The sequence below is a fragment of the Ciconia boyciana genome, chromosome 20 (assembly GCF_034638445.1).
Source record: "Ciconia boyciana chromosome 20, ASM3463844v1, whole genome shotgun sequence".
NCBI lineage: Eukaryota > Metazoa > Chordata > Aves > Ciconiiformes > Ciconiidae > Ciconia > Ciconia boyciana.
The window spans coordinates 5,160,055-5,302,579 of NC_132953.1; the positions used below are offsets into that span (position 1 = coordinate 5,160,055).

At 47.8% G+C, this 142,525-nt stretch overlaps 3 protein-coding genes and 1 long non-coding RNA gene across 4 annotated transcripts; 1 reads left to right on the plus strand and 3 right to left on the minus strand.

Annotated features, from left to right (window-relative positions):
* Positions 1 to 3,786: 3,786 nt before the first annotated feature.
* On the minus strand, positions 3,787 to 45,986 carry POU2F3 (POU class 2 homeobox 3). The gene is made up of 14 exons (XM_072884627.1): positions 45,701 to 45,986; positions 41,247 to 41,300; positions 40,380 to 40,448; positions 29,320 to 29,354; positions 15,546 to 15,650; positions 13,863 to 13,965; positions 10,519 to 10,601; positions 10,184 to 10,366; positions 9,654 to 9,795; positions 8,605 to 8,741; positions 7,164 to 7,325; positions 5,517 to 5,583; positions 4,793 to 4,925; positions 3,787 to 3,839 (listed from the first exon to the last, which is right to left on the minus strand). Exons 1-14 carry the CDS (start codon positions 45,984 to 45,986, stop codon positions 3,800 to 3,802), a joined length of 1,599 nt encoding a protein of 532 aa, XP_072740728.1. The 3' UTR covers positions 3,787 to 3,799.
* Positions 45,987 to 50,512: 4,526 nt separating this feature from the next.
* OAF (out at first homolog) lies at positions 50,513 to 62,327 on the minus strand. The gene is made up of 4 exons (XM_072884378.1): positions 62,076 to 62,327; positions 53,407 to 53,541; positions 52,657 to 52,837; positions 50,513 to 52,149 (listed from the first exon to the last, which is right to left on the minus strand). Exons 1-4 carry the CDS (start codon positions 62,310 to 62,312, stop codon positions 51,875 to 51,877), a joined length of 828 nt encoding a protein of 275 aa, XP_072740479.1. The 5' UTR covers positions 62,313 to 62,327; the 3' UTR covers positions 50,513 to 51,874.
* A 9,107-nt stretch (positions 62,328 to 71,434) lies between these two features.
* Positions 71,435 to 75,664, minus strand: LOC140661763 (uncharacterized). Its single transcript, XR_012045869.1, has 3 exons — positions 74,875 to 75,664; positions 74,250 to 74,756; positions 71,435 to 72,217 (listed from the first exon to the last, which is right to left on the minus strand). It is a non-coding gene; the product is annotated as an uncharacterized lncRNA (long non-coding RNA).
* Positions 75,665 to 97,559: 21,895 nt separating this feature from the next.
* TRIM29 (tripartite motif containing 29) lies at positions 97,560 to 121,307 on the plus strand. The gene is made up of 9 exons (XM_072884675.1): positions 97,560 to 98,417; positions 106,130 to 106,225; positions 107,434 to 107,667; positions 108,036 to 108,234; positions 112,205 to 112,288; positions 115,766 to 115,831; positions 117,070 to 117,171; positions 118,291 to 118,367; positions 121,245 to 121,307. The coding sequence occupies exons 1-9, from the start codon at positions 97,560 to 97,562 to the stop codon at positions 121,305 to 121,307; spliced, it is 1,779 nt and encodes a 592-aa protein (XP_072740776.1).
* The last annotated feature ends 21,218 nt before the right edge of the window (positions 121,308 to 142,525 follow it).

Consider the following 142,525-nt stretch of genomic DNA (forward strand, 5'->3'; position numbering starts at 1 on the left):
CATTTGTCCAAGGTTATGCAGGAAATAAAACAAGACAGGGTGTCCCAAAGGTAAAGATCAGTGATTTAAATTCATTCTTCCTATCTGCTAATCTTTAAATATTTGTAACAGCCAAAATTTAAAAAAAAAAAAAGGAAAAAGAAAAAAGTAAAAGAGAGAGTGTCATTGTCTTAGCAGCGTGCCATTCTGTGATGCACTTGTTTCCATTATGTAGAGTATTCATTTTAAGAAGGCCTATATATTAGGAGGGAAGAGGCTGGAGCAAGATCCCTTCATGCCACTTGAACATCTTTTTCATACGGAACTGGCTTTGAAAAGGATTGTAAAATTATTGCTTAAAAAGCTGGAAGCTTCTTAAGGGGTCTTTATAATCACAGAGCGACAGCCAGCCACCTCTCTTTTTCATCCCTGGCCAGGGCGGCCGTTTGGTCAAAATCCAAATCCTGCTGACTTTATTCATAGGGTTGCAGCACGCTCAGTGAACAGTCACATGCAAATCACTTCTCAGGCTGGCATGAAAAAAGATTGTTTGTTTCATCTTCCATCCTCCTCTCATAGTGTTGGCCAGCCCTTACAGGAGCCCAAGTGAGGTGTTTCAATGAAAGGCCCGAGAGGAAAGGCAGCTCCTTGAGGGAGGGGTTATGAATTTGCCAGTTATCACCTACACCTCTCCCTTGGGACTTGCAGCATCTCTTCTCCAAGGGCACAAGCGCACAGCAATGCACCTGGCAGGGTTCAGCCGTGGCAGGTATGGTTGAGTTGTCAGTGTGCACGGGCTTATCTTAGTACGCCGTTGGGTTTATGCCATTCCAGCCAGAGACAGGAGAGGAAAATTCTCCTCCCACACACTTTATCTGCATACAGGTACAGGTCAATGATTTGTTTTCTGAATGGATTTTTTTTTTAAACTATGACAGAATTGAAATTTTCATGTAAAAGTATACTTTTTTCTAATCTTTTAGACCAGATAAGAGAGAAACACAACTCTGGAAAGGTTTCTTTCTGACAAAACCAACAAAGCACTGGCAAAAGTGCTTTAGTTAAAAAGCAACACAAATTCCTGCAGATTTGTTAATTTCTGTTTCTCCTACCCTCCACCATTTTAGTACAGATCCCACCAGCCTCCCAGCCTGTTCAACTCAGCTGCTTATGTGAAATTAATGGAAATTAATCAGGCAAAATACTTAAATATAGGGTCAACCCCACTTCTCTATCCAGTGACAAAGATCTTGTGTGCAAATAACAACTGTTACCAGTCCCTGGTTGCGTATACATGAGCGCATTCATTTCTAGAGATCTTCCACTGTTAGCGTTCGGCAGCGATCACGCAGGCTTTTCCAGCAGGACAGAGCCAGTGCTGGAGGGGAGCCGAGCAGGTATTGCTCTGTGTCTGCAGAGCTCGCCTTAGCTCATTGTGAGAGCCCACCATTATAAGCAATCCCGTGGAGGCAAATGGCAGGGGTAAGTTCGCACAGGGAGATCCGTGCCTGCAGCTGACCCAGCGAACAACTACCTGAGTTTCAATGCAGTTGTCGTAGCACAGTTGTTTTAAAATACTGTTGTAGTATCATTCTCTCGGCTGGAGGAGAATTTTTTTTTTTTTCCTCAAGAATCCTGTGATTAAGGCACCATAGAAAAACCTGTCATGTTTAATTCCTGTCACTCTAGCTGTAGAAGACAGTTCTTGCAGGGAAGTCCCTGTTAGAGACAGTAATGGGAACCTTAAGAAATCTGCCAAGAAAACCCACCCACCGCAGGGCTGTACCAAACCTGTCACAGCTTAGCTTTAGAATGATTATATTCAAATAATTCATTTCACATCTCTAAATATAGTTGGAAAGCAATGGCGAACAAGGCTTGAAATCAACCCTCCAAGCATGTAAGAAAATTTAATTAAGGGCAGAAAAAAGAAGGGCCATAGCAACCAGGAGAGTTAGATTAATACGTCCCATCTACATTTCTGGTCTTCCCAGCATAAAATGTTTTTTAAATCACAACAGATTTTGTTGAAAAAAAGTTTCATTTAATTTTAATGTTTCCACTGAAAAACAGATATGATGAAAGTGTTTTAGTTAGAGGTAAATGTGTGGTGGTGGGGAATCCAGGAAACAGAAATAGTTTCTCCCTTTTTGTGTTAGAATATTTTGAAAAAACTTATTTTAGTATTTTTTAAAAAGAAATCTTTTTCTTAATTTCCTTTTTTCAAGAAATGTTAGTTTATCTTTTCCAGTCCTCTTTCATCATTATCAGTGTCTGCTTCTATAACAAAACCTCACTCAAAGCAACAAATGCGGTTCTATATACAATGTGCATGGAGGGCTCAATACTTTGTGTGAAGGTAGCTGATAAACTCTTAAGGTCCACAGACTCTCTATAGCAATAATTCATCACATAGGACTGGATGAGTAGGAAAAGAAACAACGGATCAAGTATTTTTTTCCCCCAGAAGTGAGAAAGGATAATTTTTACTTAAAAAAAAAGCTCACATTTACCTAAAAAAAAAGCCATCAGAAAAAAAAAAGACTACTACTCAAAAATATCTATTTACAATCTGTGAACCAGATACTTATTTGCTCTAGTTCCACTGAATTAATTACTTGTACCCATAGACAACTTAACCAGGAATTTGTATTACTCAATTCTACTTTAACAAAATTAAATATCTACCTCTTTTCAAGTGGAGAGTTGCAAAGTAATAACAATTTCCCTGGTGATATGCTGTGAAAGTTGAAGTTCCCTACACTTTGGCATCTCATGAAATTACGAAACACTTGCACACACAAACCTTAAGATTCACACCTGAGCAATACAACTTGTCCTCCCAGGAACAGAAGAGCATGCTGCAGAGAACAGGCAAGCTACATTACTTACAATTCAGGAAAGACCAGAACACGTGCAAACCTCTACTCCAGAGAGGTTGTTTTCGTTTGGTATCAGATAAAACCCAAAGGATGAATAAAAGAAAGAAGGGAAGGTCAAGACTAATCCTTGTCCCATCAAATCAACGCAAACTGCTTTTGTGTTCAATGGAGTCAGAAGTTCACCCAAGGTTTTCGAACAGTGACGTCCTCCAGTGGGCAGTGAGGCCAGCTGTGAACAATAACAAGACCTGGACACAAATTTTGCAAAAGACAACAATTTTTTTAAAAGGAAAAAATAAGAAGGCTCTAAAATACTTAATTAAAAAAAAAAAAAAGAAAGAAAAAAGAAAAAAGCACAGAATGGCTCAAAGCAAAGCAAGTTTGGTAGTGGATAAAGCACAGTGCCATTGACCTTGGAAGTCTATTGAAAACCAAGGCTCACATCTAGACACAGGTCTCTGGTGAAATGAACTGGGTAACCTCGGCTCAGTTTGGGGGTTTATGGTATGTGTGCGTGATAGTAACAGCATGATAGACCCTTCTTATGGGAAGCTCTGAAATGAGTGAGGGGAAAAGAGGGTCCTGACATAGAAATCCTTCCAGATTAGAGATTGCCAGGCAATCCAGTGTGAATGCAGAGATTTGCAAGCAGAGGGCAGTGTTTCATGCTAATAGTGCTAAGCAAGGGCTCATTCTTGAAGTGAATGCCTGGAAGAGTATTATAACGTCACTGTTGGCGTTGAGAATCCTTGGGAAAGGTCAGCTGCAGTTTGAGTCCCTGGAGAGTTCTGCTGCTATGGGTTCCCTTAAACAAGACTTTCATTTGGCAGCACTTTGAAGGCACTGGAACGCCAGATGTTGCCCCAAGCATTGTTCCTAGAGAAGTTGGTCCATAGCTAGAAGTCAGAGCTCCTTTTACACATGATGGAGGAGTCATCTCAGTGGAGGTAGGTAGGTTGATTCCATCGGTACCAAGATCTGTTTGCAACACAGGGAATAAGAGCTACAATTGCCATGTTGTTAACAGTTTCCCCTTAAAATAAAAATCATTATTATTCCATTCACAACCTTACTTGGACTTGCCAGCCAGCAAATAATCCTTTGCTCCTATAGGAAGCTCATAGCAAAACCCCCGTCTGTCTAAGCAACATCTTCCATTGTGCTCGTGATTTCACATACTACCTGGCTGTTGGACCTCCTCCATGTAAGAGGAGGTCTGATTCACGGCACAGGATGATCCATGACTCAGAAAGCCCAGCAGCTATGGGTAACGCCCTCTGCTCTCTGTTGCCTTACTACTAGCACAGCATCCTTGACGCGATGTAGCAGAAACTACAAGTGCAGAGAGGGCTGAGCAGCACAGACTGTGGCAGAGGCATGTTCAGTGAAATAACCAGGAGGGCTCTGAGCCCATACGTGTGGCTTAATGCTTTTGTAGCATCTAAAGGCAGGGCAGAGGAAAATCTTTGTTCTTGTTTCATCTGCCACTGTGGAATAGTTACTCTGCAGCAGAGCTCTCTGGGTGGCACTGCAGGAGAGAAAACAGGCTGTGGAGGGGGTTATCCGAGCAGAAACAGCAAAATAAGCCTTCCTCTGCTTCCTCCGCACAAAGAGTTAGTTTAGGAGAGTCCTTATGGCCAGTGTTTCTATTCAGGTTTTTGGTTGTTGTCCCCCCCCCCCCCCTTTTTTTTAACCAGCACAGTTTTTCAGGCAAAACTTGATTTACTATTTGTATTCAAGCAGAAAAATAGACATATCCCAAGAAGCTTCAGGTTAGATGTGAAGCTTCACGTCAGAATGTACCACCACATAGCTCCACATTGCTGGAGCCTCTAAGGGCTTGCACGTTCTTCTCTAAGGTCCCACTGCTTTTTTCCCAAGCCCTCCGATGCCCTTGCCAAGGAGCAAGCTGTGGGCCCCTGCTGCCTTACCCTGAAGAGTTGAAACCGGAAGAGTTCATTGCAGCTTTGGAGTTGCTCTGGGCTGTGCCGGGGCTGCTGGCATGGAGTGCACTGCCAGGGGACGAGGGCCTGCTGGAGTTCCCTGGGGAACACGATGATGTTACTGTGTAGCAGAGAAAGCAGAATAAGGCTGGGATCTCCTTTTCCTGCCAAAGACAGCCCAAGCCCAAACATTTCCTCCATATCTCATACCCATCCTGTTGTTCATCTTGATTCACTGTCTGCCCTGCAGCAGCAAGGCAGAATCTGTGCCCCAGCCACAGAGGAGGTGGGGGTCTCCAGGACTGCTCTCTCTGTAGCGCTTGGTTTCTGTTACTGTGAATCGGACTTCTCAAAGGAGATCTGACAATGTTCTGCTGGAGAAACGCAGTAACATACCCCCAAGCACTCCTCTTGTTTGGCTTCTAGGTGTGCCTGGCTCCCAAACCTAAACACCCCAGTAAAACTTGCCTAGGATTATCCTGGGAATGTTATCATGCCCAGGAAGCTTTCCATGTCTTTGTTCCAGCCAAGAGAAAGACTCTGCTGTTCTTATCCCTTGTACGCTAGTTATGTGGGAATACTTTCCCTGGCCAAACCCAAGGGTCTTATTAAGAGTGGCCTGCAAATGTAACCTGGAAACCAAGTAGTCAGAGAGCAAGAGCAGAGGAAGGAGGGAAGGAATGGTGAGTGAGGCAGGTTTCTCAAGGCTTACCAGTCCCAGGCATGGTGCTATGCACCGGATTGACGGAGAGGGGCCCCAAGGACCCTGAGGTAGAGACCTAGAGAGAAACAGAAGCAAACAGTAAGCAGCTGGCACTATGAAGGTATAGATCACAGAATGCCACTCCTTTCATATTCCCTTCAGAGTGTGCTGGCTCCCAGGCAGACTTATCTACATCTAAGTCTCCCGCAGATATTTCTATTCATAGTCTAGGGTAGAAGCACCATTCCCATATCCAGGACCATGGAAAGGAACCAGAATGAGTATTACATGTGCCTGACACTCTCTACACAGGTCTGAATCTATGGATCAGCTATAAAAAAGCCTGAAATTATGAAACACAAGCCAAACTTTCTGGAAGTCCCAAGATCCAGTTGGTAGGAGATACTGCCCTTTGGATGTTTCAGACTGGATGTTCCTAGTCTGAAACTTCCCAGCTCACCCTGGTCTTGGGCACAAATAATCCCTTTTCCTTTAGGGAGTTCTTGATGGGTGAGAATTCTCAGGTGACAATTAGTAATTTGGTGGCTGCAATCAAAGCGAGCCTGGGGCATTTGCTGTTCAACTGTGATACTTTAACTACAGGCAACGCGTTGTTCTGAATGACTGATGAGCAAAGGCATACTTTGTACAATGCCTTCACAGGAAAACTATTCACCAAAGCTACTGCTTTAAGAATTCGTGGCTTGCAAGCAGCATTTTGTGTTTGTGACTGTAGACCAAATGTGTTGCGCAACAAGTGTCCAAACTTCTTGTGATGTTTTCCTGCCTTCTGATGGATAATTCCAAAACCCAGAAGATTTCAAGATAAAATATTGCTTGCGAATATGTACTTTCCCTCCCACTCACGTGTGCTCCAGCACTAATAACACCGTAGGGAGGTTCCTACCACTTTTACATGTGGAAGCAACTAAGCAACTATTAACTAGCAGAAATGCAATAGTAGCTTATTTTTCACAGTAGCCACTGACGTAGGACACGCTTTCGTCAACTCTCACAACAGTTTCTTGAAAATAGACTTGACAAAATGTGAAGATACAACATGAGAGAAGGACAGCTAGCACTGCTGAGTGTAGTCTGCATTTCTGCACAGATGTAAAACAACAAACTTGATATGTAAATGCATACCATTAGGTTTCAGAGTTAACAACAAAATTGACATGAGTGGCTGCAATTCTCATTCCATGGAATGCTGATTTCCTCTTCCATTAACTTTGGAAAGCTTTGATTTACCAATCTCAGGGTGAAAAGTTTTGGGATAGCACCCCTATTTGGATAAATTATCCTACAGCTAAACTGACCTGTACCTTCTAGGAAACTTGTATTTTCTTTCTATTGATTTCATTAATAGAATAAAAATAATTGTTCTGTAAGCGTGGGCATGAGATTCCATTCGAGTTAGGATGTTGAGTATATGCCCAATCCGTGGCTAGCCCAGCTGCCTCTCTGCATACTCCTGCAGAGCGTGCAGGTTCCCCACTGGACTGTGGAGTGAGCTTGCAAGCAACTCAGAGACTTGTGTGTACAAGGAAATGTCCTGTCCTGTTTCCTTTTCCAGCAAAGCCTGTTGCATCCCCCCACCCCTTTCCCTTCTTGTCTGTGAGGGCATGTAGAACTCCTTAATCCAAAGCCTCTCACCAGTCTGGAATTGTAGATAGGTGATTTGATGGGGGATGGCATCGGGCAGCTGATCCGTTTTTCCTTCTGGCGCCGGTTGCAGAACCAGACCCGAACCACCTCCTTTTCCATGGAGAGCTGCTCTGCTATCAAGGATATCTCCTCTGAACTGGGCTTGGGGTTCTGCTGAGAAAGGGCAGGAGGTTAAAGAAAGCCCCAGAGAGCTGTAACTTACAGCATTAATGTAGGCTTCTGCTGCTGGAAAGGCAGAGGACAAGGGTGGGGTTAGCTGTAAACTGGGGAGGGGAGAAAATTTGCTTCTAAGACAAAGGGTAAATATTTGGGTGAGAGATTATGTTCTGTGAACCAGAAAGTGCCTGATTCAACATCAAGTCTCATAGAATCAGTGGGGGATGAGTCACAGTACCTGGCCTTGTTACTGCATAAAGCACCACGCTCTTTGATCTTAACAGCACCCTAAATCATTGCTTGGGGGGAAGCTAATGACTGGCGGTCTTCTTATCACTACACAGGACACACAAGCACTGAGTGCTGTTTGTACGCCTACCTGCACCATCTCAGAAGAGCCATTTCTTCTCTTTCTTCCTCCATCCCTCATTTATAAAGGAAAATAATAGTACCTATCCTTTCTTCTGAGTCACTTATTTTCTGGTGCATTTGACAGCATTTAGCTTTATTGGTTTTGATCCAAGTTGGAGCTTGAGGGTCAAAAATACCTAGCACAGAGATGCTGAGACAGTTTTCCCATTACAAAGAATGCCTCATACTAGCTAAAAACGAGGTGCCCAAAATGGCCTGTCAATGATTGTCTTTTGTTCTCATTAACAGCTGTAGGAGGAAATTTTTATATGATCAGATATGAGGGAGAAACCAAGAAAAAATGAGGGCTGGTCAAAACCAGTTTTGATGAAAAATTTTCAATTTACAAGTTAGTCCTCCTGATTTAAAGCTCTGTTTGCTCTCTGTAGTGATTTTTTCTTGAAAATCTTGATGCTTAAAAAGTAAAAGGCTCCACTTCTGCAATGATTCAGCAGCAATATCTGGAGCAACTAGTTCTGTGGTCTCACAAGACCTGCTTAACAGGGCATCGGTTTCCATGCTGCACTGTGGCCACACAGTTACCGTGACACACGCCTGCAACTCGCAAAGAGAAGAGGTGGGTGCAGGAGATCAGCTCTGGCCAGGGCACTGATCAGTGGAAGATAATGGGGAGGTGTGGTGATGAAATTGTAATTCCTTTAAAACAACATTTACCAAGGAAATAATTGTGTCCGATTTCTTTGGTTTTGACACTTTTCCTGTTACCCCCTTCAAGCATTTTCTAACCTGCTATCAAAACAAACAAAAGAGAGCTCTCTTTTTGAGGATTCAGTGCTACTATGACCTAGCAAATGCCAAACTCGGAGAGAGTTCATGACACATTGAAAGCTTTTCCCCTCACATCTTGAAATCTTTTCTCCAGCGTGGAGCGAATGTTGGTCTCAATGCTGGTTCGCTTCTTTCTTTTCCGTCCAAACATCTCATTCACTGAGGGGTAGGAATTGGGAGTGCTCATGGAAGAATCCAAAGGAGCAGATTCTGGGGAAAGACAGAGGGGAAGAGAGATATTCAAGATGATAATGAGTTATTTTCATTACTAGATCCTTTCTGGGAGCTATGGCACCTCCTAAAATAAGTAAGATGTTCCTACATTGTGGATCCTTCCTCTGGTGATGATTAAAATTGCTCCAACAGTCCCAAATCCATCAATGATCTTGTCCAAATCAGGAAAGAAATATGAGTGCTAAAATTTTAATCACCACACTATTTTTCCTTTTCCCAGCTTGATTTTCCAGCCTGCTCTGATGGGGACCACGTATTTTCCAATTATTTAATTTCACACAGTTAAAGATGTTGACTTACGTCACTGGGATCAAGCCTCATGTAGCTGAGACACCTCCTGACATAAATTGGTCAAACATGCAACTCCTGAAAGGCTGGGTGAAGCACATGAGACTAATGCCACTCCTACAGTGGCTTGCAGCCAGCAGAGGACACCAGCCCAATAATACTGCTACTGGGGATTCCCCTTGCAGTCATACCTTCCTTTTCTAATTACGGCTCATGGGCCAATCTCTGAGCACTTAAGAAGGAGTCCCTTCCTACTCTTTCCAGTTTACACAAGGAGGGACTGAATGGACAAGCCCAGCGATTTGCCCCAGGCCATGCAACAGAGCAAGAGGCGATACAGGAAGGGACTGCCCCAGACACCAAATTGGAATATGAATCCCATATTGCCAGAGTGAAAGGACAGATGTGGTTTGATATCTAGGCTGCTATGCAACCCCCTTTGTGATCCACAAAGGAAAGCAGTCTGTTACCAGCCCAGCCACAGATCTGAGAGGTCTTAGCTTCAGCTCTGATTTTCCTGGCGTTTATTGGAGGCTCCTGGATGGATCCTCTCATGTGCTGGCCAAGACCGGTGGCATTTCTGCACACAATGTCACCTACCTGCGTCACTCAGCCACTTTTCCAGCAGGGGTTTGAGCTTGCACATATTCTTAAAGCTCAGGTTGAGAGCCTCGAAGCGGGAAATGGTGGTCTGGCTGAAATCATTGCCATAGAGTTTTCCCATGGCAAGTCCAACATCACCCTGCCAGAGAAGATCCAAATCACAACCTGAGTTCAGAAAAAACCCTCACAGCTTCCTGCTGTCAGACCACCTCCCAGGCTGCTTCCAGAATAGGTGCAGCCTAGTTTCCATGACCTGCCTTCCAGAGAAAGGGACTTCTCTTCCCACTGGAGTCTGCCCCACACCCCTGAGCCTTTGTGTATTGATGAATGTGCAGATAATGAGGTGATGGTAATGAAGTACCAGGAAGGGTTTGTCTCTTCATGTGTTTGGGAGGGGGTGCTCCAAAGAAAGCCAAACCGTGTCTAATCCAGCCCTTCCTCCATCCACTCCTCTGCCACAAACTCCCCCAGCCCAGCATGTCCACATCACAAGTGACACCAACCTTCCCATTGATGAGGCTGCTCACCTGCGTGAACCCCAGTTTGATTCGCCTTTGTTTGAAAGTCTTAGCAAACTTTTCCAGCTCCTCCAGGTCACTGGGTTCCTCAGATGCTCCTGATGGAGTTAAGTGCTTTGCCACTTGCAAATGCTGGGGTACGTCCAGGTGGGGTTCAACTGATGAGCCAGGGAGTCCAGAACGGCCCACAGCCTGTTAAAAACAACAAAAAAGATGCATAGAATCACAATAATAGAAAGCACACCATTTTCTCTGCCATTTGCCCTTAATGAAGCAGCAATTTTTGTAGATGGGTGCTTCTCAGGATGGGACTGTATGTTTGACTGAACATTGAGGCAAGTTACCTGTGATGCCAGGCTGGGTCCTGGCTGGGAGAGGAGAAGGCTGCCCTGTTGCTGAGGGAAGGAGAGGATGTTTGGCTGCAAAGCTGAGGAGAGAAAGAGAGACACATCTGATCAGACCAGCTCCTTCATCAGCACCTAGGCAGCTGAACATCAGTCTCCACAGGAAAGACTCATGAAGCTCTGAATGGAAAACGTCAGCTAGCTCTTGTTCAAAATATAAGAATTTCAGTCATTACAAATGTGGATGGCTCTGAGTTGGGTTATGAGAAAGGAAAGGTGCTTTTCATGGCTTTTTAGCCTGAAAGGGATTATTACAATAATGATATAGGTAAAATATCTCACCTACTGATCCCTGCGTGTAGCTCATTAACCTAAGGCTGAACTAGGGCATAGATGTTTTACATAGACATCTCACTTTGTTTCTAGATGCCAAGCAGCAGAGAATTTAATACATCCTTAGTGGTGATCTCTCCCAGTGCTTAATCATTGTAGCTGTTAAAAAAATGTGCATCTTATTTCCAATAGAAGCTTTGCTGACTCCAACTTTCAGCCACTTGATCTTGTTAAAAAAATCCTGATCCTACAGTTAATCTCATGAGCCTACCCACTCTGCTTTCCACTGTACATTTCATTTTGAAGTGTCATTTTGAAGCCATCTGACCCTTTCTTTTCTACCCTACTGTATTTCAAATAAATTGAATTTCTTTTGGAATATATAAACTGACACAAAATGATGAAAGGAAAAAAGAAGGGAAATCTATAAAACTAACAAAAACTAGTATTTATGGACACTGCGTAATTGTTTAGTTGACAAACTGCCAAGTACAAGCCTATATCTCTGACAGGGAATGTCCTAAAGGATTAAGTAGCGACCCAGGCAATGTAGTTCCCTAGGAATTTAGTTAGGTTCTTCAAGTCTGTTGTGGGTGAAGCCTATAGAATTTAGTGAGGATTTATAACCTTTCTTAAAACAGTCAATATATTCTATTGATTGTAACTGACAAATATAGGGAAAACTACAGAAATGTATGGACTTCTACTAAGAAAAAAAAGGAAAAAAGATCACCTCCAGAATCAATCACTCCCCCCCCCCCCCCTCTCTTTCTGTCTTCCTTTTTTAATTTAGATCTGAATGTGCAGGATCCCATTTATTTATTTAGATTGGTGTTTCAATAAGCCTTCTCTAATGCTGGAACAACTTTGAATTTCAAATGCAGGCTGGTAATGAGGTGCACATTTTTAACAGTGAAGGTAATTAATCACCGGAATGGCTTGCCTAGGGATATGGCGGATGCTCTGTCATTTGGAGTCTTTAAAATCATGATTGAACACCTTTGCAAAAGCTAAGCTCTAGCTGAAATGAAAATTATGGACTGGATTCAGGAATCACTGGTTTGACAGCTGATGAGACAGAGGCTGTGTTTTCGTAAGATGAAGACTTCAGCAGCAATATTTTGGCTGACAGTATTCCCAGCATCTACCTGGCTGCTTGTTTCCAAGCACAGAGCTCTCACCCCCTTATTCAAGTGTGCCAGCATTAGGTGTTTGAAGGGCTGCACAATGAATCACATCAGGGCATAATGAATCAGACCTGGGAACTCATCTGGCTTAAAAACAGCTTTAAAACACTAAAACCAAACCAAAATGCGTGTCCTCTTGGAAAGGCTAAGCCCACAGCCAAGTTCCTTTGGCCACGAAATCCATGAACTGATGTACCCATCAGTCAGAACTCGGGGAACGTTGAGGGTGTTCCCATGACAGCCCGAGGGACAACTTCAGGAATATTTCATGCATCTCTTCAGTATGAAGAATGCTGCACCTGTATCTGTACCAAACAAATAATTCCACAAAACCAGTCTGTGCCTTCACTTTCACTCCCCAGTGGCTGTGCAAGCACAAGGCAAAGGATCATTAAAACGTGGCAATCATCTATTCAAATGGAAGTGCTCTTGCACAAAAAGCCGGCTACTGGCCAGAATATCCAGTCCCTATCAAGTCGGGAACCAAAAGGGGTCACGGCCAAACAAGTGGCCATCTGTTGGAGGGGTTATAGCTGCCAAAGGAATTCACTTAACAGAAGAAACTCCAACTCTATGAAAGGAAGCAAGTCCTCTTTTCCAGTATAATGTGTTTCTTATTATACATTAATAAAAGCAGACGGTAAGCAATAGATTATCATGACCCTGCCATTTCAAACAAACTAAATTCTAGATTATTGTTAAATATACATAAAGTAGTTTCTTTAAACATCACTCAGCATCATTTGGCAGGGAGAAGAGCTTATAGACCGTCAATGAGAAGTAGGTTTCCCACTTGCCTACAATATAATAGTTTTCTTTAGGAGCATATGTACCATTGCATACAAGCTGCAGAGATTTTAAGGTTTTAATTCTGAATTTTCATTCATACAGAGGGACCTCTGTGCCAGAATAAATCAAGAATGTGAGCAAAGGACCCAAGTCCCTTTGCATCTGTCAGGTTATGGATCAAAGCCTATGTCTGTCTATCCACAAGCAGCATAAAACTTCATCAATGGCATGCCTGTATCCCCATTGTTGGAGAAATGCCATAAAAAATATCGGCGGTAAAAATAGAAACACGGAGACTTTCTCAAGCACTGGGTTCAGTCCTCAGTCCTTTCATCCCTTTCACAAAGCTGATTACACTCTGTTTCAGAAGTAGTTAGACCTCCTGTCCTCTCCTGCCCCATGGCTTGGGGCGAGATTTGGGAACAACCACTGGCAACTCCAAACCTCTCAGCTCTCATCCCCGGGTTGCTCCTGGCTAGGTTAGACCTGTTTGTTCTAGTGCCAGCATCATCCTTCCACCAGAGCAGCTCAGCTCCTTCCCTGCATTTACTCTTCCTCTAAGGTACTTCGAGAGATCAGCTCAACCTCTCATCACTTTTCTGGAAGAAATGAAGACTGCTAACCCAGCAAGGCTGGGAGCCCAGGCAGGCTGCAGCTGCTCCCCGAGGAGCAGGCTCCTCGCTGTTCGCTGAAAGCCAACCTGATGCTGTCCTGAGTTTGCGAGGTGGGATCCCTACCACGCCTGCAAAGACCGGCCCCAAGGTGGCACTCTTGGCGCACGCAAGCCACGGATGCCAGGAGCACCTCCCGAACCCGACCCTTCCCGGAGCAACTACTGGGATCATCCCAGGTGTGGGAGCCAGCTCGGGGGGAGAGCAGAGGAAAATGCATCCGGTAACGTAGCAGGGGAACAGACACCATCACGCTGGCAAAACGTAAGAGACCAGATTAAAAGCAATAGTCATGAGGAAGGAGGTTTTTCCTAGGTAGGAATCTGCTTATAACAGTGCCCCTGTCAGGTTTTATTGCTCTTACCTTGTTGCCCGGCCTGAGACTGAGACAGAAGAAACTGGGGAACTGACTGCATATGACCAGGAAGCAACACAAGCTGCTGCAGGGTGTGAAGAGAGCTCATATCCTACGGGAAAAAGCAAAGGGAACAACAAAACTCAGAGATGTCTGCTCTTCACACAGCATCACCTCTCCTATAAAGCTTCCCTGCTCTTTCATGCTGTCCTTGACCCCATTCACACTTTTCATTGAACTGCCAACACAGTGGATTTGTGTAATTCATGCACTGGAGAGCTACAGATCCAGAGGTACTCCAGGATCTGAAGGTTTCAGCTGTTTAAGAAGAATTCCGTGCACACACAGACATCCACATGGACAAGTGTCTACTTTTACCTGAAAAAGTCAGTTCTTGAAAAATGACATTTTTGAGGCACTGGCAATCAAAAGCTGGTTGTTAGAAGGAACAGTGAAACCTCTTGGATTTCAGTTTCTTCCAGATAATACAAGTTCAGAAAGTAAACTCTCTAAAATTACACAGGAAAGCACAGCTGACTGTCCCATCTCACGAACACCGAGAGCCTACTTTCCACAGAAGGCTGATTTCCCAGCCAGCCACGTGCTGAGTTGGGAATGAAGCAATGCCCAACAGCTCCTGATTCTCTGCACCAACAGCAAACATATTGCAATGGACCCAGCGACCAGAGCCAAAAATGTTTCCTGTTCTTTGCCACACAGCTGCCAGGAATTCCCCATCGTGCACTGAGCAGAGCAGGCAATAGGTACTGAGAGATGAGGATTACATCCCAGCACTCTTTAACATTACTGGGGTCCCAGCTCCAGGTCCTTTGTTCAGATTAGGGGATAAGAGTTTGTATTTGCTTGGGATAGACACACAAAAAAAAAAAAAAAAAAAGCCCCAATAAGACCAACTCGCTCTAGGGGGACATTTTTGAAGGAACTCATTACTCAATAAGATGAGCTCTTTGAGCTTCTCAAGAACTGTTTTGAAGCTTTGGGGAAATTGAACAGTCCCCGAATTGTGTAAGGAATCGGAATACCCTGCAAAAGAATGAGGGAAGAGATTACTGAGCAGCTGTGTGGCTTTCTGGCATCTAACTCCCACTAGAATTTAACAAGAGTTAAGTGCTACACTCCAATTTTTTACCGGAAAAAAAAAATTCCCTCAAGGAATTAATTTCTTCTCTGGTGTAAATCAATTTGAGGCAACGTATTCAAGGATGGCTATACTTAAGATCAAGAGTTAATCTAGCCTAGAATCCTATCTCCAACAACGGCATTAACCAGACATTCATGACAGAGGAAGACCAGGGCAAGCATATCTAACACTTCCCCTTGGTGTTGTCTCAGCCTCCAATTATTTTCAAGTCAAGGGATTTCTTGAGCATGGTGTGGTTTGCCTACTTAGTAAACCCTCAAAGGAAATCTCTTCCAAGTACGTGTCCAGTCTGCCTTTGAACCCATGTAAAACTTTCTGCAGCAAAGAAAGAGGCTGAGGAGGAAGCTGACTTCAGCCAATCCAAATTCACGTTTCCAATTTCGTGTCCATCATACCCTCAAGTCTCCTTTTGCCACTGTCAAACAGCATACGTAATTTGGCAAGTGCCTCAAAACCAGCCTCTTCTCTGGAGGTTCACTAACCAGTCCCATTTCAGACTTCTGGATCCCTGAAGCAGCAAAGTCCCTTACCCCTGCGATTTGGCTCCCAGGCATCATTGATGATCCCTGCACAAGGTGACCTGACCTAGGGGGGATTGTAGATTGCAAGGAGTCGCTGAGGTCTTCGGTTTTAATCTGAAAAAGAGCAAAGTAATTGTAGCATTAGGAAGCAGAGACAAGGGGATGCAGGTGGTCTGGGGCAGCTAGGAGTCCGAGAGGCCGGAAGGGATTGGGAAGGGGCTCCTTTCAGAGAAAAGTTAGAGGTCAGGACTCACTGCTTCCATCCCTGGCTTTGCAGAAAGGCATGGTCTTTCCCCAGTTCTGCTCTCCAGTTTATAACATGGACATAGTTTTCCTGCTCTGCCGAGCCAAGGGAAGGCTTGCAGTTTGCTCAATTAAAACAAATTAATTAAAACAGTTTAGGAAGTAACCAAGTTCCAGTGACTTAGCAGGGTTTAAAGCTTGCGAGTGCTTTCCTCAGACAAAACACTGAGGCATTTTGTGAAGTTATTAGGAAGACACGAAGCAATTCTCCTTTTATAAGTCACGACTCAACCCGATGACTGGGTTGGCTATAGACAGCCTCTCATTTTGTTCTGCAGGTAGCAGAGAATGGTACAAGGGCATAGGAAAGGAAAGGTCATGAAGCAAAAGACCTCAAAAAGCAGTGTAATCTTCCAGACTTGAAAATGCAGCACTGCAGGCACCAAATGTATTTGCTCAGCTTCTACCAGAAAGCAACAATTCTACTGGTCAGCCAAGGAAAAATCTGCTTCCTTAGCTAGAACAAGCTATGGAAAAAGAGCTGGAAAACTTCACAGGTGTCAGCCCTTTGTCCAGTGGTCATTTTGACCAACTTTAATGTTAGGAAAGATTCCTGTCTACAAAAAAAAAAAATCATTATTTCTGAGTCCACATTCTTAAGAGAAGAATTTACCCATGGACCAGAACTGAATGCTTGCGTCTGGTTTATTCCATAGTCTCCATGTTAATTTCTAACATTGCTACTATATTAAAAAAAAGCAAACAAAAATCTGTTACATCACTTTGTACTAGCTGAAATCCTTTGGTAAGGCTGACTGGGACAGGAGAGAGGGGAACCTGGTTGGGGAGGTTTTAGAAGTTTTTCGGTTAATTCCTGAAAGCTGTCTGAGGAGCGTCTACACGCAGATGCCGTGCAGAGGAGACAGAAAAGTCATGCAGAGCTCTTATAACATGTTTTCTCTAAGAAGAGATCCAAGCAAACAATTTCTGAACTTAGGCTCAAGTTTTTCCTAAGCATGAGAATGCCTGGCACAAGGCTGACATCATCAGTCCCATTTCTCACCTAAGACTTTGCAGTGCAAGAAGAGGCTCCAGTTTCCACAAACTGGAAAAATCAGGAGGACACCAGAAAGGACAGGTCTTGAAAACCCTGTCCACGGGCTCAGCATTGCAGATTCACTTTTACTACTAGGGCTGAACCTCACCATCTCCCACGAAATTACAAGCGAGCCCAACACCCCCCAGAAGACAAGCAGGGTCACATTTGCCGGGGTTTTGCAGTGCTGATGTGGACTTTAGGTCATACAACCTCCTACCAGCAGAGGGGGACAAGAAATTCAGCTTTTAAAAACAAGGGCCCAAGCGAATATTTTTGGTTGAGGGAGGTTTTATTTCAATTTGACTAAAGGAAACAAATACACAAATCTCCACAGGAGCAAGAGCAAAAGAGAAAATGTGATCACAAGAGGCTCGCAGCTGCCGTGCAGGGAGCTGGCCCTGCAACGTTAACCTCTGCATTTTGGAAGGTGCTACGCAGAGGGAGGAGAATTACAACATCTCCTTTCATTGCAACTATAGCTCTGGACACTGCCGAAACTAGTTTTGCAATAATGCTAGCTCCTTGCAACAACAGTTATACATGCTATGATTTCCAGTTCTTTCCTACCTTTCAGGTTGGCATGATCATCCCTCTGAGCCTGGCGAAAGAAATCGGATGGAAAGATCTTCTTGATCACTATCAATGCGGATAGTGTCTAAGTTACTAAATGTTAGACAAAAGGCTCAGGAGAATACACCGTTACCCCTGAGCCATCCAGCCACTGCAGACAAATGCTTTTAGGCACGTTTTTCTTTCTGAGAGTGCATTAAAAAAAAAAGTAATCTGAGCCAAAAAGTAAAAATAAATAAAAAAATAAATAAATTACCCCTGCTTGCAATTCATGTGTGTCTGCCTCACACAACGCAGTCATTCAAGTCTGAACAGTCCCAAAAAGAAAAGTTATCCACGTCTTAGAGAACAAGGCACTTGATCCCGCCTAAGTTATGATCCCAATAGGAGCGGAGTGTTGAAGAAGCACAAGCCATTTCCAAACTGAAATCAATTTTTACAGCTGCCAAGCAGAATGATTTGGAAGCATTCCAGGGTGAAAGGGGTGTGTAGCTGCATCCCGGCATCGCACAATATGAGAACGGGAGGTGGGTTTGGCAAAGGACCGGTTCCCGATTTAAAAACAACAACATCTCCCACTGCTCCTTCCCCCGTCCCTGGAATTCTCTGGCTCCCTCCTGCGCAGTGGGCGGGAACCTGGGTGTTCTTGACAAATCCTTCTCCCCTGCACCTATTTTCATTGGGTTTAGGCTCAAATTTACCTCTCCCTCCTCTTCCTCTCCCCAACAGGCCTGCAGCTGGCTAATTGTTCATTAGTGAGAGTTCGGAGTATATCCAAAACTTTTGGGATGGTTTATGCAAATCCTGCACCTTCATTTTTTCCCTGGCTAAACCGGCAGTATTGCCAACTGTACATTAAAAAACCCCAAAACCCCAAACCCCAAAAAACCACACACATTGTGGGCGAGGCCACTCAATATCATGAGACTCCCTTAAAATAATGTAAATTTCAAATTAATAAAACAAGGGGAGGAGTTGCCTTCTCCTTTCCCAGTGCATCTGACTCATATTTGCAGGCGTTTTCTACAAATACGAGAAAAGTTTTCTTTAAGGAACCGAAAAAGGTTGAAATTATCACAGAATCACCTCACGGAGGTATTTGATGAGAACCCTGCCAAAACATTGCAAGTGAGCAACAGTGATTTAGTTAAAACCAGGACCAGATCCCACTAGGGTTCCTCAGGACCTCGGTTTTACGGGACGATCTGGCCAGTCGGGGGCCGGGGAACAAGAAGCCATTGAGAGCAAACCTCAGTTTCTTCCCATTGAATTTGATTTGGGGAAATCTACGGAAAAACGCACTCGTAAAACAGCGGCACCCAGTAATGCACTGCAGGCACATCCTGCTCGCCGGCAGCTAGGGAGAGGTGCGGAGCCCGGGTTGCCAGCTGCGAAGCCACAGGGCCCTTCTTCCCCCGGGGCTCCGGGGGAGTCTCCGGGCAGGGCCGGGAGCAGCTCCGAGCTCCTCCCGAGGAGGTGACGGCAGGTGGCGGCACCGGTCCGCAGAGCTACCTGGGGCTTCTCCGGGCTAGGGAAGGAATCGCACTTGCAAATCTCAAGTGGATGTTTTCACAGCCTTAAAATAGGGTCAGCTGCCCCCAAGCAATCAGAGTGAAAAACACAGGAAGGGTGACTGGATGGAAGGAGAGTCCTTTCCTTAGTTGGCCAGCGCATCTGCTGGGCCTGGCCAAGGATGGATTTTCTTACCTATCTCTGGCCTAAAAACCAAAACAAAAAGCAAAACAAACTAAGAAACATATTGAGGGCGATGGAAAATGATCAAAGCTCTTCAGCTTGCTTGCGTAACCGATTTGTGGAAGGTGTTTCATAAACATTTCATAAGAAGAAGAATTATGAAGAAAACATCTCCCAACCTGCCTGCAATTACTGCACAAACTCTTCCTTACCAGTAGGAAGAAGGGGAGGAAAAAAAAAAAAAAAGTACATCTGTTTTGTAACTGATCTACGAACTTTTGGCAAACATTCGGCTCATGAAAACATCCTGCAGACATATTGCAAAGCTGTAAAAAGCCAGCCTTACATGAGGAAGTTCGAAAGATTCACCTTAGCAGCTCTGATTTCACCTTGTGGAAGGCCATACCCTTCCGACAGATAGACCGACCGACCCACGTTTGATTCAATGGACTGACGGTCGGATCCCATTGGTTGGGCAGGACTCTGGCTGCAGCCCTCCTCGTATAAGCCCAGCTTAGGGTGACTGTTCACTGGTAACCTGAATTGGTCTTCCTCATCTGTTAGACGCCAAAGCAGGAGCCTGAATGCAGCCCCAAGACACCTCCTTTGATGAGCACTTCTGATGTAACGTAAGCACCGCTCCATCATCCTCTTCGCAAAGGTGGGACCCACCGACTGATACAGCACCCAGAGCCGCCTTGGATGCTTTCCCCAAATCTAGACAAGAGATCCCTCTACCCTGCAAAAGCAAGGCCGTTAAAGCCATGTCAGCCTTCTCCAGTACCAGTTATTAGGCAGGAACTGCAGTCGTTATTGTAAGATAGAAGACAATCATATTTGTTGTGTAGTTTCTATTTAGACGGTAGCCTCTTTGAAACAGATATTCATCTGCCTTCGTATCTGGCTTATCTCATAGTCAGCAATTCACAACTGTTTAAGAGTTTGACTTACTCATATCCCTCCCTACCCCCATTGCAGAGTGGTAAGGCTATTTCACTGGATAGAAGAGGATCAGGTGCACACAGACTTCAGTGGGTCTGAACCCATTGCCCCTCAGTGAAAACGAACAGCACAGTTCTTCCAGGGCTGAATCACTCCCAAAGCGCTATTCAATACAACAGGGCTGTCTGAAGCTGCCCCAGAGTGATTTGCCTGGAGTCAAGGGAGGAAGTTTTATGGTAGAAACAGGTATCAAAACTGGATCCAAGGCTATTGCAGTTAACTAATCCTTCCCACCTTCCAATGGCATAAGTGTACTTCTCTGTGAATTACCTGCACACGTGGGCACCATAAAATAAAAAACACACTAATAATAAATTATAGCAATAATAATAATGGGCTTGCAATTACTATTTCCACATGTACTATCCTGCACATACGGCAAGGCTTAACAGACACCCAGAAAGACAGCAGAAAACCCTTACGTCAATGCAACGATATTCACCTTATAACATTTGATATCCTTTCACACTGAAGGGTGAGATTTTTCAGAAGCTGTCAGCATGACAAAAGGGGAGTTAATCCCGTGCTGAACGCCTAACAGACTATATCCTAAAACTCAGCAATGACAGCACACTGAAAAATTAAAATGTAATCCCTAACCTCAACACACCTGCATCACAGCTATATGAGGCCTTTGAGTTTATTAACTGAGGCCTGATCTGATATGTTTTATCCTCTGAGCTTCAGCTCAGGATGTTAATAGTTGTGCCTTAGCTGTAGTAAAAGTGGGGGTGGGAAACCAAAACTTTAAGAACAACCGAGCTACACGCTTCACAAAAGAAAACAAACAGAACTACACTCAGCTTTACATTCACGGGCTTTCTGATGCAGCATTTCCCTAGCATTTTTGCTTTTAAACAGAGAACAGGAAAAAGAAAGAAGTCACCCCTCTCCTCTGTGCTGAACAATAAACCTCAAAATGATCACGTGTAGCACAGCAGGCTTCAAAAGCAGGCACTGGGCAAGGGAGTGGAGAATCAAAACCAGAGGTGGGAAGAGCACCTGCCCTGAATGGCCACGTTCCTATCGGCGCCTGCTCAGGTAGGCACGTCCTGACGAAGGGCCGCTCTCCACATTAGAGACTGTGGCCTCTGCAAGAGCCTCAGGAGCACAGAAGCTAGCTAGTGCTTTTGTATGGTGATCTGTGTTCAGGGAGCACAGAACTGGCAAAAAGATACAACAATTTACAACATCTTCGCTCTTACTGTTGGTACTCAGGCATGCGGTACCTTCTCTGCCAAGGCCTGTGGACATGCCATATTGGAGGTATTTAAAAAAAGGGGAGGGGAAGATGTCATTTTCTTGGTCAGAACGGTGAGACCCTCCAAACAAAGCATGGAAAACAATTCTACCACCATTAAGGCTGTGATTTCTCTCCTGTCTCCATTCGAGGATTCTCCCTGCCCATTCCTCCTTAGCCATCCTCAGCCCAGAGGTCCTGCTCTTCTGCCCCAGCCTTCTCATACATTGCAGCATTGCTCCCTGCATCTCTCTCAATTTCACTTGCCCAACTTCCAAAGCTCTCCAGAACTCCACCTCTGCCTACACCTTTGTGCTTATCTTCTCTGATCCCACCCTGGGCTGCATCCCTGCCCCTTTCCTTATCAATCCGATTTCACACACACCAGGCTTCATGGCTTCTCCCATGCCCTCTTGCATGCTCACACAGGTTCCCTGGAGCCTAATCACGTTCCTGTTGAAGTCAGCAGCAAAGCTGCCTTATTGGGCTTCTCTGCGGCCAGAACCAGACCCTTAGCTGTTCTTCAAATTCCCTGCATGAAAAATTTCCCCTTTCCATGGACCTCTTGTCAAGGGGGAGCAGACTGTGATCGTTCTATATTCTCTGTGCCCTCTGGCTGCCAACCGGTCACAAACCATCTAAATACCTGGCCCTGCCTCCCTGCTGTACAGTACCGATGTCCCCGGATCAGTCATCCACGAGGAGGGCAGAGCAGTGTCCATCTAGCGAGTCGTGGCGCAGGTAGCCCTCAGTAGCAAAGCACTTTCTACCACATCCTGCGTTTGAAAGGAATTAACTTGGAATCAGACAGCTCCCGTGACTGGGGCTGGCTCCATCCCAGCTCCACAGGTTTCTCTGATTGGTTCATGGTAGTTTTGGCACCCGCTGCCGCGCCCCAGGGAACTGGGACACAAGAAGAGCAGCTAGAGGGATTGCGTTAAATATACACAAGTAATATAATTAAGAAAGAAAGGGAGAGTGAGAAAGATCAACTTTGCTGGAGAGTATCACATAGTTTTTCATTTTGGGTGGAGGGAATGAAGTCTAGTGATTGAGGGGAAGAGGGAGCTCAGAGCCAGTTCTCTGCTCCCAACTTGGTGGCTCTGGGCAATTTCTGTGTGTCGGGGAAGCAGGGCAAGAGGGTTTCTTGCTAGCATAAACCCAACGTCTGACTCCTAAGGGGCTGAGCAGCCCCAGTTCAGCCCACTGATTTCACATGGAGCGCTAGCAGATCAGCACCTCTGGGAAGAGAGAAAGTGCACTCTGATGTCAGGCTTCCAAAATTAGAGGCCTTACTTGAAACCCCATCGCCTTCACCTTTTTATGCTATGACTTGCCCTTCTGCAAAATGGGTGTAGGGCCCCACCCTTGCTGGGTGGTGCAGGCTTTTGATTGAATTCTTGGTGCTCACCAGATGAAAGGCCTTCAAGAATTTGGAGTCCTCTCCTTATTAGCAATGAGCCATTCTCTAGTAGGCAGAAGAGTCATATCCATGCACAGTAGTTCGTGCAACTCACCGCTTAAAAAGGTGCCGGGCAACCTAAATAGTGGTTTGACAGTGACAACCATGCCTTGAGCTCAGTTTCTATTGTGGAAACAATTGTTATGTCCCTTTAGACAGGTCCGTGAAACTAGGGCTTGTCCCCTGCAAGCCTAGAAAATATTTCCCAAAGGATGATAGGAGCCCAGTTGGAGCAGGGAATTTGCACAAAGAGAAGACCTATCTGTCTCCCCCTTGTCTCTAAGACAGCTTTGAAACAGCTGTACAAGATATATTGCCAGTGCACCAAGCGTAGGAAATATTTTGTAAATATAGGTTGCTCTTTAGAAGCCTGGAGCAGGAAAGCAGGAGTTTGTGAACGGACTGCAGCTGGATCTTAAGGAACAGATACAATCCAGCCAACTCTGAAGCGGTGCTGGGTTGTTGTCAACCGTTATTGGCTAACAAAATTAATTCAGTGGTTTCAGTCCACCACTTGAGAAAAAATTTAAAAAGGCCAAATCCTTCCTCCTACTTCCATCCCCCTCTCCCGCATAAGCTTCCCCAGAGACTCACAGGCCTGTTTTGGAGTTCATTCCCAGCAATCTCATCTGAGGGCTTCTGCAAGGTGCCAGAACAAAACTAGCTTGAAGAAGGGGTTCCTCTACATATCTGTCCTAAGCAAAACAGTGCCATATATAGAAACAGAGGACTTTCCCTCAAGCCAGGGCTTTCTCTGATGCTTTCCCAAAGGGCTGCATTTCAATGAAGAAACAGCACACACACAAATTTATGCAATCAGTCTATCCCTAGGACAGAGCAAGGAAACTTCAAAAGGGAAAGGCCAAGGTAGTGTTCAGCTTAGATCCAGTGTCAGTCAAGGCAGATATGGACAGCCGGGCTGATTTCCAGTTAGTGAAGGCTCAAGAGATGAAAAGCAGATGCAAGACTTAGGCTGATACCCTGGGGCAATGCGGAGAAGAAGAGAGAGTGAAATCTGAATTGATCCCCAGAGGGGAGAAGGAAGCAGGATGTGAACCTCCCCTTGAGAGGAGGGCAAAACAGGACTGGGATGGAAATCTGGAGGGCAGACTGAAACCTGAACTACCCACAGGGAAAAGCCAAGCAGGAACAGAAATGACATATAGGGAACACATGAGATTAGGGGGAGGTGGGAACACAAAGTGGAATGAAAAGCTATGAGAGAGATCCCTGGGGGGAGGGAAGCCCTGATTGAGCAAAATTAAATCTGCAGGGAGTTTTGCATCCCAGATATTAATAACAAACTACCTAGCAAGTTAGGCCCTTCTTTCCACCTTCAAAAGGATGGAGGGGAGGAAGAACTTGTCTGTGGTTGAGCACAAGACTATGAATCAGAGAATCGGAGTCCGTATCCCAGCTCTGCCAGGCAGCAGGTCCTTGGATTACAATACGCCTCAATGTCCACAGGCAACTGTCCTATAAAGCATCCACTGATTTCAACTGCAATCATGCTGCTCAGCATCTTTGGGAAAAGCCAGGTAGTCGGTCTGTGTCTGCCTCATCTTTAAGACAGGGTTAAACAACTCCCTACCTTCTGGAGGCACCAGGATGCTAAATTAATTAGCAAAATACCTTCAGACACGTAGGTGGAAAGTACCAAACAAGGTCAGAGTGTTATTAATGGCACTGAAAAAGAGCCACCAGTGATTTTAGATCTCAAATGCAGTTTGCCCAATTTAATTTCTCATATCATGTGTCTACAGGACATCAGCTGTGAAGACCTGAGACAACTCTATTACCTCAAAACCACTGTTGAAAACCCCACATAAACCTCAAAAATTAAAGTTCCCTTGGACAATGACTCTGTCAGAGATGAACAGGGCAGGGAGATGAGTTAGATAAGGAGGTCCTGAGGGAGGGGAACCCCTTTGGCACCTCTTACAGAGGGGAGGGCAGTAACACACAGGATCCTTCACTTGGTTTTGGAAGGGAGGAATTTTTCAACAGACCCAGTCCCTCCCCGCTCTTTTGTGATATACTAGCAGACACGCTCAATTGGCCAAGAGAAGTCTACTCAGGTCCTACTGACTGGGAATCTTAAGCAGCTCCATTATTTAATGCTGACTGACCACTGGAAGAGAGGGATTTTGAAACGTGTCCCTTACAGTCACGTGCAACAGTAAAAATGGCAATGTGTACGACCTGACGTGCAGATGTAAGTGTTGAGCTAATGTGCATAGGAAATACGAGGCCACTTCAATTGCATATCTTATTTCCTTATTTTGTTCTGGATGCTTCCCTTTGTGTTCTGAAGATCTCTCCTGCCCCAGCAATACATCTCCAAGCTACCTCCTTTTCCCAGGTAAATCCATCCCAAGATCCTATTTCTAGGAAGCCTGTTGGAAAGACATAAATATCCTTATTACATACCCTGATTGGTGTAAACCAAAGAAAGTAAAGTAATGGGAGGAAAGAACCAACAGGAAAATTCAAGCTGTTCTGAGCCCTGGGCTGCTCTAGCACACTAGTGCCTGCTTGTTTGTCTTAAATATTGTCAAGTCTCACAGCAGGATCACCTTTACATTGATACAAATATCAAACCTGTCATTATCATTAAACAAATGACAGCCTGTCTGCAAGGGTTAGCCTGTTGCTGGAATGAAACTGCATGACATATTTGGATACAGAGCACATGCAGATCCTGCTAAGCCTTTCTGCACTGGTTACACATAACCTTTCAGCTTCATTTCAAGAGAGACATATTCTCTCCCAGCACTGGAGTGCAGCTCAGCTTGAGAGCATGAAGGGGCCTGGAGAGGACCTCTCATTCCCTCCTCTGGAAGGACAGGAGATCTGAGCCTTCGTTCCTCCCTGGCACTCAGAGACTGCATTGCTGTAAGGACCAACAGATGACGCAGTCCTACACATCACTTTTCTGATGGAAAAGAAATCAGTGATTCAGCAGCTGTGTATTTTCCTCCTCCAGCTGCAGATCAACGCACAGCACTACGTACTGGGCTACAACACTCACACGATGCACACAAGCCCTGTCGTCTCCCAAAACCATCAGCCCTAGCTCCGTGTCTGTATTCCAGAAGGTGATATTATCTCAGGGATTAACTCCAGATGCAGGGTGAATTACCTGGCTCTCTAGAACAGCTCTCTTCAGAGCCATCTACAAAAACAAACAACGCAGTATTTCCTTAAAGGCTGAACGCTGCGTATACCAACAGGGAAATAAACCAAACAAGACCTGGTAAGACCACAGCAGCATCACCTGGTAAGGATCACCACATTACAGCGAGGAAAAGATCCGATTTCAACACTTTCAGTCAGATCTTTTCCTGGTCCCACTCGATGCCCTTTTGTGGCAAGACTCTGAAGCCACGTTTGCAGAGTTACTCAGTTCTGTCCCTGACACGCTCTGGACACGATCCCAAACCATCAAGAAGCAGATGTCCCTATCCAGGTTGCCAGCACTGAAGGTGAAAGTTTATTACCGTCTCTTTGCATTTCCCTTGATATAAACAGGAAACAACCAGCACTAGACTCACTAAATAAAAAGCCAAACCAGATAGGCAAGGCAGAAGATGCTTCTTTTTCCATACACACCCTTTTCCCTCTCATTCACATACAAATTACTGTTGCATCCAGGTGGGAGGAGAGTTTGAAGAGGGGAGGGGGGAAGAAATGTTTGCCAAATAGGTTGAGGGATCAGAAGGCAGCTTTCTCATAAAGTGCAGGGCTGACCCACAAACTGCGAGAAAACCTCAAACTCCACAAGAGTTTCCCTCCTCCCCATTTTCAGGGTGAGAGCAGCCACAGCAGGGAATTGGTAGGCAAGTAAGGGGTCTAACCAGGTCACTCCACCCTTCTCTTCCCGCCTGGAGCACAACATGGGAGGGAAACAGACCTGAAATGTAGGCCATCTACAAAGACTGGAGGAGAGGCTTAAATGATGTGAGATTTATGATCTTCAAAGTGATTAGCGCCCAGCACTCCAAATAAAGTCAAAGAGAGCTCAGCAGCTCTTGCATTCAGTTTGGAGTTGGGTTTCAAACCATACTTCTCTGGCTTCAGTTTGAAAACTGGAATTGCAGGGTAACAAAAAAAAAAAAGCCACCCAAAACCAACCTCAAACCCCAAACCAAAATTAAAAAACCCACCAACCTCCACCCCTAATGAAAGAGCTCAGCACCTGATTTTACATGAAAACACTTTGATATTTCCATATCTCCCCTTCTTCCTTTTTCTCATCATTTGAAATCTATTTGCTGAATTGAAGATGAATTCACCAATAGCTGAGGTCAACCTGAAACGTGAGTGTATAACCCGTGTGCATTTGGGCTCATGCTCATTTAAAATAATAACAACAATAACAATAATGGCTCAAGTCTACACATGGCCTTGAGAGGGCCAAGAGAGGGAGACAAAGAGCCATTTGCACATGCCTGTGTCCACTCACAGGGACTGTTACAAGCCCATCCCTGACATCACTGCAAAGCCCCTTCTGCGGATACTACCTATGCTCCGGGGAATTGCACCAGATTAAAAAAAGAAAAAAAACATTAAAATGAGCTTGTTCACAGGCTTTTGCTTTTTAAACCTTGATAAGACCCCAGTCAGGTTTGCTACTCAGTTACACAAACAGACGTGCTGGAGCAAATGAAAGGGATTCTGCAGTACCCCTTTGGTGGAAGGAGAGAAACAAAAGTGGGAAGTGAATGCTACAAAATACTGTCATAAAACCACAATCTCTTTTTGGGAGGGGGATGTTTCTTTCAAGAAGACTCTGGCCCAAATCCTGCTGACTGCGAGGCTGTCTGCCCCTACAACTTTACCAGCACCCACTCATTCAGTGGCATGCAGAGAACTAGGACCTTAAAGATAATGGGTCAAATCATCAGTGGGTGTAAATCAGCACTGCTTCACCACAGTCAATAATGTTTCCTTGATTAACCTCAGCCCAGCTTCCAGTTCTAACATCTTTGTGGTGTTGCCATCGGAAAAGTTTGCAACATGTAACTATCTTGTGCTTTCATAGCTTATTTCTATCTTGAGGGAATTTTCTTTTATCACTAGTTATAAGCAGATTGGATTCTTCTCTTGGCGTGTAGAAAGCCTGTGCTTTGGGCTCTGCAATCCACAGAGCTGGAGACACAAGACTTTTTGTTTTCAGCTGGGTATTCCAAAAACCTGGAAGATGGCTGAACGTGTTAAGACACCTTTGATAGGAAGTTACGACCCACCCAAAACCAGAGCAGCCAAACCAAACAAACAAACAGCAGCTTGCTGACATCTGTCAGACGAGAGCCACCAAGGCAAGCTTGAAGGACAGAAAAGTCACAGTGAGAAGCTTCAGCTTGCCCACCTGCTGCTAGCAGGAAGCCTTTGCAAAGGATTGCAACCCTTGAATGTGAGGAATGCCCGGTTCGAAGCAGGTAGGTTGCTGTACTGTTAAGAGTGCCAACATCTGCTTCAAATGCTAGTGACTACCCGTGGAGTTACAGCCCCTTTTGCTTTCCTCGCTCCAGCTCCCCAGTCAGCCCCTGGAGTCCTGCAGCAGATCAGTGGGTTAGCTCTCTAGACCTCCTCTTTTCCTTTACAAGGTCTGAGCCCAGCTCCACTGGTGGCCACAGGAGTCCTTAGCTCTGGACTCGGAGAGCATTTTCTCATGTGTCTGCACAGATTCAAGATCTATACTCTCCAGAGGGCTGTAACCTTCCTGCCCTTGCAATTCTGATGTGAGATTCGGTGATTTCTTAGAGCCACATATGAAAATCTCCAGGCACTGAGACAGGAGTTGCTTTTATCTGCATGAAGCAGGAGAATAAGAGCAAACACAGCAAAGACAACAGTCCCTCACATGTTCATTTGCAATTAGGGCTTGCTTGCCCTGCAAGAAGCACTTGCTTATATCTGCTGTCCCTTTCCCCACTGACTTGCAAAGAGGAATCTGCAGTTGTAGGCAGGCCTGGTCTTGACCTACGCACTCCAAGACCTCAAACCACCTCATCTTCAGTCCTTGCTGATATTCCTGTGAGTCAGCCTCGTGTTCTTAGACTTGCATACCACAGGGCTTTCAGCACCAGTGTCACAAACAGTAGAAATGCATGGGGCTTTGGGGTGGGATTTGTACATTTGCCAGTGTAAACGAGGTGCCTTTTGTTTCTAAATGACAATGGAAAAAAATTAAAAAGCCAGAAAAAGCCTCAAGCAAATGGTGATTTAAAGAAACTCTATAATTAACAAAATTCTATGAAATCGGAAGGCCTGGAAACCAGAAGTTTAATCTGTCATTCTATCCCACAAGGGGAATTGGGAAGAACTTATGTGGTCTCTTTAATGGTAGCTTCTGACCTAACAGTTTTTATCTCTTAGCAGTAGCTGCCTGGGACTCAGCAAGATGAGCAATTAAAAAACAGAGTTCAAGAAAGCAAGAGAATACCTGGTAACCCAGGAAACGTCTTACCTGCCTGTTAAAGTCCAGCCCATTCTGTTCACTTCCTACAATGAAACAAACAGAAAAATATCTCAGTATTAATGACAGTCAGCATTGATGTAAACTTTCCAGAACTTAGAACACACATAACCAAAGACACGCTGCTAGCCCAGCTCAGTTTACTGTAAGAGCAAGAAGAGGAGGAGGAAGGTGGAGTCAATGCGAATGCAGCAATGAAGTGCAAAGGCAGCTTTTGCAACGTTTGGTGGTATCAGCTTTTGCTGAATTATAACAGAAGTGCTTCTGCCTGGGAGATACCTGGCCAAGCAGCAAGGGTGCAGGAAAGCTCACGGACTGCAAGGGAGATTCCAGCAGAGGTGAGCTGGAGGACGTTACATCTCCAGGGAAATCCAGGACCAAGGCACTGTATATAAAGTGAGAACTAACTGTGGGAGAGGCTAGCAATCAGGTGGTCAAGGCTGTTAACCAGGGATCTTCAGGAACCCATGTGGCACTGAGTAATTACGGGATATCTAAAGGAACAGAGGGTGCCGTGGGGTTGTGCTCAAGAGGCGTCTCCTTGATTCCAAAAGAGATTGGCAGGCACAGGGGGAAAAATCAGACAGGTTTCAGCCTGAAGGTACCGCACAGGCCCTCACTCATTCCCCTTTGATGATAAACATTCCCCCCTCCATCACACCTGCCAAATTCATCAAGAACATCACAGAGGAAAGGTTGTATGCTCCACAGATATGAATGCTTTAAGGGATTCCACGAAGCCTCTTTAGTTGCAAAGGCAACCCCAAGAAACCCCTTCCCTTCCCTTTGCAATCCATTCCCTAAGTCATTCTCTTCCAGTCCAAGTGAGTTTGTGATAAATAGTCTTAAATTGTTCACATCCCACCGGTACAAGCCCCCAGGGCCTCCTCCTCCTCTTTTTTCCAGTATAACGTTCCCCATAAAGCATAGCCCGTGCCCTGTGATCTGATCAAGCTTCAACACATCAGGTTTTTCAGTAGTTCATGTCTCTCTTGCAAAAAGTTGGAAAGCAGTTAAGAGAGGCTGTGCAGGCAGGAGTGCAAATCCAACTCTCCCATTGAATTGCTTTCTTCAACTGAACAAGCCTCCACCCTAATCTAGCACACAGTTTTTCAGCTTGCACCATACACATAATATTCCCAGGTGAATCAGCATGGTTCTTTGAGATTCTCAGGGGGAGTATGCTTGGTACAATTGCTCATACATGGCAAAATATTTTAGAGTCAACAATAAGAATTTCACAGCACTCTGTTCTCTGCTATCTAGAAACAGCTCTGGAGATTTAATCTGCAACATGTTAACAGCATTGACTGTGGAAACAGAGCTGCCTTTGTTGCTCTTGTTAGGTTGAGTTGTAGGTTTTCGCTATCAAACGATACCAGAGCACTATTTCACAGCAGAACAAGCTGTTGCCCCCCTGCTCTGAAATCTCTTCTGTCTTCTCACCAACTGCAACTCAACCTAGATCCAGCTCTGCACCTTCTCCCCCAGCCTGTCTGCATTTCTGCTGTGGTAGAGCCTGCCCTCGCTTCCTGTCTTCCTCCCGACCTGCTTCTCAGAGCTTTTTCTCTTCCCAGTCTCAGGTGTTTATCTTCTTCCATGTAATTCCCTACTCTACTACAACTTCCAACTTGCCACGCGCTTCCGTGCTCCCGTGCCTCTCGCTGTAACCATCTGCTCCCTGACCACCTCTCTCCAGCTGCTCCCGCCCGAGGAATTTGTTCATTCATTGTGTTCCAGCTCTACGCCCCAAGAGCCAACAACTGCACATATAATGATGGGAATGCTGATAGTGTTAATAGATGATCACAATCAGTATCCACACACCTGAGCAGGACTGTGTGAGGATCTTCAAGGCCTGCAGTTTCTACCTTTGAAACCCACAGGGGGTTGATGCAATCTAAAGGCAGTAGCTAAAGGGAAGAAAGGCAAGGAGGAGAGAAGGAGGAAATAAAGTTACCAGTTGCTAAAATAGAACAGGAAGGAAAAGGTAATCTTCTGATTTCTTGGATACAAGAGTTTCGCTCACGTTCAGATGCAGCACGTTGATGAGGCAAGATTCAAAGGCCTTGAAGGAAATCCCTAGGTCCCAGTGATGATGGCTCTGAGTCACTATCATACACCCCAAAACTTGGAACTTGAGATGCACAGCTGGAAAGGAGTTTCACTCCACATTGCTACCACCAGGCCCAAGTTCTCCAGCGCGTTCTTTCTTCCTCTTCCAAGCTTCCCATCTCACACTTTTTCCTCCCTGCACAAGCACGTGCAGCTAACAGACTTCCACCTTTCTTTTCCCCTTCCTCTCCTACAAGGCCAGACCCAGCTTCCTCCAACCCTCTGTTCTCTTGCACGTCCCTCCGCAGATCAACAGGGGTGTTCGGGAGCACCTCAGCCAGGTATTTTGTGACAGTGGAGCATGCTGCAAATATGCATGGAGATTGACATTAACTCAGTCGCAGCTTAGGCGTCTAAGCCTGAGATAACTGCCCCAGGCTGTCTTGGTAGACAGTGAGGAGAAATAGGCACCTCCAGAGGCCATTCATCTGACCTATCTTAGACGCCTATCTTAAGTTGAGATGAATGGCCCTCTGGAGATGACTGTTTCTCTTTATTGACTACAAAGGGACCCAGGGGCAACTAGTTAAGACTTAGATGTCCAATAGTGAGATATTTAAAACTGGGCGAGGTGATTTCTACTCCCAGTGGTTATGTAAATGGCAGCTGGATACACAAATCTCTTCAACTTTTCAGCAGGACCAGCGAGTGTTTGGGCACAGATTTATTTGCAAACAAATCTCATCTTTTTCTATTTCAGTAAAAGCTTGAGTTCAAGTAAAATTCAAATTATTCCAGCTGCAAGCCAAGGTTTGGGTGTGATAGGGATAACAACTCTTCTCTTTCAGTTAAATCAGTAACTTTCCTACAAATATTTTAAAAATAGACTCAGTTTCCTCCCAGTTTCTATCAACATCAGGACTCACACTGAAGCAGTCATTTCTCTCCTTAAAGGAACGGGCTGTTCAAACAACGAGGATCAGCACTTAAGATTTAATCTTTTCTAGCTCCAGGAGATAAAAAGAAAGAAAAGTGTAAGTGGCAGCAGATTCTCAGCTGCTGTAAACTGCCAGAACTCCACTAATTTTAATGGAGCTTCGCACCAGCCAACAACTTGCCTCTTGCTACACCAGCCAGGCACAATAGGATCCAAAGTCTCCAGCGCCTGCTAAACGCAGTCCTCCCCTCCTTAAATTGCATCAAACTGGGGAAGCCCTGGGATTTAAATGGAGAAAGATCGCTTTGAGCCTCTTGCGCTACAGTTCCCAGGAGCTTCCCCATCAAACAGGCCTTCATTCCCCTTTTTATGGGTGTTCCAGACAGGGGGGAAAAGGCAGCGATAAGCTCAGCTAGCTCCCCGCAGCACGGCAGACAAGGACTGTGCTGCTCTCCTTGGTTCACCTGGCAGCTGTTTTGCATAGCACTGGCATCAGATCTGGTGCGAGTTTGCCTGGGGAGGTTTCTCTGGGGATGGGAGCAGCAGAACAGTTCCGGACGCTTCCCCCCGCCCGCTGCTGTTCCCCCTGCCTGGAACGTGCCGTTTGCTCTGAAAACCAAAGACAAGTGCTCTATCAGAACTGACACGATTCCCACTGGAAGCCGCCGAGCCAGTCCAGCACTTGAGGATAAAAGCGCCGTAATGGGAGAAAAGTAAAATCAAGATCGCAGTGCGCCTTCATCTTCACAAGGCAAACACATGCAGCAACACGCAGATGTCACCTACGGGTAGTGACAGCCACCCGTGGCTTTTTGCCCAATGTCAAAAACAGGGCTGCAACCAGAAGGCTAACCTTATCCCCCTTCCCACCCAACTACATTCTTAATTCACCTCACAGTTTGATCTCAGCTGCACAGAAGGGACAGGGAATTAGAAGGTGATTTCAATCTTTAACAGGTGTTGGGGAATTCCCACAGGGAATCAGTTTTCTGCCGCATGCATTTGGGAGGGAAATTCAGAACAGCTGAACAGTGATGGAGGAACAGTGCCAGGCAGACACCAGGCAGGGGATTCAGCTGCCTGGGCTTAGATGTCTAACTTTTAGGTGTCTAATTCTGAGCCAATTGCTCTAGGCTCCCTTTACAGCCACGGAGAGGAAGCAGGCACTTCCAGAGGGCAATTCAACTCGCCCCCGAGACAGACGGCAGAGAGATGAATCACCTTCTAGAGATACCTATTTTCACCATTGACTGTACAAGGAGCCCGGGGTGAGTAGGTCAGACTTCAGCCTCAAAGTATTGAACATCTAAAATTAAGATTAATCTCACCTATGCTGAAGATTTTAGCACTCCAGTTGATAAAGCACAATGCCACTAGAGATTGACAAAGCAGGCCAGATGCAGAATGCCTTTCAATGTACTTTTTCTAGAAGCTGAGAAATTAACTTGTTCACATTAACTGAGACAAGAATCAAATCTCTCGCCTCAAACAACATGTGAAGTTAAAAGATTACCCAAGAGCAGGTAAAGAAAAGAGTGGCAATGATTATCATAACTATAAACAGTACTTGACCCACATGCTGTAAATGAAGCAAAATGCTCACCTGCACTGAGAAGGATGTGGTTCTATTAAGCAGAAAAGATATTCAGCATCAAATACACTCCTCAGGATTTCAATTCACTTCGGAGACTCAAGCAAATACCAAGTCATAGCCCTCACACTACTGTTCCCAGCAGTCAGACCAACAACTTCTCCAGAACTAGCAGGAAAAGCCCTGGGTGGTAGGAGCTCACCTAAATCACCTTCTCTCCATGTTCGTGGCTATCCCTGATTCCCTCCAGCTGTGTCCAGTGGCACTGGGGAGCAGAAACTGAAGCTGAGCAGACACCGGTCAGCTCCCTGGATCCTCATGTGCCCTGCTGGGATGCTCGCTGTTCCCAGGGCTTACCTTAAGAACTGCTTTTTAAAGGGAGCAGGGGAAAGTGTGAACAGGATGGGGAGGTTTCGAGGCAGCCAGATAGGGCTGCAGTTTTCATGTTAACTGTTTGCTCTAAAGACACAAACAGACCAAACCAGGGCATTGGAGCATCTCCATGGGAAAGTTCAGGCTGGTTAGCAAGGAAAGTGAATCTGTGCTGACTCAGTCAGATGGCTACAGACTCCAGGGGAAGCTTTCACTGAAGACTCAAGTGTTTCATTTGGGTGGAAACCCCTGGGTTATAAAAATGCCTTTCCTTTGTCAGCAATGCCTCAAAGAAATCACATCTCCTAGTCCCACTGCAGCTCTGAGTGCAATATACCCTTCGTGTGGGGCAGGGAGCAGGGGGAGAAAGCAGGACAGCAACTGTGGGAGACTCGGGCAGTTTCCAGAAGGAAACCTGAGGGCAGCCGTTGTTCCCACGGAAAACATTTCACCTGCAGGTGCTGGGAGAGGGCAAGTCTCTTCTCTTAGACCAGAGGCAAGAGGCAGATCAGACCAGCTCTTCCTTTGCCCCTCTAATTCAAGTCAAACCAGCCTTTTGTTCCCCTTTCCCCTCCTCATCCTTTTTTATCCTCTTCCATAATGGGATGTTTAAGAAAAAAAATAAAATAACCCAACCTCAAACCCTAATCACCTTAATTTGAATTTCAAATAGCCCCCTCCTGGCCTCCCCCACGCCCCAACTGACTCGGAGCTGGGAATATGGAAATTTCTTCTGCTTGCCTTAAATGTGGCTGTGCTATGAAAATCATCAGCCTTATGCAAATCCTGAGCAGGCCAATTGCCATAGCAACCAGCTGTTTCCAGCCCGGCTGCTGCTGCTTTCATTTATTCGGGACTTGTCCTGGGGCTGTGCATGGCTGCAGGGGGAAGAGACAAGAGAAATCCTGGAGGCTTTGAGGAAAGTTTCACCAGGGAGAGCTAACCTTGGAGAGCAAAGGCGTAGCCAAGGACTAGGCTCAGCGTGGGGCCGGGGAAGGCCAAGTTTCCTCAAAAGACTTTGGCCTGGCAATCTGTTTTCAGCCTGATCTGAAGAGGTAACAACAAAAGGCAAAAGAGAAAAGCTCAGACTGTGCATCCCTTAGCTTGCCTGCTGAGTGCAACAAGGAGTGCCCCTGTGCACCAAGCAGCACAGCCTGAGCACCCACCAACTCCTCTCACACGAGCCACTGCACTGCTCAATCTGACATCCCTTGCTTGTGCACATTTCCTTTTGCCTGAGTTAGAAGCTGACTCCGAGGTCAGAGCCTCCGTACCCCATTCCAGCATGAGCCACCAAGTTTAAAAGAGACCCTACCCAGACACCCAGGGTTGGAATACAATAAACAACAGCGTCTCCAGAGCCCAGCAGAGATCAGGGCTCCATTCTGCCAAGAGCTGTACCCATCCCTGGGGAGAGCAGCACCTGCATCAAAGAGCTTACACCCTGGCAAAAAGCTGGGAGAAAAGATCGGGACCCTCGCTTTGGAGCTGAGGAACAGAGAAAGACTTAATTAAGTTTGTACAGGGAGCGTGTGGCAGAGGGGCAAACTGAGACAAGGTCTCTATTTTTCCATCTACCCTGATATGGATTTAATGCAAAATGCACTGACATAGAAGCTGGGGTACCGGGAGGATCTTTTGCTTGCATGGGAAATTTTGGCGTCCAGTGTCAGAGCTGCCCTTGCTTTCTCTCCTCCACTGCCAGGGGACCTCAGGTGTCTTGCAGCAGCAGTGGAGGAAGGTGTCTCATGCTGGCATCCTTCCACAGGCACAAGCTGGCTGAAGTTGAGGATGCAGGGGGAGAAGAATGACCTTCAAAGGAGCGTCCCCTCAAAAGGGACACTTTACAAGACCATCGGAGCAGATGCATCACAGCTCCTTACCATTTTCATTTTCTTGGAGTTTAAAGGAAAGGGTCTTTCTTAGCCGCAGAGAGAAGATATCTGCTTTATTGCTTCCTAATGCACCCAGATATGTTACCCAAGCTGTGACGGTTAGATAACCCCATCGCCATTGCCACCAGAGTCAGGAGCAGGCCAAAAGCCCAGCTTTCCAGCTCCGTGTGCCCTCCCCATAAAACCGCACTCCTCTACCTGGCTGCTGCTCTTCCATATCCCAGACCTGACACAGCTGGGCGAAGCTGCCGGGTCAGCCAACCACCACTGTCCCAGGGAGCGATACCAGCTGCTCCCGAGGCAGCGATAATGCTGTAGGGCTGTCCTATATTGCACCCACACGTCCACACCCCAGCTCTTCTCCCCGTGTGCTGGGGTGCCCATCGCGCACCCCGCCCTGGGCTCCTGGCAGGCTGGCCAGTTCCCCGTGTTCCAGGGTGGGGAGGGAAGATGTTCGGAGCGCCTGCAGCTATTCAGTTACCAATGGTTGTGTTTGAAGAGCTTCCCTATCGCCCTTTTGTTAAAGCTTTGGCTTCCCCCCCATAGCCTCAACAGATGAAATCAAAGGGAAGTAGCTTTGCTTGGTGTAACCTGTTTTGATCAAGCAGATAAACGGGGAACAAGTGTCTGACACAAACAAACAGACAGACAGAGGCAAGTCCCACCTCAGCATTTTGTTGCATCAGATACAGAGGGCTTAGATAAACCACAAGAAGGGGGAGATCTCTGCCTCTCGGCTTGAAGACCAGGGGCGACACTCTGCAGTGCCAAGCCCCCACAGTTCCCATAAAAAAAAAATCAACCCATAACTTGCTGGCATGGCTTTCATCAGTTTAAAAAGATGAAAAGAGCTTACAGCCAAGCATAAAACTCACGCTTGTCATTACCCCCCATGGAGTCCGCGGGACTGCCTGCGAGCCCAGCCACAGCCGCCGCACGCCAAGCCTTAAACCACGCTGGCATCACACAGGAAAGGGTAAAGAGGACCCTCGGACTGGAGAGATGACCCGGTGCTCAGGCTGGGGCTGACCTACACAGCTCCTGGGCGATGGGGGAAGGCAATCCAACCCACAGCCCTCCCGGGAGAAATTCATGCCTATTCCCTTCTTCCGCCTCACACGCATACTGTCATAAAGAAGGCAGAGTTAAAGTAAAGGAGGGCTTAAAATTCACAGGGCTGGGTAGGGTAGGTGATATTCCTTAGAATTTTTTTTTTTAAATCATGGCTTTTTGTAAAATGGCAAGCTTTTACTACAAGCAGTAGACATGGCGGGGGGGGTGGAATCAAACAAACATGGGGTTTTGGAGAACATCTTACTAAAAGCTTTGAAGCGTTTTCTATGAAATTGCTGTGGATAAAAAAGAAAAAAAGAAAAGCTTAGCTTTCCTAACCTCCTATGAAAGATGAACAATTTTGACAATTTTCTCAAAAAAGAAAAAGCCCCACGATTATTTTAAACACTTTCAAAGTAAAACAATGCCCCAAATTACCCTTTTTTCCCCTCTAAGCCTAGAACTGGCAGAGATATGAAAGGATGAGATTATGCTTCTGCTACTGACACTTCCCATCTGATCTTTAGGCATCAGTTTTAGATCAAGGGCTTGGTTTACAAAAGCATTTTGGCAATCAACTCCCTCCAGGATTTTTTTTTTTTTTTTTAATTCTTCTTGGAGCCAGTCTGCATCTTTTGGTGATGAAAAGCCTTTGTAAATCTGCACCTAGAAGGATTTCCATTCTTTATAAGCTATAATATTGTTAGTTTGGTAACTGCCCTCTTCTTTGGGGGTAACAAGATTCCTGGGGAGCTGTGTGGATTGGTCCAATTCATTAGGAAATGGGTCTTCAATTAATGAGTCACTGGAGAACAGATTTTCCCACATGAAGCTAGTAAACAAAACACTAAACTATTAGGTGTTGCAGTAAATATTCCTCTAACAATGTGTATAAGGGAAAATAAAAACTTCCAGGGAAGTTCAGTACAAAGAACTTTGTTGTTTATAAACAGAATGGTCGGAAAGAGGAAAAAAAAACCGACACAGATGTGTAGAGGTTTTAGGTAAAGCATCGAGGCAGCCCCTCCGTGAGCTTGGCTGGTCGTGACTGCCAGGGGGGCTGAAGTGCCGGGTTACACCCCCTGAAGTCTAACACATACAGCTGAGCGATAGCGAGCGATCCTGCTCTGCCCCCCCCTTCTCTGAGAGCCCTGCGAGGGACAGCTCAGCCCGCAGGAGGGGTTGTGGCTGTTTGCTAGAGTCCCCCAGGAAGCTCCTAACTCTCTGCAGCGTCTCCCATCACAGCTAAGTCTGATGTGGTGATCTCTGAAGATCCTGAACAGATCAACCAGTCACGGGGACTGTATTACAAAAAAGAATAATTTAAACAGGTTCCTTGTATCAGTCCGCAGGGAAGTGTCACTCTTTTGCAAATGAAGGAGATTTACTTGTTCTGATTTCCCTGCTTGATTTGAAGGCTCCTAGAGCAGAAGCAGAGCTAATGCTGCTGCAAACATTTTTGTTATTTTAAAACAAATTGACTTCACTTCTCTGCTTTCTTTTCTCAGTTACCACTAGAAAGAGGTGCTACAGCTAACACTAATGGCTGTCTAGGAAGCTTAAGCTGAAAAAGATATTTTATCCAATCAATTGTGGTGCCAGCTTCTCGCCTGTTTAGCACTATTGACTACAACACCAGCAGCGAGAGTCTCCCACTACATCTAGTAACAGCCAATACCAAAACCAAATACCGACTCTCCTAATAATACAGCCTTCCCTAATCTTGATTCAGCTATGCTATCCATCAGCTCTGTGTGCCAAGATGCACGAAACATTTCAGGAGACTCTGGTTCCCAATTTAAGGCCCTGTAACAGCTACCAGGGCTTTTTGAAAGAGCTGGGGAAGTTGGCGACATGTTTGTTGCCAGGCGGCTTGGAAACATTTATCTCAATAAACAACTTGGGGTCATCTGAAAGCCCTGAGCAGAAGCTGACCTGACCAAAGTCAATCAGAGTTCACGGACATGAATAGAACCAGATTTTATCTCTGCCTTAGATTACGTCAAATAACCCAGCTTAATAGCTAAGAGCACAGAGGATTTCTAGTCCTCAATGTACGGTGTACATAAAGGGGTAGTTTTAGTCCCATTAACATGCCTAGGTTTCTCTGGCTTTACCAAGATCTTATTTTTCCTAAGTCATCTCAAATGACAAAAGTAGGAGAGAAACAGTAAAATCATTCCATGTAAAGTTTTAATCTGCTGCTACACCTTCCCCCCCACCCCCAAGCTTTAGGGCTTTTCATTACTCAAAGAACAATGATTCTTCTACATTGTCCCTATGAGTTTTAGTTTTAAAAGGTGTTTATTTCTAAGTCTATAGATGAGCATCACTGCTCCTAATAATGTTAATTTCTTATACTTAGCGGATGCTGAAAATATTTCTTACTGCTGTTTATTTGCCTAAAAAGGAATCTGACCATGAGCCTTTGTGAAATTACAGCCTGGAGGTCTTGCATTCAAAGCCCACTGCAGGCAGTGGCAGTCAGAAGTGACGCCAGAAAATACAAAACTGATTTTTTTGGGTGTATATCACACCTTGTGGCATCACCTTGTTCTTCAGCTTTCCATATTCAAGGAAAACTGGGGCTTCTAGCCACAGAGCAGCCATCAGGTGGGAGTAGTGGAGATGAGAAACCCAATCATGCTTCAAGATGAAGAGTGATAAATTTTTGCTGGAACTACCTAGCTAGATTTGATTATTCCCAAAGTCCCTCCCATTTTTCTACATATAAAGGCTTAGTCCCTGGGAGTATTGTCTAAGGAAACATTCCTGACACGAACCCTGCGTAAAATGAAGAGCTGTTTGTGCTAAACTGAGCGGACCAAGACTATTTCAATGACATTATTCCTTTGGCAAGATGTGAGTGTATTTCCATACTAAAATCGCAGAGGACATTACTGAGACACACACTGATTCACTGCTGTTACAGAAGGATCTTGCATGCTGATCAAGATACGAACCCAATCCTAGCCCAGAGCGCATTCTTGATCAACTCCCAGGCTGGCTGGAAGAGCACAACGTAGCAGCAACAGGAGTCAAGCGAAGCACGGACAGAAACTTCCAGCACCCACGTCCCCCTTTTCTTTTCTTTCCCCTCCCTCCTCAGGCTCCCTCGCCTGCCCCCCACATCCCGGACCCTCCTTACCTGGCTCCACCTGGTCGGGTTCGTGCCGAGTATCTGTGGAATCTGCCGCATCACCGCTCATCTTGATCTCTGGAAAAGGAGGCACAACTGATTTTAATAACAGGTCACAGTCCCAGGCAACAGGCACATGTGGCTTCCACTAAACAGCACAAATGAATGTGTAATTATAATAAACCATCAGACTTTCAAATTTCTGACTCCTCAACATACAGTCACTAGAATATTCATCAGCTCCGAGGATGCACTTTCCCTCCTGTTGCTCTTTGCATCCCCCTCATTCCTTTCCCCCCTCCCCAATTTGCTGCTGTGCTCTCCCCTTTCGCATCATTCCTCTCCGGCGCAGAGGATGAGGGGTTGTTTAACCACTGGGAGCCCTCCCAGCCTCTCCCCCGAGCTTTATGCGGGCTTCCCAAACCAGCCGGCGTGGCTCGCAGCGTGACACCGTCCTCCACCGCACCTGTGCAGGCAGGGGATCCCTCCCAGCTTTCCCCTCCTCTCCCACATGCTTTCCCTGTCCCCCGAGGTGGCTCAGCCAGGCCAGTGCTTGGTGCTGTGCAAAGCACATGCAGGGAGGACCGGCCTCAGAAAGGCAGGCACAGAGCAAGATGCTCTCAGAGAGGGGAGCGAAGCCTCTTCTCCTCTCGCTCCCTTGCAAGCTCAGCTTGTCTCTCTCAATACATCTGATCCCTATTTGCAAACTATTTACCCTGCTTTCTCCCACATGCACGTGCTCACACCCCTCGCAAACCACGAAGCTGCCTTGCTCCACAGCACTGTCCCCAGCCCAGGAGCAAGAAGAGTACTTTGCCATCAAGCTCCCGCGTATTTCCCCCCATCCTTATCAATGCCAATAAATTTGTCATTTACCCTTGAAGTGATGGCTGCCACCACACCCGGGGCCACGTTCTCCTTCGGGGACAGCTGAAAGACAAGGTGGGAACAGTCAACTTTACACTGGTTTGCTCATCTCCTCCTTAAAAGAGGCAAAGTACACACCAGTGAAAGAAGGAAGAATATCTATTCAAATTCAGACGGACACCCCCTCACACTCTTCTACCCTTTGCATGGGAATTTTAACTCTTTCCAGGCTAGTTGGGGAAAAAAGATAATAACAATTTTTTATAAAGAACCAACTGATTTGCATGTGCTTCCTGCAGCCAATCCCGGCCACAGAAGTCATCCGATTTGCATCGGGTAATAACAACAGTGAGGAAGCTGGGCCAGTGTTTGCTGTGGTTTTGCTGGGGTAGACAAGGCAGGTGGAAGCCTTCTTAAAGGCATCATGCAAACCTTTTCCTCTTTCCTAAATATGCCTTGTATTGTATTCCAAACGGCCAAAAGGGTGAGAAGAACCCTATAGGTTTTTATACCCATTTCCCTCTATTACTCACACTAAAGCAGGCAGGCCTTTCTGTTAGTTTGTTCAGGTTTTCTTTTCCCCTATTCAAACTCCCAGCGTGCAAATGGCAATTTATCTGCTTTTTGGCCAAAACTGAATAGCTTTGTTTAGGTTAAAGTTTGAAACTTTTTCTTCAGCAAATTAATAAAGGAAGAAAAAAAGGACAAGATTTTGTCAGAGAAGGAGTGCAGAAACATTCACATACTTCAGAAACTTCCTTTCTTTAAATTGTATTAAGGAGTGAGGGGAAAAGGGGGAGAGAGAAGAGTTGTGGGATTTTTTTTTTTTTCCCCTTCAAATAAACCCATTGCAATTAAGACATGAACATTTAGTGGGGCTTCTAAGCATTTCTACTGCAGGAAGAGTAATTATCATCAGCTATAAACATCTTCTTGTCTTGTTATACTGCCAAGGGACCCTAACTTAAGCAATCTACAAAGCACAAAGTTTTGCTTGCTGCCAAAAAGTATCTTAAAAAAAGCCAAGTTCTCATAAAATAGAGTAAGAAAAATCTTAAAATGCACAGAAATTTGGTACTTGCTTTAGCGAGAAAGTCTGCAAGTTTGCAAAAAAAGTAATGCAGGTTTCACTGTGAGCACACAATTAACAAATGCGTACATCTTAGTGAAAGAAAATTATCTAAAACCCAAGATGAAGGAGCTCCTTATGGGCACAGACCAGTTCAGACAGAGCTGAAGAAGGGAAGACACAAAAGCAAACCATGAGAAGCTCTCTCCCTCTCACAGGAGAGAGCCTTTAGCCCCTCTGCCATTTATAACCCAGGGTGGGCGGGGAGGAAAGGAGGAATTGCAGCTGTGGCTTGATTACATATCACATGCTATCCATCAGTTAAATTCCCTCCTCCTGGAGTCAGGAGATAACAAGATACCCTGTGATTCTCTCATGCATAGAGCAGAAGAATTTTATTTTCACAAAGATTCAAATTCCCATCATAAATTTTCACATATTTATTACATTTTTATTACATAAATGTAACAAAAGTTTAAATATCTTGTGGGAAAAAAAAAAAACAAAACAGGAGGAAAAGGAAAACCCTTTTGATCAAAGCCTACTGATCTGAATGGTTTGGGGCTGGCTAGCTTTTGTATACCTAGAGACAGCAGTGCAGCACCAGTCATCCTCCAAGGGGTCCTTGAGAACAAGGAGCAGACATACAGGGGAATTACTTCCTAATATGATAGAAGTGTAGCCAAGACAAAGGCAACACCTTTTTATTGACACCTAAGAGTCTTCCGCTATAAACCAGGACAGAGCGATGCATCTGGATTTGAACACCCACCCCCACCTGACAAAATATCTCAAGACAAAACAGGCTGTGAGACTCTGAGTCCAACTAAATGCAAGCTTCACCATACAGCTTTGCTAGTCTGGCAATATACAGAGAATAAGCAGGCTAGTAAAAAAAATCTCTGGGAAAAATAATGCAACTTAGGACTGCCTAACTCCTAACCACAGACCTATTAGGAGCCGCCACTGCGGCCTGGGCCATATTACAAATGCGCTGCTATACCTCAGCTAGCAAACATACCTGGAGTAGGGGTAGTCTGGTTTGTTCACCCAGACCAAAGAAACTATACCAGTGCAGACACTTCTCTGGGGATATATCTGCATCTATATTTTTGCTGAAACAAGTGGTGTCAGCAAATAAAGCTTTCCCAAGCCCTTATTCCTAGTAGTTGTTCAGACATGGGCGCTCGGGTAAACCAGCCTGATGACTTTAAAAGGAAAAACGAAAGCTGCTGGTGGTAGTGGGGGGAACTCAGCTTGGCTGAGACCATTACCTGGAACCTATTGAATTTTCTGCACTTTAGGTGCCTGAGCCCCTCTGGAGGCTCCAGGAAGGTGAAATATCCAAATGCCTGGGGAGGAGGTGGTGGTACACGCCAGGGAACGCACTGCTGCAGCAAAACCCTCTTGCCAGGGAGGAGGGCGTGCTAAGCCCGAGCAGCCCACCTTCACTTTGCATGCTGTGTCTTCTCTGCACGGCCGCGGAAGAAACAGAGCACACCTCTGCAAGCAGCTTACTGCAAGGCCTTACTGTTCGGGGACCCCAAGACTGAACACGTTGAACTGCCTTTGCACGAGGGTGAAGGAACACCCTCCCACCAGTGCTGGGCTCTGGCATGTGAAAGTGGTTGGGCCCAGGCTGGTCTCCCTCCCTGCAAAAAGACAGCTTAAACCTTAGGCACTTCTGACAGACGTCAGGGTGGGATGATTTGGTGGCATGGAAGTTCAGCACGCACCCAGTTCTGCGCAGCTCCTGGCCAAATCCACCCTGGGAGCGATGCCACTGGCTTTGACAGAGGGCACAGTATCGATTTTGGGAATCTTCTCATGAAGAAAGAGTTGCCCACAAGCAAAGCAGATGGGTGGATAGGAGCCTGCGGGGGATGCGTCCCCGAGAGACACCACACACAAGCACACCCATCGCAGGTGCTCAGACTAGTCAGGCTCACACGCTGAGCCAAGACCACGAGCCTCCCGCCTCCCGCAGCCTCTCCTCGCGGCCGGCCGCACAGCACCGGGGGCTCCCCAGCTGCCCTCCCCATGGCTGGCACAGGGAGCCAGCCTGCTCAGCACGGTGCTGACCGGCCACGGAGGGGCTGCTGGCATCCCAGAGCCATGGAGAGGTTGCAACACAGCCATGGAGCAGGAGCTTTGGCCATCTCTGCTGGCCCGCTGCAGGCTGACACTCTGTTAGGTGATGGCATTGCTGCAGCATCTGCCTTGCCCTGCGGGCCTGCCTGTGAGCCCACGTGCAGGCAGGGCCTGTTGAGGGGCTACTAGCGCTGGGCGTGGACACCTAGGTCTCCCCTGCACAGCAGGACCACCAAATGCCTGAGCTCCGCTGCAGCGTGCCAATACGTACGCCAAGGGAAAGAGCCTGGGACAGACTGATGGAAGTCTCTGCCCCCTCCCCTCCAAACCTGGAGACAACACGCAGCGCGTCCTGCTGCACAAAGCACCGGACACAGGTCACTAGCAGGGCATGTGGCTCCTGTACCCCCAACACCCCGCTGCCTGTCCCTGCTGCAGAAGGGGCTGTCAGGATCTGGCCTTCACTGCTGCCACCACTCTGCTCCTACCCCAGCGTCACCCTCAGCTCCAGCATGCCCAGGGATGCCGTCCTTCCCCTCGAGGACGGGGGCTTGAGCTGAGGGCAGAAGCTAAATGCACTCTGTCAGGGCGAGCCGGAGCTCAGCACCGCTCCAAGGGATTTGGCAGTGATTGCTCCTGTTCCCCAGCTAATTGCAGAGGGGAGGTCTGCTCAGAGAAGTTGTGAGACTGCCTAGGCTGTATCTCTGGGTCAGACCCCCTGGAAGGAGTCTCTCTCTCTCTGAGTATCCCTGTTCATTCATTCCTCACTCAACCCAGTCTCCTACAGCTCCCTCCTCATTAATCTCTCCCTCCTTTTCCCTCTTTGTCATTAACTTTTCTCCTTCCAACCCATGTCCCATCTCACTCTCTCACACACACACACCCCCACCCCCTCCACCCTTGCCACATCCCTCTGTGAATCTACCCCCTCTCACTCCTCCCAGCTTTATCCCAATGACTGGACCCACAGGTCAGGCACTAAATGCTTATTTTCCAGGTACCCAAGAGACCTCTGCGCTCTGGTCCCCAACCCACGTTAGGGCTAGCAGCGTGAGCAGTGTGCCCATATTGTGGGCATAGCTTGGCAGCCCCCTACATAGGATCAGGGCAGCATCCATCCCCAGGTAGGAATGTGGGCACTTAACCAGGCACTGTCTGTGATAGCCGACTCCAGCGGGAGAAAAGAGGAGGGAAAGGAGGGAGGAAAGGTCACAGGAATCAGAGCAATCCCATTTCCTGCCCAAGTCCACGGTCTCAGCTACATGGTGAGCTCCAGCCCGATCCTTCCTCAAGTGCTCTTTACCTGCGTGCACAGACTCCAGGTTCACCATCCTGCTGGTGGAGGGAAATCCGCGGTGCGCCCAGCCTCCTGCCGTCAGCCCCAGGTTGCCAGGGGCTGCCAGTTTGCCCTCCCTCCTCTGCCACCCGCTGCCTCTCAAACCGGGCGTGGGTCCGCTCCCGAAGGGACCTAGAGCTCCATTGCCTGTTGCCATGCAGGGCCAGGTGAGCATGCGGCGCCGCGCCACGCCTCGCCCCACCTCCGGCTCCCTCGGGTGCCCTGACACCCAGCAGCCTGGCGTCCGGCCCATGCAAAAGCGCCCATTTGCATATTAGTAACTCGGGAATGGATGAGTCCCTGCAGCACTACCAGCGCGTAGGGTGGGGTGGGAAGGAGGGAGGAAGGAAGGCGGTTTGCCCGCCCTCAGCTGCACCGATACACCCCGCAGCACCTGCCTGCTGGGCTGCAAGTGGGGGGCTTTGTGGGGGCTCCACCGTCAGCCCCAGATCCAAGTTGTCCGCTCGTGGATAGGCTTTTGGCTCTGCCCCTTGCAACACACGGGTAAGAGAGGCCAAGGCATCAAGCCAGGCTGGGCAGCAGTCGCCAGCACCCAGAAGGGAAGGCGTCCGAGCTGCAGGAACAGCCCCTCCAGTAAACAGCCCTTTCACTTCATTTCTGCCCACTCTGATACACCCTGGGGCTTGCTCAGAGTGAGCCATGAGAGCAGCCTGTGCGGCTGAGTCTTTGCATCCCCTAGATCTGGGCTGAACCGGAATGATGCCATATGAAACCATCAGCACAAAAAGGAAAGTTAAGAGCAGAAAGGTAACTTGACTTGGCTAAAGACACAGGGCAGGTTTAGGATCAGCACATGGAGACTCCCCTTTCCTGACTTGTGCTCTCTGCGGTACGTCAGTCCTCCAAGAAGAGGAGAGAAATGGCAGACAGCCTCTTCCTCCTCCTCCACGTTGTTTAAAGCTGCAGTATTTAACTGACTTCCAGGGAAGCCAGGGAAAAAAAAATCCCCTAACGTTGGCTTCTTTGGTAGGAAGGTGCCAGAGGCCAGATCAGCCTCCGCTCTGTGCTGTGGTGGAGACCAGCAGTCACCCTGACGGACCGAGGCACTGCGGTTGCTCCCTGTCCCTGCTGTGCACTACCTTGATGACCCCCACCATGGCCCAGGGTAGCAGGATGCCTGCGTTAAACGCCTGAGCTCCAGTGCTGCTCAAACCCCTCCTGAAAGCGTTAACATGCTCAATTGGTAGCTGCCAGGTACAAGCTATCACACATTCATCTCTCCCTGGCTAATTCACGTTCCAGGGCTCTCGGCTTTCCCACATACTGCTCTCCCTCCCTGGAAAGACAGGTTTCTCTGAAGAGATGGGTGGGCGGGCAGGCAGGCTCTCGAGCCTCACCTCCAACCCAGTCCGACGTTATGGGGCTGGAGCGCCTGCCCTCGGCTTGCGTGGTCAGAGAGGACATCCTCAGGAGAGGGCAACACGCTGGGAGGAAAGGGTGGATGTGTTAAACGAAACTCTAACAAGGAAAAAGAGGGGGAAAATGGGGGGAGAGATGGAAGGGGAAAGTAGGGAGGAGGGGAAGTTCCCGAGTCAGACTAACATTTGCAGGACAGGGTGCAAGGGAAGATTTCTGCGGGCTGCGTTTAGCGCTGCTCCAGGAAGCAGAAAGGTGACACGGGGTGGTTTGCGCAGGCAGCTTGTTTCGCTGGACTCCTGCCACTGATCCTGAGCCTGTGGCAGAGCCCCAGCCATTCAGGCCCTGGTTCTCAGGATGTTCCTGGGCAGCTGCTGGTCTGTTTTCCAGTGTTTTTGGCATGACCCCCACGTCTGGGTTTTCCCCATCTTGAAGACTGACACGATCAGGTGTCTTCACTGTGTCAAACACGGATTTGCTGGTAGCTTCCAGCCAGCTTGAAGGGCCTCTGGGACACAGGAGAAAGGCCCTGGAAAGGCTGGGGACCACGAGAGCTCTCCTTCCCCCCACATCAGAGCACCTTTTGTACACCAATCGGGAGTTCCACTTGACACCGATCTTTTCTCCCTGCCTCCTGGTGCTTTTCCCTTGCTCCAGAGCCGAGCAGCCTGTCCCGAAGCCCCAGGGAGGCAGGTCCTCCCCGGTGGCACCTCCAGCCGGACAGGAATCCCGGGCATCCTCCGGCCGGGGATGCTGTCCCGGCCATGGGCAGGGCCGCAGTGCCCTCTCCTGGCTGCAGGCGCTGCCAAATACGACGGGGAATCCTCCAGCCACCAGTCCCGCTCTGCAGCTGGTGGGATCTGCTTTTTCTGACTATTATTTTGTGGTCAATGGAACAGCAGGAAAAAATTAATATTTAGGCGCTTTTCTTCCCAAACAGCTGTGGGAGCAAAGCCCTTCACCTGGGTACCCTTCAGCAATTAGCTTCAGTGATTTGCTATGCAGGCAAGAGCGAATACACCCTCCTTATTAAGCTACCTGAAACACCTCTGCTACCCAGGCAGAAAAAACAGGGGAGGGATCACAGCATCATCACTCCTTTCTGCTGTGGAAATAAGACCACCTTCTCCAGACAAAGGCAGATTTGCTTCAACTCTGTCCTGAGGTGATCACTCATAGATGCCAGCAGATACGCTGCTTTTTTTTTTTTTTTCCATGGCCATCAATGAATGATCCATCCGCTTTCATCCTCACTGTATGCATGTGTTCCTCCACTCCTGCTGCCAATGTTTATTCCCCTCTTGGAGGAAGATAAGCTCCACAGATAGCACTTGACTTATGGAGTATGGCCTTTGGATGGGCCCTGAAAGCACGAACTGCAGAAAGATTTTACAAAAATCCCCCCCTGCTTTTTTCTAGCAACAAGGATTTCTACCAGTGCTCCTGGCCAAATGCGCCTTCTCTCTGTGCCGGGAAGGCCCCCTGCCTCCACCTGCAGCAGCTCTTTTGGAGGGTGTTATTTAAGCGCATCAAGAAGAAGGAGTTCTCTTCGGAAAGGCACGGCAGCGCAGCTCCCCTCTAGCAAGGCTGGGGAGACAGCGAGATCTTGCAGGGACCAAGACGCGTAGCTGCGAGCTGGGGCACGGACCACACGCACCCCCGCGCCCCGCCCTCGCTGCCCGCTCGGGCCCGGAGCAGGCTCCGCCGCGGACCTCCGCCCCGGACGCCCGGCACCGCCGCCGAGCAGAGCCGCGCTCCGCCAGCACCCACTTGTGGAGGCCGGGAAAGCTGCACCGCCAGCGGGGCCGCGCCGGGCCGGAGCCCCCAGCCCCGGGCGCGGGCAGCCGGCGCCCCCCGCGATTCCCGAGCGCCGGCACTGCCGGCCGACCTTTCGGACGCCTTCGAGGCCCCGGGAGCCTCAGGGCAGCCAGGCGGCGTTAGCTGGGGCAGAGCGGGGGCACCGCCTCCCTCCCGCGCTGTGGCGAGCGTGGCGGGCCGCAGCGCACCCGCGGGCCGAGCCCCGGCCGCTCACCTCCGCTCCAAGCCCGGCTCCGCCGGAGCGCGCACCGACCCAGAAGTGACCGTCGAGTGGAGCTCAGCGTATACGGCCCCTCGTTGTGTAGAGTCCACCGGCCCACCGTTATGTGGAGTCCACGACCTTCACTTACCTGCTGCTCCCCGTGCTCCCACGACACAGCGCTGGCCCTGCCGCACGCAGAGGGGTCAAAACGCCCTCCGACCTGCACTGCTGCACGCAGGTCCAGCTCGTAAAAGGCTCCTCCATCACCCCACAGAGCCGAGGCGATGGCTCGGTACTGCTGCGCACCATGCTGCTTTCCCGAGGTAGCCTGGGAATACCTCGGCTCGGTGCTGCCGAAGGAACCGGGGAAGGGCTGAGATGCCTCTACGATCCAGGCACCCCAGAGCCTCACTGCTACAAAATGACCACGTTCGAGCCCACCGGGATACAACCCAATGCTCGCGGAGCGAGCTCGCGTCCCCTCCCAGCAGCCCTGTACAGGAGGTAACAGTGGCAATGGGCTACGCAGGGCTGCCACCAGCAAGGCACGCAGCTGCTCTGCAGTTCTCTCCCACTCTGCTCACAGCCCACCTCCCCACAGCTGGACTTAACTCAGGCAAGCAGGGACAGAGGCCCATGGTGCCCTGCTGCAGCAGGAGCCAAGGCAGCAGAGAACACACCCCTGTAAATGCTGACCACGTAAGTGAAAAAGAAGCAATTTCAGCTTCCCCAGAAATCACAGTAAGGGGGTAAGTTGCCGCAGTGGCTCAAGCAGAGAAGAGCTGAGGTTGGAAAAGTCCTTGTCCCACCTCTGCATTCGCCACACTAGGGGGAATCAGCACTCCACGTTTCTCCCTCGAGCAGCCACTGAGCTAAGAGCTCCGAGCTGGCTCAAAACTCTGCTGCCCTCATCTCCCCTCAGCTATAGCTGCAGAGGAATAGACAAAGAATACTTTATTGAGGCTGCTGGACCCAGACAAGCCTCCAGCCACATCTGCATAATATCCCCTCATAGGACCCCACCAGCACTCGGAGAGAAGAGGAGGCACCACCCTGCGTAACCCTAGGGCCTGCTTCTACTGCTGGTCTTTTAATTCACCAGAGCTCAGGCTCGAAGCTTCCACAGTTGCTTGAGATGAGTCAAAGCTGTCTCCCTTCTGAGGGGCTGGGTGGACAGTATGCTTGTATGCTGGGTGGACAGTATGCTGCTAAGTGCTGTGGTCATGCTGAACAGCAGGATGTTCCCCCCCCCCATCCACTGGTCTTCAATGTCCTAGGTGCAGGCTTGAGACTTACCCATAAGGGAACAGCTCTTAATCAACAACCCAAACGACTGGATCACACACAGATTATGATGCACAGAGAATCTTTCAGGCTAGAGATGCTTTAAAAACATCAGTTTATTTTACCTTACAAATGATAAATAATTTGTTGTAAAAAAATCATTTCAAGTGTGTTTTACTTCATGTTGCAATATTAAAATACCTTTCCCTTCTCCCCCCTTAAGTGATCAATACAAAAATAATTGTGACCAAATTAATTTTTTTGTCAAAATTTCCTGTATTTTAGGCAAAAAGGCACATTGTGAAGGCTTTTCACCAGGAGGTACAGAGGTTCACAATGACCCCAACAGCCTCTCTCTCCTCCCTGCTTGTTCTAACTTGAGTGGAAGAGGACACAGGAACCAGGCAGCACTCCTGCAGCACTTTTTGTCTGATGCCCTCCAGGTATATAGCAGGGCCAAGGTCAGCTTCAGTGTCATCCCTGTTTTACATATAGGGGAAACCAAGGCACAGCAAAGCAGTACAATTATCTAAGAGCTTCTTGTGAATAGCTGGCAGAGTAGGACATAAAACCAGACGTAGGTATAGAATGTTGTCTTCTTCAAAACGACAGTGTGAACCCACCTGGGATCATCCTCCCCCCTTGCAACCATAATGTTATGATGGTAGTCACAAGTCTCTAGATGTTTCTTTCTTAGTGGGAGAGTCACAGGACCAACACAAAAAGTTGGGCCTTCACTAGTCTAAAAAGGGATTAATTAGAGCCCTAATTACCAGCCCTTTAGGGGCAAAAGTCATTGCTGGGATATATCCCCCCATTTTATCTTCTAGCCACAGGAAGGATATAACAGCCAGTCGGACACTAGAAAAAGCTACAGGCAGGCTCTTGCTTTGGGTAGGCTTCGTACCTTCCTTATTCAGGGTATGTAGTCCCATAAATCAGCTGTTTTCCCATTTGGAAATGCTGTTGTGTCACCAGGAGGTGAAGTCAGTGAAAGGGCTTCTTCGGTGGCAGAGATGTTTGACAACCCAGGTCATCAAGACCCTTTCTCTCCCTGCCCTGACCACTCATCAGGATGCTTGAGGCTGATAACTGATCAGAGCTGCCCCCTTTCACATCTGCTAACTCCAGAGCAGGGCAAAACACACCCCTCCCGGTGCTTCGCCCCAGAAACCCGAGTCTCCTGCTTCTTCCAGGAAGCCGGATCTCCCGGCAGCTGGCAGGAGAGCATCAACACGCAGTGGGCTGAGCCCACTTATCACAGTATGAGGCAGCATCAGGTGAGGAGGGAGTCACAGGGGGCCAGAAGGAAAGGCACACACAGAGAGCTCTCCTGGTACAACGCACCGCTGTGAACCGTATTCCTTCTTTGGAGCAGCCAGCTCCAGGAGGCCCTTAGGATCATAGATGGTGGCAGGAGGCAGATGACCTGCCCCTTGAAAAGGTCTGGCCTGGCTCTGCTAGGTCTCCTCATCCCAGAGACATAGCTGCTTCTGTGGCACATAGTAATCAAAGGTGTAGCCCTTCTGGCAGCTGCGGATGCCACATTTGTAAGAAGAAACCTTGCCCCCAGCATCGCGACTCTTGCAGTACTTCAACATGCACGGGTACCACTCGATGCTCAGTGAGTAGCTGCAAATGCAGGGTTTCCAGCGGTCTGCACACAGCTTGCAACGCTGCAGGTCAGGGAGATCAGATGTCTGTGGCAGGACCTCGAACATGGAGCCATCCACCCCTGCGGGAGAAAGCAGAGAGACATTGCTCGGGGCACTGCCGAAAGGCAAGGCCAAAGCAGAGAGCTACCAAAGTGAGCCTTGCTCTCTCTGCACAGTCTCCAGGACAGTCGAGGAGAATGAGGTTAGACAGAGTGCTGTTTGGACACGAGTCTGAATAGGAACCATGGGAGAAGAAAGGGCCCTGGGGGAAGTAAGCCAAAAGATACACAAAGTGTGTAAAGAACATGTTTCTTTTGGGGGATGGACCAGGTGAAAGGTTACCTTGAAAATACCTGCCTAATTAGGTTCACTAGGAGAGCACCACCAAAAGAAGTCAGATATGCTAACAAATAGACTAGTGCAATGTGATGTGCAAGCAAGAGATACACAGGGCTTATCCACCGTAAAGACAGTGAAAGAGAAGCCAAAATGATCTGTGCTGATCACCAGAAACCTGGCAGGACAGATCACAGCAGAGTGCCAACTTGCTGACAGGAGCGGTTCCAACGAAACCGAAATAAACTTACCTTTATCCAGCCAAAATTTGACATCTTCTTCTCGGGTGTAAATCGCTTCTTTGGCCTCTGCACAGACATTGTGGATGTGCGAGCTCAGCTGGGCCCCCTTGCTGAAGTTGACAGCTACATCCATGCTGAGATGCTCCAGGCCCCGCACCTCCTCAGCCTGCCGCACTGTCCTGGGATTTTTCTGCAGAGGATGACATAACAAAAACTTGAATCCCAGCTGCAATAAATTATTCCTTATAGCATGTTGTGATTTCATGCCAACATAAGAAGATGTGCAAATGGATGTTCCCCTATAAATGCACCTGCGTCCTATCTGGATGGAAGGCACTTAAACTTCTTGTTGATGCTGAAACTGATGATACGTTTATCACTGCTCTGATTTGCCTGTCATTATTTATCAATGCTTTGTTGTGGTAGATGGTCCCAAATCAGTACTTACTTCATTGGGCAATGTGGGGCAGGGGTTTTCATGGTGATTGCTCTAGCCATCCACTTACCCTTTGATACAGACTAGGCTGAACTAAATCATGCCTCTTTCTAGTTTATTATTAGTAGAACAGGATCAATACTATTGATGAACTTAGTTTAATACTGAGTCCTTCAAGCAGGAGGGGTGGTCAAAGGTGGGTCTAACAGCTGAGCAATCGGGCAGCTGCCTGGGAAGAGTATCCAGGCAGGACAGCTCTAAGAAACCCCGGATGGACTGAATGATGGAGCTGGCACTGAAGCCAGCTGCCAGGTGCCTCCTACCTGCCGCAGCTTTGCCATAGACTCGCTGGGTATGATCTCGTTGCGGTGAAGCCGCGTGACGAAGCAGAGCGCTTGGAACTGGCTCTGGCCCCTCTCCAGCTCCCCTAGGATTAAGGCACGGAAGATCTTCACCTCCTGACAAAGAGATAAATAAACACAGTGAGAGTCACAGATCTTTGGCATCAGTGGGGTGAACCGAGAAGTCAGGGTCAAAGAGAAAGGCTCCAGCCAAAAGAACGAAGTCAAAGGTCTCATACTTCTGCTACCTGAGCACAGGGGTGTAGTCCTAGGTTCAATCCCACCCAAAAGCCTGCAGCATAATAACTGGTGTCTGTAAAGAAGTAAGGTTTTTCACAACCCCACTGTGGCAAGGACAAATTGCTGCCAGGTCACATCCCACATCCATGGCTCCCTCAAACAACAGCTGGGGGTTTCTGTCCTTTACCAAGAACAGAGGGAAGCCTCCAACAAGTCTCGTTTTGTTTTGTTAAGCAAATATCACATAGCTATTATCTCCACACATTACTTAGGGCAAGTGGTCCCAAATTTCCTCTGCTGCCTTCCCTCATTTGCTTCTGAGCAACTGGTATCCTAGAGAACAAATTATTCATTTCTGAATATTTTCAGATATTCCAGAGCATGTGGAACAGAAATGAAAGTCAAATTGTTAAAGCCAGAAGGAACCCGTTATGATCAGCTGCAGCTGACCTTCTTTTCTGCCCAGGTCAACAATTTTGGCATTTTATATATAGAGCTTCTGACATGGATTGTAGCCCATCTCCAAAACCAGCTTGGAAACCAGTCATAGTTACCTTCACATAGACTCACAGAATACCTTGTTCAATAGCAAAACCTCCCTATATCCTGTTCTGGCATAAATCAACACTGATTTCTATGCAGGTATCAATTCATCTGGCTTCTGGCTTCAGGGGCATTTGTACGTGCTGTGGGAGTCCGCCATCCTGTCTTGGTGTCAGACCATACTACTACAAGGGCTAAGCAGATGGATCGGAACGGTGCCTCCTTCTCAGTATGAAGAGCAATTATTGCCTTTTGGCACCCACCCGCAGCCATCGCTCTTAACGATGCCCTCCACAGAGAACTGGACAGATATTGGTGGCTAGGGACCAGCAAGTAGAAGCTATGCCAAGCTGCTAAGATCATCCCTCTCCTCCCGAGCTGTTCCTGTTGCATGGCTCGTAAGCTCGGCTTCTTCCAAACCTCTTGCTGCCCCAAGAAGAAAGGAGCCTTTCTCTTTTCTACAAACTCTAAGCAGTGCCAACACTGAGTTTTTCTGCAGACTAGCTTGTACAGCCCGCTATTTATTCCCTGCCTTCTCTTTCATGCCCAGAAGAGAAAAGGGTACGCAATTCAGTGCACACCTGGACAGCTGAAAGAACAGCTGCAGTCTGGGATGCGTTTCCCTCCCCAGGACAGGAGAAAGGATTTTGCTGGGTGCATTTGTTGACTGAAAACGCACCACAAGAGCAGGACATGAAGGAGGCTGGGGAAGAAAGAGATACCAAAAATGCTTGAGAAATTACTATGGAATCATTATTTTTTGACAGCTTTAATGGACAGAATTCCCACTGAGACATTGGCACCACTGGAACGACCCACGTTCCCATCTGCATTTAGTCCAGCTGCCTTCCAGCTGAGCTCTTCTGCTGTGAGCTCCCATACTGTGCAAGGCCCAGGGATGAGTAGACTAAAACTAGTAGCTGACCCTGTCATTTTCTTCAGCTGAGGATTTAATTTTAATTCACTTTGTACAATCAGCATTCAGTCTGGAAAAGGCAAACAGGGATAGCCATGTTTTGCACTCGGGCCGAAAACCTCAACAGAGAGGAGATTAAAAACAGTGCGGTACTTCCCAGGTTGGAAGCAATTTTTGTAAAATAAGAACATGCTGAGCAACTGATTAATCCTTCTAATCTGCCTATTTAAGAATTAGCCTTTAGACACCCAACTCTCTTTCCTTCTCACAGCTGATATGTACGAGAGATTCACAGCTCTCACTGCTCCTAGCAAACAGTCCAGAGCTCCCAACCAATCCCCCCCACAGCTGCAGGTCCCTCGCTCTGCCTCCAAAGTCCAGAGCCCGGCCGCCCCGCAGAGCCCAGGCAGAGATAAGCTCCCTGCCAAGTGGGCTCAGGTCCCAAGGCACCACTTCCACAGGATACAAAGGGTTCCTGGATGCAGTGACCCTGTTCAGTGATGAACTCGGACAAAGGTTTTCAGTATTTGTTTTAAGTGTTTCTGAGTTCCAAGCACACAGGAGAGGAAGGACCAAATTTGTGTCACGACAATGCACCAGCGGAGCAAATGAACAGCTCTCGGGCTTCAAGACAAGCGTCTCCTCCCCCCTCCAACCCAAGGCAGACACCAGCATCAAGCTCGGAGTGCACAGGTCACCAGCCACTGCTGTATGGCCCTCAAAGCACCTCACTGAACCGCCTCCAGCTCCAGCCTTGCTCCCCTTGCACCAGCCAGCAAGTGACCCAGGGCTGCTGCTCAGCTAATCTAAATATTTATCTGCCTATCTCTGTGTGCTTACTGATTTATACGTCGACGAGTCCATGTCACCTCTGGTGAAGATCCCTGCAAAAACCATCATTGAAAGAGCTCATTAGGAGGGGATGGAAGGAGGGAAAGAAAAAGGTGGGGAAAGGTGGTCTTGCCGTGGGGGAGGTACAGCTGCAGGACAAAAGAGCAAGGGGGAAGACAGTAAAGATAACAGGGTGGTGTTGCTCTGCACAACCCATCCTATCCTCCACCCCTAGATCCTCCTTTCTCAGAAAGGCATGGCTGATCTCCCCTATGTCTCCCCCCTCATGCCCTCAGGAACACACCCGGCCAGCCCTTTGCTCCCCACCCGCCTGCCACAGCCCCTTCCAGCTGAATCAGAAAGGCTCTGCGCCTGGCTGCCTGGACAGTACTTTAAGCAGCAAAGCCAGATCTTTATCTATGTCAGCCGTTCCACGAACCCTACTGATGCTGCTGCCTGCGAGAGCAACTGCCCTGAGCTGCCAGCTTCAACGCCTGCACCCCCCCTAGGCGCTGGGCTTGGGTCCCCCAGAGAGGGGGTCATTTCTTCTCCTCCCCCCTGTGTCCCCAGTGCTTCTGGCCCACGTCCCTCTCCCAGCTCTGTCTCACTCCACGGCATCTAAAGGAAGCAGCTCTGGCGTGAAGAGGGCTCTGGTGCTGCCTGAACTCCAGGTGTAGGGATTTCCAGCACATTTGTCGATACCGAGGGAGGTGCACTGGGAAAGACAGGAATGGTCTGGGTTTGCCAGCACTGAATAGCCAGTGAGCCAACGAACAGCTTTAATCAAGCTGTTTTGTTCAAGGAGCTGGCTCCTATGGCATGCGTTGTTCTGAAGAGAGAAATCCCGCCTCTACCTGGCACTGAGCAAACCCAAAGCAAGCCTTGCTGTGGATTTCAGAGCAAGGATAAAACTGCCACACGCTGGCCCATTTTCTGGGAGACACGTACCCTGCAGTGACCACTCTCTCCTGAACAAGAAGTCAGTCTCTCCTTTTCCCCAGTCCTGCTTCACCTCTCTGTCTCAAAGCCTTGCTCGGCTTTCCCTAGCTTCCCGGCTCTCCCTGCCCTGGCTATGCAACCTCAGGTGGAGTAAGAACCGAAGCCTGTCACACCAAAAACATGTCACACTTCTCACATGGAAAGAGCCACCGAAGTTTTTCCTACTCAGAGAGCACCTTTCCCTCCCAGCCACCTCACCTCTTTCCCACCAGCAGGAGTAGGGCAAATCAGTGCCAAGGTGGGTACCGGGCCAAGGCAACACACGGCACCTTTAGTTCTGGGTTTCTGCAAAATTTCCCAGGAGGGAACAAGTCCCAGCAAAACACTGCCTTTGCAATGTGGGGCCTCTCCGGATGAACTCATCACAGGGGCATTGAGAATCCTTGGCCCTGACCTGCACTCATGTGGCGGGTACAGTTACAGCTATTGTTTAGGTTTGGACAAGAAATGCTTAGTGTAACAGAGAACAACCAGTTCTGCAGCCATGCTCTAACCATGGCACTGGAGGTAACCACAGCCTTGGCTTTCACAGCAAGGGGAGAGCAGCTCCTTTTTCCTAAAGGCAGAAAGGAAATCAGTGCACCGAGCTCCCAACAGCCCAGGTTGCCTGCACCTACCAAAGGGACTTCCAGCAAAGACTAGCCTGCAAGAAGGAACAGGGAAATCATCCAACTTCTTTCCTCCTCACACTATCCTCAGCTAGCTCCTCCAGGGACCGTCACCTGGGGTGCGAGAACAATTCAACCTCTATTTCTAGGGTTTATCCAGTAGAGACTTAGAAGCCTGTGTGGTCCAAATCTGAGCCCAGCGCCTTGACTTCACGTTGAGCGGAGCAAACCAGTTCCCAGAGAAATAAATTATTTCAATGCCTTCCTTCCCACAACCCATTCAGCTTTCCTGCCAAATTTTTCTCCCCCGAGGACATCACTGCTGCTGTGGGACCCACTTTTGTCTTTGCTGTCGCATGCCTGCTCAGAGTGGGGGGTACATGCAAAGGGGACGCACTGCTCGGGGCACTGGGTAACACCGGCACTCCTGGGCCCAATTCCTTACCCAGTCAGCAGCCTTTGCTGTGGTCAGCGCCCTGCCTGCACTGCCCCAGGGGAACAGCTACAGCTGGCCAGAAAGCCAATGTGCTTGTAGAACATAGAGAATGTGTTATTGCATCCACACTGGGGGTCCAGCCAGCTGAGTTACCCTGACTGGGTAGGGATTATGTTTTTTCACCCCTCTCCTACTGGAAACAGCTAGAATGAAGACACTTGGGTGCACTGCCTCATACTCAGATATCTATAAAGGCAAATTAAGGATGTGCTAGGAGATGGGGTGGGGGGGGGGAAGGCACATTTTCAGGAACAATAAGGTTTAACCCTAATTCTTACAAGCACTGAGCAGCCAGAAATCCCTACAATGCTCTGAAATGCTTACAAAAATATCCTCTAGTTAAGCGTCCTCATGCTCAGCACCCACAACCTGAGGGATGCCTAAAAGTAACTGTCAGAGGCCGCTTTTGAAACTGGATCCTACCTAACAAGTGATTTCCCCAAAGCTGTGGAGTGAGCGAAGGGCAGCTCTGGCCATAAGGCAGTTCAGCCCTCCAGCCCTGTGCTCAGCTCAGCAGGCCATCGCACTGCCTTTGAGTGGGGTACAGCTGCCATCTACCCACACTTGAGTGATCAGTTCAAGAGAGAGCATTTTTAGGTACCTCACCCAGGGTAACAAACACCACCATGTTTTAATGAGCCCACCCCATCCCTCCTGCCCTCCCAGAGGGTGCTGAATGACCTTCCTTTTATGTTTTTGGTATCTCTATAGAGGAGAAGAGACTGCTTTACAAATTACACAAATACCATCTTTGGACAGGTGCTTTCTTCTATCACCTGGTCATTTAGTACCTAACATGATGGACCCCTGGCATAAAGAAATTCTCAAAACACTACCCCAGAATATCATGTAACATCAGCTTTATTAACAAGGAAACTGAAAGGACTAGCAGTGCAAGCGCTAAAACACCATTACCCATACTTTCTCCCTTGTGTTTCCAACACAACTTTTCCAGCAATCAAAAGGAAAAAGAAACTTTTCTCTATCTTTGTGCTGACCTTAGAATAAAACCACCCACTTTGTTCTCAGGCCACTGTTTAACAACTGGCAAGATCATGCTATTCAAATTAGACACAACATTTAGGGTTGCTGTCCCCCCTCACTCTTTTTTGCAATACACTTTGTGCCTGACAGTACTACGCAGGAAAAAAAGAAGTGTTTTCATCACATTCTTTCAAATTGCAAGAAAAGAAATGGTCTTCGCTACTGCACTGCCCAGAAAACATCAAGTCCCAGTCTGAACTCCCACTGGCCAGTTTGTGTTGCACTACAGAACAAGGAAAAAAAATAGCGTGCTCTGAGGACAAGACTCCTTCAGGTTCAGCTCTGGAGGGGAGGCAGGGGTGGAAGAGAAATGAAAATCCCTCCTCTGAGAAGACCCAACCACTGTTCAAATCCCACCAAGCTTCCACCAGTGTCAGAGCAGAGAAATGAACCATAACCTCATTATAAGCCCCTTCTTCTTCAGCCCCCAGTCTAGCAGCAACTCCTTGTCAGCAAAGAAAAAACAAAAAACCAAAAAAAATCTGCCTTTGGACTAACCCCCTGCAGTTTAAGCCAGAGAAGTGGAAAAACCATTTGTGCAAAAAACCAGCATCCTGGCCACAGCATGACCACACAATCTAGCTTAGGAAAGCCAGATCAACAACCCCAGCTGCTTTTACCAAGGCTAAGAGCCTCAAGACCTTCTCTCTGGAGAGGAAAAGTTGTGTAATGTTAGAGAGATGAGCACCAGAGCAGAACAGGGAAATGCCTGCGTGCAGCCAGGAGAACAGGTCAGAAGGGGAAGCCTGGCCAGGCAGCTGCCTGCTCACATCATTAGTCACTGCACTGCAAATTCACCTCCTCAGTCCTTTATGTCTTTCTAGCTTTTTTCAGCTATTTTCCAGCCAAGCCATGAAATAGAGAGAGCCAATACCCAACTGTTCTAAAACCAAAGATTAGGAATGAGCTTCCTCAAGTCTGATGCTTGCAAAGCCTTTCAGGGACCATCTCCTGTGTATATCCTGCAGGAGCTGAGGGGATGCATGGAGCTAAGGATTTAACATACTGAAGTCAAGATACCTTCAGAGAACCTGTCCCCGGAAGTAGCTCAACTCTAATAAGGATGAGAGCAAGAAAAGAGCTAACATATACCCTGTTAGGTTTGTAGATGAGATTTGAGAGCAAGCTCCCCTCAAGAAGAGCTGAAGCAAGTGAAAAATGCTGAAATGATCAACAGCTAAGGACATCGGAAGTCCCCAAGTCCCATACCAGGCTCCCAAAGGGCCTACCTAGAGGATCTGTAAAGAGCTTGGATTTCCCTTGGCCAGGAATATGCTGTGGTACACAAGTTTGCAAACTGCAGGCTTAAGAGCCCTCCCTCCCTCCTTTAACTTCCCTAGTGTGCTGTATATTCTTGGAATTTTTTTTATGGGACCACTTTCCTACATGCGTGCTAGAGTACACTGAGTATACTGTTATGTCCAAAATCACCATGGCTTCTGCTAGCATCTCAGAAAGAGGTGGACTTGACCCTGCACCTCCGGAGAGAAGAGAGCCATCTGAGAGGCTTGCAAGGAAACTGGAACCAAAAAGCATAGCTGAAAGAGAAAGAGGCACCAGGACAATCCCTGGCAGAAGGCTCCAAGGTTCACAACAGGTTGGGACGCACCACCTTCCTATCTCATGGGTTTGAGCTTCCTCCTGCCATAAACCAAAGTCCACCTGAGCAAACGGTCTCAACGGAGGGTTGGAACAAGATAACGCTGCCATGCCACCCACACGGCAGCAAACAGCTCTTTCCTGTGCAATAGAAAGTTCGCTGCATCCAGCCAGACCTGGCACGCTCCAAAGAATGCCACGCTGGCCCAGAAGCTACCATCTCCTGCTGCGAAGCGTGGGATCTTGGACTTCAGCTCAGCAAGTATCACCTCCCTGCAGAGAGGCCACCTCTCACACACTGGGCAAGGAGGAAAGGCTCCCCTTACAGGAGGGCTGCTGTCAGTCCCACAGACAGCTGTCGGTCAAATGCTTCCCACATCACAAACTCATACATGTGTTCCCAAAGACAGCAGGAGTCCACTCAAGGAACTAAGCCTACCCCGCATCATGGAGGGAGATGTCCCAGAGATACAGCAGAGCATAAACACCCTCATCCAGGAGACAGGAACCTGAGCTCTCCCCACCACAGAGACTCTCCTGCCCTGGCCCTGCTCCATGCCCAGTTACTGCTGAGCCTGCCATGCAAAACAACGCTACTCGCAACTTAGCAAAGAAAAACAGAGCTGCTAGGGTCGGCTAGGCGTGGGGAAGGCTTTGCCACCCATCCCACTGGGATCTTTACCACCTATTTTCACCACAGACGAAGCCCAGGTTACAGGTGTAGCACCACTGGGGACAGCAGCCTACCTAAATGGCTTGGAGTTACGCGTGGGAGAATCGCTCCGCAGAGACTGCGAACAAAGACCCCGACAGCGCTTGAGGGTGGATGGGTTTTCCCCTATGCGTGCAAAAGGACCCCCCCCTCCTCAGAGGCAGCTCTGGCTCCCGGACCCTCAGCCAGGGTTTTCCCAGGCTCCCAGTGGGTCCCAGGTCCGGAAGGACCTCGTGGACCCATGTCACCAGCGCTCGCCCCGCAAAAAACACGTGCCAGAGCCCTGACCCGGTCCTCTCGCTAAGCCCCTCCGCTGACCCGCCGGGTGCGAAGGGCCAGAGCTCCCACGCCGCAGCCTTTGGCCTCCAGCTCGGCCGGGAATCCCCGCGGGAGACCGGACCCGCAAAACGCGCGGGCGGTGACCCCACGCCTGCCCTCCTCGGGGCCGGGGGACCGCGGGAGGGGACAGGCTTTCGGCGCACCCGTCCTCCTCGGGGACGGCGGCGCACCCCCGCCCCCGGGCGCGGACGCCCCGCTGCCTCCCCGGGAAGCCCCCCGGCCCCTGCCCGGGCGCGCTGCGGACGCCTCTCCCGCGGGGCGGGCGCAGGCAGCGGGAGCCGCCCGGCGCGGGGACGCGCCGCCGGGGCGGGAGCCGAGCCCTACCTGTCTGAAGTCGGCGGTGAGGGTGACGAGGGCGCCGTCGGCCGTGCGCAGCTCCAGGCTGATGCAGTCGGAGCCGCTGTCGGCCTGCAGGCTCTCCTCCGTCACCTGCCCGCCGGGCAGCCGCACCCGCACCCGCAGCTCGGCCCGCGCCGCGGGGCCGGGCGCGCCGGGCAGCGGGGCCAGCGCCAGCCAGAGCAGCGCGGGCAGCGCCGGCAGCCGGCGCCGCGGGCCGCGCATCCCCCCGCGCCCGCCCCGCCCGGGCGCGGAGCGGGGGCCGGCCGCCGCGGGCTCAGGGCAGGGCCGGCATGGGGCGGGGGGGCGCGGGCGGCGCGGCGCGGCGGGCAGCGCGGAGCGGCGGCGTGGGAAGGCGCCCCGCCGCGCCCCCGGCCCCGGCCCCGGCCCCGCTGGGGTGGCTCGGCGCGCCGCCCGCTCGCCCTTTTCATTCGAGCCCTCGGCGGGCTCTTCCCTCGCCCCCCGCCCGTCACTTCCTTCCCCAGGCCCAGGGACCGGCCCCGCGGAGGCAGCGCGCCGCCCCGCCGTTAAAGGGCCAGCGCCGGCCCGCGGCCGCTGCCGGCGGGGCCGCGGAGGAAGGGCGGGCAGCGTCCGCCGACGGGCCGGAGAGGTAGGCTCTGTCCCAGGCAGCGTCCCCTGCACACGCCCCGCTCCCTCCTGCCAGCTGGGCCCCGGGGGCGGCGGGAGGATGGAGCGAGACATCTTCTCCTGCCAGCTCCGGGGCTCTCCTGCGCTTGCTTTGCGTGGCTTCGGTTTTTTGTCCCTTGGGATACACAACTGTCTACGAACTGCAGTTGGAAAGGAGAAGGGAGGGCAGCGTTAACAGCAAAGCCCAGCTCTCCCGTCTGCACAAATACACACGGAGTCCTCTAAACACGCGGTCGCTGTGCATCAAACGACATTTACATGATCGCTCAGGCTCTCACAGTGCACTGCTACAGGTCTGTTGTCAGGCACGCCGGATGTATTCCTGCCCCTGAGGATGTAATGCGGGCCACTTCAGACTTTCTTCCACAGGCGTGCGGACCCGGGTCACTTCAGACTCCGCAGTTCACAGTCAAAAGGCTCCCCATCTGCCCTTCACCCACCCAGTTCTGCAATCACTTCCAGATGGGCAGATGCTCATGAAGGGCCCCTTTGATTTCAAAAGGTCTCTCTGCAAACACAAAGGTCACTGTGGCAGCAGGATCAGGGCCTCAGAGAAAGAGCTTTGCAAGGAGAAGCACAGAAATAGATAGAAACAACCATTTAAATCCCCACTTCCAGGCAAAGAGATCGCTCTTGTCCAAGTAGCACTTTTTGTGGGACCTCACACAAGTTTTAACCCTAAATTTTCACAGCCTCCCTCAAACAAATTGTCTCCTTGAAATACTTTTCAGCACAACAGAAGTGCTGAAAGTAAGAGCAGAGGAGAAGAAAAAGTTAAGAGGTGCAAACAAGGGAGAAAAGAAATGGCTCTGCTCAGATACTAAAAGAGAAGGAGGGGCCACAAGGTAGAAACATAGAGGAAGACAGTTCCTCATGACAAAAGCTGCAAAGGAGAAGGCCCCACGCACAGTGTATTATTCAGAGGAGATTATGAAAAACGACAGAAGGACCCCCGCAGGGGCTGGAAGGAAAAGTGCCATGAGGTCAGTGGGCACAAATAACCCGTGGAAGACTTCCAGTCCAAAGGGCCATACTTGCTTCTCGGCCCAAACTTGGAATCCACTTCCCTGTTGCACTAGGGTTACTTCAGGTCCACCAGCTTGCAACTGAGCCCCAAGCACCAGAGCACAGCGTGGTCCTGTGTCTGTGCTGGAGGATAAAGGACAAAGGGAGATAAGGCTGCACTCCCTGCAGCTCTACACGTTTGTAGGAACATGCTCTCCGAGCTGGGGGTTGTAGCAGTGCCCGCTGTGTACCTGGATCCTGGGCTGCGAGAGGTAACTCAGGACTGTCCCTTCACTGTGTTGCCGAGCTAGCAAAGTTGGCTTGGAGTAAGTGGTATCATTTTTCTCCTGGTACCTCCTAGAGCAAAGGAAATCAGAAAGCAGGCTGTCTCAGAGAGCTCTTTCTGAGGCTCAGCACCTTGCCAGGAATGCTGTAGTCCTGCAGATTGTGATTTGAGCAGGGCACAACTGAACATTGAATCTGACCTGGGAACAGTAGATTTGATCCCAGTCCCGAAATGAATGGACACACAGACAAGAAATACTGGAGGGTGGGGAGGGGATTCAAAGAGCAAGTAGCTCTGTAATAGCAGGTAACAGAAAAGTAACCAGGGCGCAGAGGAGAGAACTTTGCTGAGATTTGAAAGAGACTGAAAGCTGACGAGCGAAAGGGACGGACACTGCTGGTCAGCATCCCAGCAAGAGACACTCTAGAACAGGTTAGTGGTGGGTGGAAATTACTGGCCATTAAGGGTAGCCGGAGAAAAGTAAGTACGGCTTTGGGACAGGTGTGAATGGCTAAGCCGATTCCTTACTGGTGTCAATCAGCCTCTTCTACCTTTGCTGTTTGCTAATATGGGACAGCTCTTGATACATGTAATCTCTTTTCTGAACCGCAGGAAAGGTAAAACATGCCTTACAGTTCAACGTTCCCATTGCGGGATCAGTTGCTAAGTTGCATTTAGTTTTACTGAATGTTAATGGTCTGGGCCAAGAGTTTCTGGTATGTGTGCATGCTGCAGTCTTTTTACTGGGAAGAAACTTCCATCAAAATACCTCAGCCATGTTTGAGGACAAGGTTAAGGAAAAAAAATATGCTGTTAAAAGAAAACACTCTCCACTGTGCTTTGTTGTGAAGTTCCAGCAGGGCAGTGCGTGGGAGCAGGGGATTACAATCTGACATGGGTTTGCCTTGGTGCCTTAGATGCATCCTTTGTCATCCCTGGGGAAAACCACTAATATTTGGCCAAGCTACAAATCTTCATTCCCTCTTCCTCACCTCAAAAATTCATTTACAGAAGCTCAGTACATCAGCACCTTGGAAAACCAGGAAGGGATCAATGCCCACAAAGACCTGGACTCAAAGACAGCCCTTGCTGTAAAAGCTTGGAGCCTTAGCAGCCAAGGGAAAAATAGAAGCAGAGAGCGTGAGAAGTCCTATAGCATCCCACACAAAGCTCTGTGGGTAAACTGCCTGCAAGAGCCCTGCCTTCCCTGCGTGCAAATTTATCAGGGAAACAAAAATGTTTGCAGCCACCCTGTCTTCACCACTTACCACCCACGTGCTGTTGCATGCGTGCTGTCATGCTGGATGATGCATAAATACCTGCATCATCCTCTCTCTTCATCCATTCCAGGAAAACAGCTGCCCTGTCCCTTCCTCCCCCCCCAAAAAAAATAAATCCTTTCCCCTTAGTCCAAAATCAGACTGCTGCAACTATCTCTTATGCAGTCTAGGATGCTTCCTGCCCAACCCCCTGAACACAGGAGCATTTAAGACCAAAGAGAATGAAGGCCTTTTCCCCTTGCTGTTTCACCCCAATGTGAGTAATCAGTCAATATTCTAGAGGCCATTAGCATCTGAAGTTTACTCTCCCATGGAGGAGAGAGCAATAATTACTGCTACTTTCTCATCAACTTACAGTAAGGCTCTGCGGCCAGTTTTCTTATTATGAGCATGAAACCAAAGTATTTAAAACACCACAACAACAGAAGCACCAATACATCAAAGAGTGAGGACGTTTGTTGTGAATGAGCTGCTTATTCTAAGAAACAATCTTAGTAACTTGGGGAGCTGGGCTGTGCGAGGCTGGGCAGTGGGGAAGAGCTGCTTGCTGAGAACTGCTCCGCTGCCAGCAACTCCTCTGCATCCCTCACCTTTGGAGGGGCAGGAGATACACGTCCCATCCTCTGCCACAGAGCGGCAGGGAGAAAGTGAGCCCTGCCTGTGTCGGGTGATTGGAGGGCTGCAGGGGACTTCCATGCAGGTGCAGCACCACACCTCTTCCAGATTTCAGCTGATCTTAGTCCCACACAACCCTACTGTTTCAGAAACAAGCTTTATCCCTGCCAGCGTGGTTCCCCTCAGACTGGTGAATCAACAACCACTGTGGTTCCCAAGAAGCTCTAGGTCCCCCAGATTGTCTCTGCTTCTTCAAAAATGGCTTCTCGTTTGCCATTTTAAGTTGCCTTTGCCTCCAGCATCATGCACTCTGTTGAAGAGAAATTCAGTGCAGAAGCCATGAAGCAGCTAGGAAGCCCCAGCTGTCAGGGAAGGCACACATCCAGGCAGGGCACCCTCAGAAGGTCTGTTCCATACCTAACTGCCAGGGCCATAAGAGCAACAACAAGCCTTAAATGTCCAGCCTCAGCTCTCCCCCCACGCCCCCTCTGCCCTGGCTCTACTGCTCCTTTCAAAGACCCTGGTCCCCAGCCCTTCCCTGAGCTCCACTGCAGGTAGGACCTCTTCAGCTTGACTTGTCTCCTCAGCATGACCCTGGACCTGGCTTATCATCTCACACTTACCTGGTGCTCATTGGACTGTTGGCTGAACCAGTTATCCCCACTAAGCCTACTCTGCTCACCCTGCCCAGGACCGTGCCTGCGTTGGCAAAGATGCAGCCTTGTCCCCCTCTGCTCATCTTCTCTAGTGGGGCTGCCCCCCTCTGGGTGCTCCACACAGCCAGCTCAGGGGGGGGGCTGATGGGCCTGGGCTTAAATGGAGCTGTGGGGCCAGTGGGAAGAGTGTGTGGGCTGAGGCCCGGGTGAGGCTCGTTAGGGCAATTAGTGCCCACTGGCATGCTCAGGGCCCTGACACTAAGTCTTTTCCAAGCCAGAGCTCAAACAAAGCACCGATGTCAAGCCATATTTCTGTCAAGGTGATATATTGGGCTGTGTCTAATGAACTGTACACAACACCCTTGCCATTGCTTGGTTAAGGCACAGAGGAGGTGGATGGAGCAAGCATCAAAGCTGGTGCACACACCTGTTTTGTCAATGTGAGAAGTTTAAGACTAGATTATGCTTACTTATAACAGACCAGGATTGCCCACAAACCGCAATAGGAAGATGCAAGGTCCTGACCCTGCTGAAGCTGGGAAGCAGGATGTGCTTTTGGGCAGGGGTAGCACAGGGGCTTGAGAAGGCTTCCCCATGCTCCTGGGGCAATGCATTTCTCTGGGAGCTACTCACAGCACACTCTCAGCTCTGCAGGTCCTTTCTGCAGCACTTTCAGCAGGGAAAACACTGCACAGCTAGCTCATCTCGGAAGCTGCAGAGCTGAGCAGAACCCCAGGAAGCATCCTGTCACCACAGCCTCAGGCCTTGTGCCCTGATCAGACTGCTAATCCAGCTAGCAGATCCCGAGAGCCATCCTCTCTCCCAGCCTTTGCCAGGCAGCTTGCCTGTGGTTTACCAAGGCCTTCTGTCCCCTGCGCTGGCCTCATCAGGTTTATTTCCCTTGCTGGACTGTGGAGAGCTCTGTGTGCACATACTGAGGGCCGGGCAGACTTCTCCTTCCAGCAGCTTGGCTAACTGGTTGCACAGAGAGACTTCAGGGCACTAATGCAAAGGCAAGGGGAAGGAAAACCATACTTTTGGTTGTGCCCTGAAAACTCACTCAGCAGTTGTCCAGAAGAGCCTTGGAAATCTAAGTCTTCAAAATGAAAATCAACCAAGAACAAGCTTTTGCTGCCTGTTCAGTCCCTGAGTTTCTCATCTTATTTACACCTAGTGTTAATTTCAGCTAAAGTTGATGTAACTGAGGTCAGGGACCCAAATGTTCTGTCTTGATCTCTTTAATCTTCCATCTTTCATTTTCACGCCAAACTCTACTTTTAAAGCTACATGAAAGAATCATCAGTGCTTTCTGAAGGACTCAATCAGGGCAACTACTTGGGGATCTGAACACATAAAAAACAGCTTTTTCCTATTGTTCACAGCACCACAGTACTAATAGAGCTCTGGGAGAGTTAATCAGATTTTTTTTTTTTTACTCTCCCAGTCCCCCAACTTGTTGACTAAATCCCAGCTATTACCAGGAATATTACTACAGAGGACCTGTGGCTTGATCTGAAGCTCTGGGAAAGGATTTGTTTTGTGCTGTTCAGTAGAGATCTCACTGTTACAGAAGGGAATCAGGCTTTAAGTCATTTTTCATTAATTAAAAACTATTCGGCATCCCTTTTGAGTGTTCCCTGCTGCCCCTCCTGAATGCCCTCCTTTTCTTGGCAATTACATAAAACAAGCTTCTGAATGGTGTATAAAAACAGCTTTACTGTCTTAAAACAATGCCCAGCATCTTCTATCTCTGACCTGTTTACCACCCTATTCTCTGTCCCAGGCAATTAAAAGGTTGAGGAGTACAGCAGCCTGGGTATAATTAAACAAACAGACCCTAGTTGCAGTGCACTGGGAGGTTAACCGAGTGCTCAACCTCTAAGGCCGATGCAGACTCTCCTCCAGAGATGCCAATGTCCTGATTAGATGCACATTAATTGAGATACCATGCTCATTTATGCAGAGGCTGGATGCAGCTGCAGGGAGGATAAGAAAGGCAGAAGAAGAGGGGAGGAGAGTAGCTGGAGTGTTCTTGGTGTGTGCAGGCGGGGTTCTGCCCCTTTTCTCCTGGGTAAATTCGTAGGAAGAGACTCAAGAGCATAAGCCTGCTCCTGCCGTGGTCCATGTGACCTGGTTCACAGCTAGCGTGGAATATGGAAATGCCACAAAAATAACACCCTTGAAGCCACACCACAAGCAACACAGATGAGGATCCCTCACAGGGGACCTGAGGCCCTAAGAGAGAAATCCTGAACCATGGGAGCCAGTGGGGACCATCGACTAACAGTAGTCAAGGTCTGGGCTGCCATTCTTTAAGGAAGGGCATGAGCGCTGGAAGGATCATGTGGAAAAGTCTGGTCTGTCTGAAGAAGAGACTTCAGAGTTCACACTGATGGTGTAGATTTAGGAGCTACTAGGAAATGCTTGGAAAATATTCCTTGTGGCCAGCACTGTCCTACAGCTCCTTGCATAAGTAATAGCTGCTTTTGTGAAGCAGGTTCATGACTAAGCACTGGCTGTGGGCACCTTCTGCAAAAGATGCCTCTTGGTGTGGGCCAAAATATATCACACTAGAATTGGAGAGTAGGATTTAGTAGTTTTTTCGGGTCAGCCCTTCTTTTACGCTGAAGATTTGGGCAGGCTTCCCTTTTGGTCCAGCTTCTGTCCTCTGCTGGGGGCAGAAGAGAAGTTGTACCTGAAGAGTCAAATTCACACCCCTTTTATGTTTAACTGGTCTAAATAGCAGAGCAGGCTGGGTGCCCCTTCCTTTCTCCTGCTCCGGCCTTTTTCTGTCCCACTCACACAACTCTGCTCCTTCCCTTAACATCTGGATCCAACTATCAAACAACAGGCTTTCTGTAACACATTCCTCGCCTCCCTCACTGCTTCATGCCTCATAGGGTTTGTCTTGTTCACAGAGGGAATAAACACAAAGAGGGGGAGGAGGGTCAGAGAGAGAGACAAAGACAGGGCAGGACAAAGGCATTGGTAGGTGAAAAACTTTTTTCTTTTCCTTTCCTGAACCCAGCTCTTGGCCTGTTTGACATAGGCTCCTAAATGCCACACAAATACAGGAATCCTGTTCAAACCCACTGCAAAGGTCTTCTGAAACTGTCCCATGAAAGCTGCCCTGCAGTAACCACAGTGAGCAGAAGGGAAAACCTTCCTGCCGTTTCCAGGGATGTGGGAGGATGTGCAACCCTCTGCACTGCTGACAGGCTGTTCTTTTGTTGGCAGGTATCTCACATAGCCAAGCCCCAAGTACCCTAACGCTACAGCTGTACGAGTGGCATGTCTCGTAAGCTTTTAATATCCCTGGACATACAGTAAGCTCCAGTGTCATGTTGTGTTTTGGGAAAGAATAGATTCAGGAGGTTGGTTTTGTCTGCGTGAGACCTCTGAGTGAGTGCAGCCACCCCTGCCAAACTGAGTGCTGATGGCTGAAGATCTTAATAGAAATGAAAGTCCATCAGCTCAGGCCCTTAGTGGGTTTAGAGATAAAACTGGGTAAGGTCTGGGGGCAGTGGACCACTTGGCCCGCTGTCCTACCCCCCGACAGAGCCCCGAATCACATGTTTCTGGGAAAGCAACCAAATATCCTGCTGTGAACATCTGAAATAACAGCCCTCAGGGACATCTACTGACCCGTTTCAATCAGAGATTAGCTTTCGCCCTGAAGCATGGGGATTTAGATCCCTTCTAGCTGATGTCTTACGCTTATGTGATCAGAGCTGGGCAGGAAATACAAAGCCAGGTCCTCTGTGGCTGTTAACTGGAAGAGTGGCTTTTCAGAGCACTGCTGCTCTCCTCCTGCTGTGGTCTCGGCCAGGGTGTCGAGGGACAGGCCTTGCACTGGAATTTCATGTCCTGCAAGACCTCAGCTCAAAACACAGAGTGAGGGGGCATGGCCTTGCCATGAACAGGGCATAGGTGCCTGCTTCCTTTGCACAGTTATGGTCATGGGGACATGCCTAAGAAGGAAATGCTGAGGAGGGAGATGCTACCATGCCTGGGATTGCCATCTCTGAGCTCTCCTTAAGATATTTGAGTATTTTCCTGGAAAAAGGAAAGTGGAGAAGGAAATGCTACTGCTCCCTCAACACCCAGTTGCTTCATGCTTAGGGCACTTGCTTGGACAGGGAAAACCCAGTTTGGAGGCTATGTCACCCAACTGGACACTGATCCCAGAGTCTTGCGTCCTGGGAGAGTACAGTCCTGGCCCCCTGCCATGCTGGGAGAGCATGCTCAGCTTCCCTATGATGGTGTGGTATTTAGTGTACAGGAAAGAAAGGAATAAAAGTGGTGTCGCACTACCTGGACTCCCAGTGGGTATTCTGAAGAATCCAGTTAGATGATCTCCACTACATTCCCACTGGTGCTGACTTGGAAGAGGTTTATTTAAATCAGCACAGTTTATGCTGGAATTATCCCAGTGGAAATTGGGGGGGGGGGACACACGACAGGTGGTGAGTTCTTGCTTCATCTATCTAATTGGGAGGGTGACCAAAGTCTAGATAAAGCAACATCAGCGTTGAATTAAGCAATACCCTTTAACACAAAAAGGATGTGAATCTCCTATGCAAGACAAGCCTAGTAAAAGAGAGATTATAAATCTAAGTGAAGCCCTCACATTCTAAAGGGATATAAATCTAATTTAAGTGATATAAATCTAACTGAAGAAATACACTGTAAATCCAGCCAAAATGATATCCATCTAAGGAAAGCAATGCAAATACACTAGAAACACCATAAATAAAATCAAAGCAATACATAAGATGTAATGGAAGCAATCTGAAACCTAAATCAAGTGAAATAAATATAACAGAATGATATAAAACTAATTAAAGTGATTTATAAAATGGACATTTCAAAAAGAATCATGGCCCACAGAAGATGAGAATAGCTGAAGAGAGGGACCAGGATAGGTTTACGAGCAATAAAAACAGCTGCAGCTACAAAAGAATAAAACAAGGTTAATTAGGTGCTGCGTTTCAGGGCAATCTCCAGTTGCAGAAGGGGTCAGGAAAGCTGCTGCTCTTTGAGTACGACGCTGAATCACAGTCGCTTCTGACCCACGTTACGTGAATGGCAAGAAAGCAAAATGGGGACGTTTGCATGGGGTAAATGTAACGTAGTGAAGATAATGACAGCGCTGCTCAGGGGAACCCCAGAGTCTTGCAGTCCAAGGTCCTGGAGCTTTGGGGGATACTCAGTTAAGCAGGAGTTTGTGGGAATGAGCATAATCCCCTGCACGGCTGAACGCACTCATCCGACTCCGTTGGACCTGACACAGGAATGCGATCTGGGAGAGTCAGACCCACGTTGAGGGTCAACTCTCAAAGCATTTAAGGGAGATCGGAATCAACGTAAGCCCGAAGCAAAAGGTTAGGCACATTTTAGCCATGCTTTGCAGGGTGCGGTGATGCTGGGTGCACAGTGCCAGCAGCGCTGGGGCCAACACTCCGGAGCCATTAGTGTAGCGGGAAGGACGAGCTGTTGGGTGATTAGTGGCTTCCCCCTCTCCCCTAACCTCCAGACGGGTCCTGCTCCCCTACAGACAAGGGGACAAGAACAGAGGCAGCCAGCACAGTCCTGTCTGAAATTTCTTCCCCAGGGAGGCTCATTCCATTTCAAACTTTCCTGTATACAGTGAAGCAACAAAAGGAAAATGAAGTATTTGGGGATTTTTTCCACTTCAGCTATGAGCAATGAACCCCTCCTTCTCCCTTTGCTTCCCATGTTTAAAGGCAGAACTGTCCCAAATCTTCTGTGTTTGCAGAGGGAGACAGTGTTTAATATTTTTCTCTTAAACTGGAAAAATCTCGTTGGTAGTTTCCATTTTCATCCACTTGCAAATAGAACAAATGCCTAAGGATCTTTTGGTTTTCACTTAAGTGATTTAATAATTGATCTAATATGACCACAATACAAATAATTAATAAGGCTGTTGCTTGTCTTTGGGAAAAAATCAATTTCAGAAAATAGTCTGATCTGCTCAAAATTCTGTCTTCCTTTAGCTAAAAGAAAGCCCTTTCTTTTCATTCTGAATAATAAAATGTCCTCAGCTCAGCTTTACAATTGAGCTTTTCCCTTCCAATCCTATCCCAAAGCAAAGTACCATATGTTTTATACTTATGATTTCAAAATTCTCTCGTGCTTGAAAGTCATTTGGCATTTGAGCATCTGCAATGGTTTGAATTTCATTTTTCCAGAGTAAAGGAAAAATCTATTTTGTGGAAACTTACTGAAAAGCAGCAACCCCCTCCCCCAAAACTCCCAACCCCAACAATCTAGGTTAGAAATCAGCCTGGAGGGAAATGCAAATATTTTTCTTGCAGATTTAGCTGGAAATGTTTCCTATGCTTTCCTGGAACAGTAATGCAAAATTAGGCAGTCTGTTGGACTGACGGCCCCACTGAATCAAACAGCTTTAAAAAAAAAAGCCCTGAGTTAACCAAAATGTCTATTCACTTCATCTACGGACAGATGCATTGCATTTTGTGTCACCTAATCTTATGTGATCTTAAAGCTCATTGGAAATAGTCTTGTAAGCTATCATGTTATGTTCTTCTCATCAAAGCCGTGGGGGGGTCTAACCATGGGGACTGGCTTGCGACTGGGTTAAACAGCTGGGGATGACCGAACAAGCCATCCTTACCAGAGCTGTCTGTACCACACCTCTGTTTTAAGGTGCCTCCAGCAAAACCTCACAGAGCTCGTTAGAGGAGGTAGGCAGACATTCAGCATCACCGAAATTCAAGCCTGACTTAGCCCAAGCTGGAAGGAATGAGATGTGACACTTAGAATTAACGAATGAGCTAGAAATTAGAAAATAGGTCTGGTGACTAACAGCTAGAAGTTACACACCAAATCCAGAATGAACTCCTGAGAGCCCTGGTTCCCACAGCGGCACATCAACGCCTCCTGCTTTCCTTTGGCTGTCGGTAACCCTTCCAATTATTTGAAAACAGCAATAAACCTCAGCTACAGTCTATCATAAGGGAGTAAATCATACAGGTCACTAGAGTTATCCTTCTGTGCTAGATTTGTATAATTTTACACTGAGAAGGATTTTGCCTCTGCAACTAGTCCTACCCTGAAATCAGATGTGAGGGACAGTGCTAACCCCTGTGAGCACAGGGGCCAGGACCTGGCTCTGGGGATTTCACATAGTGCAAATGCAAGCTGGATCCAGCCCTGGGACTTAGTGGAGATTCACAACCAGGCTGTTTCTCATCCTGTTCTTTTGCTGAGGTGGTTGCAATCAGTATTGAATACAGATGCTGAAATAATCGTGGTGATACAATCAACAAACAAAAGCCCCAAAGCCACAAACACTCACTCTGTACTGTCACTAAAACTTTTCCTGTGGCTACAGAAGGATGAGTGCTGTCCAGACCAGCCTGAAACACGGTGAAGGCACCTCAGTGCATCGTGCACCATGTGTGCAGACACGAAAAAGCCTATGATAACCTAGCATGCTTTGAAAAATGATGGGGACTGATTTAGGATAGGGAACATCACTCGTTATAGCAGGGTAGAAGATGGGGTTGCAATGACATTTGAAGAAGGACAAACAAGATTTTACTCATGGTTGAGTACTTCTGAGGTTGAGGCTCTGTCTTTCTGCTGCCTGTTGACAGCACCTGACCAGTGAGATCCTGGCACTTACCTGAGAAGCCCGGGTCTTGCTGCAATAAATGTAGTAAGTGACGAAATTATTATCCAATCTGGGGAGATAGACTTAACGAGATAACGTTAAAGCAGAGAAACTTGGTAGTCTGTCAAGAAACTAACCCAAAACTCGAAAGCCAGGCTTGATGAATCTAGAGTGGACTAGTTACAAGGTCCAAGCCAGGAGTCTATTCCTGTGAAGGACCTGGGGTGGTGGCTGGCTCAGGGAGCCAGAGTAGCACAGCTTATACAGGCACCTCTTGAACTCGGAGGTGAGGCATGTAGTCCAGAAAGGGAACAGAGGACCTTGGCCACACAAGGAGTCTGGCCGTGATATCTGTCACCTTTAAAAGGGTGGGGATCTCCTTTGGGTGACGACATCTGCCTGCACAGCCTGTGCTGCTCGTGGTGAAAAGGCTCTGCAGCCACCCTGCTTCCAGCCCAGCATGGCAAAGGATAGGGCTGCCATGCCTCCCTCCTGGAGCCACACTGGTCACCTCTGAGTCTGGGGACAACAGGGCAGTTAAGCATAAGTTAGAGCAATGCAGAGGCTGCTCTACATTACACAGGGGCGAGGGGGGGCTCCATGTCCGCCTGGGAAGGCAGATGAAGATGAACATTACCTTTCCTTCCTCCCCAGGGAAGGCTGCAAGCTCCTGTGCAGCAGGGCTGTGGTGACGGGCCTGCCGGTGCCCAGGAGGGGTGTCACCTCCCCCCAACTTTCTGAAGTGAAGCCAGTGGCAGTCACCCCATGCTGTGGGCTTCAGGGGAGGAGTAGAGCTGGTTCAAGTCCAGGTCGTGGTGCTAGCTTCACCAATTGATCACAGCTCTTGACTGACGCTTGTTGTAAATCTTTGCTAGGTGCTGCCAACAAGTCATCAAACTAGAGATGATGGAAAGAAATCCCCCCTGTGCCAGTTCCTGCAGTCCCTTCTGCAGCTCTCAAACCCCGCTGCTGCTTTGGCTCCTGGAAACAGTCCACCCTCCCTCGTCTCTATCTTCCTAGCTCAAGGTCCTCCTGCCTGATGTCCCTGCAGGCAGTGAGATGGAGGCAGGCCAAGGGACAATCTGTTCCTCATTGAGGTCATCCTGCAGCTTGCAGCTTGCTGCTGATGTGGCATTTAGGGGATGGAACAAAAAAAAAAAAAAAAAAAAAAATCTCTTCCTCGCCTGGCCTCCATTCCAGCACTGCTGGGGGACTGATAAAGCGTGAGAAGCACAAGGCCAGGAAAGGAAACCTAACTCTTCCAGGTAACCCTTTACACCCCCCACCATCCTGCTCCCAGACTGGTAGCTAAAAGCCATGGCACCTCACCAGCTGGGCACAGTACCAGGACTTTAGAGGAATATTTTCCATCTCCCTAGGAGGTCTTTCTAAGGTCCTTTTCTGGTTTTCTCTCTCCTGTAGTTATTTCAGAGAAGGGACTTCCCCCACCCCAGCTCTGAGAGGCCCCCCCATGCTGGGAAGCTCTCCTTCCCTACAGCCCAGCCAAACTGCTGTGTCATTTTAATGACCCAGCTCTAAGTGCAGCTGCCGAGCCCAGACAGTTTCTCGGATTCTGGTGAAAAATCACAGCTGCCTGAGAGTTTCCTGTTGCTTTGCCTCCCCCCATTCGTCCTCCCATTAAGGAGGTGGGGAAAGCAGGAATGCAAAAGCCGAGAAACCTTCAGAGCTGGGAAATTTTTTCTTCCCTCCAGTGCATCAAAGGCAAGATGCTTCTGCCTTCCCTTTCTGTGGCATGTGGGAGAAATCAACAGCATCTTTTGAGAAGCTACCTGTTCCCAAATCCCAGAGCTCCCAACCCTCCCTCATGAAAGAACTGGGCTCTGAATTTCAAATACCCCAAAGTCCAAAGAGGTTTGGCTCAAGCTGTTACTCTGGAGTTCGTGATGTGTCTTTCAGTCATGCTACGGATGAAAACCAGAGCCCAGCCTATTAGACAGTACTTCACGGAAGCAGAGAAGCGTGAAAGAAAACAGAAAGGGGGCACGAGACCTGGAGTAAGGCAGAGCTACCGCTGGGAAGACTGGGAAGTCTCCTTTGTTTGCCCAGCGCACTGTGACATGAAGCTCAGAGCTTGGCTAAGGACAAAACAAGATGGTCCTGCTTGCAGCTGCCCTGCCAACCACTTCCAGGCTGGGCAGCCTGCGAGTCACCGAGCACGCCAGGCCTGAGAGAATACATCACGCTGTTCGTGGGGCACTGCTGCAAGGAAGTCTGCAGCCCAGAATTAATTGAGCGGCTCTTAGCGCTGCAGGAGAAATCACATTATATTCCCTGCACAGCTCTTGGGGCAGGATTGCAAGAGAACAAGAATCCCCGACTGGGATGGAGCCACAAAAGGGTCAGGGCACTCTTGTCTGTATTAGTCAGAAAAGAGATACCTTTTGCTTGAGATAAGAGGCACTAACCACAGCAGGAGGGAGACAGAGCCTGACAATTTGTGCTCTGCCTGTTCAGAGCTGAGGAAGGAGAGCAGAAACTCACGAAGCACATGCTGTACCCTGCCGGGGTGCACAGAGGGGCCCCGCTCCCTGCAAGCATGTTCAGAAAACACTTTTGCAACAGGGGGCTGGATTAGCGGGGAAAGCTGCGCTCGCAGTGATGCCAAGCAGGTTTGTGGCACCATTGGCAGCAAAGCCCGGGCTGTGGAAAAGAAACCTCCCCTTCCTTCTCAGTGACACTGCCGCTAGCTGCCCCAGGGACCAGCTGGAAGGTCTGCCCCAGCCAGCCAGTGCTGGTTCCCTGGTCCTGACCAAAAGCTGCTCCTGCAGGAAGAGGCCAGGCCAGCGGTAGCAGGAGATGAGGAATGATCCCTGTTCCCCAGCTCCAGGAAACCATCCCACTGGTTTATGATTCACGGTTACGGGAGTGTGGAGGCTGGTACGTGCATGTAGCCTCTTGCGTGCTAATCACAGCTGAGGATGGAGATGGGGGAGGTGGGAAGTGTAGGGGGATGAACTCCCAGTCCCTGGTATGAAGAGATCCAGACAGCCCGTTGAGGCAGCACGGGGTCAGCAGGGTGAGACCAGACAGGCTTTGATTCCCCCAGCAACTGGCTTTCAGCTGGTGCCTTCCCACCACCCAGCTCAGCCCCTGGTATAGGAACCACACGTACAAAGGGAGCTAGCTTATCCCTTTGCCTCTCTTTCTCACCGTAACCTTAGCTGAAGCCCTTCCCCACAATCACGTGGCAAATATGGCTCCGTTTCAAGGGACAAAGTGCAGGAGTTTCTCATTAACAGGGAATGAAAACTGCCTGCTGTGATCCAGCTGCAGTAACTCCGTTGGAGAAGGGAGAAAAAGCGCTGTGGGGGAAGGAGGAGGTAAAAAAGGAAATCAAACAAGCACAACTGCCTCACAAAGCCTGAGCTGAGAGCTCTGAGCCTTCTGGTGTTGCTCCTGCACGCCTTTCCCCATGCATCCTGCCGAACCCCCGCTGACCCCAGCATGTCACTCTGCAGAGGACCTTGTTCTGCTCCCTGACCCTCTTGGGGGATCACAGCTGCAATGACCTTGACTTCAGTGTAACGCCCAGCAAAACTGTTCTGGACACACAACATCCGCCTGGGGCTCCCGTCTTGCCCAGACACCTGCAGCCCATCCCAGGATGTGGGGAGCGGGGGGCAGGAAGAGCACTGCCTTCCCAGGGTATTTAGGAGCATCGAACTGAACGGAGAGGAGGAGCAGGAGAAATGGAAGTGGTTGCTGTGGTGTTTACATCTCCCCTTGTTCTCCCCCTAAAAAGAAGAAACTGAGATTATATTGCCCTGAGGCAGCTCCCAAAGAAGCTACCCAGCATTCAAAGGAAAAGGCCTCTTCTTTCCCCACCTACAGACTTGGCTGCAAAACCAGCCTCTCACTCTACAAGAGGAAAAATCCCCATATTGTTAGTGAGAGCCCACTACTGCCAAACAGATGGACCCACGTGGGCCAGGGCTGGGAGTAGGAGTGAGACAGGGAGGGAATAAAGTGGCCTTTTATCTGGTGCCGGGGTTGCTTGGGCTGGGGGTGATGCATAGCTAGCATAACTGGAAAGGTCAAGTTTCATAACAGCCTGAAGAGGGGGTTCTTCCTTCTGAGGGAACTAGGGGAGGAATAAGGAGGAGCGTCTGATGAGCAAACAGCCAGATAGTTGGCATTGAGATGGGGGCAGCGGGGCAGTGGCAGCAGGGTAGCACTGAGGGGTATTCAGTTCAGCCTCACACCAGCGGGGTCGTTGACTTGCACATGGCTTTTTCATACTGCAGGGGAAAAGAGGTGTTATGGTAGGACACGCTATGTGCATCACATAACCTGGCGAGAGGATGGGGGAGCGACCCAGCCAACCTCCTTCAGCAGTAGCAGATTCCCAAGCCATGGAGATGAAGGAGCAGACAGGAGCAGAGGTGGGGAACTGGGTGGCTGTGGGAGAGATGGGGCGACGGCACGGGGCAGAAGAGAAAACGCTGAGTTTGGATTAAGCGGGAGCACTGTTTTCCTTCCGCTGCATTGGCTCAGCACCAGAGAAATCCAGTCCCAGGGGAACTGCGTGTGTTTGTGATTGTTTATGGTGAAGCGAAACAAGCTGCTTTCCCTTTCACCCCCAACACACTCACTCGCTGGCACTTTACGGAGCAAAGTAATCTAAACTGAGCAAGGACCTGCCAGCATCTGCTGCAGCTTCCCCAATCCTCCCCTCCCCAAGGGAAGTTACAGACAGTAGAATCATCCTTGCGTTGTCCTCCCAGCAAACGCCTCTGCTTTTCCCCAGAAAGATGTGGTGGTGTTGGCCAGGGTGGTATACTGTTCCCTTCCCACCTCCTGGTAGAACCTCTTGTTGAGGGTGAAGGGTAGGTTGCAAGAGACAAAGCCCTGATCCTATTGCCATGGAGATGTTAATTCAAGCTGAGTTCAAAGGAAATTGTTCCAGCTAAAGCTAACAAGCCTGGAAGGAAAGCCCTGCTGTCAGTTGAAAGAGGCCAGCTTCTCATAAAAGGGGAAAGGAGGTGGGATCAGAAAGAGGGGGCCCCGTTCGAAACACAAGCTCCAAATAGACACAGTCCTATTCCCTGCCTTTGAGCAAAGCCTCCCCCCACCACCAAAGCCACCAGCTGTGAAGCAAGACAGCAGAAGATGCCATGCAGTCTTCCCGTGCCTGGACCCTTACAGAACAGCAGCAGGGAGGCCGGGGACGGAGCGGGTAGGAGAGCAGCCTCTCCCACCCAGGGCAGACGTGGCAGGCATGCACTCAGGCTATCGCAGCTCTGCAGCTGGGCTCTCCCTGGTCAGGTCACGCTGCTGTGGTATACGCTGATGACGATAACAAGGGCAGGTCCCAAGCAAGGCTGGCTGCCTCCTGCCACGCACCAGCAAACACTGGAGGCGGGGGGGAAGAGGGAACCCTTGACGCCGGTGGCAGAGCTCTTGCCTTGCTGCCACGCAAGCATGAAATGCACCATGTGATAACCAACACCTTCCTCGTGAGGCTGCAAGGGACCGCTCAAGGGCAGGACAGCTCTTGCTTAGCTGGTCACTTAAGTCATTCAGGTTTTCATATAGCCAATGCAGTTTCAGGTTTTAGTGGAAGTATTACATTTGATGTAATGATTAATCCTGGCAGGTGAGACTTGTCAGCTGCTATGAAACCTTGTGTTCGTGCCTGGTGTTTAGGGAACGTTTTGTCTCTTGAGACCTGGGGGTGAATATTCACAGCCCCTCTGAGGATGGGTGGCACTGACCTGGTCATTATCTGGCGTACCGGCCCATATAGAGCATCTGGAGAGAAGGCAGGTGTGCTCTCCCACACAAAAATATCCTTGAACTGACACTGAGGAGGTGACTCGTGGGGGTGCGAGAAAGGCAGAGGCCACAGTCCGGGGTGGACAGGAGAGAGTGCAGAACTGCAAGGTCAACAAACAGCTTTGAAAGAGGATGAAGCAACCAGCTGCCAACCCCCTCCCCTGCCCCGCAGGAGCACTTTGAACATCTCCTACCCTGAGTCAGAGCAGGAGTGGGCCTGCTTAGTGCCAGAGTTAGAGGAGAATTATGAGCAGCCCAGCTTAGTATTAGAGGCATTAACTGTGGTTTTAAAAAAAAGAAAGAACAAAAACCTCAAACTCAGAACAGACTCTTCCCATTGAGCTAGAGTATCTTCCCATCTGCTCCTCCGGTGCCAAGAGGAGAAGCAGGCACAGGAGTCGAACTGCTCCCTGCAAGCCAGAGCAGCGAGAGGAAGAGAGGAGGCTTTTGTCTGTACCAGCAGCCCTGCAGAAACTCCTGGCTGGCCCAGGCAGGCCCTGAGGGAGTCCTCTGCAGTCCCCAGCCACTGCTGGGCCCTGAGGTGCCTGCAGGGCTTGCAGGAAACTGCTGGCAGCACAGTTCCCCTCCCATCCCCGCATCTCCCTTTCCCTCCTTCCTATCTCCATTGCCTTCCTTGCTGCTTCTCTGCAGCCCCTTCCTTCTCTCACAAGCTCACCCTGCTGCTGGGCTCAGAACTACTGCCAGGAAAGTGGCAGGGAGCAGTAAGAAAGCGCTGACAGCCAGTTAGTACTGTGGGTTTCACATCCCGCTGGTTTAGCAAGACTTGGGCCCTCTCCCACCTCTTCCTTTTCTTTCATCTTCCCCTGCTTCCAGGCTGTAGCTCAAGGCTGCAGCTGCTGCAAAAACAGGATAAATTTGCTAATGGACAGCAGAGAGACTTCCCACAAATCAGAGCAAGAAATGTTTTCTCTCTCTTTTTCTTAACTTCTTCTCTCCTCCTCTCATCATCCCCTTTTTCCTGCCGCTTCTCCCTCTCTCCGACACCTTTCCTTGCCAGCTGGCTCCTCTCCTCCTGTGTCACTGCTGAGAGCACGAGGGGCTCCCTCCTGCAGCAACACTGACTTTTGGCCTGCTCAGCAACGTGCCTGAGCAAGAGGAGAGAAAGTAAGGAAAAGGGGAAGGACAGACTCGGGTTACTGTGAGCTGTTCGGGCAGAGAGAGCGTGCCATGAAGCAGAGGAGGAGACCTGAATATGCTAGGGTCAGAAACAACAGCAGTGATACTTGGCATCTCTCTAGCTTCGTTTGTCTTTGCACCATAATCTCAGAGACGGGGTCACGGCATGCCCATGGCCGCACAGCCCAGTGGCGGGGAGCCAAGAGGAGGACCCAGAAACCGGACCCTGGGCTGAGCTGCCTCTTTGCTGTGCAGTTAGGAAACCTCCATCGCTGCCTCCGGTGAGCCCGACCGCCCCCACCCTGCCTGCTCACCCTGCCACGGACACGGCGGCCAGGGCACCGCTGGAGAAACGGGCTGTGCAGCGAGCTCCCCAGTGACTCAGCTGGGAACCTGCGCAATTAAACCGCAGGGTAAAGCACCTCCATGGCCACTGTTCCCAGCACAGGCTACTGTTCCCACACATAAGCTGATCAGCAGCAGTACTTCTCAGAAGCCCTGTCTCCTCATCCAGGAATGGGAAAGAGTAGTATTAGGAGAAACCGTATCACACACTCCCTTCCTCGAAATAGCTCAAGCTTCATCTTGAAGCAAGCTAGAGAGGTTTTTCCCCCAGGCTCCACCTACAAGTTGAATTATTTTAGAAAAGAAAAAAAACTAGTTAGAAAAACAACTAGTTCCTCCTAGGTGGCCACAATTAATTTCATTTTCCATTTATATGTAGCCTTAACACTTCTCTCCAGCAAAATTTGCTCTGACATCCTGCTGAGGAGTCAGGCAGCATTTCTGTAGTCATTTACAACCATCTCTCCCAACCCCATCCCCTTTTTAATTGCAAGTATTGAATTAGGTGCTCTGGTCCTGTGATAATGCTGAAATGTGTTAAAAACTGTGATGAAGGATCCACCAGTTCCTCCACTCTTCTAGAACCAGAGGGGAGAATGTATTTACCTACATCCCCCCCCCCCCCCCGCACCAGAAAGCGAGCTCCGAATTTTGTTTCTACCAGGAACTTGGCAATTTCCCTTTGAATATCTTTGCCTTCACTTGCCCCACATTTAGCCCTTTTCCCCACTGATGATTAAGTCCTTCTGAGGCAATATTTAGACCCGCCTTAATCTCTACCCCGTGCTGATTGCAGAGCATCACCATTTCTTCCTTCCTTCCTCTTTTTGTTCTGCACCTGAAGAACTTAGGGCTGGTTATTTTAACACCCATTGCGAGGTTAGTCAGCTTGGCTTTTGACAGCTCTCATTGATTCCTCCACATGCTGACCTCTAAGCTGCTGCTTTCTCCGCTGATCTGGCCCGCTTCTACATCCCTTGCAGGCATTCTGATTACTGTTAGCATCCTTTTGAGGTGGTTATTCATCTAGCTGGAACTGGAAATCTCCCTTGGAAAGTGTCCCCACCCCTCACCTCTCAAACATTTTGAACTTTGGGTTTTTGACTTAGAAAAATCACAAGCCTCCTCTGAGCTCCTGAGTCCAATTTTCATTCCTGTGGATTTCTCTTAGCCAACAAGGATTTGCCTATTTGAAATAAAAAACCTTATTTGCAGGCTTTGTTTGTCTTTCCATTTCATTTTAATTGAATCAGCAGTTAATCTCTGAATCTAAGGTTACTTTCTCAGTGCGGTGCCCTCATTGCTTATCAAAACCCAGTTCAGGGCAATACCTTTCCTCACTGGTTCAGTGAACACTGGTGAAGAAATTCAGCCGCTATCACATGCCAGAATATATTCCCTACTGCTATTAGTGACATTGATTTTTCATGCTAAATAACAGACTTTCACTTCCTAAGAACACACTTTCTCAGTCTGTATCATGCAAATAACCATGCAGGACTCTCTGCTCACGTCCCAGTCTGACCCTGGAAATCTACAGCACAGCCCCCTCACAATGCCAGGACCAGCCCATCTTTCTTTCCCTGCCGATCTTAAGTCTAATAGATTCCTTTTATGGCATGTCAAGACTTGGAGGATTCTCACTATAAAGCTCTGTATTGCCCCTTCTACCATATATACCTCCAGGGCATCGTAATTATCTCAGATCTCGTCTCAGAGCAAGGTTTCCAGCTAGCCTGCTGTTTCTGCACCTTATCGGACAGATGCCATGTTGCATGGTGCAACACATCCTCTGCCTGGAAAGCAGGGCACGCTGCAAATGGTGATGAAATGCAGTTCCCTGAACTAGGGATCCACTGAAACCAGCATTCAGCACAGAATGGACAAGGCTTTACCTTCTCTCTCACTTCTAATTCCTCCAGCTCCAAAAAGCAGAGTTAAAAACCAAGGGTCTATGCTTAGATCTTAGTTTCCATTAAATCTTCCTCTCAGTCACCGTAACAGCAGCTACTAGATATATAGGTGCAAAGAGCTAATACAGACACAGGGCAATAGTACAAAGCATGCTATGCACCAGTACCTCGCTCTAATGTGTGGCAGGGGTTGTGAAGCGGTACAGAAATTTGCTTCAGTGTCATTACATCACTGCAAGAAACGAACCAAAGCAATCAATGCAGAACACCAAGGGGATTTTCTTTTCTCTCTCTTTACTATGTATTTGAGTTCCTCTCTAAAAATCTTCCCTTTCACCTCCTGATGTTTCTGCCCCGTCCCTGATCTTTAAAGCGTTACTTCAGCCTGCTGAGGTAGGCATCAGGCCAGGCTGCTGAATGATACTGTTTGCTTAGTTTAGTGCTGGCTCCTGTCAGGAGGAGCCCTGCTGGCTGAGCACACCGTTTGTGGCCATATGTGGTATTATTTACATGGGGAAGGGAAGAATATATATATCTTTGTGAAATACAAGTTGAGAGAAAACAGAGAGCTAGGCAGAGTAGAGTGGGAATGTGTCCATCTGAGAAAGCCATCCCAGCCCAGACCGCGAGAGGAATTAGCACAGTGCTCACGGAGAGGAACACTGCTTTTAAAGCAAGCTGTGAGGGTCTGCAACAAAGCCTTGTAATGGGAGAGAAATTGGACAGACTTCTGGAATTGCTGCACGGAAGCTCTACTACCAGCTGGGAGACTAATTTATTTTCTGTTTTTTTCCCCATCCTCCCACTTTGTCTCTTTGAATAGGAGAGCAACGCGGCCAAGGGCTCAGCTCCAGCCAGATTGTACAGGCTCAGACGGGGCAGGCTGGGTCACTCAGTGGAGGAGTAAACATCACGGAAAGCTGAAAGGGCTTTCTTAGGCTGTGCTTGAGCTAAAATGCTGAAGAGCAGCACAGGAAGCACTTGAAATCCCCAACAGGTCCCGGCCTGTCTGCATCCAGCTGCATTACCTGTTGTGAAGTAGAGCAGCCTGAGGACTGCTCTAAATCCCACAGCAGCCGTGGCAGGTAATGAAAGGAGAGACAGGCAGGGGCTGAAGCTGGCGAGTGCTCTGTCATCCTCCTGCTGCTTAGCACAGCAGTACTCCGCTCTCTGACTGGTGCCTAGCAGCAGCATTGCAATTTTGTCATCCCCAGCACAACCAATCTCTTCCCGACACAGCCCGTGTCAGTACCCTGACGCGCTTGATGAGAGATGCTGTGCCAGTGGAGGTGCCATCTTTTGGAATAAGATGTAAAACCAACTGTCTGACAGCCTGGACTATAAAAGTTCCCTTGGCAGCTTCTGCCAGTGTTATCTTCCTCCCTCAGCCAAATTCCAGGTTAGAAACTGAACAAAGCAGCAGTGATGAGCTGCCAGTATTTTAATGAGCAGTTCCCACAGACACCTTCCTACCTCTGCCTGTGATGAAACTCCACAGAGCAGGTGCACGTGTGTGCTCCCAGAAAGGGAGCTGTATTTACTTCTCGCTTGTTCAAACAGCAGCAGTTACAAAAATCCTCTCTCATAACCATCACTCAAGCAGGGAAGTGGCTTATTTGGCAAGGAAATTGTCATCAAGAGCAGTTTGCTGAAGATGTTTACACTGTGTTTCTGAGGGTATAACGAGTGTGCTGATAAGATAGTGCAGGAACTAGCTGCCTTGAATGAGGGGGGAATATGTTGAGGGGGAAGCTGCTAGCTGTATTCTGCAAAGCAATTGGGAAATACCCTGCTGGCACCCTACAGAGGCAACAGCATTTACTCTCGAGCATTTATTTCAGGCTGCTTAGGGAGAAGGTCTTTCTAGGACACAAAAGCAGGACTGGGAGAGCTGGGAATTCCAGGATCATGTTTTTCTCCCCCAGGAAGGAATCCGGGGTGTTTTCCCTGCTGTAAACCCAACTACCCCTTCCCAGCATCTGGGGCATTCCAGCAGGGAGGAGGAGAGAAAGAGGTACTGTCAAACCCCAAGGAGCCCGGGGTACCTGCTGAAAATTAATCACGAAGGCGCTCACCCCGCCAGCCGGGCGCGGGACCCTGCGGGACAGGCACGGACCAGGGCAGCAGCGCAAGGAGGGGCTGGCTCCAACACAGGGCGATCATCATCGCTGCTTCTGTGCTTCGGGGCCTGGCTCGGCAGCTCTCTTGCTCCCCCGGGCTGGCTGCATTTCAACGGCCGTAGCTTTACCTTTCTAGCAGCGCACAGAAAAGCCAGGAAGACTATACCTAGTAAAACTCCAGTCCTGTCCTCTACCCCCGACCTCAGCATGGGCATGGGGAAGGCCCTTCCTCCTCCCTCCCACCAACATCTCCAGAGACACTAGGGACGGACACGTCCCTCCGGGACGCGGCCCTGGGCAGGTCCAGGCGTCCACCCTACCGCCAAAGACGTGGGCTTGAGGTAATATCCCCCTGCCCCTGCTCAGCCCCACGTACTCGCTCCGAGCCCTGCCGGGAACGGAGCTCTGCCAGGACAGGCAGGTGGAGCAGGGACCGGCCTGGCCTGGCCTGGAGGGATTTTCCAGCATGCCCACGTTTTTGGAGGCCCCTTTCCGCGTGGGGCTCCCGACACCCGTGTGTGGGCCACGGAGGACACCTAGCGGCTGGCAAGCCGTGCCGGGGTGCCCTCGCCCCACGGCACCCTGCCTGCCGGGAACGGGGCGGGCAGGCTGCCCTAAAGATGCTCGCCCCCTCGCTCACCCGGGGTGGGAGCAGCAGGGCCGAGGGCTGCTGGGAGCTCATCTCTTCCACAGCCTTCCCTGAACTCCCCCCTCCATCCTTAGTGCTCGCCCACAAACCCCAGGCCCAGGGAAATCACGCAGTCCCGTAGCACGGAGGGGGAAAGTGGGGCTCAGCACCTGTGGGATCCTCTTAGCCCGTGCCCTCGCACAAGCAGGCGGTGCGGGAGATCGTCTGAAGGCTGCACAGTGTGGGCACGTGGGTGCAGAAGGTCAGCGAGGAGGAGTAGCACCTCCTGCGTGCTCCCAGGCTGGACTTCCACATCGCCCTGGTATGGTGCAGGGCATGGGGATGGGCAGGATAAGGGCAGCTGGGATGGGCCAGGGGATGCTGAGGGAGGCTTGTGGATGTGGCCGGGGAGGGGGGATTTGGGTGGCTGCACCAGATGGCCTGGGGTCTCCCCCCACCATTGGGATGCTCAGAGAGCCCTGCTCTATAAAAAAGTCACTAAAAGTGCGCTGGGAGGGACCTCCGCACTCACCGTTTCATTTTCCCTCACTGGATGGGCAAGATGTGAACACTGAGCCCAGAAAAAGCTGAACACTAAAGCCCTCCAGGTGAGAGATGTGGGAACCTTCCAGCAACGTCCAACAGACCTTCATCCATCAGAAACCCCCTTTTACAAATCAGCTGCTCTTCAACTGGGTGGCGAGGGGCGCGCGCTCTCCTCCGCGAGAGCAAAGGTGTCCTTCGTGTGTGTCCACACGTACACACTGCCTCTCTCCCCCTCCTGCTGCCACGGGGCTGGGATCTCCAGGAGAGGTACAAGCAGGTGGGTGAGGGCAGCCCCCTGCTGCCCCCTCCCTCTCCTGTTGTGGCAGAGGTGGCCCTGGGCAGCAGTGTCCCCCTGACATGGGGAACGCACCCCGAAAGGCTGTCCCAGCCAGCCCAGAGGGCAGGATCATTGCTGCCAGGGCACATGGAGACAGGCAGGGAGTGCAAGGCAAGGGCAAGCACGCCCTTCCCTGTACCAGAAGAGAGCTGCAGCTCCCCCAGGCCTGCAGCTTTCTCACCCAATCTTCCTCCACCCCCTTGGCTTTCCTTCTTGGGTGCCAGCCAGCCCCGTGACGCTACGTTAGGCTGCGTTTGGACTTGATGGAGCCTCAAACTTCAATGCAATTAATGTAATAAAGACCAGCAGCTACTGCATGCATGGAGCCAACCGGAGCAGCAGGGACGGCTCCCTGAGTTGCCCAAGCTCCAGGTGTTCCCTGCCCATGCACAACAAGCAACATCTCTTCTCCACTCCCTGGCATTCCTGCGGCCCACGGAGCTGCAGTGCCAGCACACAGCTCAGAGCTGCCTGGGAATCTCCCCCATTATTTTACCTTCTTTCACAAGGAGGCCAAATTCTGCCTCTCTGCCAGCCACTCTCTGCTGGAGAAGCAGGCTCTGCCAGGAGGTAGCGAGGTGGGGAGGCAGGAATGCATGAGCTTTTGGGCCCTCTGGGTGCTGGGCACTGTCCAAAGCTTACGTGCAGCTGTAAAAGAGTTTTCCAACCTGACCGGCCATCCTGTTCTGCAGGGCCGGCAGGCAGTCGTAGTGACAGTGCTGGCTGACACACCGGGAGCGTGGCAGATGCCTGGCCTGAGGCTGTGCCCCTTGCTGCTGCTGCCAGTGTCGAGTCTGCTACCCTGCACCTTATTATGGGCACTTAATTCACCATGGACAGCTGCTACCGCAGTGACAGAGCTGCCACCAAGTCTGGAGGAGAGCTCTACATGCTAGCCACACAGAAAGCCCTGCCCTGGGGAGGTAGGTGAGAGGACAGGATGGACAGGCAGGCATCCGTGGGCAAGGATGCAGTGGGTGGCCATGCCTGTGCCACCAAGAAGCCCCTTCTCTCCCTGACTTTGAGTTAGGTCCTGCCACGGGGGTTTCTTGAGCTGGAGAACCCTTCAGAGGTTTGTTTTGCTGGGTGGAGGTGGAGAGGGGAACAGCTTTTTCTGCCACCAGGCCACGGAGGAGTGAAGCAAAGAGGCCCCAGTACAGTTGGCAGGAAGATGGGGGCTGGTTACAGGGAGGCTGTGAGGGGGATTCAGGGTGCAGGTGACCCTCTGGGCTGCTCAGAGCAGCAAGGATGCATCTGGAGAGAGGCAGGAGCTAGGACAGAGAGCTGGGATAGTGGGATGAGAGGCGAAGTCTGAGCTCCTGCCATTTAACAGTGGGGCTTGGAAGAAGGCATAAACAGGTGCTGAAGGACTGTGAGCTCAGTGCCAGTGATGTAAGAGCTACTGCGATCAGCCTGTCCCCAGATCCTTTCCAAGGCAAACATCAGACATTTTCCATCAGACACTGCTCTCCTTGGATGCCAAATTTCCCTCCCATTTGTGCAAGCCAGGGCCGGTGTCCACATGCTCGCGTTGAATTGCAGATCCCTTCCCAAGCCCCAAACACTGAGCGGCCCCTGACAGGAGCAGATAAGGGACCTAGGAAGACAGGCTGTGTCAAGGACTGCCTGCCCCCTGCTCCCATCTCCATCTGAATGCCAGCAACCAAAATACGGTCTCTGTGCTGTTGCAAGGAGAAAAGCAGCCTTGCTGGCCTTCCCTGCAGCTTGCTGATCCTGTTGTTTTCACCTGGAGAAGGGAATGGCATGACACAGTTGTTTCCCAGGCAGTTGCCACCACCCTAAAACCAGAGGGTGGGATTCGGCTGCAGAGGGATAATGCTGACCAAAGACAAGCAAGCCCAGGCAAGGCATGCAGCAGAGTGCCGCTCCTGATGAGTAAGAGTGGCGGATGCTAACCCTCCTCGAGGTCTGCTCCCGACCCTCGCCCTGCCTCAGCTTCTGTCAAGTTATCCTGTATTTGTGTGAGTAAGGGAGGCTCAGGCTCCAAGTTCACTCTCTTATCTAGGTTCTGTATTTCTCTCCCAGAATTGTTCTGATTTTTTTCTCCTTCTCCCTTCTTTTCCCAGTGTTTTTCCTCTTCTTTGTCTCTCCCCTTTCACCTCCATCTCCTTTTTCTTTTGCTGTCCTATTTTTTCTTCTGTATTTATAGAGGAAGGGAAGAGGGGAGTAAATCAAGAGAGACACATGCGCGCACACACACACGCTAAATATTTGTCTTGCTCAGTCACAGAGTGAATAAGCGTCCTTGTTTCAACATGTTTTCCCATTTAACTTCCCAGGGGTTTTTCAGAATGAGAAATCCTCTGAACAACCAGACACAAGAGCTGAGCTCAGTCATTTGCTGTGCGTGGTGGCCTCATTCCTCAGGCTTCCCCCCATCCTGCGTTCCAGTTTCCAAGAACCCAATAATGACACAGACCAGAGCCCACCCACAGCCTCCCCTAAAGCCTCCCCAGCAGGCAGGGAAGCCCAGTGAGGCCAGGCTGCAGCTCCCCAAGTGCTGAGCTGTCCTCCCCTGGCATGATGGAGCAGCAGCCCTCACAAGGGCAAAACCTCCAACGGAGGTTTCCACGCAGGGCAGAAGCCACGGGCAGCTGAGACCTTGCCTGCTGGGGTTCTTCCACATCTGTGGGACTGGGACTGCTCAGACTAGCCCTGCTGCCCTGGGTGGGTGATGGCTCCCCGTCCCTCTAAGTAACTCCCTGCAGGAGGGCCCGTCTCAGGAGGCTGAGCCTTCTGCAGAGAGAGACGACTCGAGACACTGAGGCTCTTGCAAGAGGCAAAGAAAGATTCAGGGGAGACGGCACTTGCTTGTAGCGAGGAAGACACTGACCTGATCCCACGAGCTTGCCGTCACCCTCAGCCCCTCACCAGCACCTGGACTGTGAACAAGCACAGCATAAGGGGAGGAAGCATCTGTCCTCTCCTCTGCCCCACCTGCATCACACTCTCGGGGTAGAGGTTGCCCCATCCTGCTCTCCCCTCCCACCGTGCTAGGCTGCTCGGTGGTCACACGGGCCTGGACACCTCGGCAGGGACAGAGCCACAGTTTCTGTCTCCAGGGCAGATCAGGGCAAGGCAAGGAGTGCTCCTCCATGCACGGCTCTCTAGGTTACCCTTACTAGAAACAACCACTGCCTGGAGGGAAGCTTCGCTTGATATTGCCAAATACAGAGGATTTCAAGAGTAGGTCCTGTTAGGGAGAACTCTGTTAATAGCTCTCTGTCCTTTTTCTTCTTTCCCTGCCTGTCCTTGTTCTGCTCTTCTGTATCCATCCGTGTTTCCACTCTTTCTCTCCACCTGCCTCCTCCAGCACTGTCAGTCACACCTCGTTCCATCAGCTTCACTTGTTTTCACCCCCAGACCTCACCAGGGAGCTGGGACTTTGATCTCATGAAGGCAGAGACTCTGCACTGAGAGGGAAGCTGGGGAACAGCTGCCAACCTGGGAGAGCACAGATGCTTGGAGAGGGGGGACAGGGAACCATGGGGATTGCAGAGAAGATGATGACCTTTAGAAAGGGACAAAGGAGGAGCAAGTAATGATGTTCCGTATAACCACCTTTTATCGCCCATCACCAAATGCAGAGCTTCTTCCAGCTCCATTAGCACAGAGTCTCTGGATGTCAAGCTTGCCTACAGCTCATGACGTGGACTTGTCAAGTCTCTGACATCACAAATAAAACTCTTACCAATGGTACTCTCAACCCTTTACCAGCCTGGGCTCCATCGCAAAGCACCTCTCTCCCAGTCTAGGACCCCAGATATAGCTGTATGACAAGCTTAAACAGCACAACTCTTCAGGGGGAGAGAAAATGGCCCTCTGCTCAGGGAGGAAAGGACCATACAAGAGCCCTGCTCCAGATATGCCCTAGTAGCCTTTCCCATCGGCTGACACAGTGTGCCAGAAACCTCCTCAGTAGCTCAGCTACTGGAACTGTATCTCATGGATCAATAAAATAGGCTCCAGAGGGGAGACAAGTTTTTAAGCAATAGGGCAGGGACGAAAAGGTCTCCGTTTGGGGATTTCCAGTCTCTGCCTTTGGCTTGCTGGAAAACCAACATTTTCCAACTTTGGCAGGCCCTAGTTTCCTGAAGCATGAGATAGAGATGGCATTTGCCTGCCTTGCAGAGTCTGGTGCAGGGCATTTTTTGCTGAGATGCAAACCCATAGAGAACTAGACCTAACCTGCTACTGGGGACAATACTAAATTATGCTAAAAGTTATAATTTCCAAGCATTAGAGAAAAAAAGAGCATCCTCGCATAAGAGTATACAAAGAGATCCTGGGGGCTACAGACCCATGCTAGCACCTATACCCCAGGACCAAATCTTTTTCTGGGAGGAGTACAATCTATTGCAACTATCCAGATACCAATAAATTAAATTCTGCCAGCTGCAAATCAGGGAATGTTTTGTTACTTCTTCTACAGCCCCCAAAACCATAAGATTATACGAACTGTCAATTTTACATGAATAATATCTATCTCTTCTAGTATGCTTTGTTCCCAAAGATCCCAGAGTACTTTTGAAGATTAACAATGGGTTGGAGCAGAATAGAGAACGGAATCACGATCTCCCAAGTTTGCATGTGGAACCATCCATGAAATCACATCTGCATGGTTGCTGAAGCTGACTTGAAAACTGCCAGTGACAACACTCCAAAGCAGCCGAAAGAGAATATGCCATTCTACAGCAGAAGGTAAAACAGCTCCAGTGGTCCTTGCCAATCCAACTAAGGAATATTCCTGATCCCAAAGTTGGAGATTGTGCTTTAGTGCTGAGCAGACACCCGAGAGGTGCAATCAGCTCCACCCAACTTCCCCATCTCAGGTTGTGCCAATCTCCAGTGCATGAAAAGGAGGTGGAAAAGAAAACAAAAACTGAAAACCAATGACACAGAAACCAAGTTAATCATCAAAGGAGGGGGGGGAAATCCTTCCTGGCCTCTACAGGCAACCAGCAGAAGCCTTGAAATACAGGCTTAATTAATTAATTAAAAATATACGAACATGGTGCAACAAGTCTCGTAAGCACATTGAAGGCATGCAGTATCATCCATACGCTGTTATGCAATGTGTTGATGACTGTAGCAAGCTCATCTTGAATCCAGTTCGGATCCTGGTGCCCAAGACTCTGTTTCAAAGGCCATCCCTGAACTCTGCTCCTGTGATGTCTAGAAATCATCTTCTAATTTCTAGCCAATATTTTTTAATGAACAAATTTACCCTATTTGATCTTACACTAGCACTGTCCTTTAATTCAAATAGATTTCCCTCTTTAGCTGGTATTCCCTTTCCTGTCCTCCACATGAATTTAATGCTGAGTAGTCATTTTCCCATTCAGCCTTTTCAAAGATGAAGACTCAGCATAACCACTAGAAAGGGGTCCTCCCCCAAGCGGCACATATCCTCCAGTTAATGCCCTTGTCCCGTCACACACTCACTCCTTCAGTGAATCACCCTCCTTCTGCACACTCACTGGGTATCATTGTTACACAGCAGGCGTTTATATCCTGCCTGTAACTTGTTCCAATAATTAAGATTCCCCATGGTCCAGCTCATAGCCTGCAGGCCTGATTTAAGCCCTGGGAAGCTTGTGCTTGGCCCGCCATGGTACCCTGGAGGAGCTATTCAGATGTTCACTACCCTAAAAATCCGAGTCCTCGTATCTGAAGCCAGGTCCTGACCATCTTCACTGAGCTCTCAATTCAGCATGCCCCCTAACATGAAAATGCATCCCCCAAATAACTGGATCCTCCTGGTTCAGTTTTTCTTCCCTTCATCACCTACTCTGGGACACACAGCTGATTATCACATGGAGGCAGTGAGCCCAATTGTCACAAATATCTGAACTTAAGTTTATGCCATATAAACTGAGTCTATCTCATATAAAGCACAGCTCTGAGAGTACCTGTAGATCTGCTTTAAGCATACCGGCAGCGTTGTTGTTTTTTCCCCATGCGCTCTATACCAGGATAGCTCTACTCATCTCTCTGGATGCATTGCTGACTGAATCTGATACGTGTGAAAGTAACACGAAGCCTTGAACTCGTTCTGCCTGCTCTGCTGTTACGCTAGGAGCTGGTTAATACATGGTCATTGCTCAATGGTGTCTACATGCTGATGGGTTGATTTCCTGTGCTTTCTTGTAGCACGCTTTCTTGTGCACGCCTTTCAGTGTAACGCCTTCCGAGCTGTGGACTTGTTTTATATAAAGGTGTAAGAAATGAGAAAGGACTGAAAATATGTAGGATGTGAAAGGGAGTGGGGATTAGTGAGTAGAGCACAGAGTAGGCAATTAGCAGACAGGTTCCCCGCTCCTAGTTTGGTTGGAGTTGTTGTGAGAACTGGGGCCAGTGAATCATGAGCTGGTTGATCTAATTCTCTATGACTCTCCATGACTTCATCAGTCATTGGTGTTTGAAACTCTGCTCTGGAGCCTGTCTAAAGGAGTGCCCTGGGGTTGGCTTAACTGTTTCTATTCTATTTAGTTTGAAATGGACCCAATTTTTTCACTTTTTCCATCCTGGGGAATTTTTTTTTTTTTTAGGTACCTACCCAAGAATATTTTTGTGCAGCACATTGCACAGTGGAAACACTTCAGTACAAGCAATAAACTACCCAAAGTTACTGGTGTATATACGATGACAAAAATGAAGTTCAAAACAAGAACAAAAGCACCATGGAATATTAAAAAGAAATCAAGGATTTAGAGGAGTTAGAATCATGAAAAATAAGAGAACAAGCAAGCAAAAAGGCTACATGGATATTTCAGAAAAAAAGTTTCATTTTTGCTGAAAAATTTCAGTCAGTTCCACAGTACATGCCTCGGTTTCCCTAATTGCTACATGGGGTTAGCCACCCAGACCTATTTTGCAAGGTGTTGTCAAGTTTAATTTGTGAACCTTTGAAAAACGCTCCGAGTTTTTCAGATGAAAGGCACTGCAGATGCCAAACGTGGGTGTATACTCTGAGTCAGAGGCATAGACATGGGCATATTGTGTGATCGGCTTGACGCAGTGCACTAGATAGGAGACAGTTGTCCTCTGCAGGAAACGTAGGGATAGCTGGTGCAAAAATCCCAGATGATGCTTACACAAGTGTGAACTCATGCTATAGAAATCAGAAGCCACCCTCTGGGAGATGCAAAGATAAAGCCTGCAATAAAGAGACGTCCAGTCTGTACTTTACTTTGGCTTCTAAATTGCCTGAAATACATGCATGTGCACAATTCTTCTAAATGTGGTTGGGAACTGACTGTCTAACAAACTACCCTTTAACTAACAAACTGCCCTTTAACTCCAGTAGTCCTCCTGTGATTCCCAGGCAGAATTAGCCAGCACTGGCAGTAGTTATGAGCACCAGTAAGACCACGCACACCTCAAGTTTCAGACAGGTGTGAACAATAAACTTCCCAGGAGAGGCCAGAAATAACAAGAGAGAGGTGGGCCCCATCTGCAAACAATTTTTTGGCATGAAAAAGACAGGATGAGATGTGATGTGGTGCAGAGATGATGGGGAAAAGAGCGGGCTTGGCCTTTGGCTACAGAGCAAAGCTGCAGTCCCAGGACACGTGGCAGCAGAGGTGATGCATTTAGCTCTTGCTGGTCACACGTGGGCTCTGCCATGGTTTCACAGGTATTTGCAAGCAGGATGTGCCAAGGCGCTAATGCCAGGCATGTTGGATGCTAAGAGAGTGAGCTGAGGTTGAAAGGGGACCAGTGAAAGTGGCATTACGCAGAAGTGACTGGCAACAGCAGGGAATGTTCCTTATGCACACGTGAGTGACATCCTTTCTTCCTTTCTGCAGACTCGAGGGAGCCCAGACTACTGGCAAATAGATTCTTCTTCAAGAAATCCATTTTGCACTTGTTTCCATTAGTCTGTATGTGTGTATATGGACATGACCTCCCTCCTTCTGTCTGACACAGAGCATTTAAGCTGAGGATTCTCCAAAATTAAGCAGCAAGGACAGATGCCACCCAAGCTTTTCAAAAGCCAAAGCAGAACCTGCAGCTTTATGGAATATACCGACTGTCATGAGGGCTGACAACAGCCCGTCTGAGTCTGACTGGAGTAGCATTAGATGATAGGCATTACAATGTTTTACATCTCAAGCATGGCCATACTTTACCAGTATTGCAACAAATGGAGGAGCTAAAGCCATGGCCGGTGTCAGGGTAGGTCAGGCAAAGCACAGCCATAACCTAATTATTGGAGGGTGCCAGTCTTGTATGTGCCTCTGCATGGACAGAAGAATCAATAATAAACCTCCTCCTGAGCCGAGTTACTCCCGAGTCTGCCTGGAATAACTGGATTAAACTCTTTACTCTGGATTTGCATCAGTAAAACCAAGATGAAAAAATTCAGTCCTTAATCTTTTGAGTTCCTTACCTACTCCAAAATCTTAACAAAGTGTCAGGAAAACAAGAGAAACCAAGGCCGCCTTCCTCGAAGTTAGACCTCTTCATAGAGATTTTGTTTCTTAAGTATTCACGCTAGCCTGGAAAAGCTCTGCTGAGTCTTTTCTGTACACGTGAGAACAGGCACCTCCACCCTCCAGTATTTTTAATTACTTGGAGATCTATAGGACTGTTGATGTTATAAAGATCAGCTCAGCCCAGGAAGCCAGGGGGAAAGAAATACATATATGTCAGCCAATCTCTCTCTTTTATGAAATTTGTTTTTAAAAAATAGCATTGCCCTTTGCTATGCCAGAGAGTGACTTCTGACTCACGAAAGACTATGGTCCTATTAATAAAAAACCTGTCCATTAGAAATTACTGCAAAAGGCGCGGCCTTTCCCAACAACTATTATCCAAAAAAATACTGTATACCGAATCATTTCTCATATATAGAGCGCCATGACATACAGGCAGCAAGAGGGGCTGGATCTACGCGCCAGGGGTCCCAACTGCATTTCAGTTGAAGAAAAAAAAATTCTCTCTTTCCTTTTCTCTCATTTTGCAAGACAAAGCCTTTAGAAACCATATCTGTAAGACAGGCACTTCTTGGCTATCTCATTCTCACATCAGATCCAAAATGCATGCTGTTCCTGTTTTGGGCTGCACCTCTATTTCCTCCACACCTAAAAAAGAGCTGCAAAATGCAGACCTGGATTTTACCTCCACTACTTAGGACACTTCCAACCGGGGTTTTGTTATGGATTTCTAATGAGAAATTATTACAGGCTAAAAATCACATTCTCCAGCAACACCACCATTGCATTCTGTGAAAATTAAATTAAGCACAAATCTTAGGCATGGTCAATTTACACCCTGGGCATTAATCTCAGAGCAATCTCACTGAAATTCAGAGCATAATCTATGCTAAATTGATATGATACGAGTGGAAGATCAACCTCCTTCTTTTGAAGTTGATGGAATTCACCAGTGCTTATAAAGAGCCTTTTTATTCTGAAATCTTCTGTGATTCCAAGTTGAACTTTTCCCAGGAATACAGCTAGTGGAGACAGATCTATTTTTAAAACTCTTTCTCAGTTCTTTTTTCTTGCAAGAAATATTTTTGCCATCTAGCTGTAAAATATTTCCTCTTCCAGGTATGTGTCTCAGTTCAGTGGACATTTATGGGAAGAGCTGCATAAGATACACCTGAACCCTTATCTCAGTGAGAACATGCAATGAAATAGGCAATGGGGGTTTTATTCTACTAGTCACATTAGTGGAGATTGCATGGCCTGTGGGAAAAACAGGACTATCCAATTTTTACTTCAGGTCAGCTGTGCCCTTCTGATACATGGTTGGGCTATTTCCAGGTCTAGATGGATGGACCTTGCACGAACCCAACATCAAAATCAAAATAAAGATAACAGGGTCTTTTAAACCCAGTATTATCCATATGTTTCCCCTCCCTGTCCTAGTGAATACAGTAAGTCCTCAGGGGAACCCAGTTTAAGAACGCTTTATTCTAGGCGTTCATTTTAATTACAACCATAATTATTTTTGTGCATGTGTGTGACCCAGTTAACAAACCCATCTTCGGCATCTCATGGTCTCTCCGACCCTGCCCATCTCTGCAAGGAGGTAACCTCAGCTACTGGCAACAACGAGCAAAATTTTTGACACAAGCGGTCCAACTGGTTGCTACATCTTAATGAAAATGATTTTTTTTTAAAAAAACATTTCTATGTATATAAACAGCCCTTCCTCCCAAACCTGGTTAGACAAGAATGTTCTTGGGTGTGGACTGCCTTGTATAATTAACTGCACAGCTGTAGCTTCTGATCCCTGGTAACGTCTGTTTCTTTCTTTCTCCCTGCGTCTACCTAGCATAATCCAGGCGTTCTCCTCCTCCTTGCAGGAGCTCCAGGTGCGTCACTTGGGCAGAAACTTTCCTGCATTCCACCGTCATTCCTTGCTGAGACAACGACCAGGCAGACATACCCGCTTTGTAGAGGGCTGAGAGACAGGAACTGGAGGAAAGACTGAGCAGTGAAGCCAATTCACCCTGTTTAGATGATGGAAACGGGGAGTGCAACAAGGCCAAATGGTACCACTGGGAAGCCAGAGGATGTGAAGAGTCCATCTGCCCCCAAAAAAGAAGAAGAAGTGAAGAAGACCGCAAACCCTGGCGGAGGTGAGAAGGAAGCTATGAAGGGCACTGGTGGTGCTTCTTTGGAGACAGGGCAAATCAAGAGCTCCCTCTTCTCTGGGAGTGACTGGAAGAGGCCCATCATTCAGTTTGTGGAGTCGTCCGATGAGAAGAGATCAACCTACTTCAGCATGGATTCAGCAGATTCAAAGAAGATGCAATATGCCAGTGGACAGATAGGAGACATGAGGAGACCACCCCTCTCCTTTACAGAGAAAGGCGATCTCAGGAAGCCCCTCTTCTCCTTGGATTCCAAAAAGAGCTTCCTGCCTAGTGAAGGGGAAGGGAGGAAGTCATTGTTCTCTGGGGGGCAGATGGGGGACCTGAAGAAAACTTCCCTCCCTCTAGTGGAGACAGGGGACCTGAGAAGATCCACCTTCAACAAGCCTGACAGAGGAGCTGGGTCACGGCCCAGGGTGAAGCTCGAGGATGTTCTGTGCGATTCCTGCATCGATAACAAGCAAAAGGCTGTGAAGTCCTGCTTGGTGTGCCAGGCTTCCTTCTGTGAGCTGCACCTCAAGCCCCATCTGGAGGGAGCAGCTTTCCGGGACCACCAGCTCCTGGACCCCATCAGGGACTTTGAAGCAAGAAAATGCCCTGTGCATGGGAAGACCATGGAGCTGTTCTGTCAGACAGACCAGATGTGCATCTGCTACCTCTGCATGTTCCAGGAGCACAAGAACCACAGCACAGTGACAGTGGAGATCGAGAAAGCGGGAAAAGAGGTAATGCTCTTTTTATTGCACGTTCCCATCAGTCTTTCCAATGGACCTCAATATTACACCACAGCTTTTGCTCTCCAGCTGCCAGTCTCTCCTAAAATCATGTCTGCAATGTAATTCTGGGATGCAGGGGTGGTGGATGGGAAGCATTTAATGGAGAACTGATATTGCCTGGATTCTGCTGCAATGGGATTGTCATTCTCCTAATAGCTGGTTACAGCAGCGTAGCGCTGGTGTTGTGTAGCAGACTGGGTTGGGGGGCGTGGAGAACCTGGTTTCCACCCCTGGTTGCACCACTGACTTTCAGCAGAAGCTGAATCAAAGCCTTACATGCTAAGTTTTCAAAAAACTGTCTCAAGTTTTGACAGTGATTGTGTAGTGTTATCCACAGCCAGAAACATGGGGTATTGCTCAAGTTCAGGACCTCCAGAATACAGGTAGTCAGATCAGTCGCTGCTCAAGTTACTAGTGGCTGCTAGGTTACTATTGAAAATTGCTATCCCAGCTACTTAGAGTGAGATTATGGCTTTTTGTTTTTCTTTGCTTTTCTGTTACGGATATAATAGTGTCAAGCCCCACCTATGGAAAGAGTCTTTTGAAGCTTAGATGAAGAAAAAATCCTGGTGCAAACACAAAACATTATAATTTCCCCTGAAGTGTTACTACAATAGGTTCAAAGTATGGACATTTAAGGAGATGAGGCTGGTATGTGAAACAGTGCTCACTAATGAAAAGTCTTCCACCTTTGTTTGCTTAAAGTCTTATGCTGTTTGCTTTCTGGGTGGATGTATGATTATTCCACTAGCTCTAGTCAAGATCAGGGTCTCACCATGTTCAGTGCTGTACATCCCCATAGTAAGAGCATGTCCTGGCCTAGAGCCCATCTGATCTAAGCAGACAGGACAGGAGAGATTACAGAAAGGAGACCCGTGAAACAGTAATGTAAAACAATTTGCCTAGAATCACACAGACAGTTTATGGCAGAAACTGGAAGGGCACTAAGATCTGCTAAATCCTAATCTTAGGCACAGCCCAAGCCAGCGCTCTGATGTGGTGAACAGTCAAATACAAGTACCCGCTGGTGGAAATTCTTGAGTTACCCTTAACTTGGAAGAACAGTTTAACTCTTTCTAAGGTGCTAGGAAGATTTATCTCATAAGGCTGAAAGAGCATCTTATCTAGAGCTTATCTCTGTCTTCCTTTTATTCTTCAAATTTTTGGTCTTTTCTTGCAATGTCATCTCCAACTTGCAGCCTTGCTGAAACCAGACAAGGTTTCTTCCATGTCTCAGGGAGAGTCTTTCTTAAAGAAATTCCTACAGGACTCGCTAGCCTGTTTGTTTCATAATTGCTTTTTCTTGTGTTTTTGATGTCAGCTCTGAACATAGCATATGCTTAACTCTCATAAAGCTGTGTCTAGTGTCTGCCAGGTTGTCAAATTCCTCTTAGCCATTTCTACTGAAAAGAGGTTAACAGTTGCTCCCTGAGGAACCAAAGCTAGCCAGAGCCTTCTTCCTGTGGTTGGATGGACCTAGAACACTTTGCTTTTCAAGAGGCAACCATAGCTGGGCAGAGAAGACTTTACCTAAGATTTAAATTATGTTTGATTTCTTTCTCAGAGTCCTTGTGCCACTCGTTAGCTCCGTGCTTTAGTTCCTGTACTGCCCTGTGCTGTTTCTGCTGCTGCTAAGCCTAAAGGATTTAGGGCTTTATCAATATGAATCATACACATGTGCAAATTTCCCCTGACAACGAGTTTTGATCATGTTGTAACTTGAGTGAGTATTCACTCAGACAAAAACAATTAACAGGATAGCTGTTGCTCACAAATGTTTATTCCTAGCCCCGATTTATTCACCATTGGTGGAGCCTTAGCAAGAACCACAAAGAGGAATGAACATTTCCAAGTCCCTTGTGTGCACCACCTATTCAAGTCTTGCAAATCAGCCGAGCTGGAATATGACCACAAATTGGAAGAGTGGCAAAGCATGGTTGGTGCTGCTGGCCTTTGTGGAAAGAATAAGCAAAAAACCCACATCAGGTTAACCCCGTCCCTGCCCCGTTTTCACAGCTTGGCATCCAAGCAGCTCCAGCATAGCTTTACTGCCTCCAAATTTGCTAACTGTGGCACTGGACTGGTGACCAAAATACAGCTGTATCTAGACAGACTCTTTCACAGAGTGTTGGTTGTCAAGGAACAATTGGTTTATCTGCAAGGATTTCCCAGTCCCTGGCTATACTGCGACTCCAAACCTGGAGAGGATTCCAGCAGAACTGGGGGGGGTGGGGTTCTGTGCTGTGATGCACTCAAGCCTGACTGTCAATCTGGGTGCTCAGCAATTTGATGGCACAAACCTGCCACATAATAAGGTGTAATATGCTTGTTTTAGGTATATCTGTTCCTTTTGTATTGCAGAATTAATGCAGGTTACAGTCTCTTTCATGAGTTTATCTTTGCTATAGGCCTGTAGGGAAGAGAGGTGCTGTTACTTCAGTGTTGGGAAAGCAAGGGATAGCTTAAGATCTTTCTGCAGAATTAGGTAAGTCTGCTTGCTCCACAATGCAGATAGAGACAGTACAGCTTAAGAGAAGAGGAATGCAAACAAGCCAGCATACAGACACCTACTGGTTCGAGCATTTAAGCAAGCAGTGGAAAGCCTGATATGTCTCTGTCTGTGGAAGAGAGGGAGAACACAGCAGCATCTTCCACTTTTCAGGAGGCTGGGGTGAGAGTCAGTCATCCCCCTTCCTGGTGTGCTGCTGAGCAGACAAGAGTGAAAGGCATAGGGGGTCAGACAGAGACAACTTGGCAGGGAAGACAGAGATATTTTTTCTGTTTCCACCCAGTGGTTATTTGCGTATTTTACCCAGCAAACCTTTAATGCCTTCCCCAGATCCACTTTGCATTAGTTTCCTGCTACAGATTTAAAGGAAAAATAACACCCCCACCAGAATCAGTACAAGAAACAACCAAGAAAACATCTTTGAGGCTGGGTAATAACCCCACACAGCTGAAAAGCAAGACTTGTCGATAGCAGCTTGTACACTCCAGTAAAACCCGCTGGCCAGCTTGATTTATCAGCAGAACTAGAGCCCCCCTTTCAGACAGAATCCTTCATTTTGAAAGGGGATCCTTCATTCAAAACCTCTTTTACAGGCCTATTCTCAAAACAAGACAACTTCACACATGCCTGCCAGTCACAGAGCTGTAAATAACCTGGTGTTACTATCCAGCGCCAGCCTTAGTACTCAGCATGTCAGGTCAGTTCTAGTGAAAAGCACTTTGATTTTTTTTAATTCTTTACCTTTAAAGAAAAGTTCACATTGTACAGCAGGTTTAAAGAGGCAGCAGAGAACTGCCGTGCAGAAATGGGAACTGGGTGTTCCTTGTTTCAACAAAGCGACTTTTAAAAGGGGAGACTTCACAGAGTCTGAAGTAGGCTTTGAAGTCAACCGTCCACAGAGATGGATCCAGAGTGATTTCCATCTGAGCCCTCTCTGTATTGCTTTCACTGTCTGAATAGAGAGCAAACAAGAGCGTATCGATGTGCCAGTGGAAGGATTTTTGGCCTTTCCCACTGATGCAAGGTTAGGACATGATGTGGCTGTTAAGACCTTATCTACACTGGTTGCGGTTGCTCTGTGGAGACAGCTTAAAAGAGATGCTCTTTCCACAGAGATGGTGTAGCTACCTTCAGGACATTCTTCCTAGCTGGAAGGCTGTGGAAACTGACCTGCTGCAAATTGTGATTTAGAGTAGGTTTGCCTGTTTGCCTGCATTCTGCATTAATGCCTCTACAGTGAGGGCAGAACCCAAGGAAAATCCACCAGTTTGCAGGTAAGGAATTCTCTTCAAACTGTGCAAAGCAGAGAGCCTTTTCTGGCCTCAGCTCATGCAGTGACTAGTGCATTTTTGCAGGATGCTGGCAGAGTGTCCAGAGATTGTAGCCCACTGACACCCACCTCTGCTTAACAAAAGCTTAGATAGAAAAATATAATAGCAAAACCAGCAGAAATAATGTCTCAAACAATTTGCTGATTTCTGAGCCATGTAATTTCCACTGCAGGCCATGTACTAGGACAACTAGTTTAAACACTACTTCTCTAGCTTCATTATAGCATTTTGGTTGTTGCTGTCAGGTAATTAGCATAGCTCTTCCAGGCTGGTGACACAGGGGTGTTCCCCAGTTCAGGCACTGGGTTCCCAGAGAATTAAGACATGATGATGCTTGTATTGCTGCCTTGCAAAAATGAGTTGCATCATGATGCAAGACTCATAATCTCACATCTCTAGGTCCTTTACAGCACAAGGGCTGGGTTCTATTGTGGATGTTTAGGTGTACACTCTGAACTTTCACTTAGGCCTCTTGACTGTCCTAGTTAACTTAGAGTCTACTAGGGGATCCTGTCTTAGCTCAAAGACTCTCAGTGCCAGCATTTCTCAACTTGCTATAGTCAAACTGAATGGCCTAAACCCTTATTTCCTATATTGTCTTCACTGTTATTGTTATTTCTGCACTGTAGGGACTCCCCCCACAATGGGTGGAGCTGCTACATTATCTATCACTAGGACCTTCTGAACCCCAAGTCTCACCCAATGGATTTGTTCTGGGTGGTCCGTCACATAAGGGGATCAGGGATTGTTGACCCTGGAGAATCTGAGAAAAATGAAGAAAGCTCGGAGAGAAGTTTCTTCATAGGGAATGAAGCCAAGAAGTTGACTGTCCCTAGTACTTGTAAGCACCCTACTGTAAATGTAACACAGGATATATGTGGACAGCTAAAGCAATCTTCCAGCCAGCCCCAGACTGAACAGGGCCTTAAAAACATCATGAAATCACCTTTGCTGAACCCCTTACGTTGTGGTCCACCTCCAGAGCATCCCTACCGAATCCGCCTCCTTGTGCCCATGTCACCAATTCTTGTACTATTCCATAGTCTCCCTGGACCTCTTTTTAACATTTTTTCTATGGTAAGACTAGTTTTAGTGTTTGTACTGTCATGCAATGAAACACCTCCCTTCACCTCCCTTGCTTTTGCTGGTGTCTGTACTAGTGTTTCCTTTTGCCCTCAGTATGGGCGTTTTAACCCAAGCCGAACCTAAATGACTGTGGTGTTTGCATTCTGGCTATTGGAACTATCTCTGTAATTTCCATTTGCAAATCATAATTCTCACTCTAAATTGTAGTGTGGGTCTGCTCTTAAATAGTTGTTACATCCCATCCCAGAGGCACTCAAACTACCTTTCTGGGTGAAGGGATATTACAGCTGCAACAAGCTGTTAAGAGTTAGCTATCATTTTTGAGCAAGTAATAGTTTGCAAAATTCCTTTGAGACCCACCTTAATTAAAAAGCACTATAAGAGTATAATATTGTTATCGCGACTTTCCAGCATCACCTGAAATTTTTTCCTGTTACCTTTCTTTTAAAACCCCTTGTGTTTGGGAGTGTCTACATGGCTGTGAAAGGTCTGCTCTTCTCAAAAAAAAAAAAAAAAAAAAAAAAAAAATATCCCTCCAGCCCCTCCTCTGTATGATTTCACTCACATTCTTGTCATAAGAACATCCTGATATTTAGGGATGAGGAGGAAAACAAGACCTCCCATTGCTCAGGAGATGTGCTTTTTACTTTGCTAACAATTAATGCCATCTGGATGTAGCTCTGTGGCTCAAGGAAACAACTTGCATTATAGTGTAATTTCTCACATCGGTTACTGCAGTGCAATGGATATCTGGATCTAAAATGCTTTTATCTCATTGCATTTCCCTGCTGTGCAAACATGGTTGCACACCTTTGTGTCTTGATGCAGAGGACATCTCACAGTGCACGTGAGAAGGGAAAAAAGCATGCATTCCTCCAAGTCACTGTCTTGAAAATGTGAAAACTATAGGATGAAGCTCATGCCTTTTACTCTCTTGATCAGTAGTAGAGTGAATTTTCTCATCGTGATACCCTTCCATGTCTGCTCTGACACCCTGTAGAATATGAGCTCATGACTGCATTCAGTTGACTATTGAAGGCTGTCAGGGTGCATGGATAATATTTAGAGGGCTACTGCTCTCCTAACTCTCAACAAACAAGGACAATGAAAATGTGAGAATGCAGGTCTTCTGGTATTGAGATACCTTCACTTACATTTGCTTTTTTTGTTCCCCCTTTCTTCTGTTTTATAAGGCAATAAAACAACTATCAAATTGTTTTCCCTCTATAAATAGAGATTTTCTAAATTGGAACAGCTAGAGTCAATGGCTCTCAGATGGCAGCTGTGCTTGATTCAAGCTCAAGAGGATGTTCAGACACTACAGTGACTGGCACCAAGACAAGAGCCCTGATGGGCTGATTCCCATGGTCTGAGCTGGTTGACCATTTGTTGCCCGCTCTTCATCGTGTGATGCTGTTTTCTACTCCTTGAATGGAGAATTGAAAACTTTTAAACTCCCACCCCGAGGGCAACTATGATCACAAGAGAAGACCCACGTTTTCATGTTGTATTATGTTCTTGGATAGGTGGCAAAGCAGTGGGAACTACACGTTATGTTTTACCAGCAGGGAGACCCCACCATGTTAGTTGCTGCGGGAGTGGATTTATCCATCCTTCATCTCCCCTGCCTCTAACTGTTGGCCTAACTGTAAGTGCTTTTGGGTAATACAACCATATGCCAAAGGATCCCACATGAACAGCGAGTTTTCAGAACTTTCCTAACACGACATAGATCAGTTGTGGAATACAGGTAATTTCTGCCAACTGCATAGTTCCTAAACAGCTCTGGGCTAAGTGTCCCATAGCCAGATTGCCTGTAGTTATAGTTGTGCTGTGACCAACCTGTACATACACAAAACATAGAAAGATCTTGAAATGCGTAAACAAAGGCTTTGTCATGATCTGTTGGGCAGGGACATGGTGAATATGAACGACCGAGGGAGGGGTTGCCCAGAGTTAACGGCGCAAGGCATTAAACAGCCAGGTCCTGGTCTGATCCAGAGACACGGCATGCACACCAACCGGTATGTTACACCAGTGCATGGCTGCCCGGCCCTCCACAGGCTCCAGTTCTATGAACTGCCTTGCATGCAATTGTCTGGTTTGAGCTTCTCTGGGAAGCCAGTGCAAAATGAAATGCAAATGAATCCCAGTGAAGTTGCTGATGTAAGCCAAGCATGGTTGACTACACGTCCTCCCTCCTCCTTTTGTGTTTTTTATTTTTTCCAAGCATTCCCCAGCTTCATCATAACATGAAAGCTCTCAATTCAGAGCAAATTAATCCACAATCCTGTCTAAACAGAATTCCTGCCGGAGGCATCGTCCTCTTGTTGCAACACTCGTCAAACGTCATTCTGTAATTACATGAAAACTGTTATTGCTGCAGAGGCACACCCTGGGATGGGCCCTTCACTGCATACACAGCTGAATTTTGAAACCGGCCTCTTCCCCCTCCAGCTAGTGACTCCAATGTGATTAAAAGCGGCACCATGACGGTAGCCTAGTAGGTGGGTGCTTCTGCTGCTGTCTTTGCTGAGGGAGCTGAATCTCTTGACCCAGCCAGAAGCTCTGGGATCTTGTCCAGTGTCAGCACATGATCTCCATTTCAAGCAGTGCCAGGAACCTGTACCTCCCAGCTATTATTGTTCAGGGCCAAATGCATAAGTGGAAGCACAGTGCCTCTTTGAAGTAGGCCACCCTCAGCCCCAGTTCATGAGACTCCCTTCTTCTCACAGGCTGAGCTTTCACTGCAGAAAGAGCAACTGCAGCTGAAGATCATTGAGGTAGAAGATGAAATGGATAAGTGGCAGAAGGAGAGGGACCGTATCAAGGTGCGTATGGGATATTCTTTCAGGTTCACTTCTCTGTTTCTCCTGTACTTTCCTTTCTTTTCCACTCTCTCACATCCCTCTCCTTCTTTCCTCAATTTCTCTGACATATCCAGCTCTTACGCACTCCATTCCTTACCCAGCCTCTATCTCATCACTCTCCAAACCTCACTCATGCCAAATCTTGGAAACAACAACTCCTGCTGAAGTAATCTTGCAACATACCCTGCAGGAGATCAAGAGGAGGCAGCACAGCCTTGTTACCAAATGATCCAAGGCACCTCCCTGCTTTGGGTCCCTTACAGTTCTTCAGTCACTAGAAGACATGCTGATTCGGAAACAAAGGTGTACTGCTTTTTTTTCCTGCTAGACCACACACAAAAATAAACTCCAGGAGGGCTCTGGATTGCCCAGAGATAAGGCAACAGGAACACGTGCAGTTACACCAACAAACATCTTGTTTATAATGGAACAGCTTATTTCCATACTGATATAGGGCTCCTTTATAATTCTTGCACCACGCTAAGGGTTAGAATACAGTAATGGTGTTATTTTTTTCATTTATACCCTAACTGTGAAAACACTATTTGGAGACACTCCAGAAAATTTGCATAATATTAAAAGGCAAAGCCATTCTTCTCCCTTTTATGTGGTACACACACATTGGCTTGCCAGTTCTGCTTTTCGCCTGCTTTATTATTATTATTATTGGAAATCTGACCTAGAAATTTTAACTCTGAATATAGTTACATCCACAGTCCTCCTGAGAAATATTTCAGAAGGACCTAGAGGTCAGGTTTGTAAAAAGTGTTTCAGCAGCTTTCATTCTTTGAAATGATGGGAATTTGGTCTTCAAATTCTTGAGGAGCCAGAACCACGATTTAGAAGATTAAACAGTGTTTTTAAATATCACCTAAGAGTGCAGTTCATGAATTGAAATAAAATACATGCTTTTATAATCAGGAAGACAGCATGCCCTGTAGATTACATACATGCAATTATTGCAAGAACAAGTATTACTACTCTTGGCACAACTTTTCTGGTGCTAAGACATACCTAGAATCTTCATAGTCACAGTCTAAATGCTGAGAATGCTTGGACATATCCCCCTCTGTATCCCTCTAGTAGCAAGTGACTCCCTGAGAAGTTTAATATTTTATTTCTCCTGTGTCTTTCCTGCTGCCTCCTCTCTTTGCCCCTTCCCTCCACAGAACTACACCACCAATGAGAAAGCCACAGTGGACCAGCATTTCAAAGAGCTGATCCGTGACCTGGAGAGGCAGAGGGATGAAGTGAAGGCTGCCCTGGACCAGAGGGAAAAGATTGCATCAGAGAATGTGAAAGAAATAGTGGATGAGCTGGAAGAGAGGGCAAAGCTTCTGCGGGAGGACAAGGAGAACAGGGAGCAGATCCACCAGATCAGTGACTCTGTGCTCTTCCTGCAGGTAACTGAGATCTCATTCTCCTTTCCTTTTTTCCCCATGAGGACAGGATTTGTCCCAAAGACAAATCCCGAGTTGGTATAAGATGCGTTAATCTTGTCCAGTTCAATGCACATGTATGGCAAGAACCAACCCTGACATTTGAAGCTGTCTCTGCTCCAGTAGGTGAAGAATGAACTTAGGCATGCCAATGCCTGAATTTTTTGTAGATAGCTACAGCTCACAGGCAGAACATTTGTCTGCCCTCTCCACCTTCACTGTTTTCCTTTGCACTTCATACTATTCGGAGCCTAACATTAGCCAGTTCCCTAGGATCTAGCCTCTGTCTCTTCTGTTCCTCAGTAACCTTTCCTCCCTTTTTTTTTTGACAGGAGTTTGGGGCTTTGATGCGGAATTACGTCCCCCCTCCATCTCTCCCAACATACAGTGTGCTGCTTGAAGGGGAGAGCATGAGCCCATCTATGGGACTCCTCAGAGATGACCTCCTAAACGTCTGCATGAGGCATGTGGAGAAGATCTGCAAGGCCGACCTTGGCCGCAACTTCATAGAGAGGAACCACATGGAGAATGGTAGAGTATCTGAGATCTGCCCCTTCCCTCCCTCGCTGGGCAAAGCCTAGCTCAGAGTCAGAGGAGATGAAGTGTGATGAGTGTGCTCTCACAGAGGAGAAAGTAAGCAAAGACCTAAGGAAAGCAGGAGAAACACTACCTGTAGCTGAAACTCATTCTGGGAATATCAGAGCTATCCTACCAGACCTATGTGGGAATGGAGCCAGCTGAAGTGTGAGGGATATCAAGTATCTCGTGTGTAGGGGACCCAGGGGCCCAGACTAGCCCCGCTTCCCTGAGAGCTGTTTTGCATTATGGCTTCGCAGTGTTTAATTGTTTCAGCCACGTCCTGTGTGGGACTTCAGAGCAGCACTTCTCTTGGGGGGTCGAGAACAGTGACCCTTCCCTCCTGCAAGAGGCCAGCAGGGACTCTCTGCCTTGCGCTAGGCTCCAACAAACCCCTGCAAACTTAGCACGACAGTCTTGACGTGGAAGACTGCACAGATATGCTAAGGCAACTCAGTGGCTCACTAGGTAAATTGAGAATGCAGTGGCAGAAATGTGAATGTAGCCACCCCAGCACAGCAATTTTGAAATCCTGTCATTAGCCTATTTGTACAGCTCGGTTAGCACATTTGCTGTGCTGGTATGACATACCATTTTACAACAGCCCGTTTCAGCCACTGCTTGCCTGACTGGAACATGAAATACCCTGCAAGCACCGGTCACTGAAAATCTAATAACAGATTTTCCAAGTAAAAAGGCCTCCATTTTGGTGTTCAAGGTTAAGCTATGACTTGAACCAGCATAACTCTCTCTGATCATACTTCTCTTCATGTTCCATTAGGGACAGGTTCGTTTCCTGCCTGCCCTGAGCCAGGGTGTTCAAGGGACATGCAGTGCCAAATGGTCTCCACACTTCAGTGATGTTCAAGGATAGGTGATCTTTCTTACGTGAATAGAGAGTTCATAGTCAATACCACAGCACTGCAAGGAATCTTCTAAGTTTTAGAACCCACTTACTTTCTGTGTCTCCCAATTAGTTCTGCAGAAAGGACTTGTCTTGCATCAAGCTCACACATAAGATTAGGAGGACAGGGCAGTAGAATGGGGCTCCATAACTGAGGTTCACTTCCCAGCTCTCCCACAAACAGCCTTTATAACCTTGGGCAAGTTACTTAATCCCATGAAATGACCTCTTGCACTAAGAATAATAGCAATAGGAATTAATCATTATCTCACCAGGCTGCTATAAGGCTATAATCTATTAATAATTGTAGAACCCCAGATACCAGAACAATAAAGGTCAAGAAGCTGGATAGGTAATGTGAGGATAAATTGCACCCTGCTGTCCAGGAGGACATGTGACTTTAAAAGATGCAGCAATAATCTCAAGTCCAGTTCATACAACACAAGCAGCTGAGGAACTCTGCTGCAAATCTGCAACATCACTTATTTCATTCAAATTCACAGTACTCACTAGACATTCCTCCCATATTAATACACCACTTTTTTTTCCTGGGAAACAGCCATGAAAATCATTCCAACTTCCTTCCAGAAAAGACAGATCCACATTACAAGATGATATGATAAAGGAGGAAGGGAAGAAACGGCCAAAAAAAACCCCCCAAACACCAAAACCAAAAACCCCCACAAAAAGCAGCCCGTTGAAAAGATGCATAGAGGTCAGAACAACATGGGTTCAGTTATTGGTCAAGACACTAATGTTTTCAGAACCTGGGTTTTGTGAATCAGCCTGTCTGGCATTCACATTCTAGAGCAATAAGAATGAAGGTGACATGGGACCAGAGTACATTCAGATCTGTAACGAGAATCACTAGTATTCATCAAGTGACAGCCTGCTGCCTTCCTACCTGATGGAGAGAAAGAGTAAGTCCCTGGCCCCAAGGAGCCTGTACTGCAAACAGTTCATTAATGTTTATCTAGCACCATCATTCTCCATTAGACATGAATTAGATGGACCAGATACTTCTGGTCCAGAGAACCAACTTTTCAGAAAAGTCAGGAATCACATTCAAAGTGCTCACGATGCATAGCTAGAGCCAGATTTTTAAACTCTCCCTACCCTTAAAGTAATACCAGAAATTGAACATTACTTGTCTTCCAACATTTAACACTGCAACGTACCTGGTCAGATTCTCAATACTCCATGTGCTAAGGTTTGCTGAGAAATTTGGCTATAACTTAATGCAAGTAGATGACAGGCAGCTCAGATCCAAAAATCACATTTGTGCATTTTTCTTTCTTCTCCTTGCTCACCCAGAGACTTGCAGAATTTCCAAACTCTGGATGGCATAATGCCAAAGGGGTTTTGGATGCCTGACTACTCACAGCACTTCTGAAAACTAGATGAGTAGCATAAAAGCACTTTGTATTCAAGTTACCATTACTTAGAAAGTTACCTTCCATCTGCTGAGCTGATTTTTGCCAGTCCTGAAGCAAATACATTTTACTTGGCCATTTGTACAACCCAACAAGAGTATGCATATGTTCAGTTCTAGTAGCTCTGGATAAAGACTGACTACTTCTTGATCACTTGATCACTTTTAATTAGGGTCCCCTCGATGTTACTGATGCCAGAAGTCCTCAATGGTACTTGAAATCTGTGGGATTCAAGTGCCAAAACATTTCTGAGCAGGGCAACAATTAACTACTGCCAGAAACCTGGGCACTTCCAGAAACTTTACCAGGGATTTAATGGACTCAGCTTGGAGTCTGCCTAATGAGAAGAACAGTGGTATCCACTCAGTTGGGAAATGTTATTTAAGGTGAGTCTCAGAAACTTCAGAGCTCTCCATTTTTCAAACCACAGTTACACTTGAAAGAGGACAGCACTCTGCATCTAGTGACTGCAAGGAAATAACTCCACAATTACTTAATGGATTTAATTAACTCAGACTCCCCCTGAGTCATTGCAACAAATTCATTTGCAACCAGCTTGATCTTCTAGTGTAAAAAACTTCCCAGGAAGAAATATTATATTAATGGAATGAAACCTGCTTAATAGCAGACTCCAAAGGGAATCCACTTTCTTTTAGTTGTCATAACAGGTACCTACTTAGTAGTGTGGCAAGGAGGCAAATAATCAGAGAGCATCCAGGGAGTTTAAATAACACAGAAATAAATTGGAGAAATAACATAAAAGTTTGCTCAGTGACTTAAGAATCAAAGAATGGAACTACTTAAACATGGGAACCAAATTTACCCCCTTCCAGAGAACAACAGGTTTATATAACACTTGAGGCCTTAAAATAAAGTATTTTTATGAGCAACTGTACTGATAGAGCATCATTTCCTGTGGATCAGTGTTAGAAAACCAAAACCAGGCTGCGTAATACCTGGCAAAGGGTAGGTTTCATCCACTTTGCATGAAACCTGAACCGAACGCCCTTGTCCAAGAGCCCAGGAAGCCAGAGCTGTTTGCAACTCAGGTGTAGCATCTTTCTTTAAAAATTGAACAAACCAACACATTGAGCCCTCCCAACACTGACTTTCTTGAGCTTTGTAATACTTGCAGTTCAAGATCTGCTGGTTGAAAGCCAGCTCTGTGCACAGGTTAAACACACAAAAGAAGCCAAACCCAAACCACCGCTTTTGAAGTGGGATACATTTTTAGCCACACAGCAGTATTTTGGTAGGAAAATGCCTGAACCCTCAAGTCTCCCTATGGATTTTCAGGAAATAGCATATCTAACTGAATGGCCGAATGCTTCAGCTGTGCTACGCCTCTGAGGGAGCTGCTTCTTTTATCCCAGGCTGAATCTCTAGGCAGCTACAGCACTACTTTACCTCCCAGCCAGAGTCCTGCAAAGGAATTACAAAAATAGAGGAACTTTTCAAAGGGCAGAACCATCTCTCCTGCAGCACTTGAGGAAGCAATTCCAGTCTGTTATCCCCTTCCCCCTCCTCCCATCCCCCTCAAGGCCACTAAACTGCCTCCTCCAGCTCACCTCCTGCTCTGCTTCTCCAGGTGACCACCGGTACATGATGAACAACTACGAGTGGAATCAGCCCGACAACTTGAAGAGATTTTCCATGTTCCTGTCTCCCAAAGGTACAGCACCCTAATGGTGGTCAGGCTTCCTCCAAACACCAGTATAGGAAAGGAACTTCATTAATGATTTGTCCCAAAATTTGCTTTCCCTCTTATTTCCTGCTGTTCCCCAGACAAGATTGGTCCCTCTGCATTTGTTTATGCCAGGTCTTCTCTCCAGCCTACAGAGCTTTGAGAAGCTTTTGCCTTTTCACCTCAAACAAGGCAGCAAAGATCCTACAACTCTGTGTAGTTTGTGAATACAGGGGAGTTTTAACATGTGTTACCGGGTTGAAGTAAGTGTTATTATCCACCAGAACCTTACCCCACTGTGCTATCAAGCGTGAAAGCTACACTAGGCTTGCTCTGCATTAGGATTTTACTTTCACCAGAAAACATACTTTTTCCCTACAGGGAAAGGATAGAGGTAGTGAGGAATGCGTCCTAAAAAAGCAGGAGTCCAGGGTTCTTTTTTCTGAGCTCTGCCACTGACAACAAGAGCCCTGGTGATTTGCTTATGTCCCAGTTGTCACATGAACACTACAGGATGAGTCTTTGGAGTCAATGACTGTTTTCAACACGTTCAGTTGTAAAATGACAGTTGTCTATTTCTAAATTAGTGTCAGGACCTCCAGAGCAAGAAGCAGAGAGTGCTAAAAGCCTAGGCAAAGCAATGCCCGTAGAAACAAAAGAACAGAAAGGGTAGCACAAAATAAGTAACCAAATTTCCTCTGGTCCCTAGAGAGCAAGGCCCTGCCTGGATTTGCCATGTGTTTACAGCTGCTGTTCTGCAAAGCCAGATGGTGGGCAGGGTGAAGGGATATGCCAGCAATTAGCAGTGGCACGCCCCTGAAGGCGTATTTGAAGTGCGATGTTGCCTGCTCTGTCGTTAGGGTTTCATGGGGATAACCCAGATCCCAACACTGAGCCCTTTGTCTAGATTTCCACTTTGTCCTTCTCCTCTGCTACCAGCCCACGCCTGGCAGCTCGCTGGCAGCCCTGCCTGGCGCCGTGGGGGTGAGGACGCCGTTCAGAGCAGACACGACATTCCCGGTTCAGCATCATCAAGCCTTTAGCAGGACTGTTTCCTGCGGGCCCCCCAAAGTTAGGGGGCAGCCTCTTATCAGAGGGGCATTTTGCCCGTGGTGGGTTTGTTCTGCACAGAACCTGTCTCCAGACACCACCTGGACGGTAATAGCTGCTGTTCTGCCCCAGCTGCTTCAGGGCTTTGCAGGCCCTGTGCTGTCAGGGAAACACATGTTTTGCTAAGCGGAGCTGCCGATGCTGGGGAGAGACAACAGTCTCAGCCCTGCATCCAAAACTGTTTTCAACCTTAAGGGATGGTGGAAAGTTAGTTCTAAAATTGCATGGGCTGAACCCATTTCTACCCAAAACATGGGGCTTCGGGTTCAGGTGGAGATGGCCCAACATGCATTTGAAGAGTGTGCGTAGGAGGGTGATGGGAGGAACACAGCAGACAATACCATTCTGCTATCGCCGCTCCCATATGTGTCTGGGACAGAGCTGAAACCCAACGTGGCAAAAGGAAGGGAAAAGCCATTTGTGGCAGTGCCACAGCATGGCATAGCCTGGCTGCTCACTGCTCTGGACCATAGTGCCTGGACTTCCCTCTGCTCCTCTCTGGAGGATCAGCTGCTGAGACCTGGGAGCAGGGGCTCCCTGGCTCCCAGCTGGGATCCAGCATCCCAACCTTCTGAAGGATGTGCCAAGAGACAGGAGGGATCAACAAGGACTGCTAGATACCGGGTTTCTTATTTAGTGCTGTTTGTTGGAGCCAGAGTGGACACTTGCTGGATGCAGTCAGCTACAGAGTAGTGGCAGAGTTGTACAGCAGCTTGCAGTTCAGTGGCCCACTGCTTCCTGCAATGGACTTTTGAATATACAAATACTGGGGGAACATTTGTTCCGCCTACACATCTACGTTTTCCTGAGAGCATAGACATGTTGCTTTCCAAAACTACTCATTCTTATTTTCTACCAACAAAGCTACTTTGCCCAAAAAAACTAAGCACATGATTGCACACGCAGTCTCTGCTTAAATGGGGATTGAACAGCACTGGATCCTCCACCAGGGTGAGGGCTCAAGCATGATCCCTTATGGGAACACTTTGATAGAAAGGAACCAGCTGCTGAAACCACACTGATGGGGACTTTGGGAACAGAATGAATCAGTAGGCAAAACAGGAGACATGACCCACTTAGCTTGCATGCTGGCTAGCAAAGGATTATCCGATGAATAATGCAATATAACCATAATCATTTAACTCTCCAGAGCTTTCTATGCTCTATCAATGTGTCACGTAGAAGTCCAGCACTGCCTCCGATTGCATCTTTTCTAAGGAATTCCATAAAATGGGAGGAAAAAAAAGAGGACCACCCTTTGTATTGCATAATATGCACAGAATCCTTGAATATCTCATGATAGTTTTGTAACACACCCTTTTGCTCACTAGGTTGGATCACTGCAAATTCTGCCTGAGGCCACAGCAGCAAGTCTGTCTGCTGCATTGAGGAATGCTACCCAAGTAGTGCTCTGCGCTAATTGCAGTGGCCCATACTAAGAAACTGCTTGGATTTGAGCTGAACCTATAGGTTTTTAAGCCCTGCTTAAACTCAAGGAGACTTCCACTGCTCTTGTCATTAAAGACAGTATCACAGAGCATCTGCCTGCAGGGATGACATAATGAGGCAGAGGGGAGACATAAAAGGTTTCAAATGCTGCCTAAAAGATAGAGGAACAATCTGTTCAACTGCTTGACAACACTCCTATCCGTCCCCTTCCACTGAGCTTTCTCCTCCTAATGTTGCAAACAGTTTGGCCAAAGCCAGGAGGAGGTTGGAAAGATCATCTTGTGCCTTTGGAAGTCTTTGAATGAGGAGTAGAAGGGACTCAGCACGCAGAGAGGGAGAGAGAACTGCCTAAATAGAAACGCTGCTTAAATAGAAAAGCAGTCCACAGGATGGCAGCATAACAGCTCAAAGGATTCATCTCTTTTTCACTCTTCTGGGAGTCCAATGTCTCACAAAAGGGGTAAAACAGCACTAGTCTGCATCACAGCATGATGTCCTAGTGAAACCCTGGAGCACACGCCTGTCACAGTAGCTGAGACAATGTGTGCTAGAGCAAGAAATGTTCCTCTACTTGTGTCTCTTGAGCTCTAAATCCAAGCCTCTGCCTGCAGGTCTTTTTGCAGAATAGTCATGTTGAGTAGACAAACCTGAGTTGGCAATTTAATGCAGCTAAAGACAGCTCTGTGGCAGTGAGAACATTTTGTTCTCAAAATGAGAAGTCTATTCACCATTCCCTAGAACCCAGAGAAAGACAACCGGGACCCTCCTCTACTCTCTGGACCCAGATTTCTGGTTTGGGCCTGCTTCCAAATTGCTGGGGACTGTTTCATAGAGCAATGCCAGGCACAGGCCTTTGAGCCAGCTCATCAGGAGCCGACTGCTGAACTGGATGCTCTTGTTTTACAGCCAGTTTCAACCCACGGTCATGGGAATTTTCCTCCTTCCAAGCGACTGAGGAAACACTTGGTACGGGTAATTCCGACTTCAGTTTGAAAGGATCTAACCCCCCGTGCCACAGCTTTCTAGCTGGCTAATCAACCTTTCCTGCTTCCCCTCTCAGCTGTCCTATCACCTGTCAATCACTGTCTCACAGAACCATCTCTTAGCTGGGTTATCAGCACTGTCTGCATACACCCAAACCCAGAGTCTCACTGCTCTAGGCACTATGCATATAGGAGGGAAAGGCATCCCTGGTCCTCATTGTTCAGACAGCAAAAGAAGATGGAAAACATAGGTGCCAATTTGTAAAGATCCTGAGATACTAGCCAACTGCAATAGATGGGAGTGCCAACATCATCCAAAGCAGTCTGTGGAGGTTCTGGCAGAACCAGGAGCAGACTCCAAATACGCTCAGCCAGTCTCAGAAGCACAAGGGTGCTCTTCTGCACATACACCTTTTACTTAGCTCGTAAGTTCTCAGAGACAGAGCCTACCCGATGTTCACTGTCTGTACAGCGTCCAGCACAACGGGGAGGGGGTGGTTTGAACTAGCGTACCGAGAACCAGCAGCAACACGTCATGCCTTTTCTTCCCAGATCCCCACCCTCCTTTTTCTCACCTGTATCTTCTTACTTTGCTTTGTTCATGCTCAGAAGGTCCTGCCCTTCCTTTCATTCAGAGGCAGCCTACAAGCATCCATGGCCACTCTACCTGGGGTAGCTCTGGTGTCTCAGAGCCACACCTAAGTTGTTCCTGCTTTTCATGCCACAGGCAGGGCTGTCTCCCTCTCATCATCTCTGCTCTCAGATTCATTCTGGCAGCCAGGGCCTGACCCCAAGTAGTCCAGGAGGGGAAGCCTTGCTTTAATTTCAATGGGCTTTGAATAAAGCCTCAACTGCTTGGAGGCAAGGGAGCTTTGGCAGTTACGTAGCTTTGCCTCGTTACTCCAGTCTCTGGAGATGCAGTTTACCTGCAAGGAAGCTGCTGCTCTTCAGTCACACCTGCACTCTGGGTCTCTCAAGAGAAAGGCTCTTCCCTGCCTGCCTGGAGCACTGAGATCTCTTCACGCTTGCACACTGTGTACACCGGGACCCCACAACTGACTGCTCTCATCTACCTTTTCTTACTAAGAGAAAAGGGACAAAGCTATTAGTTCCCATTTTCCCCCAAGCTGGTTGAAGGTAGTTTTACAGGGTGTGTTTTCAAATGCTTGGGCTTCCCCACTGCAGCACGCAAGACCACGGAATAACGCAACCTCTTCTATCTTCCAGTAGGCAATGGTACTAAGCTGCCTTTTCAGTTCTCCTCGGTGGGACAGAATCCGCCTGGTGACTTCAGCAAACAGTCTGACGGGAGCCTCTTCACTAAGACCGGTACCAGACATTTAGTTTTTTCCCCTTCCTTCTGCCCCTTTTTCAGGTGATAAGACATTTAAACCTGTTCTTGTTCCCCCAAAGAAGGCCTGGAGCAGTCCTACACCTGGCCCGTATGTCCTGCCCTGACTGTCTATCTCTTAGATACACAGGTTTACATGAGCAACTTACTCTGCTAAATCAGGGCAACAGGAGTTTAGTAAAGAATGTTAAAAAGTATTAAAAAGTTGTATCTAGTGAATAGTTGAAGGGGTTTTACATTTTGTTTGTAATGGGTAGATATGAGAATTTTAGATTATTTTAGAGGTGTAGGGACCAGGGAGAGAAAGATACTAGGAAATTATGTTCATGGCCATTTACCCCTCTTGCTTCATCAGTGTTTTAAAACAGCTATTGTCCTGAAAGAATAATAGCCACTGAGCACAACCTTTAAAAAAAATATGCAGTAGCTGCCTGTCTTCCTCCATCTGAACCAGAATCCCCATTCACTATCTCATAATCCTATTTTCACTACACCCTAGTTCAAGGGCACCAGAGGTGGAATCCAAGATCATCAGCACCTGCCAAGCAGAGTCAGGTCCAATTAATTTGCAAATAGGAGATGGTGGGGAAAGGCCATTGCTTGATAGCACTGAAACTGGTCGTGATCCAGCAGGGCTGGTATTATTTTTGAATCAGAACGGAGCTGGTGTGGTAGCAGGGGGTTAGGGCTTATCACACTGCCAGAGGTACTGTCATTAATTTCTGACATGAAACCCAGGCCTCGGCTCTTTGCACTAATTAAATAGCCTATAGTGTTCTTTGCAAGGGTCAGAATGCTTAGTTCAGGACATGGCCTAAATTTAATTGGAGTGATTGCATTCCACCTCTCTGCATTCCTCAGACATTTTAATTAGACAGACCTTCTTTAGTCCCTTTTCCTAAGTGACTGGGTGGTGGAATAGGCATCTGTCTGACGGCTGCTGTGTCCCACCCCAGAAATGGCTGCATTTCAATGTTAAGCAATGCAATACTAATTATGTGGCACTTCCAGTCCTGCTACTCATCTTAACGCTCACAAGGGGAGTCGGGGATGGTGGCAGGGACTGATCTATAACAGGCTGTTTTATGTTGTCACAGCTTATCCTTCAATAGTGAGACATCAGTCTGCAAAGGTGACGCCACAGACATGGAAATCCTCTAAGCAGTCTGTATTGGTAAGAAATACCCTTGGTGTGAAAGCACGTGCATAGTTTCAGCAAGAGAACTATCTGTTCTAGGGATACCTGAGACTTCAGAGACTAGGGCTTGGGTCCTTTGGAGATGGGAAAGTAAAAGCTTCAAGTCAACAGCTCCACAGATTAACACACACACCCCCCCCCCCCCCCCGCCTTCCCCCCCCCAGTTCTGGGTTGTAGGAATAATCAATACTTCAAAATGACATTTTTAAAAGATTTTGCCCTGGTCTAAAATTTGATCCAGGCTTCTAGAAGCTATACAAATACTATAGCACACATGCTGCTATCTGTAGTAGTATTCCTCCTTGCAGGGCTATCATACACTCTTAGTATTCTGTGACATCTAGAAAGCACAGATCGTGTAAATGACACCAGAGAGACAACCATAGAAAAGTATCTTGCTAATTACATCCTACATGGGCAAATGCAATATCAAAGATGAGGGGTCAGACTACAATCATAAATCACTAGAACATCTGTAAGTCACTCATTTTGCACTGTTAGGACAAAACAGGTAACAGTGCATTATAAGGGGCAGAAGACAGGTCTTGTAATCTTAAATATACAAGGTTAACAAACAGTTAATAACCACAGAACCACTAAGTTCATCTATTTTTCTTAACATCCATTCACACTGTGCTACATTAAGATCTTGCACGATCTGAATTAAGATTGTCAAGTTTTTGCCCTCATCTCTGCAGATGAAATCTATTTTTTGAATTCCGATTATACATTTGTGAAAGATTATTTACTGTTCCCTGGAAATAAGACATGTAAGAAGGAGAGGGTCAAGAATCGAGAGCATTCCCACACTGAAGGAAGAAAACAGAGCAAATACACAACAGTTAGAAAGTGGCTGCCGAAGGACTGCAGCTGTATGTCTCTGCTAAATTTTCAAGGCCCCACCAGGGGATGAATACCAGTGAAAGGGATGTTCCTTGGTCGACGCTATCACTTTCAGAAAATCCAGCCTTGAGTCTGTGAATATGCTACAGCAAAACATATCTCCTAGGAACAGCAAAGTTTTGCAGTATCTTCTGTCTTGTGTTTGATCACTGCCTTTCTAAAAGATCTACTTCATCATGTGCGTGCTCAGATGGAGACTCTTCCTAGTGATTTTAGATATCAACCTATTCTCCCTAATGGTGGTGGTATACTGGGGAAGTCTGGTCAGGAAAGAGAAGTCTCTGTTAGCACTGGGCACTGGTGGATGCGAGTATGGTCGTCTTAGCAATAAGCACCCCACTGCACGACAGTCAGCGTGCTGTGCTCTGTGAACGCAACCCATGCTTTCCTTAATCCCCATAGAGAAAGCCTGGGTAACTTCTCCCACATGAAGTCACCAGTCTTTTTCTGTCTCCCCTTCTCTCTCATGCATACACTTGTAGCGGCTATTTTATTTTTATAGCTTATATTCACCAGATAGCACTGAACCTAACAATTGAGTTGATAAATATAACCATTAAAAAGTCCCAAAATAGAAATACGTGCTCTGGACTGCAGTAGCTCTGCAGGAGCTTTTATGGTCTATTGGGCCAATAATCTAGCTTTTAAAATAGTCTTAAATATGTATTTAAGTAATACACATTCTAAAAGCTCTGTAAATATGAATTTTCACAAAGAACTATACTGTTTAAGGAGGAATGTCTTTTTAACCCATAGGGAGTTCTTTAAAATGAAGCCCCCCTCTTCCAACTATATTGGAAATTAAAGCCATAAAATGAAAAGAATTTCAACAAAAGGGAACATTGAGCAGGAGGTACTGGGAGTAGGCACTGAGCAGCAAGATGGGTTGGGTTTGCTTTGCCCATGCTTCCAGCTCCTGCCGTGCCCGACAGTAACTAGTGCGCTGCACAGAAAGGTACCAGCATGTTCCTGTGAGGTGTCTCTCACCTTCTGCAAGTGAGATCTGGGCAGTGGATCAAACCTAAGATAGATCAGACATTACAAAACCACAGTTCTTCCTGATTGCCTTGGTCACCGCTTCGTTGGTGTGAGAATATTCTTATCCAGGCTAAAGATTTTGCCTTGAACAGTGCAAACCAACAGTCAATCAATCAATATCACAGTCAATAAATTGGCTTTTGTGTTTTGCAATGATTCCAAGCCAACATTAGGCCGCACGACAACTTTGCCATGTGTTGCTTATTTGTAATGGTGCAGATGATAATGAAATTCCAGGGGTAGGTCCTGATGAGAAGATACATAATTCGGGACTGCAGTAAACAGAGGCAGGAAAATGGCAATGCCTTTAGGCTCTGCCCCGTCTCTCCACTTACGCCTCTGTTTACACAAACATTTAGTACTGGGCCCTGCCACATGTGGAGGCTGAATAAACAATACACCATTGTGTGAGAATTTCCATGCACAAGAGTTTTGGCTTGCCAGCCAGAGAGCACAAATAAATAGCATGCAACTTAGTCAATCACTCGCATAACTGTGCATGGCTTTAAGTGTGAAAACTCCCATGAGTTCTCAGGTTAGCGAGCAATTAAAAGACACAGACAGAAGCATAAAAATAAAGGTGACATTCCTCTTCTCCCAGAAACCTCTCATCAAACCATGACTCATAGTCTGAGATTTTATATGATGCACAGACTCATTTGGATTTGGCTCAGCAATGAAGTCCATGCAAAGCATGGGTGTAAATCAAAAAGCAACACCATTTGCATTTGATCACTTCCAGCACCTCCAGTAGTGAAGTGAGGTGGTGTTGCTCTGCAAGAGGAAGGACTGAAGGCGTTAAGATAGGAGTATGTTAAGATACATATGGTTGGGCTACCTAAGAGGGTGAAGTATAGGCAGTCAGAAAAAGAAGGTAGGTCAAACTCACATGCCCCAAATTCTCCATTGCAGTCACATTACCGCCCCTTTTACGTCAACAAAGGCAATGGAGCCACTTCCAACGAGGCACCTTGATTCCTGAAGATTTAGGGAAGAGCTGGCAGCACTTGGAGTGAAGACTCAGCTGCGGATTTTCATGGATGTACCTGCTACTGTATTAACCTTACTGCTCTAATCTCTGCCAGGGAGAGGGAAGGTGCAGAAGGGAATAGCCTTTACTAGAGGAAACAAGGACTTTTTCCAAATAACCTAATCACTTTGAAAGCTCTGCAGGCCTTAACAACATAACCCCATCCTCTGCTGTCACCTCCTTATTCCCTCTCTGTCAATGCCCTTCCTCCTGCCTCCGCAGAGCGAGCTGCTCTGCTTCTCCTGGGAAGCATGCATGCTTGGGTAGCACCCCTCCCACACTCTGCTAGACCAGTTGCCCCCTTATCCTGAGTGTGTTTATATGACCATAGCTATTAAGTCTTGGTGAAAGGTCCCAAGCTGGGGGGGCCCAAAGGTCTTCCCGAAACGGAGAGGCCCCAGCCACTGGGAGCAGTGACAGGCTAAAGCTCTTCCCATGCCTTTCTCACCCCGTCACCCAGCCCTGCCTCGGACAGGGACGCACAGCTCTCACTGGGATCGGGTCCAGCGCTACCACCTCCCTGCAGACTCCCCCCAGCCCATGCTGGTGGTGGCATGCTTCCTCAGGGCCCTTCGTGAGCTCAGCTCTGCTCCTGCTGGCTTGCAAAAAGCCAGCCAACAGGACCTATTCGGAGCTGCTACAGCCCAAGGCCAACTGCTGGCGGAGGGCAGAGAGGCTTTCTATCCCATTAAAGTACCCCTCCAGCCACCTTTTCAAATTAAGAAATAAAAAGAAAATCCATCCTGCTAATATAAGATTGATTAGATGCCATAGGTGTTGGGTGCTTTTTTGTTTTGTTGTGTTTTTTTAATTCCCCTAAACCAAAATTGATTTATATATTGTGGTTCAGGTATTTTTTCTGCAATGGGAATTAGTACCATAGCTTTTTGCTTGGGATAATGTTTTTTATTTGTCCCCTGGATAGATGAGTCACATCAGCACCCACCTGCAAACCAGCCAGGGCTGGTTAACCTTGCCATGATCTCACTGAGATTATTTTCCTTCCCCTTGGACAATGCTGAGAGGTTGGGTCCAAGCTATGCAAAAACCTCCCCAGGCCAGCCAGTGACAGCAAATGCCCCATTGCAGGATCAGAGCCCTCAAACAGTGATAAGCAGCTGCAGAACAGAGAACCAAGACCTGACAGCTACTTTTCATGGTTCGCTCTGTTCAAGTGGTTTTTTGAATGGCTTCCCCCACCTTTCCTACCCCCAAATGCTTGCAACACCTTGCTGAGAGAGGTCACGCCTATCGCTCCCTGAAAATTACTTTCTTGCTAATCCCTGTGCAAGATACTCGCTGCTTTTTAATCCAACACCTCAGACAAAACTTCTGAGGCTGAAAGGTGGTTGCTCCAGAATACTTTAAATGGCACTTATAATTTTTTTTTCCTTAATGACCAGAGGGGAAGGGGATAGCATGGTAGGGAAGGACTTGAAGAAAGGGAAACTGGGATAGAGTTGCTAGGAAATACATTGAGGGGTTTGAGTACGTGTGTGAAAGGATAAAATAAGCCCCCCCCCCCCCATCTCACTGTTCGTTTTGCACCCGAGCAGGCGTCCAGTAATCACTTGGGTCCCTTATGTTCCAGTAAAAGCTTCCACCGCCTCCTTTCTACTCTCCAAAATGTGGGCATGATCCCTCCTCCTCCTCCAAAACTCAAATATTAAAATCCCCCCCCTTCTTTCCTGCCCTGAAGAAGTCCTGCCGCGGTGTCAGCTGGGATCTGCACTGCCCCTCGCCCCGCGCGCAAACGACCGGCCCGAGGAAGCCAGTGTCCCCTTCCTCCCACCGGCTCTGCCCTACCCCACCGCCGCAGCCCCCACCGCCTCTTTGCTCCCCTTCCTCGCCTCCCTTCAAGGGCCTCACTCAGACCTTGCACACGCAACCCTTCACACCGGCACACTCCGGCGACAGGAACGGAGCTGCTCCCCATTTCTGTTAGCCCGGGAGGATGCCAGGCCTCCCCTTGCAGCCCCACTGGTCTCCCCGCAGTATTTGCCCCGCCGGAGGAGTGCGGGACGGGGGCACAGCTCCGGCCCCGCTGTACCTCGCAGTCCTGGGGAACTAGCAGCGCGGCTTCAAGGTGTATTGTGCATGAACTGTTTTTATCGTGTTTGTCTTGATCAGCAAAGCAAGAGGGATTCCACCTCCTCAGACAGGACACGACTGCGCTGATGTAAACGAGGCCCTTCACGTGTGCAACATACTGCAGAAATAAAGGAGAAAGCTCCATGTCTGACCAAAAACCCTGGGAATGGGGTCTCTGTCTTTGGTGTTTGTATGCTTCTAAGAGTCTCAGTGAGGTTAAATCTATTCAAAATATTCTTTATACAAGCAAGGCGTTTGGAGGACCCATCTTCCCAGCCCCCAGAGGCTTTCTTTTCACTGCTTTCTGGATATTTTGAGTCAGGGTCATGTCAGCTCAGAGAAAATTCCCACATCCTTGGAGGTCAAAGCCAGACCGATGAATGCACTGCTAGTATAGTGTACCTTGAGACTACCCTGCAGATATGCCCAGCTAGGTCAGTTCCCAAACACCGGTACCATGCAAGTCCTTCCCTGCAAGGGCATTTCTAGAAACCCCGCAGCCTATGGTTGTTCATTATTTCAGTGCCTCTCCCCTGCCAGAGTTAAACCTCACCGGTTCCCACTGGAGGAAAGCGCTTGCTCACATATGCACAGGCCAAAATCAGCCTGGGAGAGATCAGGCTGCGAGGAGACCTGCTAAGCTGAGGCACCGTTTTGCCCTGGCCTGGACCGGAGTCTCCCTGGGAAGCTGGTTCTGGGCACCATTGGGACCCTCCACCCACTTCAACCCTTTTGGGGATATAGGCCTCTGGTTCTGCACAGCTCAAAGTTCTTGCCTGTATCATGGCTCCTCTTGTCTCTGAGGGAGAGAATAAATCCCTTGTGGGCTGCTAAAGATGTGGATTCAAGGCCAGACACACATAGAGGTAGCCCTGACAGCTGCCTAAAAGAGCAATTGTACATGCGAATCTGTGGGGATAAGAGCAGAGGCAGGCAAGGTTTATTCGTTTATCCTAGATCCACTAAGGCAGGGAGCTTTCCAAAGGATGCCCGGCATATTTCTTCTCCCAAGTACTAGATACCAGCTATTTTTCCCCAGACATTGCCAACAGTCATTCCTGAAGAGCAAGGATACTACCAATTCACTTGAGAAGCCAGTAAATCCTCCTTGTTCACCCCACATGGGAGTTACGAGAGAACAGAGCTCAGCTCTTTCCCATCAATTCCACTCACTGCCTCCATTACTGTTATTACTGTGATTAAAAAGCAATCAAAGAGAAATCTTCTTCCTGTCCTGAAATTGCTGCAAACATCTCAGTTCCACTATTTAAGCATGAGAAGAGCAACTTACAAGCACACTCTGCACTCCTGGACTCTGCGACGCTAGAAAAAATAATGGAGCTCATCGCCTGGGCAGTCAGAGGCAGTGAGCAGGACCGGCCGTACCGGCAGCACGGGGATGGAGTAATGAACCTCGCAGCTGCAGGGCCGCGTCGCGCCTGCTCGCGGAATCTAGTCAGAGCAGCCCCAGACGCTATAATGAACTCTGCAGCCTGCAAGCGCGGCCTGAGCTGAGCGCTGCGGCACACCTAGCTTGGAGGCCGAGGACAGCCAGCCCAGCTGAAGGGAGACAGGGCTGCTCATCTCCCTCTACTGAGGCAGACCTGCGGGGTTGGATCTGGGGTCAGGCATCAGCTCTCCATCCCAAGGAGATCCCTGGGAGAAGGGATGGGGCTGATGGGTCTCTCTGATCCAGCCAGCAGCTGCAGAAGGGCAGAGGACACTTGGACGCCCGAAGCTGGGCTGTCAGAGCGAGGCTCAATGACAACATTTTCAGTCGGGGTGACTCAGAGGGAAGCGAGCAGCCGCGACACCCCTTTGGAGGGCCTGCATACCGATGACATCAAGAGCGGTCTTCTCTCTCTCTCGCCCCCAGCAATTCGCAGTTTCCCTAAAGTTTAGGCTTCCGGGGCTAGTTTCTTGGCCCAGAGGAGGCAGTTTCCCAGCGCAGACTTTATTTGTAAACCCCCACTGCCCGCCGGAGCAACCCCAGCCTCTCTCCCACGCCCCTCGCCCCTGCACGGCTCCTTCGAGCCAGCCTGACGCCGGCCCAAAGCGCGCTCGCTGCCGCTCCCGCCAGGCGCCCGCTGCGGGGCGGGGCGGGCCGGGGCCGGGCTGGCGGGGGCCGGGGCCGGGCTGAGGCCGGGCTGGCGGGGGCCGGGCTGGCGGGGGCCGGGGCCGGGCTGGCCGGCAGGTGTCAGCGCCCCGCCGTGCTTCGGTGCCGCCGCCGGGCCGCGGCCCCGCCGCGGGGTGCCGCAGGGTGCGGTGCGGTGTAGCCGCCTCTCTGCCTGTCAGGACAGCCCTCGGGTAATGGAACGGGAGCGGAACTGACCGACACGCAAGGAGCAGCAAGCTTATGCCGAATGTCGCTAGCGCGTACGTCCCTCTGGGCCTCGGAACTAGAATGACGCGCGATCCGTGCTAGCCAAGGGAAAGGTAAATAACGCGGGGACAGGCCCTCTCGGACGACAGCTGGCTGCAGAAGTCAGCTGAGAACCAGAGCGAGTGGCTCCGAAAGCTGATCTTCTTTAACAATTCATTCAGCTCGCTCAATCACTTGACTTCGGTCACCAGAGCGAGACAGGCCACTGTTTTATCTTTGTACATATCAACTATAAAGTTTTAAAATGAACGCTTCTTCAGGGGCATAAACAGGAATAATAAAATCTAATTGCTTGTGAACCTTTAAATTTTTGCAATACTTTAATGACATAAATTTGCCACTCTCTTGCACAAAGATAACACAGAAATAAAGTGTTTGAATTTGCTAATTAGCAGGCACAAAATACAGGGATGCGTTCTTAATAAAACTATTGGGATCTTCAAGCAAAGACTATGATAGCTTCCAAATTTTCATTGCCGGGAATCTGACCTTTAGACTTCTAGCTCTTCAGGCTACAGACCTTGAAGTGATGCAGCATAACAGAGCATTTCCTCCAGACCACGCTGGAGCCAATGGGCACAGTGACACCAGTTTCAGACCCTGAGTCGAGGCCAAATTTTGCCTTGAATATTTCATAAGCTTGGGGCTAGCTTAGGACCTGCCTTCAAGACTCCATGTTAAGTACATGCGTATGTCACACGTGGGACTGGGGCTGAAAATGAATAGGAAATACTTAGCATCTGCAGATGTGGTACAACCAGTAATTCTGCTACCTCAACGTGTCTTTTTCATCTTCTTCAGCGCTCCTGGACCAGCCCACCACGGCTCACAGATGGCCAAGTAGAAAACACTCTATTGCCTGGTACAAGCGAGGCCCATGTCTTACAGCACAGTCATCCAGACAGTACTCCAAAAAATAACAATGAGAAATACAAACCTGGTTCAACATGTTCTTTTTACCCCAGCTTTTTCCTCTACTTGGATTTTTAAATGACTCTGAATTAACTCAATAGAAAGAATTGTTGAAATAATTCTTCTAAATAAAAAGAATTGTAAGGAAACTCCTTACAGGTTAATATTTCCCTTAACCTGGGCAAAAAACATTTAAGCCGGATAAAACATGGATGGAGAGTTGTGGTAATTAATTTGCACATTTTAGTGCACTTAAACTAGTAATCTTACACACTTCCATCAATCCTATATCTAGTCCTGGAATAGTTGCCATGCACTGTCAGACAAAGCTGCCTGCATGTTAGAGTAACCAAGGAGAAACTTTTTGCACTTTCTATCACTTGTTATTACAGGATCTTCAGTGTTTTGTAAATATGAGTTTTCAACACTTTCTCCCTGAGCAGGTAGGCAGGCATGTCCTGCAGTTCCCTCATCAGGAGACAGAGGCACTGACCAAAGGGAGCAGCTTTCCCTGGCGTTGCTGATGCTGAACTCCCTGCTCTTGGATCTGTTTCAGGGAGGACTTAAAGCAGATTCTGTCAAACTCTACCTCGGACTGTTTGACGACTCTGATAAGGCCTGATACCAGATGCTTTATGATAGTGTTGGCCAGTCTCCCCTGGATTGCAGTGTTGGACAATCTTCCTATGGCTGGCACCCTAAACCTGGTTAGTCTGACTTTGATGAGCTCTAGGAAGAACTTGACAAGTCCTAGGTGCCCCAGAGGCCTGCTGAAGTTGGAGTGGGCTACATGGGCCAACAGATCCCGAGTCAACGGGAAGAGAGTCTGCTTTGCCGCTGTCGGGAACTGCTCATCAACCTCTGCATCAGCAGCACCAACTTACACTGATTTTATTAAATAACCCAGCACCAGAATTGCTTGTGAACTGCTTTTGGGTCCCTGAAACGCAGGTGCCACAGGACAGCTGTCTTGGTTTTACAGGGACACGCAGAGAAGGTTTTTTTGTGGGATCCGAGAGACCGACCTGTCTCAAACCCCCCAGCAAGAGCATTTGCACTCCGGAGTCCAGCCTTGCATTTCCCTACTCCAGCAGTCTGACAGACCCCATTACCTTTTCACATACCATTTGGCTGCTGTCAGAAGCAAGAAAGCTTCTTAACAGGGAAACCTTTAAAGGCCACAGCCTGCATATGTGTGCTCTTTACGTGGAGTCTCCTTCAAAGAAAAGATTTACTTCACATTTTCTCTTCCTGCTCAAGACCTCCAGGGGACGATAGCTCCATAGCCGTGCTCGCCTGCCTACTTACGGATTCTGCGAGTAGCTTCCCATTGCAAATCCTGGAGGATTTAATATCCACTCTGTAATCTACTGGCACCAACAGGCATTATCTAACTAAACCTTAAATTGAAAATGCTAGTCTTTCCATTTTCCCCAAGCCGTTGTGAAAAAGTCGGGTTCTCGTAGTCCGATGTAATTTACTCTCACTCTAATTAAAATACACCAGTCAGCTGTTCCTGGCAAGATACTCAGCTGGCTGATGCCGTGAGTGCCGAAAGCACATCAGGACCTGTGCGGAGCTGGCGGGTGGGACAGTGGTGCCCCAGGCCCCCCAGACTGACTCTGCTTTATCAGAGCTGCCTCTGTTCCATCTCCCCATACACCAACAGAAGCAGCATGCTGAATTCTCCCCTCCTGTTTTGCTGTGGCTCTGATCAGTCAAGTTTTGGCTATACTGGGGCCAAGGATTGTCACTGAGGGCATCCAACTCCTTGTCCCAACCCATTACCAAATCTCGGCAGCAGTAATCAGCAAGGAAACTGTTCAGTGTTGTGTTTGGTTCTGTAAGCGGTGGGAACTGATCAGTGTCCACAGAAACACCCTCCACCCAGCTCACTTCCTGGGCATCCGATGGCAACAAGAGTGGCTACCTGGCTGGGCTAGCAAACACACATGGCTGGGCATGCAGTGGTGACCTAGTGGGGAGGAGAACAGGCAAGAGGGATGCGAGATACACATTTAATGCAGATAGACATAGGCCACTGATACAGATTTGTGACCTCGACCTTTCTGTACCGCCATGTGCTTCCAAGATAAAGAAACAAATTTTCTGTAGTTCTTCCTCCCTCTCATTCATCACACTCCATTTTGGCTAAATCACCAAAGTCTAAACACCAGCCAGCAATATTTATTTACGATTTCCAATTTTATTAAGGGAAAAAAAAGTCTCAGTCCCAATCGAGCCTGTTGTGTGTATCAGGTTTCCACATGGATAGGGGATAGATTCTGCTCTGTAGTAACCAATCCCCACTGACACACAGCAAATGGAAATGGAAACTTTTAGGGGGAAATCAGTCAGGAGATGCAAGAACAAAGACAGTGTTAGAGTGAATTGCAGAGCAAGTCCATCTGGTTCAGTAACCCATCTGACAGTACCAGATGCTTCAATGGAAGATGCCAGTAGACAGATGTGGGATAAACTGTGTTTAGGGAGAGCGATTTCCTCCTGACCCCATCAGTTAGTACTTAGCTTATGTCCTTAATTAATACCACTTTTAGTATTTTTAAATCCTATTAACTACATATCTGATGTGGCGCTTTATTAGTATAACAGCTGAGCATCAGGATCTCTGGTGCATTTATTTTTCCCAACACTTATGGCAAACGTGAAACCCCATTTTACAACCACAGGGAACAGAAGCACAGGGAAGGTGAGATTTGCTTAAGGTCAAAAAAGGAGTTTGTAGCAAGGCAGGAACTTGAGGTCTAATCTCCAGCCAGGAGAGGATTATTTTCCTCAAACATATCTAATCCCATTTTGAATCCACTTGTCCCTTAGCTCAGGCATATATGGCAGCAAAGAGTTCTACAGTCTAGTCTTATAAAAATACTTCTCTGAGAACAACTGTTGTGCAGACATCTTAGCACATTTGAAAACCACTTGGCAGATTAAAGGTGTTATTAGTGCAGGGAACACAGGGTTACAGCACAGCTCCACCTCCTATCTGAAGAGACTGCAGGCATCACTGGGAACCTTGGCCTTGCCAATGAAGGCGGAGGACACGATGGACGTAGGGATTTCCTCTGCCCTTTTTGCTCCAGGGTAGCACATTTACTGGGACAAGAATCATACAGGCTGAAAGGTCACCTCTTGATCAAAATGAGGGGGTTGGCAAGGCAGTATTGGGGGAGCAGCTGGACATCTGCAACATGCCTTTTGAATTAATATATAAACTGATATAAAAACAGTGCAGACTGATACACAGAACATGGTTAATAAGGTTAATATTTTGTGTGCAATACTTGGGAGATGATGGAATAATACACACAATCTAAGAAGTGGAGAAACCTAAACAGAATAACGTATTTTCTGAAAAAAATTAGTATGAGAAAAGGAAAATTTTCCCAGTTGAAACATTTATTATTTGATATACTTTTAAGAAAAATAATTTCAGGGAGATATAATGACTGAATATTCCCAAATCCATTAGCTTCTGCTAAAAGAACGGCTGCACAGGAAATATAGGGAAATAATCAAGAAGAAAAACCTCTCGCCAGCACACTCTCATGTTCAGTAGGCATAAGGGACTTTTGCCCTTCATAACTAACATAACAACTTTGTGTTTTCATTACCCAGAGAAATTATTAATCCCCATTTGAACCTCGCTAGATGCTCCACTTCCATCACATATAACGCAGCAAGTTCCACTGAAATATGTAGAATTAAAAAAAGGTCTAGGACAGAGGACTGACTTAGACTAATGAAATATATGAACAAGGTCACAAATCTCCTTGCATACAAATAAAAATGCAGAGCTCATCTCTCCAACCTAGGACAGCAATTCTGGGCACCCATCTCTGTCACCACAGGATCAAACTCCTCAGTTTGCAGTAACACTCACCATGATATTCCATACTGAACCGGCCACGTAGTTCGAAGCTGTATGCTATATTATTATATTAGTATGTGTGTTAGGAACATAGGGCATCACTTTTTATCATATGCTGATAGAGTTATGGCCAGTCAACTCAGTTATGCTAAGCATTAGGAGTTTTTTTTAAGGGTAATATCTTTCCATTTCGTAGATCAGACAAAGAGTGTGCACATAGTCACAGTGGCTTGGCTAATGAGTGGCGATTTGTTAAAGGAGCAATTAATTTCAATAAGTAGCCCATACTTTCCCTGGCGATGAGAGGGGTAGAGCCCAGACTCTTCAGTTCCCGAGACACTCCTGTCACTCGTGGTGAGGAAGAATTTCTCTTTTTCTGCTCATTGCAAGCGACTGAAACGCAACGTGGAGAAGTTGCAATGCCAGCCAGGCAATATCACAAACTGATGCCCATAAACTGGCCAGTTTCTACTCTGACAAAATGCGATGGCCACACACCGGTACCCTCTGCGTGACCAAGGCACTGGCCCTTCTCCCTCCCGTTTCAGACAGTCTCAAGGAAGTCAGCAGCCTGCCCCCAGCAGCTCTCCCTTCTGACTCCCAGATAGGTCTGTCTAATAGAGCCCAGCCACAGCAAGAAGCGAGGCTGCAAAGTTCCTCTCCAAGACAACTGCATATCAAGTAGAAATCACACAAGCACTCTTGATAAACAGCAGGCAGCCCTGCTCCTGCCAGCTAACAGGATTAATCTAAATGCACACAGACACAGCTGGGCAAAATCAAAACATCGAGCAGAGACTAAATTACACCACTTAGTGGCAAAAAAATCTTCGAGGCTCCCACTCCACCCACTGCCTTTTCCCTTGCTGCTGCAGCCATGCTAAGGAGGAGAAACTGCATTCCTGCCCCTCCAGCCCCCTGACAGGCACCAGTTCAAATGGCAGACAGACCTCAGAGGTGAAACCCTGCCACACAGTTCTCATAGGAGCAATGGGCAGGAAAGCGCCAGGTCTTCGTGGACCTGGAGCCCTAGTTGCCGAGGGTCAAGAGATTAGCTTTTGAAGCAGTAGCAATAGCAAGGTCTCTACCAAAGGGAGAGGACACGGCTCCATGGTAAACACCACAAAAGACTCGGGCTTTTCTGTCTCTGCTGCCAACCAGTTAACGCCAGAGTGAGTTACCCAGTGCAGTGCTGAGCCTGCGGTTCACCCAAACCACAGGAAGCAGTCTTTAACACCAAAGAGAAAAACCTCTGCACATTTCAGCAACAGAGTAGAGGTGAAATGAAAATAAGAAGCGTATGTTCAAAAGGCTGGTGTAGTTTTTACATGGTTAAAAGTAAAAGCTACTGAGGCAGTGCCACACAAGAGGGTCTGTGGATTTCCTCCTCCTCCTCCTATAAAGACCAGGGAATCTTGAAATTGAAAAAGATGGAGAAGTTCTGTCATAGTTTACCCATGTTCAGGTCCCTACCTATACAGTGGAAGGGAGATAGGAAGTGATACAGCTGCAATCACAACTGTGTTTTGAAAATGAAATTTGGGCAGAGGGATTGCCTTCCTGACTCCACGCCTCAATTTTATCCTGTGCACATCTCATTTATCCTGGTTCTCACAAACTGCTTTGTAGAATTAACGAAAAATCTAGCTGTCATGGCTAATGCCCCAGCATCAGTTTCCCTGAGTTTACGGTGCTGTGGGCTAGGAGATTCAGAAAGTATTACAGCAGGCACCAGCTGGATGTGTCTAAGCAGACAAACTTGTTAATGCTGGAAATGGTTTGGGTTGGCTCTGCCCCATAGCCACATCTTATTTAGAACCAGTAAGCAAGGCTTTGCGTGGGCTGGCTCTATTCATATTGTGCTCACTAGAAACAAGACTAGCAGTCATCTAGGGAGTAATTGCCTGACTCGCCTCGTGAATTTTCCTAGCAAGCAGAGGCTGAATCTCCTGTCCCCGAGAGCACGGAGACCTCAAGATGACCAAGGAAAGGTCAAAGCAAGCTGTGGCAAGCTGCCCTCCTACTGGCTACTAATCCAGGACAGGTTATGAACTCTGCTTGAACTCCAAATGTGAGTGAGCTACTTCCAAGTGTTTCCTAATTATACCTGTGCACTTAAAGGGAACATCCTTCATTCTCCAGAGACAATGATTATGTCTGGTATGATAATACTAGAACCTTTGTGGTTTCAAATCAAAGAATTCTAGAAACAATCCTAAATTCTTGTAGCACATTACAGAGGTCTTAGTGGGAGATGGGTTTCCCCTTAGCAGAAATGACAAGCAATATCCTCTGCTGAGCAGCCCTGAGAGCTCCAAGTAGCTGTAGCACAGTGATGGGAGCTTAGATGAGAGAAGCAATGACCAGATTTTGAGAGACTTTGTGAAGAACACAGAACCCCCAAATAGATAGCTGCTTACCAGCTTTCCAAACTAGCAACAGAAGTGAAGCTTCTGCATTTAGTATTGTAAGGGGCTGTTATTACCATATGCCATTAAAGTTGATCAGACTAAGCTCAGCAAGAAAAAGCTAACATTGGTAAACTAATACAGGTGAACATGATTATGGCTAGTTTGTGGCTTTTGGATGAAACTGCCTTTTAATTTCATAAATACAGATTAGAAAGACTTATGCCATAGAGAAAACATGGTCATGGGGCAAATCAGGTTTCCAGCTCAAAGGATGTCATTGTCTTTTCTCTTTTTCTTTTCCTTTCAGAATATTTATAATTTTACTTGTGGGATGCAGTTCAGCTGCCAAGCATCTTCCTGTCTGGAAACAGGTCCCTGGTGGGCTGAAAAGATAGAGCTGGAGCTCAAGCAACGTAGAAACTCACTTTTGTGCAAGTGGCTGTTTCCTCTTTAAGGATAACTGTAAGTCTGTATTTCATAGCAGATGGGAAAGATGCTTTCTATTTAAAGCAGATGGGTTAAGAGTTCAGGAAAGGAGGATGAAAAGAGACCATGGGAGGAAAGGTTCTTAGAGATGTAGGGATTTGAGAGTGGAGATAGGCCAGCACTTGGCACACAAGAAATTACACAGGGCAATTTGTACAAAGAACTATTCTGACCCATCTTAAATCAGTTCTTTAGAGTCTCCCCTGAGGTACCACAGTAATTTCCTTCAGCTTTTACTCAAAGACCAGACTCTCCTCTAGGCAACTTCTTTTTCACAGGTTGTTTGGGTGAACTTAAATGGCAATTGCATTACCAGTAAGACCAGTTTCCTTTATTTCTGCCAATCAGCACGTTACAAACACTGTTACCTGCCATAGAACACAAGTTCCTGCCTGGGGCTGTTGTTTCAGCAGCTTTTAAAGCCCCAAGTCCCACGTAAACTTGATGCAATGGCCAGATCCCCAGCTGGGCTGAGGCTACCGCACCTCATAGCAGCCTCCTGCAGCAATTCAAAGAGCAGCCTGTTTGGCCTCAGCTCAGGATGCTCTCTGTCCTGAGTGACCCTGAACACATCACTAAGGGGCCACTGTTCAAAAAATACCTTTGTGGGTCTAGCCTGTAAGTCTTTCCAGGTGCCATGTCTCCACCAGAAAATGCTGTGCATTTTTATGGCATTCTGTATCTGGACATACAGTACTAGGACCCAGACAAGGTCCTTAGGGACACAGAATGGACATGTACCCCTCTTGTCTATTATTCCTTGCTCCATTTTTTTAAGCAGCACTCATTAAACTGTTCTTGCCAGGCATTTCTAGTTCTAACTAAAAAAAAAAAAGTGTGTCTCATTGCTTGGCTTCCGTAGCAGGGGGGTGGGGAGCACCCTCGCTGGATCTATTCGTATTGTGTATCTTTCAGACATTAACTAGTCACACCATGTTTATGTCCAGGTGCACAGTGTTCAGAGAGATCAGACTGCTAATCATCTTTGAGACCTTTTTTTTTCTTTTCCTCATATTCCTCTTAATTGAGCGATGCTACCTGTTCTACCCCTTTTCAGCATATTTGAAAAACAAAACCAGACAACCACTGGTTTGCTTTGCATGCAATTTCTTTTTCTTTCCTAAGAGACCACAGAGATAAACCTCACAATCCCAGCAGCAAATCAAGAAATCCTGCAGTACAAATATCTAAAAATAGCTTTTACAATAGTCGTCTTGGTATTTACGTATTTGCTCCCAGTCTCCCCATCTAATTAGACTCTGAGTCCTATATTAACTTACACTGGCAGATAGCTCCATTGTTTTCATGTTTTGGGTCTGTGACTATCTGGAGGGCTACAGTATAATCCCATTTATGCCTTTGCTGGAGGATGGGGCAAAACCAAAAAGAACTGAATACTCAAGTGAGGAGGAGCCTATTTGCAAAGGCTGAGGATGGCCAAGGCAATGCTAATGCAATTGATACTATGGGGCTTCTGGCAGGGCTCAAATGTGGGGTGAAGACTGACCACCTCATTGAATTCATTGACCTGTTTGAAGATCTTTCACATGAGCCAGTAACTAGACAATTACGATGCAATCCAAAGAGAAGTTACTGGCCACCAAAAGAAAAAATACCATTGGCAGAATCCGTAGATGCAAGTGGAAACATCAGTGACAAACAACAAGGACAACACAGGCAGGAGAAGTTTCCAGCAGGTTGTGCAGGGACCTGGATTATCTACATGTTGAGAACTTCAGTGAGCTGCTGTCTCCACGTGTGGGACAAAGCCAAGGGGACGAGGATCTGTTCATGCATGAGCTGTCTCCTATGTTTGTGCAACATAAAGCAAGCAACCTTGGAAGCAAAACTGGAGCAAATGTGGCTGTTGCTTCACAGTTCAGATAAATGATGGGCTCGCAGAGAAGCCAAGACATGCTTGGGAGGAGCAGTCTTTGAGATGCCGCCACAGTAACACCAGTTCAGTAATCAACGCAAGGCATTTGGCATGACAACTTCTCAGCTGGATTTGTGAGCTGGGTGTTGGCCGATTGTTATAGCTCCAAGCGTGTTAGCAGGGATGTGGTCATAAATCAGTAAGCTCCCAGGCCAGCAGCAGGTTGAGTTGCAAGGACCACACCAGCTGACACCAATGCTCAGCAAAGAGCATTGGGGGATTTCCCCCAAAGCATGACATAAGCATAACAAATAAGAGAGAAAAATGCCTGAACCAGCCCTTAGAATTAACCTGAGCTCTCCTCTCCATGAAGTCAAGCAGCTAGATCTGGCTTCCTGGCAGCTGAATATCTGTCCCAGTATTAGGGTCAGGCTTATTGCTGTTGGAGCTTCTCAAAATCAAAAGTAAAAACATATTCTTTCAAGTTAGATGACTTGTTTTTGATTAAGGGCAAAGGGGAAGGGGACGGTAAGAACCTGTGAGAAGACAGCACAAAAATGAAATGATCTGAAAAGATGCGAGCTGGGAAAATTTTGTTCTAACTCATTGCCTCTGTTTCCCTGCCATGTGAAAGGATGATAACATCTACATCTGAGGGATAGAAGCAAGCTTGCTTGAACAGTGTGTGCAAAATCCATTTGCCATTCTTGCATGAAAGGGGCTATTGAGATGTGTGGTATTAACTGAGCCTTTATCTGATACCCTGCCAACTTGTTTGAAAGTCTCTTTTTACCCACAGCAGGGTCAAGAGCCACTAGCGTGGCTGAGATAGGACTGTGCTGCTGGCAGAAAGATCCCATCCTGGCATTTTGTCTGGTACAGAAATAAACCTATAAGCTTAGGATTTCTTCCCCTTGGTTAATGCATTAGTCAGAAAAGCAGCAAAGAAGGAACCCTGATGTGCCATGGACTGACCCAAGGGGAGCTAACGGCTAAAGAAATTAGCTACATGCTAAAGAAATTCTGGCTCCCCAGTCTTGACCTATTTGTTTTCTAAAATGCAGAATCCAAATCACTTTGAGTTTTAAGTTAAGAGATGCTCCAGGGATGTGCATTGGCTCAAGGGGCGGACAAGAGACCGCGAAGCCTTTCCACCTTTAGGTTAGCAGCAGGATGTCACAGGGGGTTGACAACTTTGTAATCGCCAATGGCATGTGAGCTTTAGGCTGCACAGTACCAAACTTGTAATTCAGTAATCTCTGCAAAAAGATTGTGGAAGCTTGGTCAGAAAATGCTAAGCAGTGGGGAGATGGTTGCTGGCAGAGAAGTCCTCTCTGTTACTGCTTGTGCTACCAACTTAAAGCTGACTTTCTGCCTAACAAGTCTCTCTGTTACGCTGTCCCTGACCAGGGAGGGATAGGGAGACCCTTGCTCAGTGCATTTGCTGCATTTTCGCTGTGATGGGAATTATATGACCAATTATATACCTTGCCAGTCTACTTAAATTGGAATCTTGCCGACCCTAAACAAGAAAAGGAGTTTCATAGTATGAGAACCCTTATATACTTTGGGACTACAGGGGTCTTCAAGGAACACAAAGCTCTTCTGACAGTAAAGCTATGAAATACTAGCCTGCTTCCATGCTCCTCTCACACTGAGGGGAATTGTAAAGGAGGCAGCAGCATTAATTATTGATCGCAAATAGAATTAATAAAGAAAGAACATTTACTACAGCTGATAAAGTGTTCCATGCAAGATCTTTATCCTCAGGTCAGTAACAGAAACAAGACAATAGCGTGCAGCCCCCGTCGTGCCAAACAAGATGTGATACCTTGTTTCTCACAAGGCAGAAACACTACTGAGCTGCTCAGGATGCAGAGAGAGTTTCCATCATGCGATCAAACTTGAGCCATGCCACTGCCTGCTGCAAGCACTGGGCCTCAGCCTTACAGCTCTGGGGAGGTGATCTGCTGCCCTAACCCTTGCAAGACAGCTGCAGATTTGCAGGCGCACCTTGCAGCAGGCGGCTATGCCAGCATAACTGGCCAGATTCCCTCTACAGATAAATAAGCCCTCTGCTCAGAAGGCAGATGTGGGTGGGGTGGGGATGGGGTGGAATATGGCAGCTGAACTTGAAAGCCTGTGCAGGCTTGCTGCTGGTTGGACAAGCAAAACCATGTCCCATTGAAGGAGATGGAGCGGTACTCGGGGTTTGGTGGTGTGCTTTACTGAGCTTTCAGGAAAAGCTGTCTTTCCCCTTGCCCCAGAATTTCAACATCAAACTTCTCCAGATATTACTGCGTTTCGAGGCTGCACTGTGTTCAGGCACAGTATTTCTCATTTTGAGGTTAAGATGATTTCTCATTTAGCTTGGATAGAGAGCTGCTTCCCAAGGCAAAGCCTCTCCAGAGACGACAGCCTCCGCTCGCCATGGACATCTCTGACAATGATATAATTTTTTTCCCCATCCTCTTGGTGTGCACACACTAGCACCTACATAAATATTGTCAGTGCACATAAATCTACATAAATTAGCTCCCACCCCCAGCCTCAACGTCTAGTAAAGCTCTAACCAGCAGAAAAGAGATTAAAGATAAAGGACTAGATCGTCAGGTTGCATCAAGTCTGTGCAATTCTTTGAATTCTGTTGAAGCTACTCTGTTTTACACCAGCTGACAGAGTAATGCAAAGATTCTCCCATTGCCTTGAGTCAGGATGTTTTATGACCTAGTTCTATTTATTTGTACCCACAAACTAAACTAACCTGCATTATAAATTATAGCAAAGGTTTCTCCTTCTTCCAGAAAGCTTTACACTCGAAGCTTTACAAAGTTAATTGTAATTGGCCATTAGCTCCCATAAATAATCAGATATATTGCTGAGACACAGAATAAATCCACCCAAATTGTGCTAACGAGTAGGGTTTTGAAAAAGTTTAGTCTAAGTTTTGATATGGAATCGCAGTCAGCAGAAAACTGCCAGTTTTTAAAGCTGCCCTGTCTGCAGTCATCACAAACCCCCTAAAACTAGGAAATAGCGGAAGCTTCAAGGGTTGAGTGTTGGAAATCAAGCCAGCAAGGCACTAGTCTCCTCTACATATCTTCAGGTCTATATTTATATTGCCATCAGCAGCATGACAGCAGTACCATATGTCTTGCTGCTGCCTAAACAGGACCCTAGGAATGAGTGGATTTAAGTACAGGATAACAAGAGTTCTGTTTCGGTCATCTATTCTAGACCTGGTTTTATACTACCCTCCTCCTAACAACCTGCCTATTGCACAGTGAAGAACAGCAGCAGTCACCTTGTTTGGGCTTTTCCCCCTTAGCCTGTAGCTCCAAATACCAGCTCAGTTTCAGTACATCACTCTGGGCAAGAGCTCCATTTTTCAGGTCAGCTCCCCTTCTCTCTTATAAAGTTCTTAAATGGAGATGGGTGCCCCACAAAGCCAAGGTGGTCTCCTCCCCTCTACGTATCAAGAGGCAGAAATGGGATATTTCTGGACTCTGAGTAGCAGGAGATGAAGGCCCATACTCCCCCAGTCCTTGCTGGCTGGCTGATAAAACAAAAACTACCAGTGCATCCTCCTGCTGCGAGTGTTGCTACAGCTGTAGTAGCGGGGAATTGCCCATGTAGACAACGCTCACAAACAATTTCTGTGAAGTGGATGATGAGACTCTAATTTCACGTCTTATGTTGTCAGGGAGTCACAGCAAACTCATTTAAAAGTTGAGACCAGAAGAAAGGAAGAAAGAAAAAAAAAAAAAAAAGGAAAAAGAGGCGGATTGTGTGAATACGCGTGTGTGCGTATATATATGTCTGCGTGTGTCTGGGACAAAAATGATGATTGAAATGTCCCCATGCCCCAGCAATAGGAAGTGTCTGCTTTTGATGAAAAACGGGGGATTCAGAATGTGCCGAGAAAAACCAGGAGCATGACGGGGAAGGAATCCAGCTGACAAATTACATTGAGAAAAGATCCTTCCAGGCGCGAGAGGCAACGAGTTGCAGTTCTGATTGAGTAGACTTGTTAATAAAAATACATTGAACAAAAAAATGAAATAGAGAGCAAATCCTTTCAAATAAGATTTCAGTCCTGACTTAAATCCATGGCTTTATTTATGAGTTCCTCTGTCCTCGCTCGCTCAGCAGGACAGTAGAAGAAAAGAAGAGAGAGGTGAAAACAGACTGAAGGCATGTCATGTCCCTCCCCAGGTCTGACACACAGCAATATAGCTGGGGGCAGAGGTGGGGGAGTAAGCCACAGCAGTTTTAAAAATCTTTCCCCTCCAGTTGCTTTAGTTACAGCTTGTTTTCCTCAAAGCGGAGACAGCTATAAGGCAGCAAATCTTGGTCATTGTACTATATATACCTACCTCTGTCCCATAGCAGGCCAATTGCACCTACCTCTGTCCCATTGCACCTTTACAGCAGCAACATTGGTCTCAGCCCTTTGTTTCTTCTGCTTTCGTGTTTTCCCCTACATCTGCACCCTGCAGGTCCCTGGCAGGTCCCCACTGTTGGATATAATGGCTAGAGAGCTCTGTTAGCCAGGAACGGGAGCTCCATCAACTTGTGTTGGGGCAGCAAGAGCGCTCTCTCCGTGGTGACTCTTTCTGAGGGACTTTCTGGGGACTCTTTCCATGAAGCACCAGGACTAAGTATTTTGCAAGCCTCGAGCACTGCACTTTTGCATTTCACAGGTTTGTTTTTTCAGTTGCTAGAGTCATACCAGCTTCTCAGCTATGTAATGAACAGGCCAACACTGAACCTCATTACCACCCATTTCAGGTGCAGGACTTAATTGTCAGGTAAACACATTTAGGGTCATGTGGGGAGCATTAGAATCGGGCCATGAGATGGGACAAGGGAAGTACAATGACACTGCAAGGAGGCATGAGAAAGGATGTAAATCACGCAGGGCTGAAACTGCTTTAAGGCATGCACCTCTGCTGTCTGCTGCTCCGGGCACATCAAACTCGCAGGCGTGAGTCCCACTACTATACCAGTCTCGGCCCGAGGTCTGTCTCCGTTTCTCTCTGCCCACTCCCTTTTGTCCATTCCCTCTCCCAGTTTGACCCACAGGGAGTTTCAGCAGCAAAAATCAGTGACCGTAGCCCCTGGGATGAGAAAAGCAACAGAAATCCAAGTGCATTTCCAAATGACTCCCCTATCCCCCTGCTCACACAGCCTTACACTTTGTGGAGCTGTTTTTCTGCCTCTTACACACTGACCAACTCCTGCTCTCCAGGGCCCATTTGCCATCTGAGGCCCATTTGCACATTGCTTCCCAAAAGAGTTTAATGAAGCAGAGACGGTGTACGCAGGAGCAGGATGAGGGGGAAAAAGCTGGAGGGCTTCAGTGTTTTGGAGTGCTCTCCTTGCATGCCTGGAAGAAAATTTTTGCTTCCTGCAGTCCTTCATCCACTGGGCCTGCGCTGTCGAGCCAATACTGCTAGGGTGGTCCTGTGCCAGCTCCCCACGGCTCCCACCTCACCGAAACCCCTTACAGGAAATCCCCCGCTGCCCTGCCCAAACTGGCACTGTTACTCTTCTTGCAGACCATCGAGACTGACATTGTACAAAAACTCCCCAGCCTATCTGTCCTTGCTTCACATTGCTGCTTGGACTGCTTTTTGCTACCTTCTTTGGCACAGAAACATGGTGAGCACCACTGGAGGGCCCACAAGTTGTTTGAAGGAGTCTATCCTATATTTGCCACCCCCTGGAGTTAAAATATAATGAGATCTATAAATAATAAATAAATCAGCAATTCTTTTTCATGTCTTTAGAAAGGCTATTCTCTAAGGCTACATAGCTTTTAGAATTTTTAATGGAAGTGCAAGGGGGGAGCTAGAGAGTTTTTTCTTCTTGATTTTAAAGATAAACACAAAGATGCATGGAGGTGAAGCTTTAAGAAAAGAAAGAAAAAAAATATCAAGAAAATGAAATTGGATGAAATCATCTCTTTCAGTCCAGTGCAGAGGAAAGACAGAAAGAGAAAAGTGGACTAAGCTTTGCATGGAACCTCCTGAAAGAAACATTTACTCCCACCAGAAAAACAGATCAAGCTTTTTTAATGCATCTATACATAGTAATTTGAACAATTCCTTTACATGCAACAGGGTGTTTGAAAATATGAGCTCATTGTCTGACAGATCTATAAAGAGGGAGACTAAATGGGGAAGAGGAAACTGATTCGTACTTATTAGTCTGGGTCTTGTGAAAGTCTTTCTGTGCTGGGGAAACAGGACAGGCTGCCTTTAGGGTCATTCAGTTCAATGTGCAGTGCAAAGGGTATTAATAATACAAATCCCTCCATATCTGAAAGACGAATATACTAGGTCAATTCAAGCAAAATATCATTGATGAAACTAGCACATCTGAGTTGAGGAAGAGCAAAAGAAAAGCCGCTATCACACCCCTAGGTTCTGTCTCAGCAAAGCCTGCTCTGCCTGCTTCCTTTCTAATGAGGCATTTTACAATGCTGATGAGAAAATTCCCTGGTGGAATAGAAGCACCATGGTGGGGACTAGGGATACGCTGAAATTTATATACAGTGTATGTAAGATGAAGGCAGGCACACAGGAAGCGGGGAGCAAAGGTGGAGAAATGGAAGGGAATCAAGTTGACTTGCTGCATTGCACAGACCTCAACATTTGCAGTGTCTCTTTACTTCCATCAGCCTCCTGCTCCCCCCTAGAGCACAAGCCAAACCAATACACAGACCTGTGGTTTTTATTTATGAGAACCTTCTATTCAGTTACCCCTGGTCCAGCAGAGATTTTTTCCTTTTGTTTTCCCAAGCATCAGAACAACACTACTAATCCTACAGAGTGATATTAATGTAATCAATATGATTATGCCCATGAGAGAATGTCATCCACTGTAAAACAACACAGCCAAAGGGATCCAGTAACAGAACAAAAACAAGGACAGGAGCTTATTTTTGGATTTTTTTTGTTCTTCTGTCATTTTCTATCCATTTTTCCCCATACTATGTAAAATAGAAATAGAGTAGAATTCTTGGGCATTGCTAAAGAAAGCCAGCCTTTTGTTAAGGCCAAATACTAGAGAGAGACCCTAGCTTAAGTATCTGCTCTTCAGGCAGTTTG

Excerpts from the sequence above, each read along its gene's own strand:
- POU2F3 (XM_072884627.1), bottom strand. The coding sequence starts at position 45,986 with ATGGGCCGGACGCCAGGCTGCTGGGTGTCAGGGCACCCGAGGGAGCCG. Across the intron at positions 41,301-45,700 it reads CCTGGAGTCTGTGCACGCAG|CTGTCCCCGAAGGAGAACGT; the intron begins GTAAAGAGCACT and ends CTTGTCTTTCAG. Across the intron at positions 13,966-15,545 it reads CTGGGAGCCAAATCGCAGGG|GATATGAGCTCTCTTCACAC; the intron begins GTAAGGGACTTT and ends TTTTTCCCGTAG.
- OAF (XM_072884378.1), bottom strand. The coding sequence starts at position 62,312 with ATGCGCGGCCCGCGGCGCCGGCTGCCGGCGCTGCCCGCGCTGCTCTGG. Across the intron at positions 52,838-53,406 it reads CTATGGCAAAGCTGCGGCAG|AAAAATCCCAGGACAGTGCG; the intron begins GTAGGAGGCACC and ends CATCCTCTGCAG. Across the intron at positions 52,150-52,656 it reads CAAATTTTGGCTGGATAAAG|GGGTGGATGGCTCCATGTTC; the intron begins GTAAGTTTATTT and ends TTTCTCCCGCAG.
- TRIM29 (XM_072884675.1), top strand. The coding sequence starts at position 97,560 with ATGGAAACGGGGAGTGCAACAAGGCCAAATGGTACCACTGGGAAGCCA. Across the intron at positions 112,289-115,765 it reads CATGTTCCTGTCTCCCAAAG|CCAGTTTCAACCCACGGTCA; the intron begins GTACAGCACCCT and ends CTTGTTTTACAG. Across the intron at positions 115,832-117,069 it reads TGAGGAAACACTTGGTACGG|TAGGCAATGGTACTAAGCTG; the intron begins GTAATTCCGACT and ends TCTATCTTCCAG.